This window comes from Spermophilus citellus (genome assembly GCF_964194105.1).
Source record: "Spermophilus citellus genome assembly, chromosome: 10".
Classification (NCBI taxonomy): Eukaryota; Metazoa; Chordata; class Mammalia; order Rodentia; family Sciuridae; genus Spermophilus; species Spermophilus citellus.
The window spans coordinates 47,805,859-47,950,037 of NC_138197.1; the positions used below are offsets into that span (position 1 = coordinate 47,805,859).

The 144,179-nt window shown below is 34.0% G+C and overlaps 1 protein-coding gene across 21 annotated transcripts; it reads right to left on the reverse strand.

Moving 5' to 3' along the window:
* Positions 1-7,995: 7,995 nt before the first annotated feature.
* On the reverse strand, positions 7,996-103,098 carry C2CD5 (C2 calcium dependent domain containing 5). Of its 21 annotated transcripts, none has more exons than XM_081309412.1 (29): positions 102,893-103,098; positions 102,614-102,732; positions 91,136-91,222; positions 87,010-87,181; positions 84,617-84,712; positions 82,623-82,778; positions 81,415-81,613; positions 75,744-75,895; positions 72,333-72,524; positions 70,695-70,780; positions 70,097-70,129; positions 63,981-64,089; positions 51,368-51,482; positions 47,935-48,030; positions 44,210-44,401; positions 40,880-41,066; positions 37,324-37,488; positions 31,849-31,989; positions 30,594-30,657; positions 30,158-30,219; positions 29,830-29,928; positions 29,076-29,165; positions 28,237-28,324; positions 27,096-27,182; positions 18,282-18,332; positions 17,326-17,427; positions 15,817-16,007; positions 12,973-13,119; positions 7,996-9,312 (listed from the first exon to the last, which is right to left on the reverse strand). In XM_081309412.1, exons 2-29 carry the CDS (start codon positions 102,701-102,703, stop codon positions 9,181-9,183), a joined length of 3,381 nt encoding a protein of 1,126 aa, XP_081165538.1. In that variant the 5' UTR covers positions 102,704-102,732; positions 102,893-103,098; the 3' UTR covers positions 7,996-9,180. The 21 variants fall into 21 exon arrangements, with proteins under 21 accessions (XP_081165538.1, XP_081165539.1, XP_081165537.1 ...); XM_081309413.1 differs by having other exon boundaries at positions 102,935-103,097; XM_081309411.1 differs by having other exon boundaries at positions 102,614-103,098.
* Between the last annotated feature and the right edge of the window lie 41,081 nt (positions 103,099-144,179).

Here is a 144,179-nt window from a genome sequence, read left to right on the forward strand (position 1 = left end):
TTCCCCTAAGAGCTGGAACAATGCTATGATATACACTCTTACCATTATACATTATATCTAATAATTTAATAAAGTAATTATTAATAAGGCCAGTTTAATAAGAAACAAGAAAAAATAAATAACATCATTCAGTTTGAAAAGGAAAAAATAAACGCTTTCCTATCACAATTATGACAGTGATTATCTACACAGAAACTCCAATGATTCTACAAAAAAGTTACTAAAACTAATAAATGGATGCAAGATACAAGATCAATAAATATATATATATATATATATATATATATATTTATACACAAGACTTGTGTACTAGAAACTACAAATATCAGTGAGAGAAATAAACACAACCTACATAAACAAAGAGAAATATCATGTATGGGAATTGAAAATATTGTTAAGCTATCAATAATCTTTAAACTGGTCTGTAGATTCAGTACAAGCGCACTCAAAAATACCAGCAGGACTGTTTTTAAATAGAAATTTAAAAGCCTATTCTAAAATTCACATAAGAAAAAGAAAACAGAAAAACTCTAAGAATAGCTTCATAAATTTTTTTTTAAAACAAAGTTGGGGAACTCACACTCTTTGTTGCCAGAGTCACTAGAAAAATTTATAGGAATCAAGACTGAGTGGGATTTAAAACAGCATGGATAAGTAGAGTAATGGACCCACAAAAGAGTCCAGAAATAGGTCCATATACATGTGGTCAAACGATGTTCAACAAAATGTCAATTTTATTCACAATAGCAGGGTGGGACACTAGGGAAGAATAGAGTTACTTTAGATTAGGTAGAGGGGAGTGAAGGGAGGAAAGAGGGCTAAGGGATAGGCAGGATAGTAGAATGAATCAGACATTATTACCTGATGTACATATATAGTTATATACAACTGGTGGGATTCTATATCATGTACAAGCAGAAGAATGAGAAATTATACTCCATCTATATATGATGTAACAAAGTGCATTCTACTGTCATGTATGTGAGTAATTAGAACAAATAAAAAAAGATCAAAGATTAAAACAAAAGCTTTCCATGCAAAAAATGTGGGCAGGTAGTATATTTCTGTGGGTGGGTCTAATTTGGTAACGGTTCAGTTGTGCCTGGGTTTAACACCTGTTCAGATAAGATTTTTAGATTTGGTTGCATTAATAACGGGTAGAGGTGGGTCTGGGGTTGTGGCTCAGTGATAGAGAGCTCCTAGCACCTATGAAGGCACTAGGTTCGATCGATCCTCAGCACCACATAAAAAATAAATAAATAAAATAAAGGTATTGTGTCCAATTATAATTAAAAAGAAATATTTTTTAAAAAATGGGTAGAAGCCATTAAAAGCCACTGGTGGGGCTGGGATTGTGGCTCAGAGGTAGAGTGCTTGCCTAGCATATGTGAGGCACTGGGTTCCATCCTTAGCACCACATACAAATAAAATAAAGGTATTGGGTCTACCTACAACTAAAAAATAAATGTTTAAAAAAATAAAAGCCACTGGTTATTTTATTTTTCATTAGGCAATTTTTTAAGATTTTATTTATCTGGCATTTTTTCGCTGTGGAACATAAAAACAACTTTAATAAATGATAAAGATACGTAGTTAAATTTCACTGGCATAGACATTTTTTTCATTTTATGTTCTATGATCTGAAAAACAAATGCTTTCAGAATTGTATAAGATTTATGTCTACTGTAAACATTGCTTAATTTTTTTGTTTTTGGTTTAAAAAAACATTTTGTTGAAAATGCTTTTGAATATTGCAGTCTGTATCACGTACTAGAGGCTTCTTTTGTCTACATGATCTCCTGTGTTACCAGTGTGTACCGTCTCCTCCTTAAAGCAAACTTTGTCTTTGCTTTCTTTGCACAGTCTTTGGTTGCAAGTCATAAGCCTGAGTCCAACAAAATTCCAGTAATTTCAAAAAATGTGGTATTAATGCTTTTCTAATAAACAGATAAGTTAGCTCAAGAAAAACAAAAGAAAAAGAAAAAATGATGAATTGGACTTCATCAAAATTAAAAATTTTTCCTCAAAAAATGTCTGCAAAACACATATTTTTAAAAAAAGACTGGCATCCATAATATATGCAAAATATATATACGTATATATATGTATTTATACACAATATAAATACATGTGTATGTATGTATTTATATTGTGTATAAATACATATCTATATGTATGTATTGGAAAAATTTGGCATTCTCACATCCAGTTAAACATACACAACACAGCAAGCCATCCCTCCCTTGCTTTCCCTGTCTCAAGGTCCTAAGCCTCAGAATCCCTTTTGTCATGCCATGTAATATGTTCACAGGGGAATAGGCCACGGACATCTTTGGGGACCTATTATTCTGGCTTCCATAGATACTTAGCAATTGATCCAAGAAAAATGGAATCTTATGCCCACCCCCACACACACACAAAAAAAAACCCTGTATATAATGTTTCCAAACTTTCATTAATAATCTCCAAACACTGGGAAAAACCCAATACATGGTGGCTGGTGAAAGATTAAACAAACTGTGGAGCATCCATACAATGGAAAGCTAATCAGGGGGAAAAAAAAAGGCAAGAATGAACTGCTAACACATGCAATAACAGATGACTCTGAAATGCATTTGCTGACTCACAGGCTACATTCTGTATGATTCCACTTATATAACACTACTGAAAAGGTAAAACTATGGAAACAAAAAACAGATCACCAGTTTCCAGGGGAAAAGTGTTGGCAGAGGAAATTAATTACAAAGGAATATGAAACAACTTTTTAGTATGATGGAAATGTTCTGTATCTGCTTGTGGTGATGGATGAACAACCACAGTATCTTTCAAAATTCATAGAATTTTACATTCGAAAAGGTAAAAATTTTTGTATGTAAGCTATACCTCCATAAACCCCAACAAATTATGCTTTTGTAGTAAGGAAAGATTTGTTAAAACAGAAGTCAAAAGACATATGAAATTAAATACTTAAAAGGTTAATGATTTTTTACCATATCAAGACCTTTTCAAAATATAATGACATGAACAGATGAAGTTTAATGAAGGATACCGGCAAGGCCCATGGCTGTTACTGGTCATCTTGACATTCCTAAGTTCCCTTGGAATCCTTTCTCATGGCTTTTCTGGAGGTAGCGGTAAGGTTTCCTGGAAGCACTGAGAATACAGCTTGGATACGGCAGATTCCAGAACCAGATATAAGATGGACCTCCTTAGGTTTCCTGGCCTCTGGAGGCAGCCACAGTTGAAAAGTAAGAGAGCTGAGCAGTAGGAATTGAACTAGGGCATGGTTCCTTGAAAGAAATAGGTATCTATGGTCTAAAGTATCCTGGAAGCCGGTGTGGGAGTCTTGGCTAGAATGGCATCATCCCTGCATGAAGAGTGCTGTGTGGAGACTGTTGGGAAAAGTATAAACAGCAGCCGTACCCCAGAGAAAAACCCCCAACATGGCGCCTAAGGACTTCTCCTTCCTACCTTCTTCTTCTCTGCAGTGGCGCGAAAAGTTCCCGCCCTTGTGAACTCTCCCGCCGGCGCCAATTTCAAACCTCGCTGGCGGGGAACCTTAGCCCCAATGAGAACTAATGCCTGGGCCGGGAACTCATATCTGGAAGAACTTGCCAATAAACGGGTGGCCTGCCATTTATCTAAGCCCTACCATCTCCCCTTTAGTTCTATATAAGCACACAGCTTTTGCAATAAAATTGGAATTCTCCCGGCGAAGTGAGACCACTTCAACAGGACACCACAGGATAGTGAGAAGCAAAGGAAACAGCAAACTAAGGAGGTGTGGGGGCTGGATTTAACCCTTTGAGAGTGGTGCTGAGGCTCTGGAGCTCTTAGGAGAATTCCATAAGTAGAGTCAAGCTCAAAGGTGGGAGATTCTGAACTAATGCTAATTAGGCAGATATACAAAAAAAGGAAAAATATGAAACATTACTATAATTATATTCTGAGTTTATGAAACATTTCCTACTGTTACCACAAATGCATGACTATATGGAAATGTTTTACTTTACATATCTCCATTCTTCCACATTTTAAGAATTTGTATTATTTTTCTACTGCTATCATAATTACCACAACATTGGTGGCTTAAACAACACAAATTTATTATTGCAATGGGTTGGAACTAATATGGGTGTGCCAGATTAAAGTCAAGTCATTGGTAGGAGTGTGTTCCTTTCTGGAGACTGGGGCGGGGCAGGGGGCGGTCCATTTCCTGGCTCATTCACCTTATTTGCAAAATTCAGTTCCTTACAGTGCAGAACTAAGATCCCTGTTTCCTTTCCAGCTGTCAGCCAGGGCCATTCCCAGCATCTAGAGGCACCCACATTCTTGGCTTGTAGCTTCCTTTTCCCTTCTTCAAGCCAGCAGTGGCAGGTTGAATCCTCCTAACACACTCTTCTCTTTCTCTTCTACCTCACTTTTCAAGATTGATGTGATTAGACTCTAGGGCCCTCCCAAATAAACCATATATTCCCAACTCAAGGTCCTTAACCTTGATTACATCCACAGTGCATTTTATCCTATCATGTAATATATGCACGGGGGAATAGGATGAGAAGATTTGAGGGGACCCATTATTCTGCCCTCTATAGATTGTTTCAGGTTTCTTAATACTTAAAATATTATCTTTTGAACTCCAATGAACAAATGCTTGTTTTAATTGATTCCTACAGACCTAAAACTCTTACTTCAAAGAGCAGAGGAATCATTTTATTTTTCATACTTTGCCTTTAAAATATAGGCTGTGTTGGAGAATATGTGGAGAAAAGGAAAGCCTTGCACTGTTGGTAGGAATATAAATTATTGTAGCCATTATGGAAAACACTATGGAGCTTTCTCAAACAATTAAAAATAGAACTACCATATGATCCAGTAATCCCACTACTGGGTATATATCCAAAAGAGAAGAAACCAATATGTTGAAGAGACACTGCATTCCCATATTCATTCCAGTGTTATTCACAATAACCAAGATATGGAATCAACTAAAGAGTCCATCAACCAATGAAAGGATGAAGAAATGCAGTCTATACACACAATGAAATACTACCAGAAGAAGGAAATCTCTCATTTGTGACAGCCTGGATAAACCTGGAGGACAGTATGTTAAATGAAATAAACCACACACCCAAAAAAACAAAACACTGTTTCACTTATTTGTGGAATGAAGAGTTGAACTCATAGGAGAGAGTAGTTACCAAAGGTGTAGGGATGGGGAGATATTGATCACAGGACACAAAATTTCAACTAGGAGAAATAACTTCAAGAAATCTATTATGCCTGTAGTGACTATAATTAGTATCAATGTGTTATATTTTTAAAAATATCTGAAATAGATTTTAAGTGGTTTCACTTTTAAAAAATGCAAGGCAATGCATGTTAATCAGCTCTATTTAGCCATTCAGCAATGTATACATATTTCAGAACATGTTGTACACCTTAAATTTAATATATACTTTACATATATATGTATATATATGTATATTCATGTAGTCTTCAAAATGCCATGGCTTTCTTATCAGAAAAAAAAAAGCCAAACTTTTTAGTACAGCATTTGCCCTGCCATTACTAATATTTTCTTCAGTCCATTTCCTTATTTGACTTGGGGTTGATGAAGTAGTTTTGATAAACCGCCTGAAATAGATGCTAAGTTTCGTGTATATGCTTATTTTTCTTTTAGGAAAAAGGTCCAGAGCTTGAATCAGATTTTCTGTAAGCATTTGTAAATATGGCCATGTGCTGGCATAACATTTGTCAATGACAAACTACCTATAGGGTGGTGGATCCCATAAGATCAGCAGGGAGCCAATTGCCTAATGGCATTTTAGCCATTCTAATGTCATAGAACAATGTATTTGTGGTGATGCTGGGGTGAACAAACCTACCGCACTGCCTATTGTATAAAAATATAGAACATACAATTATGCACAGTACTTAGTACTTAATAATGATAATGACTTACTGGTTTATGAACTTACTGCACTCTACTTTTGCCTATAAAATGCACTGTTTAACACACCTTATATATAATCAGAGATATGATAAATTATGGTATAATGGTGTACTAAGAATTTTAATGCAAAAATAATTAAAAAAAATAAAATGCACTATTTCTTTTTTTATTATTAGTTGTTCAAAACATTACAAAGCTCTTGACATATGATATTTCATACATTTGATTCAAGCAGATTATGAACTTCCATTTTTACCCTGTATACATATTGCAGATTCACATCGGTTACACATCCACTCACTATTTCTATTGATTTAAGAAAAATAATAATTTAGTATAAAACAGGATGCCATGAGGGAAAAGGATAGACTTTGGATCTCCTATGTTCCTGATCCAAACTAAAACTGCTAAGTGGATGATGACACTTATGCAGGCCGAGAGGGAGGAAGAGGAGAAGAAATATCGAAGGATAGCTAATTTGGTGTTGAACCACTGAGATGAGAACAATTCAGGATGTGTTAAACTTGATGAACTTTCAAGATGGTCCAAAAAAATCAAAAGGAGAAGGAAAGTCATCTTAACTAAGGGAACCTAAAAAAGAAAAGATAGTCACATTATTCATAATCAAATTCAAGTATGGATATGGTAAGGGTTATCATAAACTGTGTGGATAAATAACAAATAACAGAGCTACCGCTGAGCCACAGCCACAGCCCGATATACACAATTTTTAAGCTGTTTTTTACCTTTTACCTGGCTAGCTTTCAAATCCCATCACATACCTCCCCATTGCTGTTAATAACCTAGTATGTAGCCTCCAATGTTTCAAAACATCAGAGATATAGCATATATTCAGCAAAACTCATCTATTTTAAATGTATAGTTTGAAGCTTGACATTTTAATAGATTAAGCCACATAGATGATTTATGTAGCACGTTCATCAAGAAAGTGTATGCATTAAGTTATTATAAATACATAAACTTTTGCCAATAGTCCAATACTGCAATCCAACACTGGCCTCAGTATTTCCAAAAGACTAAGTATGAACACGTTCATTTCAGATGATTGTTTCTTGGGGGTTCCACACAAGCAGTTTGTGGAGCCTAGGTAATATTCAGTCTTTCTGGAAAGACCCAACGTTGGTACAGATCAATTGTGCCTCAAAGATATCCAACAATAAATGCCTCGGTGCAAGTCCAAGTGGCCAGGCTACAAGTCTGAGTAACGAAACTCCAGCTTTGATAGAAATAGTCTGGGTCTATGATGAATAGCAAATTGGTCACACTAAAAACTTTTGTTTCTTTTGTGGTTTCCTTTAAATATTAGCAATTATGTGCACAGAACATGACACAAAGAAGTACTCAATTAGAGATAGCTGCATTATTTTTCCTTTGCCTAAATAGGACTCTGGAATATACGAGGCTATCACAAAATAGCTACTGTATAACAAATGGATGGATGAATGAAATTATGACCAGAGTCAACTGTTTCCTATGCACTGTTTCCTGACTGAACTTCTCTGAACTCTTCATTCCAAGCTGCACTCACATTTCTCACTTAGTGTCGGATACAGAGCCAGACTGACTGTGCTTGATTCTTGGCTCCATTATTCATTGTTTTTGTGAAACTCACACAAACTACTCAACTTTCTCAACTACAACATGGAGCTAACAGTAGGGCTTCTATAAAGACTAAAAGGTTAATAAAAAAAATAGACTGGCTTCCATATAATAAGCATTCAATAAACATTAGTAATTGCTTAATATAATATATAACACATTTTACAAATTATTTGGTTTTGGAGCCAAATTTGCAGTTCTACGAAAGCAAGAACTTATTTTTGTTCACCACCTAAAACTATGTTCTTGAATGAATGCCAACTACTCAGTTGTTGAAAGACCAGGGCTTTGCATATAATAAGCACACAATGGATGTTTGTTGACAGAGGAATAAATGGAGATGATAAGATGGTTAAGTGATTCAGAAAACTCACAGTACTATATCCAAAAGGCAAAAAAGAGATTTAGGAACATTTCAGTTTATCTTTATAAATTTTTTATTTAAAAAATAAAATTATAAACAAAATACAGAAAAATATTGACACCTGTAATAACAAGGAAATAACTAATCCGTTAGGGCAGCTTGTTGGAGAACAAAATCATGAGTTTTATAAAGAAATTTTTATTGTGCAAAGGAGAAATATAATATCTAAGATTCATTTACATTGGGCATTTGGCATTGACAAAAAAAAAGTATTTCTATGTATACATTCAACATTTTGCAGCATATTTACTTCAATTTACATTTCCAAATTCTATGCCAAATACACTCCAACTCACTACCAGAAATTTCTAAGATACTACTAAAATTCTATACATTTGGTAGGAGTGCAATATTATTTTACTGGAAAATAATTTTTATGTTCCTACTAGATCAATTATATTTTTACTACTTTAATAAAATTCACCAATGTTTTCTTCCCACCTGAAGTCAAGCCTCTTCAGACAAATTAAATACTAACTCAAATGTGGCCAGTTATGAAATTATATTATAAATTTTCCTCCCTCGTTGGAGATATTAAAACTTTTCAATGAAAAGATATCAGTTTTAATAAATTACTTTTTCTTTTACAGTAGTTAGAGGTATTTCAGAATCAAGTTACAGAATTTTAACTTTCTAAAAGACGGCTGAAAGCACTTACCCACTGAGAGTTATTACCAAATTCCTCATCAAAATAAAACACATTAAGAAATCCACACAGTAGTTTTCTGAAAACTCTTCTCCATTTCCCCCACATTTCTCAAATTTATTATTTATTCATTAACAATATGTGACTTTCTTGCTTTGTTTTTCTAAATTATATAAAGTAGCTATTCTAGTTTCCTGATAATCCTCCCATTTCATTTTTAAATTATGATTTTATTAAAATCAACATAAATTACAAGTAACTTTCATTTTTGCTACAGTTCACTTAGAAATTTATTTTAACTTATTGAAGGCAGAAGATTTCATGGGGCCTGTCTATCTAGACTAGGCAAACAAAACATCAAGATTAGAAATTCTCATGCCTCCAATAGATTCCAGACAAAAATCTACGCATAATGTATCAATTCTTTCTTAACTATTTCAAATTAATTTCATTTCTTTTTGTCTAAGACGATAATGACAAACCAATGGAGACAGATAAATCTCAATGAGGTGAGCTCTTTCTTTCCTATTTTCTTCAGGTTGTAACATCTCCTCCAGTACATAATGGCTGGCAGTTGGCGGTAGGTTGCTGGGCTGATACCACTTCTAAGTCTGATTCACGAACAAAAATCACTGCATCACCACTTACGTTTATAAGACACTGTGCCTATAAGAACAACAAACAGGACCAGTTCAGTTACACTCAACAATACTCTCATAGGCTTCTGTTATACAGGGATAGTGTTGTACAGCCAAAACAAAACAAAACAAAATGCAGACTTACAAATCACTAGGAAAAACAACTAACTCAATAAACAAATAAGAAAAGAATGAGAGAACAATTCACAGGAAAAGAAATTCAAAAAGCCTAGAAACATATGAAAAAATACTCAGATACATATGTTGGTTAAAAAAAAGTAGCGTTTCATTATTACCACGTGTTGGCAAAGACATGGGGCAATATAAACACATTTAACATTTCTGGTGGGTGGGGTTTGTGAAACCACTTTGGAAAGGAGTTTGATGATATGAAGCAAAAAAAAGTAGACACTTTGTGATCTGCCAGTCTTACTCTCATTTATGTGTGTGTATGTAAGATACACATACTGTATATACATTTTTTTTCATGCACTAGAAAAAAATCTTGGATATGTTACTAAAAAATTACTATGATTTTCACTGCAGTGTGTTTGTAATAAAAAAAAAATAGAAAACAGCCTAAATAAATAATGGAATTTAAATGAACTAAAAGTTCTAAGAACTTAGGATAGAACTCATAAATGTCATGATGAATTAATGAAAATAAATAGAATGTGGAAAATATTCTCAAAGGAGGGAAACTTCTGCAATATCTAAGAAAACTACAAACAAAGGCCTATGATTTGACCTACCAATTTCATTTTAAGGAATTTTTCCTACAGGTACACTCAGACCTCTGCTAATCACTTCTGTTTCATATTCGTTACAGTGCTGTATGTATTAGCATAACATTTATTAGAAACACCCTAAAAGTTCATCAGTGGGGAACTAGTTAAAGAAATTCTGGTTGATCCATACCATGAAGCATTATGTGGCTATTATAAACAGTGAGGATAATCTTTTTGCCCTTAAATGGAACAATTGCCTAGAAAAATTCAGTGAAAGAACAAGCTGTGGAAAAGGGGATATCTTTGCTTGAATGTATCTAAAATCTCTCATGTTACATGCTATGAAGTGTTATAGCTCTAAAAGTGATATACAAAAAAAAAAAAAACAAAAAAACATGAATAACTTTGGTTGTACAGGGGAAGAAACTGAGTGGATATAAGACAGGGAGAAATTTTCTGTTTATATTCTTTTAATACCCCTTCTGAATTTTGAATTATGTATTACCTATTTTTAAAATACATTAAAACATTTTAATACAAAATGAGACTACAGTTATATACATATATAATTTTTAAAATATAAAAGCCTACATAGAAATGGCAACAAAATAAGGATGGTCCACTAGGTAGCAAAAAGAAATAGGTCCACAGAGGCTCCCACCATATTTTTAATATTTATTTCTGAAGCTGACTGTCAGGTTAAAAGTGTTTATGTTAGACAATTCTCTATACTTTTTAAGGGTATGCAAGATATCACAATAAATTAAAAGTGAATAAAAGCTAAATGACATGAAGTATAGCACCTGACATTTCAGCACCTAAATGGCAAGCAGTAATTAACAGTTATCATTCAGGAAGACTGGCAGTGGGAAGGCCCAAAGCATTTGGAATGAAAGAAGTGGGAGTATACTCTAGCTTTTCTATTTAGAGCCTCGTACTGAGCAATGAAATTCTGCAAGCCTCAGTTTTCTCACCTACAGGAGGGAGTTAATAATACCAATATGTTACAAAGTGCTAGAAATGCAAAAAAGCACAGTTCATTTGGTGGAAAACTACATAAATCAATACATAGGTTAAGGGCATTGGGGAGAGGTAAAAGGTAAAAACATAAGTCTAAAAGAGTTGGAAGAGTCCAAATTTTGGAAGACCTTGTATGACATACTAATAACCTTAAGTTTTATCATTTACTCTCATTAAAGACTTTGTAATATTTAAAAGATAATAGTAACAACTTTTATGGTATTTACTATCCACCAGGCACTTTAGCATATTACATATATTTCCCCCGTTTTTATCCCAATGTTACAGATGAGGAAACTAAGGCACAGAGAAAGATTTTGTTTTGGACAAGTTGATTTTGAAGTACTTGTCAAAGTGATAATCTTGACAAATTGAATAAATCTAATACCAGGAAAAACCTAAAACTACAAATCTCAATCTCAAATACAAAATAATTAAGCAAGAAAGGATCTTTTCAATAGAACTAGGGAAATCCTATTACACTAAATACAATTATTGTAAAGAAATGTTCAGTTGAACAAGGTTTATTTTTAAGATCTGATAGATGTTTTCTTCATGATCAGATTATATCAGATTGTTTACAACAAATTATTAATCCCAATCAGGATGCCCCTTCTCTGGTTTCTTCTCCTTACAGATGATCTGTCTTGAGGTAGTTCTTAGCGTCTTCTGATTTTTCTACCTCTCTTTCTACCTTTTTCTGCTCCACTATATACCCTTTTTACCCATTCTATACAATCTACTTGGCTCCAAATCTGATCAATAAACTGGTCCTGAATCTACAACTTCAGTTAAGAAATCTCATTGAGCCCTAAATGCACACTGGCTATCTACCAAAAAATTTCCTAGGATGTTTGATAGGTCCCCTTCCTTCTCTCCCTCCTAACTTTCCTTAGCTGTTGCTGAAATTTATCAAAATGTTGTCTTCCAGGCTCACAGCATTATTTTTTCTTCAATATCTATTAATGAAATATGATACACTCCAATAAGAAAAGGATATAAATTGTTGAGAAAGTTAAGTAAATGAAGCACCCTTGAGAAGAAACCGATTGTGAAGAAACTGAAAATAAAGGTGAAATCACTTTCAATGGTCCCCTCTGCTGGGCCAGAAATGAGGAGCAATCACCAACAGCCATAAGGAATTTCATCCATCTACCACTACCTGTCATTCAAATAATATGATTTTTGATGTATGCCAAGAGGAGCACATTGAGAAGTACTGCCTTTATCACAGCTCATATAGCCATTTACTTAAAAAAAATCTTTTACAATTTTAAGTGAGTTATCTTAACTCAAAACTGATAAAAGAGGGGCTGGGATTGTGGCTCAGTGATAGAACACTCGCCTAGCACGGGCAGGATCCGGTTCGATCCTCAGGACCACATTAAAATAAAGGCATTGTGTTGTGTCCATCTACACTTAAAAAATAAATATTTTTAAAAATGCAAAAAAAAAACCTGATAAAAGAACCTTATTTTATAAATTTAACCCAGTAAGACCCTTTTTATTCCCCATGAACAGAACATTATTTAACAGAAATAAACTAGTATAAACAGAATAAACTATTATGATATACCCTGCACTGTATGGCAGTTAAAACTGGTCAGCACCACAGGATAAACTAACCTATACTTTTAGCTCTCTGCAGTCAAGACATCACTGTACTCCAAACATCCACCAAGATGATGGTAGAAATAGTAGCTCAGGAGCAGAAGTTCCAAAAATGGTTAAGAATAACTTGTTTCCTGAGATGTGAGAACAGCACCTAAGCTATATATGACCATACTTATTAATAACTTCACTAAACTATGTTTTTAGCATCTAGAATCAAAGAAATCTGAAGAGCATTTTTATTCTGGGAGGGTGATGGAGGTCGTTGGCTGGCCATGAGGGAAATTCTCAGGTTTCCCCTAAATCAGAGATTTCTAACTATATCTCACCTGGTTTTTATTTGGATTCTCCATGAAGACACACTGCTTCATTATATAGGAGACGACAGCATTTCCTCCTAATGCAGCAACGTGAGCCCTCACCATTGCAAACACTTCAGCAATAAAGGCATGGAGGAAACCACTGACTCCTCCTTCCTAAACAACAATGTGGAAAATAACCATATTATTTATATGTATCTAGGAATGTACATAAAATGTCAAAGAATATGTATTAAATCATCCCAAGTTATCCTAATAACAGGCAAAAATTCATAGGATTTACTGTATGGATGAACAAACAAAACTTTATTACAAACATGGCTGGATGAGGATTCACTATCCTTACTTTAAACTTAACTGAAGCTCAGAGAATTTGTAATCTGCCCATGATAAACTATAATCACATAAGTAGTACTGACTGAATCTGTTTTGCACATTATATACTTATACCTAACAGGTACACAAAATAAGTATTCCATAAATATTTGTTAGGTAGTAAAATCCATTAGTTCAGGGAATTTTTTCCATGTTCAAAAAACAAACAAAACAGAAATTAAAGGTCAATCAAAGTTTACAATGTTTTGTCCACCTGTTTTCTAGAAATTCTCCTGGAGGTTACTTAAATCTAGGAGGAAATTTCCAATTTTAAATTGGAAGTAAGGGAAAAGCTGAGTAAACTGTTAGAAAATCATTTTAATAAATCACATCTTTCTAAAAAGCCAGGGCATTCTACATAGTCCTATAAAGGTCTTGCTTTTTGCATTAATTAAGGAATTAAGTGAGTTGTTTCAGATTGCCTCCAACTTAATCACAGATCAGTGCATTTTTTTGTTGGTCTTATTAGTTTCCTTCTGTCTATTAAGAAATTTTGAAGGTAGAGTACCTATAGAACTTTAATTTTAAAAAGTTTAATTGATGTAAGAAAATAATTTATCAGGCTGTGAATAGAACTGTAATACTGTGCTGTAAAGTTTCCATTAAAGAGAAATCTACTATGAAGCAACATTTTTGGGTACAGGAGCTTATGCAGTAGAGAAGATGTAGAAAATAAAGTCTTACAGATTTGCCAGGGGTTATGGTACATAATTGTATGTAATCCCAGTGACTCAGGAGGCTGAGGCAGGAGGATTACAAATTCAAGGCTAGCCTGGACAACTTATCGAGACCCTGTCTCAAAATAAAATATAAAAAAGTCATGGATGGAGTTGGAGAATATAATGTTAAGTTAGCCAAGCCAAAAAATCCAAATGCCAAATGTTTTCTCTGATTTAAGGATGTGATTCATAATGTGTTTGGGTGGGTGGGGAGGGCATGGGAGGATTAGATGAACTCTAAATAGGGCAAAGGGAGGAGGCATGGGGGTACGAAAGACAGTGGAATGAGATGGACATCATTACCCTAAGTACATGTATGAAGACACGAATGGTGTGACTCTACTTTGTGTACAACCAGAGATATAAAAAAAATTATGCTCTATATGTATAATATGAATTGAAATCCATTCTGCTATCATATATAACAAATTAAAAGTCTAGTGTTATAGCTCAGTGCCAAAGTACCCCTGCATTCAATCCCCAGCAAAGAAAAAACATTTTTTTTAATATTTAAAAAATAATTTATCTGGGGCTGGGCGGTACCTCAGTGGCAAAGCACTTGCCTAGCATGTGTAAAGCATTGGGTTCAATCCTCAGCACCACATAAAAATAAATAAAATAAAGGCATTCTGTCCATCTACAACTACAAAATGTGTGTGTGTGTGTGTGTGTGTGTGTGTATATATATATATATATATATATATAAAGATTTTGAAAAAAATAATAATTTATCTCAAAATCTCCATCTAATTAATGAAACAATCTGTCAGAAATCATCATTCATTTACATAAAATGCATCATGTTACTCCATGCCAAACACTGTGCTAGATGCAGGACAGTGAGCATGATATTGAAAACAGTATGCAAGCTTGATTTCTTTTAATATTTTTCTTTTTTAATTGTAGGTGGGCACAATACCTTTTATTTTATTTTCAATATGGTGCCAGGGATTGAACCCAGTGCCTCACACATGGTAGGCAAGCACTCTGCCACTGAGCTACAACCCTGGCCCCTGCAAGCTTGATTTCTAAGAAGTTTTTCTAATAAAACTAAGGTAGGGGTGGGGGGGTGGGAAGCACAATTAAGTCATTTCCATAACAAGCATACTTTATTAAGTACAAACTGCTACTAAAGTAAAATATAAAGCAATTACCTGCTTTCAAGCCTCAGTAATTAAAAATTATCCCTATATCACAGTATTAATTTGCTTATAACATAAGATTCAATATAATTTTCTTTTTACTGAGTGAAAATGAACAGCTCCATTTTCTTTTCAGAGGGATGAAACAATTAAGCTAAATTACATAAAATATCTACATAAACATGTCTATAATATGGTCCTCCACTATTTCTAAAGGTGATCCCTTAAAAATTGCTATTTAAATGTATCTCAGGCAAATAACAACTGAAAAAACTAAGCTGTTCTTTCAGGGCTATTATAAGAATCTAATGAAACATAGATAAATTTGTTTGATTTAATAAAGCTCTTGATAAAAATCTAGAATTTCTAACAACAAATGTGTTTAAACCTAATACAAACTCCTGGTAATAATACTAGCTACTATATGAAATGCATTAGTTTAATCCAGAATCAATATATTTAAGTTATTAAAATACAAATAAATAAGTAAAATATGTATTTGTACTTATGTATATTTATTATTTTAGGGAAAAATAATAATTTGAGACATGGTTTTGTTACTAAATAGTCAATCAAAGAAAATCCAAACACCAACAAAATAATCTCAGTAAAATTACCTCACGAAGAGAAGTAGTTTCCCGAATAAAAAACATGTTAATTATCCCAAGATATTTAGTTATTTTTGCTCCAGGAATGAAAGAAAGAGGTGTCATTTTAACAACCCCAACTGTGGAATTTGTACAAGGTGGAGCAGAACGGTTCCGGAAATTTCCTTCACCCATTGGACTTGCTTTTTCAACTGTCACAGCTAAAATTGAAGAAAAGAAGAGGTAACATTAAGAACAGATACTGGTAATGCATATCGGTCACTTATTCCCTAAGGTTTCCAAGTAAGTGGTGACAACATTCAGCTGTCTGTGAGGCTAAGCCATGTCATGAAAGAAAAGAAATCATCATGCACTGCATGCAATTAAAAGAGAGAGAAAGAAAAACACATAAGGAAATGCTGGAATGAATTCTTTTGGAAGAAAAATGGCATTCCTGCAAAAGAAAATGTTGATGCGGAGTAGCTACACACACAATGATCAGTTATGAAGTGAAGAAAAAGAAAAAGCGGCAGAGCATTAAATTATCTGCTGTAGAAACAAATTATTATAAAGAGAGTGTGAAAGTTGTTATATTTCCCAGTACAGTTATTTCCATCTTTTTCAGACGACTTCATCATTGTCAACTTGTAGATAAACCTTATGTTAACTAGTGGTATATATTTCCTTTCCAAACCTTTTGATTAAACAAACTCATAATTTAAAAAACTTAGCAAATGACCTTGGCCATCAAAAGGTTATTGTTTATAAAGTAACACAAAATAATTACCACTTGCCAAATAACTGCTATCAGCCAGACATATTATGTGTATGTGTATTGCTTACAACCCAGCAACATAGGTTATTATCATCCCCATTTTACACATGAGGAAGCTGAAGCTAAGAGAAATTGAATAGCTTGCCCAAGGTCACACAGCTATTAAATTGGCACTTCCAGAATTCAAAATCAGACCTGGCTGGTTACATAGCCTCTGTTATTTACTCTAAAAGGTAGTTCCTTCCCTTTTAATGTAGGTTTTTTTTCCTCAAATATAGTTACTTTAAAATCTACCAAAACACATGGGGTATAGATAAAGAACATAAACATACTGAGTCTAGCAGTAAGATGAGAGTTAATTACTTTCTCTCCAGAAATACTTATTCTTTTAGCCCTCTGGATATCGCTTAGTAAGCTAACAGATACAATATACAAAATACGCTGGGTCCTAGAAAAGTTACCTCTTTGATGAGAGAGCTGGTGATTACCTTCCATCTAGAAGGAGATCAAATCTATTTATATATTTTTAGTTACGCCTTCACAAAAAGTAATATTTTAAAAAAAATTCTGTTTTGTTAAAATTAACAAATCTAAAGGTCCTTCATTTACTCTTCCTACATGACCATTAGAGTCTGCAGCTTTCACACTCCAACACACGACTGATTGGCAATGTTAATACTAGGTAGTAAGGTCTAGCCTTCATCACTGCGAAATCAGGGATATGCTTCTCAGATCATCATAATGTGGTAGAAACATCCGCCTACTTGTCTTAATTGATCCACGCCTTATGGTCTGAGCTTTCAGTTTAATGAGCTCTATCCAGCTGCTGCATCTGTCTGCAAAGGAACTGTAATCAACTGACGTTGCTGAAAACACAGACAGAAAACAAAAGAAAAAACAAAGAAAAAATATGGATGACGTCTCTTACTCGTCATAACACTCCTTCTGATGATGTAATTTAACTGCAACTTAAAAAAAGAATGGTCTTTTAAAGTCAGATAAGAGAAGTGGTAAAGAGTCAAGCTTACGACACTGATTTGTCCAAAACCAAGTTCTTGATCATCTGGCTGAGCATTTTTGGTGATGTCACAGCTGTATGGTCTCTTGGGGAGAATGTTAGTGGGGTCTAACAGCAATGAGAGGGCCACACATAAATAACTAACTTTATTTTCCATTCTATTTAACTATTTTAGCTATTCCTATTAGAATTTAATTTACAATTTCAACATTATAACTAATCCCCTTCTCTATTTTTATCCTAAAATAAAAAGAATCAAAATGTTGAAAACATTTGGAAAAAAAATCCTTACTAGTTGACTTATCTTGAATGAAAATATCTTCTTTCTACTATCAGTAATAAAAGTTAAAGGATCATTTTTGTCAATATTCTGTTTCTATGCCTGATTTTTGGTAACAAAGCCTCTGATAAAGGGGGTGGGAAGTGGGTATGAGTCTAATAACTTCCTCCTTTAAAAAAAAATAATTCACTATTGCTAATTAAAAAAAACCTAAAATTTTATTTTTAGAAATTGAGAAACCATTAAAATGCTAAAAAAATTAATATTTAATGAATAAAAAATACAAATGCTAACTACAATAAAGTCACATTGTGGTGTCTATTCCATTGTCTAGTGCATTTCTTCAGTGTCTGAAATTTTATGCACCACCTAACTAGAATTCCACACCTTTGGTGACTATTTGCTTAATTAAACAAACTCACCTCTCTGTGCGGCTGGTATACCTGAGTTAGAACTTGCACTCTCCAGGTGTTCTAATAAGACAATATGAACAACATTAGCTTGAATGCTAAGTACAAGCCAGCATCTCTTCTTTGTTGTTTGTTAATATCTTCTATAAGCCAGAAGAATAGGAATAAATCTTTATGGCTTCATTATAAAAGCAAACCAAATAGAAATATTTAGGTTTAAAATGTAGTTTCTATTGACATGAAAGCTAGCTCAGTTAATAAATAACATGGTAAGTAAGACTGCTTGTTACTATAACACAAAATGAGTTTCAGAAACTGCACAGTCATAAGAAAATATAAACAGTAACAAATGTTAGTAGAATGACAGCAGAATGTAAGAAAACTAGACAAAGGGTCACTGTTTTGGGAGGGATATCTGACGTGAAACGTGGAAGAGACATGTTTGTAGGGAGTAAGAGCCAGTAAGATTTAAAATTACAAACAAAGTAATGCGCTATGACTCACAGATCAACACATGCTGCCTCCTACCCCTACCCTTCCTTACCATGAACCTCTTTTATTTGTTGGAACTATCAACAGCTCCCTCTAGTGGTAACAAGACTTTGTGGAACTAAAACTGACTCATCTTCAGAGAAATAACAATTCCAAACTAGAATCACTCCCTTTCCAGCACCTCAGGAAGTTAGCATCCAAGGTTTTCCCTGATATTTTATGTTTAGTAAAGATAATTAAGGTATCATGCAAATGTAAGTAGTACTATAAAAAAGTCATAATCCAATTTTAAGGCCCATGTTCTATCCACACTAGCATATTTAAATTTTTGTTCCAAAGTATGGAACAAATGAAAGAATAGTGTTGCCAATTTACAAATGACACATGAAATATACTGAGAATAATTTGGGCCAGTCAGTTTTTAAAAAATATATAAATTAAATATATTTTTAAATTTCTACTTAATGTGTTGATCTTTGGTAATATTCTTAAATTTATAAAAGTTTATTTTAAAATGTCATTTGTACATAGCATTTCTCCAAATTAGAAGAAGCTCCCTTTCAACCCCACCACCATTTTTTAAGCAAGTGACCAGTAGCGAATACTAGAGAGTATACAGTGGTAGACAATCCTCTGGATAGATAGATAACAAATAAAAGGGAACACTAGGTAAGGTCCACAAAAAGTCTGCGAGGGTACTATGCTATGCACATTCCCTGACTGTTGTGTCTGTAGCCTAGAAGTCTAGTTGGGGACAGTCCTGATACAGGATCTTGAGGAGCTCTGGAAGTCTGGGAGAAGATGGAGCCCATAGGAAGGCCAGCAGGAAGACTTATCACATATCTACAGAGAGCTCAGGACAAGAATGGACTCAATGCAGAAACTGGGACAGCAATGAACCTACCCCAGGCTTATATATTCTAGGAGAATTCAAAGGTTCTCCAGGGTTACTACCTTGGGCAGTACAGACTTGGTCAGTATAGAATTACAGAGAGTACAGGAATTCATAGTAATTCAATGAAAAAAAAATCAATGCATAGGCAGAGGAATGACTAAAATAATTTTTGAAAAATTACTAAAATTAAATTATCTGCTATAAACTCAATACTATCTGGGTAATACAGAAATCTGCAGAAGCAACTGTATACAATTTAATGACAAATACATAGACAGAACTTACTTAAACATGTAGTTATTTATTCCCACCTCTAAGTCACAAGTGGAAAAATCAAGGTACCCAATAATCTGTAAAATATGTGTGTTCCAATAAAGAATAAAAAGAGAATCTTTGTGAAGACAGATGAAACTGTTACAAGTAGTTGCCTCTTGGGAAGAGAAATAAAGGGAGAAGGGACTTTTATTTTGGATTACATGATTTTGATGTTACTTGAACTTTTTAGTATGTATAATTCATACTTTTCCAAAAATAAATTTATAAGAATAGGGAAGAAAGGGGACTCTGAGGAGGGGTAGGTATTTATTACCTGACTTCAAATATAAATACATTTGAATTAAAACTGAAAAAAAAAATGATGCTTTAAAACTAGAGACATTCTTCGGAGAAAGGATAAGAATTTCTTTAATCTCACTTAAAAAGAGCTGTGTTATATTTTAACATACTGCCTATGATCTTAATTTTTCTCCTAACAGAAAAGACTCCAGATGAGCAGATCCTGGCAGGAAATAGACTCTGATTGGCACCTCAGGCTAGTTTGAATACTTTAAATACCCAATGATTGTTCCTTCTCATTAAAATCAGGATTCCCAGTTAATAGGCCTTTCAAAAGAAAAGGCACCACAGTTATAAGAAATCTCACTCACTGAGAAACTAGTAACTCTAGTTAAAAAGAAATAAACTGAAGAACATGCAATCACTATCAATTCTAAATAAAAGACAGCAGACTTCATATTCAAGGGTAGAAATATCATTTAAAGTCATTCAGGCTTTGTTGAGCATTAGTTAATGCCTAGTTGAGTGCCATTTGTATATCTATGTGGAAGAGCACTTTGTATGTTGGATCCCCATTCCAGCTGCAAAGAGAGCCTCAATCCAACCATACAGCAGTCCATTCTCTCAAAATTTCTATTCCCATTTCATAAAAGACAAAGATTAAACCCCGTCATTCTCAAATAACCCTAGAAACTTAGTAAGTAGGACAACAATTTAATTATTCTTAGCACACTCTGGGAAGCCCTATGTCTAGTGGTGTGCATAGATAAATTAACCCAGATTAAAAGCATTTAAATAGTAATGAGCATATTGATGACAAAATAAAAAAAATGTGGCAAGGATTATTCCTCCTTCAATTTTATACTCTCCAATGTTTCTAAGGTTTGAGACTTCTTCATTCTTCTAAATAATTTCTTATAACCAATTCAAAACTATTGGCTAGCTGTTAATATGGTCTGAATGTTTACCTCTTCTAAAACTGTGGTTAAAATTTAATTGCCATCAAAATAGTATTAAGGTGGGTGCGGTGGCGCACACCTGTAATACTAGTGGCTTGGGACACTGAGACAGGAGGATCAAGAATTCAAAGCCAGCCTCAGGAACAGTGAATGTGCTAAGCAACTCAGTGAGACCCTGTCTCTAAATAAAATACAAAATAGGGCTGGCGATGTGCCTTAGTGGTTGAGTGCCCTTGAGTTCGAACCATAGTACCAAAAAAAAAAAAAAAAAAAAACCACAGAATTAAGAGCTAGAAACTTTTAAGAGAGGATGAGGCCATGAGGGCTCCATTCTTGTGGGAAGGATTGGTACCATTATAAAAGGGTGGTTCAGCCCCTCCTTGCTCTCTTTCTGCTCTTCCTTCCTGTGATGATGCAGCAAGAAGGTCCTTGCCAGATGCCAATACCTTGATATTGAACTTCTCAGCCTCCAGAACTACAAGTCAATAAATGTCTTTTTTTAAATAAAATACTCAGACTTGGGTATTCTGTTACAGCAACACAAAGTGGACTAAGGCAGCTGTAATAAAGTTTCTACACAGATCACCCAATCTTTTGACGATTCATTTTATATCATTAAATATAAAGATCATCTTTGCTCTGAATAATTTTAAAAAGTATTTGAGACAATCTTGCATACACATCTTTAAAAATTCCTAAAACTGAGAAAAATTCTACAAACAAGAATCTCTGGCAGATTAAAATATACATAATCTGGAGTCTTTAAATTTTATGCTTTATTTTCCCATCTTAACATTCTCAGTTTTAAGCTATTATGATCAAAATTGGGTTTTATGTTCCTTTAGGCAGTCCCATCAATCCATAAGACACTGATTGGCTATGCCTCATAACTATAAAATCTGGTTTAGTGACTAAGTTAAAGCAAATGGTGTATCTGAACATTCAGTATAAATTTACCCATAAGGGTACTTAAATATTGATGAATTGATAATGAAATTGCCATTCTGTAGTTATAAATTATTAAGGTATAAAGAAAGATGGAAATAGCTTCAATTTGGGTAGTTCAAAAGAGAAAAATTCAACAGCAATATACATAGGCAATACATACATACATTAGATGAACAAAAAAAAAAAATTAACTTCTCTATTTGGGTAATTTGTTTCCGATTAAAGGTGTACAAAGGTATACAACATCCTAAGCCACTTGTCTTTTTCAATCCCCTTCTTATGTGCTCCTGTTTCCATTTCTATACATCCACTTTTCATCTTACTACTACCCTTTATGGCTCTCTTCCAAGTTATTTGGGTTTTCTGGCAGTTGCCCAATTCATTTTTTTCTTTGCTTTTTAATCCCTCTGCCTCTGAATTTCACTGTCCTCAAGGTACCTTACAGAAGCTAGAGAGGTAAAGACTCTGTATACTATTTCTTCATCAACTCCCTTCCCAACCTATTTCTTGGCTAAGTATTTGCATACATTTCCCTCATTTTGGTTTCTATTTTCCTTATTCTTTTCATCAACTCTCTCCTTTCAAAGCCTGCCACTGATTGTTTTGGACGTCCAATATAACAGGGAGAACATCAGCTGTTATTACTGTTGTTACCATTTGGTCATAATGACAAAATACACAGTACTTTAAAAACAAAAACAGAAACAGCAGACAAGCAATAGGTTATCAGTATATAAAGACATTTTTTAGTTAGTATAAAGAATTATATTTATTTGTTAACTATTAATTAGTAGGAAAAATGAAAGTTCTTATAGTTTTTAGAAATGTATATTTCTAATTGCTAGTTTAAAATAATCTTAGGCAGATCATTAAAATGAAACCATCTTTTAAAAATCAAATCTGGTTTAACAAAAACAAACTCGTCTATAATAAAAATAAGGATTAAAAAAACTACTACTGTGTAGACCTAATTATGGAAAGCAATGCATTGCAGGTACAAGTCAATTTGTTTTGTTTTTTTTTTTACATCAAAAGACAGACACTAATCAGTACTTGCTACACTCGTCAGGCTATAGTTACATCACTGTACACAAGAAATCATCCAGCATAAAGCAAAATGAAAGCAAAAAACAAGATGAGTATTAAAAAAAATCCTCTTCTATATGATTTCACTCATATATTTGTACATATAATACTAATTAAACCTTTTAAAATATTTAAACTATCAGTGTTTAATAAAAATTTATTTATGAGACATTACATTTATAAAGTACTTGAAATATATGGTACATGATTTATACATACTTGTCTAATCTAAGTTTATAAGCTCTGTAAAATGATAGTATAATTTAAGTCTTTAGACTTTTGAAGTGATATGCTAACCTTTTCTAAAAACTATATGCAAGGGATGAAGTTGTAGCTCAGTGGTAGAATGCATGTATGGCATGTGTAAAGCCCTGGGGTTCGATCCTCAGCACTACATAAAAATAAATAAAAATAAAACAAAGGTATTATGCCCATCTACAACTTAAAAAAAATTAAGACTATATGCATAAAATTCTTTAGCCAGACTGCAGTTTATGAGAAAAATCTACTAGTATTTTAGGTATCTCTCAGACTGCATTTACTCAGACTCCCCATTCTTATTACATTTACTTTTATATATATAATTTTTAAAGAAACTTGAAAATGACTTAGAGAAAAATTAAGGTATGAATAATAATGATGACGGGAAAGTACTATAAAAATTTTGATATAGTCATTTTTTTCTCATAATATAACCTCATATGAACATAAATAATTTATGTTGATACCACATCATGTATGTTCCTCATAGTATTCATATTCAGTAAGGAATTTTGATGACTTTATGGAATAATATCTTTTTGAAAATTATTGAAGCTCAGCACCATTTAATATTAAAAAAAGAGATAACTAGGAAGGTAACACCAAATCAACATAAATTTGAGACATACATAAAACTATTTTTTTACTTTGAGAAATAAAACTAAATATAATAAATGATGGAGGGAAAAAATTGAACATGGATGGACAATTCAGGTCCAGGCTTACTCAACACAATGAACCAAGATACATGTAACTACAGCATCATTACTTCACAAAACATTTACTCATTTTCAATAATATAAAAAGATAATGGAAGGTTTATCTACAAGTGAAAAGACAGAAGTGCTAAAAAACATACTAAGCTTAGCTCTTGAAACTACTCTGTCAACACACCAGAAAATAAGAATTTTTTTCAATCCCCTACTTGTGTTAAGACATGAGATGTAAACTAGAATCCATTGTTATTAGAATTAAAAAAAAAAACTTATCAGCTTAACTAACCAACTTAGTAAATTTATCTGTATGAGTAGCTGACTTTTAAGCTTTCTGGCTACATATAAGAAAGCAGACACATTTTTTATTGTTCACTCCTAAACATTCTTAACTTTCTCTTTCCTGCTTAATTCCTCTAAATTGCTAAGCTTAAATTTTCAACACTTTCTACCATGTCAAAGCACATAATTACTCCATTCATATTATGAGGCTCTATTACCACATTTTTCAGACCTTTTCAAAACCCATCTTACCCTTAATTCTTCCAAATTACTTTCAAATAACTTTTAAAGAACAAATTTAACTCATGTCCTCCTGAAAAAACTCGAGGAAGCAAAGACAATAAATAAGCATGCATCACAAATCACAATTTAGAAACTACAAAACTATGAAGAGATACAGATGCATTTTTAGGTGTTTACTAATAATTTTAAAATGTAATATTCAACAAAAGGTACATAGGTTTTATAGTGAAGCAATCAAAGTAAAAAGCTTTACATGTATATTAGTATTAGATATCATGAAACTGATAATTACGATGATGATGATCATGATAATTTTGATGATGATAAAGGTAGCATGATCTGATTCAGTGGTTTTCAAATCTTTGAAACCCTTTCTTCAAATAAAATATAGAAAACTAATGTGTAAAATTCACTGAATCAAAGCTGCTCTAGTTCAGAGGCAGGTCATCCAGAGATCTATCCTCTCAATCCTCACCCTTCTTTGCAGCCTGAGGCATCTCTGGAAAACCCCTATGGTTTGGAGGAGCAGACTTTAAAACTTATTGGATTAACTGATTAGAAGTTTCTTGAAAACATTTAAAATAACAAGTATAGAAGATCAGTATGACTTTGGGCACTAATTCAGCTTCTGACTTTTCTTTTAAGTTTTTAACATGTTTATAGTAGAAGACCTATAAAACACAAACCCAAGTAATTGCAGAATTTTAAAGGCTGGAGAGAATCTTAACCCTCTCACATTTTACACAAGAGAAACTGAGGCTCAGAGAGGTTAAGTAATTAACCGAAATTCTTACACCTTGTCACAGATCGCAAAGGCCACATCTGTTGCTTTTTTACCTCATTCATGATCCCTCTCCAAGCTCACTAAAATGATTTGCAAATGTTTTACATTGTTCTTTAGTTCACAAAGTATCATCTTACACTAATGACTACATAAGCATTAGTTACAACTACCTTGGATAGCATTTTGAAAGCTATCAATACAAATAAGGAAAACTTACAATTTAATCTTCTGTAGGTATTGATAATATGATAACATTGAGCTAATATGGCCTGACTCCACAAATATCTGTTTCTAGAGATGAGCAATCAAATCTTTTTGTGTTGATTAGGCCTTGGAGGGTTTTTGCCACATTGTAGGGTAAGGATTAATGAAATGACACCTAAAAGTCATTTGGAATTAACCTTATGTAAACTACAAGTTTCTCTATAATGTATGTGTTTTAAACCAAACAAAACTTGCTATCTAATGATTCAAGGAAGAATCTTGACAATAATGTTTTCTGTTTGGGAAATTATTTTTAATTCAGAAATATGAACTTAGCATATTCTTTAAATATGATTTTTCCTTCCTATTCTTTCAAGGAAATTGAGATATGCTAAAATTCTCATGGAGTTCTAAATTAGAATTTTAGGTGAGGACAAAAAGAAAATATGACCAAAGTTACTAGGTTAGAAAGCTCAGAATCTAATAATAGTTTATATTTTCATCTTGAAAATGTAAGTCACAATCCATTTATCTACAGATAAACCTTGAATTGGTTTGTAAAGATTCTATTGATACATATGCAAAGTGAACATAAAACTATTTTACACATAATTTGATATTAGATAAAATAACTAACAAGTAGGAATGACAAAACAACTTCACTTGCATTACAGAATATAAAAATAGAATATATTTGACTTTAAATAAAAAATGCATCATTTCTCAGAATAAAGCATTTATAAAAAATGCAAACTACATTTATTAAGATTATATAGTGTAGAATTAGGTATGGTAGTTTTGAAAAGTTTTAAAAATTACACTGAAATCAGAAGAGAAATGGGAAAAAAAACTCCCATTTTTCTCCAAAGATTATACAGATCAAAATAGATGTACTGGTATTAAATTTACAGGTAATTGTTTTGCACTTAAAAAAAACTGCAGTATCTTACTAATAATGTTCTTCAATTATAGCAAAAGTTAACATATGACAGGAAGTTCATCCCTGTCTCCCTTGTTCTACCCTAAAACTTTTCCATTTATCCTCTGAGGCATTCTGATGTCTGAAACTTTTGGTTATTTCTGGACAAAAAACTTACCAAATATAATACAAATATCAAATACACTACATGTGAAAAGTTATACTATGAAGTACAAATCTTTAAAAATAAAATGTTGATATATTTGAGGTCTGAGAATGGAATATCATATAGAAAATTACCTTAATAACTTATGGTGAAATTACTTGAGAAATTAAATGAGTATTACTTTCTCCTGTTAATGAACATGGAGAAACACATAATGAAGAAATGAAGGATAAATCTCAAGATTAAGAAAGATTGACTATAAAGAGAAAGTGAAAGCACTATAACTGGGATTCGCATTTGAATTTCTTACTTAACCAACCTTTAGCTGGTGGGAAAGGATGTGAAGGAAGTGAATCTGAACAGAGTTCCAGTGGAAACTGCAGAAGTTCTTCATTATCTGTAGAAGCTGGAGAGGAAAGAAAAACAACAGTTATTTAGCACTGATCTATTATGATTTTTTAAGAAATTAAGAACTTTCGACCGAATATCTACTCTGTGGGAGTGGGGGAGTGTGCATGCACACACATGCACATGTGCGTGCATGTTATATTTCTCACCCCCACAAAATGTATACTGGCTATTTCATCCCTGGTTTCTTCCCTGGGTATCTTTCACCTGCATGATGTTGAAAGAGGTGCTGCTTTTCCTGATGGGAAGGTTGTCAAATTTTAAAAGATTAATTAATACCTATAAATCATTTAGCACACTGGCTTGTAAATAGTAAGCATTCAATAATAATTATTGTTCTCCTGTATAGTGTAACTTACTAGTTTATATGATGCTTAAAACAGCCATTATTTAATTTATCCAATAAATATCTGAACACATAATCATTTAATACATCTATTTGAAATTAACTCAATGATCAAATCTTATCAATTTCATCTATGTGGGATTTAAATCAACTTTAAAACATTCAGGTTAATCATGAATATTTTAGTTAGTCAATAAGTCATTTAAACTTTAGAAAGCATTATATTCTTCCCCAGATATTTCTTTTTTTATAATATCAATTTCTAATAATTTAGCTTCTTTGGAATATCTTAAGAATGGCACTTCTTAAATTTTACTGGATTAAGGACATGTCTGAGAATCTGTTTATAATTAAAATTTTCCTGAGAAAAACAGGGTCACAATTTTGCTTACTATATCAATTAATTCTCAGGTGCCTTAAGGACCTCACCAGAGATCTTGGCATGGAACCCCTAAACTACTATAGAATTCACATGCTATCATTCAAGTCTAAAAACAGGAGCATTCCCTATGTGAATACCAGTTAATCACTCAGTCATGTGTAAAAAAAACAATCAAGTCAGCCATGTTTATCCAGTTACCTCAATAAAATGAGGTAAATATCTCCTCAATTAAAAAAGTCATTCAACCTACCTGCCCTCTATATTTATCACTGAATTGTAATGCAGACAATCATGAACTATACTTCCCATCCTTTAAAGGTTTACCTCTTTGTAGTGACTTTTCAACATGTGGTTTTGTGGTCTGTAAAGCCTGATTTTTATCAAAAGTTATTGCAACTGCTGTGACTGTGACCTAAAATTGCAGAAACAATTATGATTAGCAAAATAATTGTTGCCAAAACTAAACTTCATAAAAATCGTTTTCCATATCATGAAAACAACCTATGTCAATTGGTTAATTTGCCTTTCCTGGTTAAGATCCCAAATGAGAATTATATATAAACTCAGATATTCTAACTACTATACTAAGCCCAATTTGTATAGCTAGATGTTTCAGAAAGAGCTCAGGAACTTCTCTAACAGATGGGGATTGGTGAAATCCCACAAAATAAGCACTCATCTATTATTCACATGCTGGAGCACATATGTGAAGTCCACCTTCAGATAATCAGAGTTCAGAAAAACAAAACTGACGTATTTTTTAAAAATATTTTGAGGTAAAACAGTATGTGTTTAAATTATTTAATTATGGCAAAATTATAATATTAAAACAAGGGGTGGGGGGGAGCATGGGAGAAATAGATGAACTCTAGATAGGGCAGAGGGATGGGAAGAGAAGGGAGGGGACATGGGGTTAGAAATGATGGTGAAATGTAATGGACATAATTATCCAAAGTACATGTATGCAGACACAAATTGGTGTGAATATACTTTGTACACAACCAGAGATATGTGTACAAAAAATTGTGCTCTATATGTATAATAAGAATTGTAATGCATTCCGTTCGTTGTCATATATAAATTTTTAAAAAATAATTTAAAAAATATTAAAACAAATCTGATAAAAGCTAGAAATCTTCAATAATAGATTGAATGTTAATTACCTGAATTAATTCATCTTCAGGCAGAGATACTGTGAAATTTACATGGCAAAGGCAGCAGGGGATCATGGATCGTAACTTAAAATACAGGCTCTACACAACAGAAAATATTAGTTATGTCACTTTGTTTTCATTTTTAAAAATTATGAAAGCTGATTTTGTCAATGTACACTACATTGTGGCAAATAAAAATATTTTAAAAGAGCAAGATAAAACTGTTCCACTTCTGCTTTGTGTAATATTAAGAATACTTTTTTTTCTTTCTATTTTTTGTGTTTTTTTTTTTTTTTTTAATACTGGAACTTGAACCCAGGGGTGCTTTAAGCTGTCCACATTCCAAGGCCTTCTTACATTTTATTTTGAGACAGGTTCTCACTAAATTGCTGAGGGTCTTACTAAGTTGTGTAGGCTGGCCTCAAACTTGTAACCCTCCTGTCACAGCCTCTAGAGTAGCTGGGATTATAGGCATGTGCTACTGTGCTGAGCAAGAATAAATTTTTAATGTTTAAATAAACAATAAGATTTAATAATAAAAAATAATGTGCTTTTCAAAATTTACAAATATATACCAGATTTTTTTTATGAGATTTAAACCATTAACTAATTTAAACTGCTTTTAAGAAAAAGAGGGCAACTTTAGCATCTCACCTGCTGACAGAGATATGATCTTTAGGTACATAAAAACAATGCAGCCTACAACTGTGTAATGTCAAGATTCTGAAGGCCTTTAAATAAAATTTAGTCAGAAGGTTCCTACCTTGAGTAAATTTTCACAGAGATCATTAAAGTTCTTATTGAGAGCTTGATTAGTCAGGTTAAGACTGCTTAATCTGATTACTCTTACTGATGTGAACATCTAAATGTGGAAAGACAGAACAGCATGTCATTTAATGATTTTTAACTACATACTATAACAATTGATAAAAGTGCCAAATAGCAAACAATAATAATTAATATGCTATGAAAAAGAACAGTCCTTTTAATGGCAAAGAAGGTCAAAAGCAATGTCAAAAACAAAATAGATATTTAGATGAACTTATTAAATAACTTATGTGCTATCTGCTTAAAATTAATAAAAGGTTTACCTGTATTTCTGATGTCCAATTATTTATACCAGGCATAATTTCTGTATTGCAACTATAAAAGCCTGCCAAAATAAATTATAATTAAAACATGATAATATTACTGATTTTATGTTAAAGAATAGCATTTTTTTAATTATATGAAATTCTAACTGTAAAACCTTTTTTTCTAAACTCTCTACCTGCAAAAAACCTTTAAACCATCCTAATAATTACAGGGATTTTTTCATATATAAACATAAAAGTATTTAAAATCAGTTGTACCTAAGTTCTAACACAAGTATTTTTAAGTTATGTGTTTTATGAAGAAGCAAAGTATATGACAGAATGTCACACTATGATAACGCCTTTACAATAAAGTTAATACTCTTAACAATCATGAACTAAAATGCTGATACATAAAATTAGTTTTATCTCAAAGTCAATTTCTCCTGTTCACCTGAAGGAGGAGGAACATCAGTAAGGAGAGAATGCACATCTTCCATTGCATCAGTGTCATCAATCTGAAAACAGAAAGATTAAAACTGTTGGCATATTAGCAGTGAATGCATAATTATTCCAAAATTTTTAAATTAATGTTTTCTTTTTCTTTTATTTATTTGTTCTTTAGAATGCAAGTTGGGGAGGGGAAGAATAGAAGATGTTCAGTGCAGTGACAAAGGGAAATAAAGGGAAGGGAGGGGAGTGGGAAAAGGAAAGACAGTAGAATGAATCTGACATAACTTTCCTATGTTCATATATGAATATACCACCAGTGAAACACCATGTACAAGCACAAGAATGGGATCCTAATTAAAATGTTTTTTTATCTCATACTTTTCTCAAGCTTCTATAAGAATATGTTTCAAAAGACTTTCAAAAAAAAGTAAGCAATCATTATCTCTCTCTAATTAAGAAGAATATTTTCATCAAATATAGAATTGCTTTTTAATAGAATTAAATAGGGATAAAATTTCAATGCATATCTAAAATAAGTATATCTAAATTAAATCATAGTGTTCTTTTTTCACAACCTTTGCATTGTGGATAATAGTGAAAATAACTACCTGGACACATATTGACATTAACCCATATAATCCTGTCCCAAAGACCTTCCCCTCACATCAACCTTGGAATGCACTCACTTTCAGTCCCACTACAGCTTAGATACCCACTGCCATACCTCAACCCACTGTTCCCTAAATGCTCCATTTGCAAGATCTCACACTTTCTCCAACCATAATCTCTTTGTACTTCAGTCTCTTACTGAATCCTCCCCTTTTCTTTCAGTCCTCTGCCCACATCTGAAGCACTGCTCCCAACACAGACCCTCAATCTCCATTTCCACCCCAACATAATTCTACCACCAGCTTCCAGCTTCACTGAGATCAAAACATCTGACATTTTCTCTCTCAACTTGCACCCTCATTTAGTTTCCTTTCCTTTGGATTTCAGGGCACTTCAGATTTTTGGATTAGAAACATTCAATCTATATTTTCATATTATTTCAACCCATACACTAATTGTTTCAGGAGTAAATGCATTATTCCATCAGTCATTAAATTCTGTTATTTTCAGGTTTGTCCAATTTCTATAATAAAACTTTACTGATATTTATCAGTTGTAATAACACAAAAATATCAAATCAATGTAGTATCTAATTGTAAAGTGTACAATCTCTGAAAGCTTTAAGAATTAAGCTAGAAGCATATTACCTCCAAAACAAAAGCATCTTTTTTCCCATGTGAAAGATCTAATTCCATAACTTCATCAGAACTTTCTGACTGAGATCTTAAAAGTCTTGAGCGTTGTCTAGGTTCTGGGATGGGTGATCCTATAATCTCTTCAGATATCTCCTAAAGGAAATATAATTGCTTTATATCACATGAGGCTATATTTTTCAGTCTGATTTTAAACTTTCATACTAATACACAACTTCCAGCAGAGAAAAGAAAATCTGCTAAATATATTTAATTAACTCTATATTTAAATATACCCTTCTTAGCTATTTATAGAGGATATAGTTATTTCTTCTTATCCATAATTACAGCCTTATTGATGAACCAACCTAGAAATATATAACTGTCACAGAGACAAGCAAAACTGACAGAGAGGACTTTAAAATAAGCTCAGAAATCCATCACTCCTGACTATGTGCATCTTCTACTTAGCATTTTAAGTCTTAATTATCCATAAATATTCAAAGAAATATTTCCCAAAATAGTTACTCACCTTTTATATCCTTTTTTACCCAGAGATAATTTTCAAAGGTGTTAAGTATCAGAAACATGAATATGTGAACAGATATATATATATATATATATATATATACACACACATACACACACACACACACACACATGTACTTATGCATATATTTGCTGTGCAACTTATTAAGCTAAATAAGCTCTAATAGCTATAATAATGATAATAAATCAGTATATAGTGAAATCTCACATGGATTAGTAAGATTTTCCCTATTACTCAGTCATTGATCTTACAAAAAATTCTAAATCACTATTGGCTACAAAGAATTAACAGAAAAATGAGGACATGTGAGCACAGGCCTATCATTGGTATACCAGAGCTATCTTACAAAATCAAGGAAATTATAAGTAAAAGTTTTTCAAAAACAAAAGATGACCACTGCAGTTTCATAACATAATAATCTATGGAGTACTTTCACATCCATTTATTTTATTTGCATTTCAAATTAACCTGTCCTATATAAATTTGATAAGATGCATAATATAATGACCACAAAATGAGAAAGAGCCAGACCTGGTGGCATATGCCCTGGCAATTTAGTGAAGCCCTGTCTCGAAATAAAAAGTAAAAAGGCTGGAGGTACTGCTTAGAGGTAGAGTACCCCTAAATTCAATCCCCAGAACCACACACAATAAAAGAAATCACTGCAATTCAGGGTAAAGATATTTGCCTGTCTGAAGACTAGGTAAAGACCCTGGTTTTTTTTTAATTTTTTTTCTTAGTGCAATGTTCTTCTCACTAGATACATTTCTTTTTATGATTTCATAGTAGTTGAGAATTATACCTCTGATCACTACATCATTAATCTAATAAATATAACTGTCTAGTACTTAATATATTTAAGATTCATATTGAGGTTTCATCACTAATACTAGTATTCTAAAAGTTTGTATCTTATTCTAATACCTTATCTTAAAGTTTGATTAAGTGGTACTACATCTCAACATTAGAAACATTTTTCAGGGTATTAAGGAAAAAAAATCAAATGATCATCACATCTGGGGTAATCATGCTAAAAAGGGGCACACTGATCCATATTTTCAGGATGGGCATATACTGACTGTCATACACAATTAAAAAGACAAAACTATAATGTTTACGGTGGCCTGGTAATTAATTTTGTTTATTAAATTTGTCAAACAACTGAGATGTTACTCTAAAGGATTATAATGCAATTAGTATCTGAAATAAGGACATATTAGCAGATTCATAAATTGATGAACACTTTTATGCAAATATAGTCATCCTCAATACACAAAATCCATATATGCTGATTTTTTTTAATTGTGATAGACTCACTCCCTTCTCAAAATATAAGCTGTGTGACATGTAATAACAATTTAATAAGTACTTACTGATTAAAGTAACTTAATTCACACTCAATTAATTACATCTCTGTCTTCAAGGAGCTTATATTGTCATCCTCAGTATCTTTAGGGAGTTGGTTCTAGGACTCCTCAAAGATTAATTAAAATCTGTGGATGTTCAAGCCCCTATATAAAATGGCACAGTATTTACATATAACCTACAATATCTTTCTGTGTTCATTCATTCACATTCTCCCTCTTTCTCTCTTTCTCTCTCTTTCTCTTTCTGTCTCTCCTTTGCAGCACTGGTGATCGAACCCAGGGCCTTGTGCATGGTAGGCAGATGCTCTATCTCTGAGCAACAACCCCAGTACCTTCTATATACTTTAAATTATTTCTAAATTATTTCTAACTAATATAATGTAAATGATATGCAAATAGTTGTTATATTGTGTTGTTTAGGAAATAAGAAGATAAAAGATATATATTTTCAGTACAGCTATAATTTTTTTTCAAATATTTTTAATTCAAGGTTGGCTGACTCCAGAGATGTTTGAACCATGGATATAGAAGGCTGACTATATTATATTAAAAGAAGATAGACAATAACATGTAATAGGCAATTTACTAGCAGACATTACAGTATAACAGGAACACAGTGGAGGAAGAGTTATTCTTTTGTGGCAGGTCAGAATGGATTTAAAAAAATGATAAGCACTGTTTAGTAAAAGAATTCAACTTATTAGAACTAATAAATACAAAACAAATGGGGCTCTAAGATTTAACTTACAAGGCTTTCTCCCCAACTGGCATAAACACTACAAATAGATGTTCAAATATCAAAATACTATTACAAAAGAAAAATGTATAGCTAACAATCATTCATTATGATGGAGTAAGAGGAGTCTGGGTAGAGTGGTAGCTCAGTGGGAGAGAGTGCTTTTCTGGCAATGTGTGAGGCACTGGATTCAATTCTCAGCACCACATATAAATAAATAAAAAATAAAGGTCCATTGAAAACTAAAATATATATGTGTGAAAACTAATATATATATGTATATATGTCTGGCATTTATATATATATGGTGGAGTATGAGAGTTTTTACAAAGATTATTTTTCAAGTATTAATATATTAACACATCAACATTTTGATTCAACTTAGAGAAGCTCTAAGTCGGTGTTGCCCAACAGAAATATAAAGCAAGTCACACAATAAAGGGAACAAATTTTTACCCCTCACATCATATAGAGCTCTAATCTCTAGGGTATATAAAGAGCTCAACAAGAACCAAAAAAAAAAAAAAAAAAAAACAAATAATCCAATCAATAAATGGGCCAAAGACCTGAACAGACACTTCTCAAACATATGGAAAAAATGCTCATCATCTCTAACAATCAGAGAAATGCAAATCAAAACTACTCTAAGATACCATCTCACCCCAGTAAGAATGGCAGCCATTATGAAGACATACAACAACAAGTGTTGGCGAAGATGTGGAGGAAAAGATACATTCATACACTGCTGGTGGGACTGCAAATTAGTGCAGCCAATATGGAAAGCAGTCTGGAGATTCCTTGGAAAGCTGGGAATGGAACCACCATTTGACCCAGCTATTCCTCTTATCGGACTTATACACAAAGGACCTAAAAATAGCATACTACAGGGACACTGCCACATCAATGTTTATAGCAGTATAATTCACAATAGCTAAACTGTGAAGCCAAACTAGATGTCCTTCAGTGAATGAATGGATAAAAAAATGTGGCATTTATATACAATGGAACATTACTCAGCACTAAAAAATAATAAGCTCATGGCATTTGCAGAGAAATGGATGGCATTAGAGAAGATTATGCTAAGTGAAGTTAGCCAATCCCCCCAAAAAAACAAATGCCAAATATCTTCTCTGATATAAGGGTGGTGACTCAAAGTGGGGTAGGGAGGGAGAGTATAGGTGGAAAATTACCTCTAGATAGGGAATAGAGGTGGGAAGGAAAGGGAGGAAGAATGGGAATAGCAAGGATAGTGGAAGGAGTCGGTCATCATTATTCAAAATTAATGTACGAAGATGTGAATTTGGTGTCAACATACCTTATATACAAACAGAGATTTGATAAACTGTGGTATAAAGGTGAATTAAGAATTGTAATGCTGGGGCTGGAGATGTGGCTCAAGCAGTAGCGCGCTCGCCTGGCATGCGTGCGGCCCAGGTTCAATCCTCAGCACCACATACCAACAAAGATGTTGTGTCCGCCGAAAACTAAAAAATATTAAAAAAATTCTCTCTCTCTCTCTCTCCTCTCTCACTCTCTCTTTAAAAAAAAAAAAAAAGAAAGAAAGAAAAGGAGATACAAATTTGACTCCTATATAAAAAAAAAAGAATTGTAATGCAAAAAAAAAAATTATGAATGTAATGCACTCCTTTATTGTGATTATAATAAAAAACATGAAATCAATTTAATAAAAGATTTTAATTTGATATATCCAAAATATTAAATTTTCAACATGTAATCAATACAAAAATATTCATGAGATATTTTAAATTCATATTTAAATTAAGTCTATAAAATTCAGTGTGTACTCTACGCTTGGAACAGATCTCAGTCAGACTCATCACACAACAAGTGCCCCAGTGGCAACCACACTGAGCAGCACAGCTCTAGGCATTAGCCTTAGAATTCCTCTCAACTTCACAATTTTGCTAATCTGACAAAAGCTATCTGTCTGAAGTTAGAATTCAGATGTACTATTGTAGAAGACTGCAAAAAATATGTGGTCCATTTTTCTATCTAAAATATTCCCTTTGTGCAAGTATTTCATATCAGAGACTCATAAAAACAGTTGCATTCTAACTCCAAAACATCTTTCTTTCAATTCACACTAATGAAAAGGCATCTGTAGAGGAGGAAGCACTGTGATACCTACCGCAAACTTAGCAAGAAAACTGACTATGGAATGACTGACAACAAATTGTAAAAAAGCAGCTGTAATGAAATATCTCCTTTTCCACTTTTACCGTAAACACTTTCTTTTTATTAAAATAAAGACCATTTATAATCTTAAGCAAAAAAATATATATTTATTAAGAAGCTACTACAAGGAACTTTTCTAAGTATCAGAAATACAGCCCTGATGGAGCTTCATTCCACTGGTTTTCACAAGCAACAGACAAAATTAAAAACTTGCCCGCATGTTGAGTGTGTGTCAAAAAGTCACATACACACACCGAAAAGAGTTACAGAAAACAACAAAACATAGAAGGATGAGAGGAAGCACCAAAAATGGTTTGCAGAATTGCATTTTAAATACAGTGGTCAGTGTAGGACTTCTCAAAAAGGAAACATTTGTGTAAAGATGTTAAGGGAAGTGAAAGAACAAGTAAAAAAGAGAGCGAATCTAAATCAAGCACAGTAGCACACACCTATAGTCCCAGCTGCGCAGGAATTTGAGGTAGGAGGATCACCTGAGCTCAGGAGTTGAAGACCAGCCTGGGCAATGTAGTGAGACCTCAAACTCCCCTCCACCAAAAAAAAAAAAAAAAAAAAAAAAAAATCCAAAATAAGATGACCTACTCATAAACAGTGTATTTACAATGTAGAATTGTTTTACTTACTGGAGGATTGATTTCATATAATTCCTTGTTCTTAGCAATTGTATCATTTATCTTCTTTTGCATATGAGAGATATGCTGTTCATATGAACCATCATTAGGAGTCTTCCCAGCAATCTGAATACCACCAGGCATTGGTAAAGCCGCTAAATATACACCTGTGGCAGACTTGCAAAATAGAGAAATAATCAGATAAAATATGTAAAGAATTATGGTCTTTAAGTTTTCATATTTAGGGCTGGGGTTGTGGCTCAGTGGTACAGCACTCGCCTAGCACGAGTGAGGCACTGGGTTCAATCCTCAGCACCACATAAAAAAATAAAATAAAGATATTGTGTCCATTTACCACTAAAATATATATATATATATTAAAAAAAGGTTTCATATTTAGGAATGTGATCTGTGTTCTGTAAGAAAACACAATAAAGCATCAGTATACACACAGGCCATCTCTAGAAGGGCATGCTAAACCTAACTTGTAACAGGAGGTGCTTTCCTCTGAGAAGGATCCTGGGTAGATGAGACACATACAGTGTGAAAGAGGAAATTTACTTTTCAGTGCATACACCACAGTATTTTTTAAGTTTTTACTTTGTAAGTATAAAAAAATAAGCTGCATAAAAAAGGACAATAGTAATAAATAACTAAAAAGTTGCTACAATTTTTTTTGATGAATGAGTATAATATCAACTTTTAAAAAAAAAATTGGTAGTTGCAGATGGACAGAATGCCTTTATTTTATTTATTTTTATGCAGTGCTGAGGATTAAACCCAGTGCCTCACACATGCTAGGCAAGCACACTGCCTCTGTGCTACAGCCCCAAACCAGACAATTAACTTTTTTTTTTTAAGTTATTGACAGACCTTTATCTTATTTATTTATTTATATGCAGTGCTGAGAATGGAACCCAGTGCCTCACACATGCTAGGCAAGTGCTTTACCTCTGAGCCACAATCCCAGACCTGACAATCAACTTTTAACAGTGGCAAAGTAAAAGGGAAAGTTTTGCAAGTTAAGAAATTTTAAAAACCCTGAAGTCCAGAACATTGCACTTAGTCAAGATCACATTCAATAAATGTGAAGAAATTTAATCCAAGTATTTCTCACTGAGAAACTCAAGAAAATTTCACTATATAACCATAATTGCCACAATTTTTTTATTTAATGTAGATTTATTTAAAATATTTAATTAAATAACTATTAATTTCAGACTCTTAAAATAGTTACCACAAACTATCAGTACTGGAAAACTACTATGGAAAATAATAACAAGATGAAATTTACATATGTGTTTATGTTTATGTTTATGCTACTATACACAGAGCAACAAAATAAGAAGTATAAACAGCAAATTGTTAAAATCGAAGAGGCAGAATGGGAAAGAAAAGATAATTCTTTTGACTTTGAATATTTATGTATTTTGAATTTTTAATTAATTTTTAACTAATCAATTGACAATTCTGTCAAAATCCACCCTAAAAGGGGCATGGCAGCCTACAATGAAGTCTGAGCAGACCAAACTGATCTCAGGAGTGCTCTTTATTGATTTGTTCACTGGCATCCATCACCACACCCACAACCCAGTGTCTGATGCTCAACTGCAGAACTTCTACTATGCTACATGAAGCTGTAGCACAGCAACTTTCTTAGCTCTATTCATTAATGAGGCAATGGCCTTGAATGGATGAGTACTGGGCTGTTTGCAGTCCAGTTCCAGCACACATAACCATAACACTTTGTAGTCTCAACCTATAATAACATTTGTACTTTTCTCTTATGAAGTGAAGACAGTATTACATTCCTTCTAGTCTAGCACAGGCAGGACCAGACACCTACCAGACATTCATGAGAGTATTAGCTATTACAGAAGCTACTCTTGAGATCTTGAGATTTAAGTAGAGAAAATATAAAACAGCACAAAGAACAAAATATCAAATAGCTGTAATGTCACTTAGTGATCAAGAAGGAAAACGTGAGTATGAACCAGAAAATCAGTATTTGAGTCAAACTTAAAATTATACCAGGGACATAAACTGGTTCCGTAGGACTCAACCATCAGAAATGTTTGGTTTAGTTAGTAAATTAGTCTTTAAACCTTTATATTTGAATCCAGTTCTTAGTTCCCATAGGTATTCATCAATTGCTAGTCTTGTATTCAGCCCAAATTACTTATTTATGTTACAGTCTTGCCAAGCATGCAAATTTTTAGACCTCTGAATTAAACATTTTTCTCTAGTTACTCTAAACATCAAGTATCTTAATGTAAACCAGATTAACTTCATTATTACAAATTTCTATTGCTAAAAAAATTATGATACCTAATAAGTACATTTATTATAAAACAATTATATATTATAAAACAATTCTCCCCTACATACAAAAATTTATATATTTGCTCTTATAGGAAAGACACATGAAATAGTAAGCAATTTGGCATTTTATCTACAAAATAAAAAAAGATATACTAAAAAAAATTCCAAGTTCCATAAATTTCTTAAAATTAAACATCTATGCATGTCTTAGAAAGATGCCAAGAGAATTCAAATTTGAAAATTGCCAGTGACACAGACAAAAATCCTGGCTAGCAAAGTATCTAGAAAACAAAAGAATTTCCAAAAATACTGATTAGATTCCTATGACCATTATGGTTTGCAAACACCTACTTCTCTGGGTCCTTTGCTATTTACGAAAGTAGCACTAACTTTCTCCATTGACATCTTTCCAGACAGAACTCATTTTCTCACAAAACAAGGGGAACATGAAATGGAAACAGAGTTTTAACCAGTCTCACATTTTACTGGCACTTAAGAACACACATTTTGCCAGGCATGATGGTGCACGCCTATAGTCTTAGCTACTTGGAAAGTGAGGCAGGAAGATCACAAGTTTGAGACCAGCCTGGGCAAATTATCAAAAAACTATCTCAAAATAAAAAGTTAAAAGGCTGGAGCGTAGTTCAGTGGTACAGAGTTTGCCTAGAATATGCAAGGCCCTGAGTTCAATCCCCTGCATGGGGGAAAAAAAGATATACATACAAATATTTTATTACACATTCCACTGTTAGCCATAGGTACAAGGTTATGATAAAGCTTACTTCTCCAACAATAGGCAGGAAAACATTTAGCAATGTCTGCAAACATGTTTGGTTATCAGAACTAGAAGGGTGCATTAGCATACAGTGGGTATGGTGCTTAACATCTACAATGAAGAGGACAGCACCCAGAAACAAGGAGTCACCCTGCACAAATGCCAACAGTGCCAAGAGGTAAAAACCCTGTTTCAGTAATTTGTAAACAATAATAAAATCTGGATCCATAGTGGTCAACTTACTAATAAGTTAAAAATGATAATTTTTAGATATTTAACTATTATGGTTATGGTTACAGTCCCTTTAAAATATGTGAAAACCTACACCAGAGTCTTCCCTACCTAAAAACGCCCCAACCATTGCAGGTCTTGATGAGTTTCTTCAACTAAGTCTTTTTAAAAGACTGACTCCCATAAAACAGAATCTACTACAACAACAGAAATCATAAAACCAAAAGTTTCTAAACTTACTGCTAAGCCCATCAACATATTTTCACCCACTGTGATCTGGATTCTTAGTCCAAACAAAGCGTTCATTCCTTTGAGTTTTAGTTTATTCATTAGCTGAGTATGTACTTCATATTCCATAAATGGCAAGAGATTACTGATAGCTGTAGCATTTGCTTCTGCCTGTGCTTTCTTTTTTAAGCGACATAACCTGTAAAGAAGAATAATTCAGTCAGTGGACAGTATTCTTGATATTATCTTAAGAAATGTCAAAAAGTTGAAAAACTTTCTAAAAGTGTACTTAATAAAACGTTTATTTGTTCCAAATCGGCTTATTAAGTTACATCAATAATATTTTCTGCCATTTTTATTACTATGTAAACTCACTGTAAGTCTTATTTCAGGATGGGTTTTAGCTCAGTGGTAGAGCACCTGCCTAGCATGCGTGAAGCAGTGGGTTCGCTCCTCAGCACACATAAAAATAAACAAACAAAATAAAGGCATTTTGTCCATCTACAACTGTAAAATTTATTTTAAGTCTTATTTCAATAAACAGAGATAAAAAAAATTCAGTCTGAGGACATAGCTCAGTTGGTAGAGTGCTTGCCTCACATGCACAGGTCTTGGGTTCAATCCCCAGCATCACCAAGAAAAAAAAAGAAATAAAAAATTTCAAAATGTTTCAATGAAATAATATTGATCAAATCACTAGACAATATAATTTAAAATCTAACATTCCAAACTGCCAATGATCATACGACAGATGACTAGCAAAGGGAAAAAAATTATTTTATTCATTAAAAGAACACAAAAGTAGATAAAGAAAATGTGGTAGATATATACACAAAGGGATGTTACTCAGCATTAAAAATAAATAAAATCATGGCAACTTCAGGTAAATCGATGGAGTTGGAGAATATAATGCTAAGTGAAGTAAGCCAATCGCAAAAAAACAAATGCCGAATGTCTTCTCTGATAGAAGGATGCTGATTCATAATGGGGATGGAGAGGGGGGAGCATGGGAAGAATTGACGACCTTTAGCTAGGGCAGAGGGGAAGGCAGGGCATGGGGGTAGGAAAGACAGTGGAATGAGACTGATATCATTACCCTAAGTACATGTATGAAAACACACGAATGGTGTGACTCTACTTTGTGTTCAACCAGAGACATGAAAAATTATGCTCTATTTGTGTAATATGGATTTAATTGCATTCTGCTGTCATATATAATTCAATAAAATTTTAAAATTTTTTTAAAAACGAATATAAAAGCATCTATTTTAGACCAGAAAGTCTACCTTCAAAGGGACAACAGACTAATATATTATTTCTCAACAGTAACAATAAAAGCCAAAAGGCAGTAATAAAAAGCTATCTTCAGGGCTAGGATTATGGCTCAGTGGTAAAGCACTTGTCTCACATGTGTGAGGCACTGGGTTCAATTCTCAGCACCACATATAAATAAATTAATAAATTAAAGGCCCATCAACAACTAAAAATTATATTTTTTAAAAAACTAACTTTAATGAACTGAAAGGAAATAACTGTCAACCCCAATTATGTTTTAAATATAAAAGTAAACACATTTTTCAGACAAACAAAAGAGATGGTTCATCACCAATGGATGCATTAAAAGAATTATTTAGGAATATATTTCAGAAGAAAATTCAACATGACTTTGTAATGAATTTGATAGGGAGAGGTTGAGAAAGAGGACAATATCAAAGACCAAATTTGGCATGAAGAATTGGGTAGAGAAAGGTAGTCTTTTTTTTTTTTTTTTTATTCAAAAAGAAAAGACCAATCTGGGCTGGGGTTGCGGCTCAGCAATAGAGCTCTCACCTAGCACTAGGTTAAATCCTCAGTACCACATAAAAATAAATAAATAAAATAAAGGTATTTTGTCCAACTACAACTAAAAAATAAATATTTTTTTAAAAAAGAAAAGAAACAATCTGAAAGATGATAAGAAAATCAGCAGTTCTACTTGGAACAAGCACGAGATGTCTGTGATATATCAAAACAGGATGTGAAGTAGACAGGTATATGAATCTGAAGAATAGAAGTATGTTATTTAGAATTATAAATTTAGGAGTCATGGACATATAGATAGCATATAGATTTACAAATTGACAGAGGGTCCAAACCCATCGCTCTCAAAAATCACAAAATGAGGAGTCATCAAAGACACTAAAGGCCATATAGAGAGGTAGGAAAAAACAGAAGGTGTGACACTGTTAAGAGAAATTTCAAAAAGGAGAAAATGACCAACTGTGTCACTAACTAGTGAGATGTCAAGCAAGATGAGGACAGAAATGTCCAAAGGACTTGGTAACCTTGCAGTTGGTGAGAACCTAGACAGTTACAGCTGTTTGCTGTGTGTCACAATTTAGAATGTCCTACTCTAGTGCATTTTTTGAAGAAACTCTCAACAGTTAAGTGAAGCAGTAAAAGAAACACCACATAGTACTGTTTTTTGAAAGAAAAGGTCAATTTTCACAATATACATTGTCATGGTTTAGATATGAGGTATCCCCCAAATGCTCAAGAATTAGACAATGCAAGAATTTTCAGAGGTGAAACCATTAAGTCATGAGAGCTAAACCTAATCAGTGAAATTAATTCACTGATTGGATTAATGGGGCGGTGGCTATAGGCAGGTAGGGTGTTGCTGGAGGAGATTGGTCACTGGGGGCCTGTCTTTGGATTTTTGTTTTGTTTTGTTTTGTTTTTTTGTGGTGCTGGGGATTGAAGCCAGGGCCTTGTGCATGCAAGGAAAGCTCTCTACCAACTGAGCCATATCCCCAGTCCCTGTCTTTGGGTTTATATTTTGTCCCAGTTCTCCATGCTTCCTGGTTGCCATGTCCTGAGTTGTTTTCCTCCTTCATGTACTTCTACCAGGATGTCCAACTTCATCTTGGTTCCAGAGTAGTAAAGTCAGCCTTCTATGGACTAAAATTTCTGAAAATATGGGCCCCAAATACACTTTTCCTCCTCTAAAATTGTTTTTGACAGGTCTTTTGGTCACTGTGGCAAAAAAAGCTAACTAAAACATATATATAATGTCATTTAAGCAATCTATGCTAGTAATATCCCTAGCCTATAAAGAGGTTAATAATAACCATGATGAACATTTGTACAGCATTTAATTATTTAAAAACTCTTTCTGCACATAAACTTATTTGAGTTTTATACAGAGATATTTTTCCTCCTAAAGTACATGGAATAAAATACAAGGTTCCAGTAGAACTGCACAGCCTATCCAGGATCAAATAGGTAGGAAACAATAAATATTTATAACTCCATGCCTGATAATTTTTTTAGGGAACACAAATACCGTATTTACAAACACACCTTGCTTGAATAAGACAACCTTTTCCAATAACTATTGCATCTATTGGGAGGTCTATAGTTGTAAAGAGAACATCAGGAACTTTTTGTTTCCTGCAACTATAGCAGTATGTGAGATGAGCTGGAAATGGCATATTCAGTTCATCATATGGTATATGGCAAAATCCACAGCCTACAGGCAAATTTTCTTCAAACCTATATAAATACATTAAAAAAAATGAAGAATGAAAGAAAGAATTTTTCAGTTCTCAGCACACACACCAAAAATAAAAAAGGCATTCTTGAAAACCTATAATTTTTTTTCAGAAACAAATATTACATACTTAGTACTTCTATACAAACTATATAACTTCTACCACAGGAGTAAGAGTACCAATTTGACTGTTAAGAATTACAAATGACCATAAAATCAGACCTGTACATTGTTTCTATGAGTGGCTTTAAAATAGAAAACCATCTTGTACCAACTTTGATGACTCATCAGCTTACCACTGTTCCAAAGATACTATATAAAAACAGATGGATGGACAATAAGGGTGACATTTTCCTACTAACTGACAAAAGCAAGCACAAAAATATTTCTTAGGGAAAAAGAACATTTTACAATTAACTTACTTGTTAATTAAGTTGTTTTAAAAAAAATTCTTGTTTTTATTTGTAAATGCATTTATTTTATATTAATGTTTTTATGTAGTAGTTAATTCAAAAACATTGACATAAAAACAAATGCATTTACAAAGAAATGCAGGTAAGTTAAAAATAGGTATACTCGCTAAGACTTCTAATTTCCAATGACCAAATTCTAACACTTCTGACAAACCAAATGCCAATGTCATAAATGACATATATATCATAAATAAGCCACAAGCAAACCATCTACTCCTCCCCATTCACTGTAAAATGCCTATTTGTGAATTCATTTTAAAATATGATACATGTTTTCAGTCACTAAATTTGAGAAAATCAAGACAAGAACTGAAACAGAGTGAAGCTCCTCAGAGAACCCCAAACTTTCCAACAGCCATATCTTTTAGAGCTCTGGAAAGATGTGTCTAGATCTCTCTAACCTAAGGAAGCCTACTAGATTAAATATGGCAAGCAGACAAATTTTAAAAGGGGAGAAGGAAAACTCACACTATATATACTAAAAGACAGGCAATCTATAGATTTCTTATATACATTTTTTCATTGAATTTTCATAATAACCCTCTAAATCACATTACATTACTCCTAGTTGTTATTATTCTACTGTAGAAACAGCATTTCATATGTTAGAAATATGAGGGAAGTCAAGACAGATCTGAGTGAACTGTATGACCTTGAATAAGTTACTTAACGTCTCAGAGCCTCCTCTATGAAAATGTAACACCTACCTAGAAATGTTTGTGGGTGTTTTTGAAAATTAAGAAAACTACAGCTAAACGTATATCCCAAACTCAAGTAATACCTAGCAAACAGCAGCAAATACTAGTTCCTAACTATACTAATAATACTAATAATAACTAACATGCTAATAATAACTAATACTAGTTCTTCACTTGAAATTAACCCAGAAAATTAACTTGCTAAGTCATACTTAATACAAAGTAGCAGACCTCATATTTGAATTTCAGCGTGAACCCAAAGTCCATATTAGGAAGGGGTAAACCACAACAAGGTTTAACTAAACACTTCACACAAATTTGAACATACGTGATACATCATTATAAGGGATAAGAATAAAAGCATGAAAATTTCCAAAAGCATTTGAAATTTGCCTTTTATTCTACATTCTTTGAAAAAAAAAATTTTTAGAAAGCACTGATAATTTTTTTTTAGTTGTTGATAGACCTTTATTTATTTATTTATATGTGGTGCTGAGAATCAAACTCAGCGAAAGCACTGATAATTTTATAACAGGAAAAAACATAAGCTTTTTTGTTCACAACTAGGGATGGCATCTGTTGTCCTGGACTAGCATATTAGAAAATTTACTACACATACCTAAACCACAAAACAGAAAAATCCAAAAATGGGAAAAATAATTTATTAAAATAGGCTTCTATCTACTTAAGAATTAAATCTAGCAGGGTGTGTATGTAACTCAGTGGTAGCTGAATGTAGTTTGCCTAGCATATTTGAGACCCTGGGTTCAAACCCCAGCATGAATCACACACAAATCTGGGCTGGAGCTTGGGCTCAGTGGTAGCACACTTGCCTGGCATGAATGAGGCACTGGGTTTGATTCTCAGTACCACATGTAAATAAATAAAATAGAGGTCTATCAACAACTAAAAAGAATATTTTTTTTTTAAAAAAAGGAATTAAATCTACTGAAGTGTTAAGAACCATATTTCAGGAGTGAGAAAATTAACTGGCAAAGGCAGTTTTCTCAACAGAATATTATAATTGTTTAACACACTTTAAAATGGACCTATTTATAACTTTTGAGGTTCTGGAATACAGAATGGCCAACATCCATTTAAATATTGACAAAAGAAGAACTTACCAAGGTTCTCTTTTGACTAGAGCTAAAATATATTTGTAATATTCAGATTTGCCAATTTATACTAAATTTGACCAAATATAGAATTATTTTAATTTCCTTACTTAATTCATAACTAATATATTAATACTGGGGAAGAAAGCAAGCATGCACATTGTGTCATAAAGCATAATTAAAATAAATTTTATTCAGGTAGACTCTGATATCAAACCAATAGCTTATGTGCATGAATATGGTTAAAAAAACAATATGTTTATATATACAATTGATGGTTTTGTCTGTTTATGAAAAACATTTTGATATTGACAGTAACAAAAGTTCAAAGGGACTAAATAATTAAGTCAGTCACAAAGTTTATTTTACCTAATACTTTTACTTTCTGATTTACAAATACTACAGTCACTTTCCATGAAGTTTTTATCTGTAATTTTATACAGTATAGTGATTTGATTATTTTTCTGAAATAAGAACTTTTTTTTTGAATCTTATTTCATGGCCTCTATTTTGTTTTTGAAGTAGGCATAAGGGGGAAAGAAAGGCAAAGTCAAAATAATTTCTATATTATAACAAAGTCAAAAAATTCCTGAATTGGTAGTTGCTATGGTTTAGATATGTCCTATCCTCCAAAAGCTCATGTATGAGACAATGCAAGAATGCTCAGAGGTGAAACGATTAGATTTGAGAGTTGTAAACTAATCAGTGGATTATTCTACTGATATGGATTAACAGGGTGGTATCTGTAGGCAGGCAGTGTATGAAAGTAAGTCACTGGAGGCATGCCTTTGGGGTTTCGATTTTGTCCTTGATGAGTGCAGCTCTCTGTCTGCTTTCTGATAATCACATGTTCTATACCGCTTTCCTCTGCCACTCCCCTCCAATCCTGAGGTATGGACTCTGCCAACCATGGACTGAATCTCTGAAACCCTGAGCCAAAATAAACTTTTCCTCCTCTACACTGTTCTCATCAGGTGTACTGGTCACAGCAAAGGAAGAGTGGACTAAAACTATAGTCACACATGTCACTTATCGTGACAGAAATATTGTGTGTAATACAGTGCTGAACCCCATACTTACCTGTTACCAAAGGTTAGTTAAACATCAGTAAAGTGCCACGTCCCAATTTCTATACTGTACCACTGTAAGTCACCCTAATAGACAACTATTCTGGTTCTGAGGGGAAAAAAAGGAGACAACCTCTCCCTTCTCTGCCATTACAGAAAATAAGGCAGGCTGCCATGACAACCTCTGTTCCAAACAGCCTTCCACGGTGCCATCCTGCAGAAATCGAGGGTTCAGAACAGCCGCTGTGCCAGATGCTGATAAAATACAGACCTCTTCACTGTAAAACAGGAAAAATACAAACAAGTGAATATTTTCAGGCAATATAACTTTGGAAAATGCTAAATACCAAAATTATTACAAGAGTGATAAATTCAAATTAGACTTTACTAAATATTGAATAATACCACAGGATTTACCTTCTAAATCTGGGATAAAAAATGGAAGTAACTTTATTAAAATGGAGAGGGCAAGAATTCTCTACAAATTAAAAATTGAAAAAAAAGGTGAAGCATAATATTAATAACAATAGCTACCTGGAAGATTTAAATGTTTCAAACTGTAAGCAGTAACATACAACATTGTTGGATCCAATAATAATCCACTACATTATATTAGAATACTTTCTTAATGCATATAAAGTTTTATTAAAACTATTCTAAAAGTATAACTATGTAAATATCTATATTGCTATAGCTTACTCTGAATCTGAACAATTATAAAGGTGCCTAAGATATTATTCAAAATATACTAAATGGAGCTTAATATAGATCAAAATATGATAGAAAATTGATTTTAAAATAATTTTTTAAATTCTTTATATATCACCTGTTTTGAAAGCTAAAATAATAAAACAAATCAACATAACTACTGAAGGCTATCACCCAAAACAAATAAGACAAGTAGCAGCCCAGGGACAAAGTGTAGAAACAAGGAATAAATGGAACAGAAGCATAGAAATATACAAAAGAAACAGTCATGTGAAACATGAGTGAGTACAAGAATGCAAGGCATAAAAGGTACGAGGGCAATTTCAGAATGAATAACATGAGCTTGCAAAGGTTCTGAGTTAAGAGGTTCCAAAGCAGAGTGCACCTCAAAGAGTTTAATCTAGAACACTAAACAGGATGGGTTAGAACAGAAAAAAATAGTCAAGATAGTATATAAATACAAAGATTTTTTGTTTTTAAGGTCTAGGGGGGGAAAAAGGGAATTTCTGGCAGATGAATTTGAACTTCTAAGTAAATTCACTGGACTGATATATAAAACAGACTCTTGCACCTGTGATCCCTCCTTAATTTAATGGCCTAATACTTAGACTCAGGCACCTGTGACCTATCTTCAGCCATGCCATACCCTTTGGCATTCTTCATTTGCTACATCTTTAGCTCTGAACATGCCCTGTGACTTTTCTCTTCATTTACATAATGCATATTCATCTCTCAAGATTAAGTTCAAGCAATAGTTACATCATTAACACTTTATTTCTATCCTCCTTTTGATTTTCAGCCCTCTGGGATCTTGAAGTGTACTGGTAAATCTCTAATCATAAAATGGATTATACATGTCACAATTCTCCAGGAGGAAATGTAAATCTGATGGTAAGAACTATGTCTTTTAAAATCATATCACTTAATATCATTTGAACCTGAAAGCCTATGAAACTAAATCCATGAATGAGGTAAGACCATCTGTCAGAGAATACAGCAAAACAAGCATTACAAAGCTGGTAATTACCTAGAGTAGAATAGCTACCACAGGAATAGAGTAGTTCAAATGTATAATATATGGTCTGCTACAGAAAAGAAAAGGACCACCAAAGAGTGAATAGTATGGCCCCATAATACTCACATTTACCACATTTACTTTTCTCTAAAATAATGATAGCCAAAGAGCAGAGAATCTGGCATTAAGAATTATCCAAGAGGGCCCGGGTTTGTAGCTCAGGAGTAAAGTGCTTGCCTAGCGGGAGTGAGACCCTGGGTTTGATTCTCAGCACCACATAAAAACAATAAAATAAAGGTTAAATTCTTTAAAAAAAAAAAAAAAAAAGAATGAGAGAAAGAAAAAAAAAAGAAAAAGAATTACCCAAGAATAGAAGGTGGAAAATAGGAAAGTAAAACAGCTTCTAGGTGACATATCATAAATTTTTCATAAATTTTAGGGAACAGTGCTAAACTCCTCTGAGAGCTTCAACTTATTCATTAAAATGGAGAAAACAAAACGTATCCAATAAAAGTCCTTCAGGGAGTAAATGAGAGTATTATACTGGCACATAGCAAGTATAAACACTATTTTACTACAGTTCATGACTTTGCAGACTCCTTACACTGAAATATTTTGAACTCTTGATCTTTTATAAATGAATTTCCAAGTGTCTTAAAAGTTTGTAAACTTATTCTACCTCCGTTTACTAACTGGAATGTAACTTTATTCTGCTAACAAATCATCCTTTGATGATTTAGCAGAATAAATTTTAATCATAAATTTTGAAGAGGCTGAAAGTAGGGTTCAAGGATGGCAAAACAGCAAGTCAACTCAAAACTGAGGAAAGAAAATGAGAAAATACTTAATACAGGTCAAAAGAAATGAGGTATAAATGAGCAAATGAGTTGGTGGAAAAATATTATTATCTGAGAGTAAAATTTTAGAATTTCAAATTTTTTTAATGAAATAGTTTTAAGAGGCAATAACCCAACCACTCAAAAGATTGAGGCAGGAGGATAGCAAGTTTGAGGCCAGCCTGGACAACTTATTTGAAACTCTATCTCAAAATAAAAAATTAAAAGGATTGGGGATGCAGCCCTGTGGTAGTGCCCCTGCGTTCTATCCCCAGCACTGGGGTAGGGGAGAGAGATAATGAGGTCTGAAATATGGTTGAAAGTCAAATGGCAATAAAGGACTCTGACATGAGAAGCTTCAACCCAGGCAACTAGAAAGAATATGTAATTGGAAGAAATAGAAGACAAGTAATAAAAAGCAGAAGAATGTCTGGAGGTAGGGCTGTGAACAGTAAAATGGCTCTGATTTTAAAGGAGGGCAAGCTGTTCAAATGAAAGAGAAAAAGGAGCTGAGAACTGAGGATATGGAAGCCCCTCCCTACCTTGGAAGAGTTAGAAAGGATGATTTGTTAGCAGAATAAAGTTATATTCCAGTTAATAAATGGAGGTAGAATAAGTTTACAAACTTTTAAGACACTTGCTAATTCATTTATAAAAAAAAAAAAAAAAAAAAAAAAAAAAAAAGATCAAGAATTCCAAATATTTCAGTGTAAGGAAAAAGTCTACAAACTCATGAAATGTAGTAAAATAGTGTTTATACTTGCTATATGCCAGTATAATACTCTCATTTACTCCCTGGAGGACTTTAATTGGACAGGTTTTGTTTTCTCCATTTTAATGAATAAACTGAAGCTCTCAGAGGAGTTGAGCAATGTTCCCTAAGCTTCACAGTGATTAAGTGGGAAAGATGGCACATTAAATGTGGCCCAAAGCACCCCAAGGCCCAAGCTCTTGACCCTCCTATTCTTTGCTTTACATCTGCATAAAGCTTTTTCTCCTTTCACATGACAAGCTAGATTCCAGTGTCTAAAAAGCCAAGTTGTCATCATCATTTACCAGATGCTGGTTGACTCACTGTAGCCCACTACAGCATGACAGCCTAAGGCTTTAGCATGTGATTTTATTTCTTGTCTGATTTCTGCCCACCATGCGTCCCGAGTTTCCGGTTCATCTGAAAAATAAATTTTAAATCAGTTCACTACTCAACAGCACATTGTCTTTATGAATAAGCAATGTTGAAAATAAACATACTATTTGAGATAAAGAAGTACTGCTCTACAACATTTTAAAACTTAACATCTTTAAAATGCTACTTCTCAAAAAGCAAAAGATTTAACATTTTTAAATTGGTTGCTAGAAAACAAACCACTCAGCTGTTTGCTTTATTACTTTAAGGGACACCTATAGGCATGTATTTTATTAGATACAACTTAAAATGTAGATCTAGAGTTTCCAGATTCTAACCTTCACCAAGATAATACCCTATGTCTCACCTGTGTGGCTTATGTGTCACATCCATAAAGTTAATAAAAATTCTGATTTCATTTCTTTTTGTTTTTTTATAATCCACTATAGTCTAGGTTTTTTTCAAATACAAAGACTTGTCAATGTTTAAAGAAAAAAAGTTGTGCTGGGTCTGTAGCTCAGTGGTAGAGCGCCCGCCTTGCACGTGTGAGGCACTAGGTTCGATCCTCAGCACCACATAAAAATAAAGTTACTGTGTCCATCTACAACTAAAAAAATATTTTTTTAAAAAAAGGGGAGAGAGAGAGAGAGAAAGCTATATGCAGCCATCCTTCTACAGAGATGTGGGTGCTAGATCAAGTGACATGAAATAAGGGGATTGGTCAATAAAAAAAGAAAGCAAATACATCTAAAAGATTATATTTGGCTAATATATAGAAGGACAAATTTCAGATTGAACATAATAAACTTTTATATGGCTCTTTACGTCTGAGGCTGTATGCTCAGTGGTAAAGTGCTTGCCTAGCATGCGGGAGGCCTGGATTCAATTCCTGGCACTGAAAAAAAAAAAATACAAGAAAAGCTTAGACTAGCAGAATTATATTTTATTGCCACAGGGAAGTCTAATATTGCTTGCAATAGAGCATTTTAAAAGTAATAGCTGTCACACATACTTCCTAATCACTTGCATTTAGCTGCAAACTATTGGTGAACAGCAGCTGCAAATTAGAGTTAAGTTTTTACCAGCAAAGATGTTAAAAACAGAACTCAACAGTCTATAATTAGCATATTCTGATTTGTTTCTTTTTGTGGCCTATTCCCATCTGGGAACAATTTGAAAACTTAATCAACTTTAAATAGGGTGCTAAGCTCTTATTGTAAAGTTTCCATAGAAAAAGAACTATTAAAACTGAAAACCAAACAATCCAACACCACTTTCTATTTTTAAATTGCAGTATATATCCATTTCAAAATAAGTAGAGTAAGTGGAATTATACTCACTATTAAAATAGTGAAGATAGCAAAGTAAAAAAGATTAGGAAGCTTGTTATAGGTCACATTCCTATGAAGTGATTGTTTCCTCCATAGGGAGGAGAGCAGCAAAAGGCAGAAATGAGGAGATAAAAGGCAGAACTAAAAATTATGCCAGCCAGTTCTTGAATTTAAGTTTTGGATCTAAGACAGAGCTACCCTAAAACTTTCTTTAAGAAGAAAAGAAAGAATACAGACTTCAGGAAACTGAGGAAAGATCAAAGTACAAGATAAAATAAAGAAGGAAGAGAAATAGAAAAGACTACAATCTGTTAGCACTCAATACTATGAAATTAAGAAATGTGTGAAACAATTGGGAGGCCCTATTTTGCACAAATACTACATGTCAAAGTTTTTCTTCACCTTCGTAACTGAAATGTGTACATAAACAGCACAGATAGACTTTCAAGCTCAAACTTGCTTTTTCTTCTAAGACATACGTGCTTGTGTACCACTCTGAACATCTATTTAACATCCTTTCCTAAAAGAGAATCTTGTATAAGACAAACAATTACTCAAGTTGTTGTCCTCATCTATCAAATTATTTCTGATGCTGAGAAAACATATCACAAATAAAAACAGAAGTATAATTCAGTTTAGAAAATAACTGTTTTCCTAAAAGACTACATGAAATAAAAAGCCCAACTTCCTTAAACTCACTATTAGAATCTGCTACTTACTTTTTAAAGCACTTGGGAAGCTTAAAATATTATTTCCTAAAGCCAATAATTGTATACTATATTTTTTAAAAGAATAGATCTTCTTACAATAGGTTTGCCTACATCTATACCATAAGTAACATGCAATAGCTTCTCTGGTTTAAAAACAAATTTTACAGGAAATAATCCACATTACTTTAAAAATTAATTTTAAAAATAGAGAAAGTTACTTATTATTGTAAGTTAAAAAAAATATTTATTTAGTAATGGCCAACAATTTAAATGGAAAAATATGTAATAATTCCTATGAAATACGTGTAACCACATAGAATACAGAAGTTTACCTTACATCAAACTTACCTTGGTATAACACATACAATAACCAGGTAATTAAACCAAACACCATGAAAGAGTAAGTGGTTGATTAAAAAAACAACAACAAAAAAGAAAAAACACGGAAAAGCTGAATGCAGCGCACGCAAGTGGAGCATTCATATTCTTCTGACAAATTCACAAGCAGCCTTTATTTTGACACATGAGCCACACAACTGCACATGGGAATGCCATTATTGTATTTAATAAAGTATTTACAAGTTTAATAAAAAACTAGAGAGTTACACAGCATGGGAGCTAAGGAAGCAAATGGTATATGTCCATATCCAGATAATTTGTTAACTTTGGTTTTTGGCTAAAGCAAAAGCTCAAGGAACGAAGGGTTTGCAAAGCAGATTCAGCATACAGGAGCCAGGAACAGTGATATTTTGGCGCATGCTTGGATCAGGTGACAGTACAGACTGAAAACTATGGCAGCTCACTGAAATGGTTACAGAAAGTAATGGCCCTAGATTCTAGGTGAAAGCAAGGCAAGCATACAGTAGGGAGCACTTAATCACAAATTAGTAATTGTATTAACAATAATAATCTATAACAAGGAACCAAAGGATGAATTTTGTGTCTATTAAATTTAGGGGTTATTTAATTATAATAAAATTAAGATTAATCAATTTATTTAATATTGAAAAAAAAGTGAAATTGATCTTAAAGCCTTTATTACATTCAGGCCAGAGATAATACAGAGAATCCTCAAGAGTAATTATGATTAAGACTAATTTATTAACAATAAGAATTGAGATATATCACAGTATTTAATTACTATAATAGAATTTTTAAATTTAAAAACTGCTAACTCTATTTTTATAGGAAACACACTATTGAATCTGAATTGTTTTAATTCACCCTACAAAGTTAGAAAATTGAGAATCTACCATAGTAATATAAAGGCAAAACAGAGTTTGGCTCAAAAATTTATGGCAACTATACCTGCCACATATGAAACTGGATACAATTTGGTTATTTGAAGGATATACAGCTGAGATGTGAGCTCATCTTGAATAGACATTTCAAAGATATTTTAAAAAAATAATATATATACACATCTTCACTTTAAATACCATGCTCCTCCCAATAAACTATAGAATTGTTTATAAGATACCTTTTAAGAAAAATTAAAATTTAATTATTATATAAATTATATTTCACACTATTTTAAGTTTTTTTCTATCGGTCTAAACTCTTCATAGATAATATCACAGATCTTTTAATATATCCTTTTAATTGCAGGATGAGCTGAGCTCTAAATCAGTATCTCCTTGATGTCTCTTTTAGGGATAATGTTAGCACATTCGGGCCAACATCAGAATTAATTCATTTATACTACTATTACTTTCTAGAGCCCGATCACAGCTTGATATCTTGCCATCTTTTTATTATTTTATATTATTTCTGAAGTGCAGATGAAACGGGTAAAGATTCTTAACAGTTTGCATCTCAGAAAGTAAAAAACTGGTAAACTCAACATAATGTGCCTTTATTAAACTCAATCCCTTTGAGATTTTAGGTTGGATCAAGTAAAGGTTTTAAATACAATGATAATCTATCTCCTTAAGGATAGCATGAAAAGCTATATTCCCAAATACCTGAAAGTAATATTCCAATCAATAACCTTAAGAAAGATACATTTCTCCTAATGAAAGAGAAATAAGAGATTTTAGGTTCAAAGAGTTTATAACCTCAAACGAGTTGGGGATCAGTAATAGACTAAGAAAAGAGTCTCATTTTGGAAGATGTCATGTGAAAATACAGAGCAATCAAGACCTAGTTAGAAATTTGGGATGTTAGGATGGTAGCTGGCATATAACCCATGTTGGACTATACTGGAGTCTTTGTTACTTGTTTAAAAAAAAAATTCTGATATGTAATCTACTCAACTGTGGAATTTCACTGTTTCTATATATAGTGCAACTACGTATTCATTATTCCAAAATTACGGGTAATATAGAAAAGCTCATATATTATATTGGTACATTTATGCATTCTTGAACCCTACGTACTTCCTGAAAACTTTTTAAAATACTGACAATCAAAAGTTGCTCAACTACTTTAGGTTTAGTTTTTACACATCTGCTCATAAGTACCTCTAACATAAAATAAAAAGAATAATTACTGAGATTATCAGATGAATTCAAGTTACAAGAGAACCTACCACCCATCTCCATTTATCTAGCACACGTGTGTGCATACACACACTCCACACACATACACACACAAACACACACCAGAAAATAGTATAAGAATTAGCCAAGACCAGGTGTGTGAAGAGGACATCTGCCTTGCAGTGTTCTTTCCCCAGAACCAAATACAGTGCTCCCTCACCTTGCAGGCACTCCACAAATATTCACTAAATGAAAAGATTTTACTAAAAATTAAAAAACAAGAAAAAAAATTTAGATAAGCAGACTGACATACATATTCTATAAATATTGTTAAAATTAAACGTTTTGTGAAAATATTCATACTTTTTTTAGTTTTTAACTAAATTTTTGCTTCCAAAATATGATGAATTCTCTAAACAAATATTTCGATAGCTAACAAAAATTTTCTAATTTCAAACAACTATTATAAAGTTTTACCTTATCACTAGTAAAAATTTATTGTATAGTAAAATAAACTTAGGTATAATATGTCCTAAAATCTATGATTCGTCAAAAACATACTTTAAAATTATTTAAAATATTCTCCAAAACAAAAGTTATTTAGTTTTTCATAAAATCCAACTTGTTTTTACCAATTCAGGACTTAATACACCAATTCCAAAACAGTACGTTTGGAAAGCATTTCAAATATATAATTTCATTTTCAAGCCAGATTATATAACTATTATGTATTTCTCTCTTGCCACTTCCTGAAAAAACATCTCAGCTGACATACATCCCATACAGAAAAAGAATATAGCATATTTTCTACAACTACACTGAGACCATCACTCATTAAAAAATTTTATGTGTGACTATCCAGAAATAGTCTTTATCAAGAGATAAAGCAAAAAAGATCATGCCCATTTGAAAAACAATGGGCTGGGACTATTACTATTTACTCTACTTTTTATAGTTCAACTTTCCAATAAACTTGTGTTTCCAAGGACAGAGTCAATGGCTAACTGAAAGCTTATAATTAATTATAGGATAATCTCTCTCTCTCTCTCTCTCTCTCTGTCTCTCTCTCTCTCTCTGTCTCTCTCTCTCTTTCAGCTGAAAACTGACACTAGCTTGCTGCACTTGCCACATTCCACTCATTACCTGTCCTGTTGATTTTATATTCTCAATATTTCATTAATTTGTGTTTAAGAGTATAGGTTCTGAGGCCAGGGTGCTCAGGTTCACATTACAGTTCAAGTCACTTTCTAGCTGTCCATACTTTGAGGAAACTGCTCTGCTTCATTTTGATCATCTACAAAGTGGGATTAGTGTCTCCCTTAGAGATTCATTTTGAAAATTAAACAACCTGCTATTATAAAGCACTTAGAAGTGAATTCTATATTAGTAAATTCTCAATAAAGTTAGCTCTCCTTTAAGTCTCCTTTTGTGAATCACCTGTCTCCTTATCTCTAGTCTTATTGACTATAGTCAATGATCTAATGCAAATATAACCATGGATGCCTCACTGACCTACATTCCCAGTCTTTTTTGTTTTTATTTTGAGACAGGGTATCACTAAGTTGTCCAGGCTGGCCTTGAACTTGTAATCCTTCTACCTCAGCCTCCCAAGTCTCTAGAAGACCCTGTTATTACTGTGTACTCCTGTTCCTGGCATGTCACAAACAACATCTGTAAATATGCCAGAAGTCAGGGCACCTGCCTATAATTCCAATGACCCCAAAGGTTAAGGTAGGGGGTTAGCAAGTTCAAGGCCAGCTTTGGCAACTCAGTGAGGCCATTTCAAAATAAAAACTAAAAAAGGCTGAGGATGTAGCTGTGTGGTAGAACACCTCTGGATTCAATCCTTAGTACTGCCAAAAAAGAAAGAAAGAAAAGAAAAAGAATTTTAAATACAGTATATTCCTTCCTAACAGCAAGATTTACCATTCCTTTCTCAAAAACATAAGAACCACCAGGTGTGCTTGGCATGCCTGCAATCCCAGTGACTTGGGAGGCTGACACAGGAGGATTGCAAGTTCAAGGCCGGCCTCAGAGACTTAGTGAGACCCTCAGCAACTTAGTGAGACCCCATCTGAAAATAAAAAATAAAAAGAGCTGGGGATGTGGCTCAGTGGTTAAGCATCCTGGTTCAATCCCCAGTACCAAAATAAATAAATAAATAAATAAATAAATAAATAAATAAATAAATAAATAAATAAATAAATAAAAGAAGGGGTCAATTCTTTCCTGCTCTATAAACATTGGATGTGGCTCAGTGGTTAAGCATCCTGGTTCAATCCCCAGTACCTAAATAAATAAATAAATAAATAAATAAATAAATAAAAGAAGGGGTCAATTCTTTCCTGCTCTATAAACATTTTCTTTTACTGTTGTTAACACAAACTTAAGATAGCAAAGCAGGAAAAAAGCAGACAGGGGAATAAGCTAAACTACAGAAGATATTTTTAACTCAGTGGCAAACGACTTAGTTAAGGATGATGTAACTACGTAAACAACATCAAAGGAGTACTGGCTGAGATACCATTTTGCTAAATGCTGGAAGTTTTAGAACCACATACAATGTATATATTTTTTCCCTTCTGGTACTGGGGACTGAATCCAGGGGCACTTTAACAATGAACTACACCCAGCCCTTTTCATTTTTGATTTTGAGATGGGTCTTGCTAAGTTGCATAGGGCCTCACTAAATTGCTAAGGCTGGCCTCAAACTTAGAATCCTCCTGCCTCAGCCTCCTGAGCTGAGGCAAGCACAACCATGCCTGGCACAAAGTATGTATTAACTGAATATGCTGCCTGCAATATAAATCTATGAGAGTCTCCTATATATCTTTCCAATCTGAATTCAAGAATTGCCACCTCTGTAAGCCCCCTGGCACCCAGTTAATCATGTCTTCTTCATCTAGTATAACATCATACTACACAATATATCATTTAATGATTTTATACCTCCCAAGAATATGAGTTTTGTGAAAGCAGGGGGATTGGCAACCTTTGCCTTCTAGTATCTAGCAAATTATATGGCATAAAATAATCATGTGTCACTCAAAAATAGGGATATATATGTTCTGAGAAATGCCTTGATGGATTTTTATCATTGTACAAACATCACTACATGTACTTACACAACTAAGCTACATCATCAGTTGGGCAATAATATATTTATGGACCACCATCATATACGGCCAAAAATTTATTATGCAGTGCATGACTGTATGTGCTTATGTGACATATCTACCATATTTATGAAACAGTATTGTGTGACATAACATGCTTTCCTATATCTTTCTACATTTTAATGTTTCTAAAATGAGAATGTCTAATAATAAGTATACTTAATGTAGTATAATTTCTTTTTCCTTTCTCTTGGAAGGCTACAATGTATCACATGATACATGATGTCAGAGAATCCTGGAAATTCAGTATGAAGGAACAATTCTAGAAATAACAAAAACAATACTAACAATTACTAACAAGTTCAAATTTGATTTTCTATTGTAATATAAAATAGCAACAGCTAAACAGTCCCAAATTACATAGGATACATAAGTGATTTGAATATATATTTACCAAAAACATCATATTTTCTTCAGAATTATCAAGTGCTTTTTCCTGAACTAATATCAAAACCAACCTTATTTATGAAGATGTACCAGCTATTACAGGCAAATCCTAATGCCTCATCAATGAGATGAGAACAATTAACTGAAAATATCATTGGTATGTTCTTTTAACATTCATTAATATATCTATATTTTTTCTTCATATATTTCTCACCTGGCATTATTTTAAATGATGGCAAGATATATTTCTTCCTCAACCATGTTTCTCTTTATCAAACTCTGTAATTCTGCTTACATGAAATAATGTCCCCATGTCTATAAGATTTAATTTTGCCTTTCCCACTTTCTAAGACTGTTCTATCATCTGACCAACATATATCTCACCCTGAAGACCTTTGACCTTCCTTAAACTATTAAAGATCAATGCACTAAATGTATTTTTTAAACACAAGCTTGTTCTCTACCCACTGTATTAAACTGACCATATTTTTAAAATGTATAGCTTCTATGAAATAAATCCAACAAGATATTTCTAAGTTTCTCATTAAAAGTTAATTATAGAATACTACACTAAAAATGGTAATTTCAATTAAAATCAATGACAGCATGATGATAAAAACATGAATAGAAAATAGAGGTAATTTCCCTAAAGATTTACCAATTGACAGCAGTCTACTTACAGTCTACTTACTGTAAAGGTTGGACCTAATCAGATTGTTTAGCAGATTGAATTTTGATAAATCTACATGATGAATATGACTTGCTTCAGAGTCAAACATGCATTACTTACATTAGAGTTTATCTCTTGGACTCCTACAAACTCAAAAGGTTTATAATATTGAAAAGATTATGGGATATTATCTAAAATACTAAGCCCTTTGGTGTTTTTGATTTTCTGTAAGATATACTTTTGGACCCAAAGAACTGAAATTTTTCTTTAGGCAAAATATCAGCTTTGATACAGAATTAAAATAGTTCTATAATTAAATTTAATTCTAAGATAGTAATATAAAGTTTAGATGTTTATATTAGTGAGAGAATATGCTTTTTTCAAAAAGAATTGACTGGTTCTGACTCTAAACCACATCATCAGCTGTAAAGTTCTCTTAGTTTGATTTCTTGAAAAGCTATAAACTATATCAATATTTAAATGGCTCAAAAAGAAAAATTATATTCTCATATGGAAGGAGAAGGAGGAAAGGTTATAGAAGCTGTTAATCTCCAAAGAAATCTGCTCTTGAATTGCCAAATTTTGGAACAGTTCTAGAATTATAAATAAAAATGCTAACAATTACATTTTTTAGAACTTTAGAAAACACTAAGTATATTCTACTCATATCTAAATATGCAGTTTAAGTCTACTTTTTAAAAGATTTATCAAATTAGTCATATATAGTTATTACTTAACAAATATTTGCTTAATCATAAAATTAATGCCTGCATAATCTCCCTGATATGAAAATTGTCCAAAATATATAATTTAATTCTCATTTGAAAGTTCGTCACAAAAGAAAAGTCATTCATAATTTATGGTATTTCTATGGTTTTAATTAATTCATTTTAGTTAACACATTTTTATATCTGCATTTCCATGGAAATTACAAGTTATTACATATGTATTGCAGAATGTATCTTTGTAACTGAATTGATATTAAACCTATTTAATCTAGAACACTTCTAAAAACTTCACTGAGCTGCCATAATTTTTGTCAGCATATGTAGTACTGAATGACCATTAAAATACCTGAATTGAAACTATTCCAGTCTAGTAGTTTGTAAGATCTTGTGTTACCCATAATTCCGACAAAGGCTGAGTTCAAAACAGCAAATTAGTAGATCAGTTTTAGGTGGAGAATAGTAGGATAAAACAAAAAAAAAACTATAAACAAAAACACAATTGACAATACCACTCGACAGGAACTGGAAAGACAGACAGCAGAGTTAATAAGAAGTAGAAATAGAAAGGAAAGAAGAAGCATGATACAGTAAACTAACATTAACTAGTCTAATTGTTTAAGTTAATTACCTTGATTTTTTTTAAACCACCCCATTCTTTACCTTTATGCTCCTGTTTACTTAATAGTTAGCAAAGGAGAAAGTTCAAAAACAGAAAATCGCCAAAATAATAATCCAAAGAGTTTGGTAGGCGGTAGTGCTTCTAAAATATTATTTTTTTTCCTTGTATACTGAGAATGAAATAAAAATTTCCAATATTCACTAGTCAAAAAATAGCTAAAAGATTAACTTGAGGGTGAAAACAGTATTTTCAACATTGACACATGTATATCACTACCCAAGTTTCTATTAGCAGAATGGCTCAGTGATACAAAATTACTCATCATCATTATAGTAGATGCTAATCCAGAGTTTAATTTTCTCAACAAATTAAGATTTTTTCATAAAAAAATATTTAAGCAGTTTAGAGATTAACAAATGATCTTAAGTAAATGTTCCTTTTTAGTGTATAATACATACATAAAACAATCCAATGAATGATATTTTAAATCAAAGTAAGATACTATTGAAATCATTGGAATATATAATTGACATGTATTTAACTAAAAGAAAAAAATGAAAATGTAACTCATACACCATTGAAAGCATTTATATGTATATGCCCATAGTCTTTTGGGAATAGTCCATTAATAACTGAAGAATTTCTATAACTGAACTGAAAAACTATTCTGAAAGTGGGGAGAAAGGAGGAAACTGGTGACTGCTAATTACGACACAAAAAACATTCTGTAACAGGATTCTCAGGTTCTTCACTGGACCTAGATTCTTACAGTTATAACAAAGCTATAATAAATTGCCAGGTATGATAACCCCCCCAAAAAAAAACAGTCTTTTGTTTAAAAAAAAAATAAATAAGTGACATTTAAAACACACCTCTACATGTAAGTTTATTTAAGTAACCTTTGTTCTCCCAGACTCTACCATTTATTCAGAGTACATGGAAGCAACAAAATAAAATATAAAAATGTTTTCATTTTAGAAGATATTACCAATGATTGAAAATAACCCTGAAGCTGTTTTTGGAATCTCATTAGTAGATACCATCTATTAAAATATTGGAGTCAAAAATCCATAGAAATTTAGGTGACTAGCATTGTGTCACCCAATTAATGTCACGTACCTTAACTAGTATTTCCTTAAACTTTCCAAAAAATTCAAAGTCCTAAACACAAAGATATAGAATATCTTAATACCCAATATCTTAATACCATAAAGTGGCATTAGTCTTAATTTTTCTCTAAGAAACAAAGAATACACAAGTACTACAAAGAAGAAAAGTTCTTAAATTAACCAAAAAAAATAAGAAATGGGGAAAAAATAAACCAAAGAAGAAAAAAAAAAAAAGACTGGTGCTTAAAAGACGTATTTGCTAAGCTTCTGAATTAAGTAGACCCGGCTAGCACTTCTTTGAATCGTATTCAGGGTCCTGAATAATTGCATCCTCTCTGAAATTAACTCATACAAAATGAAAGCATGAAACATGGATTAAATATTGAAAAAGCTGAAAGAATGGTAATGCTATAAATCCTCAAAATCATTATCTGCAATGTCTTCCACCCAATAATTTTAAAGGATTCTACTTTTTTTCATAGTTCTCAGTATAAGCATCACAAAGATATTACTTCCCAGAGTGACAAATTAAAACTTTCAAAAATATGTATGTATAGATGCCAAATAAGAATACTAATATAACTTCAGGTCTAAGATATGTCATCAAAATTAGTGACTTGAGCAAATGATTGAGCATCTAGATAATGAGAGATGCAAAAATACATTCCATATGTGAAGTTCCTACCATTTGTCATGCTTATTTTAGATTTAGAAAAATGACCAGAGTATCTCTAATCTAAGGGCCTGAAATTACTGGGGCTTTGATGTCTATCTTCTTTTATAATTATGGTCCCATGTTTTAAAGTGAGTTACTATTCTCATTTGTTCATTTACATAGAACAAATAGTTACAAAAAAGAAACCAAAAAACCAAATATTAGTTTGTTCTTGTTCTTTTTAATTTTTATATACTGTACACAATATTCACAATTTAAAAGGATACCTCTTTTTAGAAACAAAGAAGTTAATGATAAAAACATATTGCTAGTAAAAAGAATTAACATCTTAAATTAATGACCATAATGGTCAAATTGTAAAAATTTTCTATCTTCCCCTGTCAAAGAAAATTGCTGATTCAAAAATCATTTAGGAATTTCCTTAGCCAAAAATAAATCAAGATGTGCTTGTTTTATATAGAAAAGTAACTAACATATACTTTAACTGAGTTTGATTATTTTTTAATGAAGATTACTACAAATATTTTAAAGTAACGTTCCAGTTTATACTTTCTTTTCATTTTTTTTCTTTTCAGATAGATTTGGTCCATAAAACATAAAAATCAGTTTTAATAAAAAGAATTTAAATAAAGGAAAGCAGTAAAAGCAAGAACATACCAGGATTGTGGATACGATCCAAAAGCTTCACAGAACGTGCACTAACAACACCTCCAACGTGCACAAGGAATCCAGGAGGAAATGCAGTCAGGGTAAAAAATGGGAATTCCTAGTAGAAAGAAAGGGAAAAAATATAACTGTCCACGTGTGAAGTATAAAAAATTTGTTTATTAAACATATTCTATACATTAAAATAAAAAGCTATCCATTATACATTACAAATATTTTGTAATTAAAATTTTCCACATATACAATATTAGGCAGACTCCAAAAACCCTTTTTTATCAAATCTCATTGTGAAAAAAATGTTTTTAAGAGTTCAAACATGAGACATCTGGAAAGCACATTTCCTACTCTAGTACAATTTTACAATGAGATGAGAGAATAAGCCAACCCCTCTATTCCATTATCTTTTTACTGCCCTCTCAAGCACATCCACAATATAAAATACTGGTAAGGATTCCAAAGGCTTGGGGAAAGAGACCTGAAAGAAAGTGGGATGAATGGAGGGGGAGTAAGAGGATGAGCAGTGTGGATTAAGAGGAATGAGAAAGGAAAAAAACAAATTCCAAGTCAAGGTGTGCAAAGCATCACAGTATGGAAATATTTACTATCCTCACTCTGTCAGCAGCAGTAACAACTGCGAGTACTTAAACATATATTAAGAAAAGAGGAGGACTGACACTGTGGCTCAGTGGTGGAATACTTGCCTGGAACGTATGAGGCCCTGGATCTGATCCCTAGCACCATAAACGGGGGTAAGGGGAAGGGCAAAAAGCAGAGGTATGGAGAATATGTAGTAAAAATATGTAGTAAGAGTTAAGGAGGCAATACCATTCTACAAGGTCTTCCAAACTTTATTCTCCCCTTTTCTCTTAAGGACAGAAAACCTCTCAACTTGAAAGACAAGGAGAAAAACTCAAAAGAGAAATGAAAAAGTAGGGAAAGGACATTTATAGGCATGTACCCAGAGCGGGTGCAGTGTACTTGCCTATAATCCCAGCAACTCTGGAGGCTGAGAAAGGATTGCAAATTAGAGGCCAGTCTGGGAAACAGTGAAACTCTCAGCTATTTAGAGAAACCCTATCTCAAAACAAAAAATACAAAGGACTGGGGATGTAGCTCAGTGATAAGGTACCCCTGGGTTTAATCCCCAGTACCAAAGAAAGAAAAGAAAAGAAATTACACCCAGGAATTAGTTGGCTGCTCAAACATACAGGCCCCCTTCACATTATACAAAATGGAGGCAAGTAATGGGAATTTGTTATCTGACCTGTCTGGCTAGAAAATAGATGAATGTAGCTCCCTCAACCAAAAGTCACTTACCAGTAGCCTCAACTATTTTGAATGTAACAGATCTGGAAATATGCAAAACAAAGCTCCTAATAGTCAAAAGAACTATCAGAGCTGCAAGTATTAAAGTTCATGCATTTTATTCATAGGCGATCTCTCCACAGATGGTATTCACTCTGTTATATATAGTAGTTACATAGTTATATATGTTAGGAATGTATAATTCTAAAATTTATATTATTTTCTAGACCATGGCAGATTAAATACAAAAAATAGAAGCAGAGACAGAAAAAGATACAAAATACTGCTACAAGCAGGCACATAAAAAAGCAGCAAGATTTCTGACTGGCTGCTTAAAGCATGGAGAATACAAACTCACATAAGCATAATTCACAAAACATAGCAATCCGGAATCATTTAACATAAAGGCAAACAGTCCTGCACACATCAGTAATCCATGAAAGTAAAGAATAAAAAATGCATGTGTGTGTATATTTTTTAAAAAGTTGGTCAAAATTCAGAGGAAATCATTAATATAAGAAGAGCAAGTAATACATTCCACTATTGTCATGTATGTAAGAAATAAATGTAAAAAAAAAAAAGAGGAGGAGGAGCAAGAAAAGACAACCTTATGTAAGAAAAGAGTAAAAAACAAGGTTATGGACAGACAGAGGGAAAGAAGGGAAGAGGATAGAGGGGGCATATATCACTTGAATATATCATAAACTATTTAGTTGGAATACACATCATCATCATCATCATCAATTTTTTAAATTTTATATATATATATTAGTTGTTGGTGGACACCCAATACCTTTATTTTATTTTTATGTGGTGCTGAGGATCAAACCCAGTGCCTCATAAATGTTAGGCAAGCGCTCCACCACTGAGCCACAACCCTAGCCCAATGAGCTATGATGCCAGCTCATTAATGTAAGTTTTAAATGACATGTATAGGTGAGCTTATGTTATTAAAAATGTTAGTATTTTCCATAATAAGTTGGGTCTTTAGATTTGTTCCTTCTCTGTGCACCACCCCTCCCCCAATTAGGAAAATTTAGATTCTAAAAGTACCTCAAAATACATGAGGTATGTGATGGTCCCAAAGGGGGGGGAATACTTTACATTTAATCTTTTTTTTTTTTTAAAGAGAGAGAGAGAGAGAGAGAGAGAGAGAATTTTTTAATATTTATTTTTTAGTTTTCGGCGGACACAACATCTTTGTTTGTATGTGGTGCTGAGGATCGAACCCGGGCCGCACGCATGCCAGGCGAGCGTGCTACCACTTGAGCCACATCCTCAGCCCTACACTTAATCTTTATACTTAAGTCTTTTACATATCTAAATGACAGACATTGAAAATAATTTTTTTTGAAACTAAATGGAAAACTACTTTCTTCTAAAGCTAAAAAGTAAATTAGGTAAATTTACACACATTGGAAAACATATGCATATAAGATTTTAGATAAGTACTAAAAGTATGAACTTAAATGATTTCTCTATTCAGGACTTTTTAGTCTTCTCCCGAAATTTTGGGAGATTAGATAAAGGAATGAGAGGGAAAGCAACACTCTAGAGCAGAAGGATAGTAGCAGTGGCTGCCCTACAAAACGTGAAGGCTCACTGCCAACTTAAGCTCTAACATGTGTCACTCAATCAGCAAACCAATTAACCTAAAATACAGAACTTAACCTATTGGAAGCAAAAATGTCACTGTTGAGGCTGGAGTTGTAGCTAACAGGTAGAGCACTCGCCTACACATATGAGGCACTGAGTTCAATCCTCGGCACCACACAAAAATAAACAAAATAAAGGTATTGTGTCCATCTACAACTAAAAAAAAAAAAAAAAAAAATTAAAGTCAGTTAATCAAAAGTCCATCTTCAGACTATTCTCTAATTAGAAGAGTTACTCTAAGTACTTATCATCTTCATTACCATCAGCACAGACTGCTGTTGCACATTTACACTTGCTCTGTGGGAAGGATGTCAAAACTATGCTTTATAATCTCTCCCATTCCCTGAGAGAAGGGTCTATTGTTTCCAGGTTTAGATGTAAAACTGAGGTCATGAGGACCTTTGATTGATATACTGTTTCTGAACAACGAACCTCATCATCTGGTTCCCCTGTTATTTCTGATTAAAACACTGAGTGAAAGACTTGATTTGAATCTATAGTTTGTTCATTCCACTGAACAAATTTATAGATTTTTTTCTTCCACTGAAAGGACAGTTTCCTTAAATGAGCCAAGCACACCCTGCTTTCAAAGCCTAAATGTGAATTTTAGCAATCATATAAGATATTTTCTCTAGAAGTCTTTATATTTAAAGGATCTTTCCCTGTGGTCCTGACATGGATTTTACTTGATGCTTTGGCATAAGCCATATGTATGAAGCATAAAAATATTTAACAGTGTATGATTAAAGTTAGGCTGGTTGAAAAAATCAATAAAACATGATTATTTTCAAAAGATTTAAATGGAATTTTTCAAAAAGATATCCAAATAGTTTTTAAAATCATATACTCTTTTTATTACCAAGAGAATTTTTCTAGATATAAAACTCCATGCCAGATTCCTACAATAATTTATTGTACAATTTTAACCTACTTTTAAAAGATTATAAATCAGGTGCTGGGGTTGTGACTCAGTAGTAGAATACTTGCCTAGAATGGGCAAGGCCCTGGGTTCGATCCTCAGCACCACAAAAAAATAAATAAGTAAAATAAAGGTACTGTATCCAACTACAACTAAAAAATAAATATTAAAAAAAAAGATTATTAATCACCAGAAGACAGTGTTTTATATCAATGTTTCTCAAAGTATGTTCCTCATGAATAGGTATTTTAGAAGAAGATTCCATGGTAAAATATATTTGGGAAATACTAAGTTAAACTAAGTTAACTAGGTTTTTATACTATAGGGGAGGGGGGATAGTAGAGGATAGGAAAGGCAGCAGGATACAACAGACACTAGTCTGGCAATATGTAAATCAGTGGATGTGTAACCGATGTGATTCTGCAATCTGTATACGGGGTAAAAATGGGAGTTCATAACCCACTTGAATCAAAGTGTGAAATATGATATGTCAAGAACTATGTAATGTTTTGAACAACCAACAATAAAAATTAAAAAAAAAAAAGAAAAGAAAAAAGAAAAATATACACCCCAGAACCTAAAAAGTAACTTAGGTTTTTTTTTCAACTTAAATATAAATAAACTTTTACTTTAATTTTTCATCTCCTAATAACCTGGCATCTATTGCCAAGATCTCTTAATGTTTGTGTAAGAAAACAATATTTTTGTTTTTAAATAAATTAACCCATTAAATGAGGTTGGGCAATGAAGTATCTCTTTAAATAAAATTTAAAAGGGAGATTTAGCGAAGAATAGAAATGAGTATTTTTAAAAAAACAACATTCAAAATGATATAAGACACATCTAAACAAATGGGAAGATTCTTCATACTTCTGTACAAATTTTTCCCAAAACAAAAGCCATTCTAGATATACGAAGCTCTGGGTTTGATCCCCAAAACTGCAAAAGCCAAAAGCTATACTAATGGCAGCACAGGTGAAAGGCAAAGTCAACAACCATGAAGTTTTGTTATTTATTATTCATACAGGGCAGAGAAGTAGTCTCGTAAACTTAAGTAACTACTACTGCATAACAAATGATATAGATGTACTACCACAGCAGTTACACACCCAGCTTTTACAAAGTCATAAATGAAAACTAGAGTTCTCAAAACCTTTCCTTTTAATTACATGAAGATTGTTCAGTAATGTATGCCCAATGTGTTAATGTGCCAAGATTCTAAGAATGTTTAAAAGCACATTTAAAAAGAGATTCGTGCTAATTAAATCCAAAATGATTTTCATTAATTTTTCCCCTTCAAGTGAAACAGTTTTAAAGTTTCTTAAAATGGACAAGGCATATAATAAAGACAAAATTCATTATATCTAAATTTAAGGCAACCTAAGTTTTTCTGTTGATGTGAATTCTAGAATGGTAATTTGATTACAAGAAATCATATACCAATATGAAGAGAACACAAAAACAGGAAGAGGCAGACATAGGAGTATTCTGGCCTAAAAAATGACCTGCTTCTCTTCCATGTTTTAGTGTTTTGCTGTATTTGGTTTTAACATGTGATTTAAATGTATGGATGAACTTTTTGGTGGTAGCAGGTGGTATGCTTCTGAGATGTGTGAGTGGCTGAAAGGTGCTGCTCAAGTGGGGTATAAAGCAAAGAACTGGATACAGCTGATCGTATTGGTCTGCTCAATTCAGCTCTGCCATTCCTGTCCTTGTCTAAAAGGTAAACTGCACACATGGATACCTTCAGTATGAGGAAAAATAGCCTAGAAAAATAAACTCTCTTATTATTGTAATAAGAGAATCTGAAAAACATTGTTCTCAACAGTCAAACTGTAGGAAAAAAAAAAAAAAGCTTTGTTTTATAAAACGAATCCTTTCACAGGTTATTTACTATGCTTCACCTTTTTTTCCTCCCAAATGTTGGCATAAAATATAATAAAGAAAATTCTATAAATGTTTATAGCTTCCAAATCAAACATAATAAAAGCTATGAAACTGTGTCTTAAAATAATTGACATAACACATAAAATCATGCACTGTATTAGTAGAAAAAAAAGAACATGAGCCTAATGGAGCTATTAAATTAAAAAAAAAGTTGCATTATGGAAAAGAAAAAAGCTGGCAACATTTGTTAAAAGCTTAAACAAAACTTAAGTGACTGAGATTAAAACTGGAAAAACTTCTAATACAAGAAATAGGCTCTCACACATGTTTGGAAACATACCCGCCTTCTACAGAACCTATGAGGCGATCCTCCCTTAGCAATGAAGTTTATAAAAAAGAGAGAGAGAAAAATCATCCAAAAACTATAACTACTCATTTTCCTACTCAACCAATGCAAGTAAACATTAAACATAACAATCAAAATAGATGTATTATATTAATGAAACACTATATTAATCTGTAAAATGATGTAGAAAATATACATTTCTTATCTCTCAGAGATTGACCAGTGATAAAAAATAATTTTGTTAAGTAAAAATATTACTAAAGAATTGTTTTTAATAAATGCTACTGATATATTATTTCTTCAAAAATGTTATTTATTTATAATTTTAATGACAAAATTAAAAATGACTTCAGTATTCAATGGATATTTCTTTAAAATATTTCTAATAAATAATTAGAGGAAAACATAAAATAGTTACAGAATTACTCCAAGTCAAAAGTAAATATTCATACACAAGTTGGATTTCAAAACTATAATATTTTCAGATATGACCAAAAACAGTTTGGTTTTGGAAAGTAAATATGTACACAGAAGCATAAGATCATAAGTTCATATTAACAGTGTAAGAATAAGAATATCTGGTAAATCTTACCCTCTGCTCCAATGCTGACTGTGTCTGTTGTCTTAAAAGAGCTTTAAATGGCCCCCCTTCTTTTCCAGCACTACCACTGCCCATTCCTACAGAACATTAGCACATAAATAACAACCAAAAAATCCAACTATAGAAACAGAAAGTATAATTGCATTCAACTTCATAAATCTCATGAGTCAAAATATAAAATGATCCACACATTTAAAGTATTCAAGATGGCAACTAAAGCATATGTTTTACTCTAATAGACTAGCAAAATTTTCTTTGGAAGCAAGATGTCAAAGTTCTGATCATGGTTAGCTTTAGACTCAATGTGTTTTAAGAATTATGAAAAGAAACTATGTTAAAGAGATAAATATTTGTATAAATAAAATAAAAATCATCAAAATGGTAATTATTATTATGCTAACAATTTAAGAACACTAAAAAAACAGAGAAATATTAAGTGTTTTACTAAGAATAAATACAGAAAAGAAAAACGCTGAGATCACTAAAAATATCCCAAAATTCTCTAAAGAGCATGAAATCTAGGTAATTTTTAAATTTAGTATATTTATTTTCTGATAACTTCCCATTTCTAAACATAACATCATATAAAATGGTATTATTTTGATATATGTCAACATTTATTCCAAAAAACAAAAAGAAATTATTTGGAAAAAAAAAACTAAAAGTCACAGAAATATAATAGACACATTACAAATGTACATAATTATGGATGTAAGAATTATATTTCCCAAGCTCGTATCTGTATTTTTTAAAACTTAATTTTAAATTTCTTTTCCTATCTTATTTTATTGTCTTGAAAGAACCACTGGACAAACTATGATCCATGAAAGCAGGAGATGGGTGAGAACCCAGGATTCTACAGATTGGAATTCATCCCACCCATTTCAAACTGAAAATGCATACCTTCAAATTTACTACAATAACTTAAAAAGGAGCTAATTTAATTTTACATTTTTAGCTGTTCTTGGATAAGGAAACAAAGATTAGCATGTGTATAGTCCCATTCTGTTCTTTAAAGGTAAAAAGTAAATTCAATTTTCTTAGATTAACCTAAACATTTTTAAGAGACTATACAACGCTAAACAGAAATTAAACTAAGATCTTTATATGAAGCATATTAAAAGCCATAAAATAAAATGTAAATTTGTAGTGACAAGGAAAACATCAAAAAATATAGAATAATTTGATTAATGCAATGATCAGAAAAAATGAGACTTAAACTGATTCAAACAGAATAATTTACTAATGTAACCATATGGTTTAGCAATGAGATGATACAGGTCCAACGTGAACAGAATTGGTATGTAGGGAAGAAAGTAAAGCATCTAAAACAGAAATGCTAGTACTAAGAACTTAAATAATTATTGTGAACAGCCAGATCTATGTCATTAGACATAAACTTTTTTTAATGTATACAATAATTTACCAAATATTCATAATTATCCATCAAGTAATGCTCAATTATATCCTATGATAAATCTAATTATTCAACTCTTTATCATTAAAAAAAATAATAGAAATACATCCTGTAAAAATGTGCAATAATTCTTTATAGTATGAAATAATTAAACTTTTTTCAAAAATGATTTAAAGTAAAGGGATTAAAAAGCTGACATAATGTGATCCTACCAGAAGCAGCCAGGAACAGCTCTTCACTGAAAGAAACACTTTTCCTCAGAACTGGGCTGACAAGGCTAGAATGATGAGGGGTAAGGCTAGATTCCGAGAGGAGGAGACAGGACTTTTTAAGATGAAGGGAACCACAAGAGAGAGAGGGGGAGCTGGGACACAGGTAAATCCTAGGTCCCTGTGGGTAAGGTGCTGTGGAGGAAAGTAGCAGAGAAAAGATGCAGATTCAGAAGATGATCAGGAAATGCAGGATAAGGAAAGCAATGATGAAGCAGCAAACATAACAGTAAAAATGAATTTTAAAATGTATAGACAAGTTATACTAAGCATATGAAAAGTCACTAGCAAAACTGTCTATCCAATATAATACAAATAAAAGGTATATTCTAAAACTTAATGAAAACCTTTCAAACTCTACATTCTTTTAAAAAAAATTAATGACTGAGGATTTAATGCCATTTTAATCATTTTCGTCTTACTTTTAACTGACTTCTTCAAAATACTTAAATTACCTACCCTTTTCTTGTTTATGAATTCAAAGGGTTAAAATGTACCACATTTTCAAAGTGTTAAAGCCTAAAATTTGTTGCCTCAACTATAAACACTTATTTAAAGTGGTAAAGTACAGTATTTTTAAATTTTACTAGCAAAAATAAAAGATAGCACTGTGGGTATTTGAATTGAAAATCTACTTTAAAAACAAAATCAAATGGCACCTCATTAGGTGTAGGCAATTGTCATTATTAATCTAAAATAAATACCAACTTCCTTCTGTCCAGCTTTGAGATGTTAATACTTTTCTTTTTTCTCTAAAATTGTTCACACTTTAATCTGATCACAGTACTGTGTGAAGTACAGATAGATATTTGAGCCTCATCAGGGTCCGATAACCTCTGGATCACAGAAACTATACATAGCTAGCTACCTGATTAAAAAAGAAAAATTTAGTTCAAGTCAGGTGTCGAATTAGTATTCTAACACTAGCATTTTAAAATCCCACTCTTATTAGTTGACTACTTGGGGAAAAAAATAAAGCCTCATAAAATGTCATAAGTTAAAATTTATAGAAAGAGTTAATTTTTTTTAAAAAAAAGAGGAGACCTACCAGAAAAACAAGCAAGAGCATTAATTATAAATAACGACAAAAAACAACTTTTTCTATCTAAGCTTTATTACTTTTGTTCTACTTTTGTCTTCCCAGTTAGTAATGATAAATCAATTATAATCAGATTATCTCATTCCAATATTTCTCAAGATACAGATTCTACATATGGATAAATTAGAAGGCAGAAAAGCATGACAAACATGCTGAATTATAGTTCTAGGAATTTTAAAACAATTTTAATTTTACCAAATTACTTCTGTATGAGAAACAGGAATGCTCCTCAGAATTATTCAGATATCTAAGGGCTCATGCTAAGGCCAAGAAACTAAAAACTGCTAATATTTTATAAATAAGCTATTGAGGTAGTAAATATTTATGGGCAAACAAACTATTTAGAGCAAGCTTACACACTAAAATTAATACTTCATTTGTAAATAGATTTTTAAGTACTAATAATACAAAAAGGTTGTCATTGCTAATACTGTTAATTGCCTATCAGTTAAGAGAAGTGTGGTTCAACTGATTTATATCTTAACAATCTGCTTTAGTAGGCATAGACTTTAGAAACAAAAAGCCAAGGAAATACTCTCAAAACTTTATGTGGTATAGCAAAGGAAAATAAAAGATAAGAGTATTGAAAAGTGGCCTGGAATACAAAGTTAGTGAAAAAAAGCTTCAAAAAAGTATTCTTTAAATACTATCCTAAGTCTGTCTAATTCTGATTGTCATGAATATGAAGGCCAGACTCTCCTATTCTTTATTTAAAAAACATTTTTTACTGTACTTTGAGTGATTCAATTTTTATGGCATAAATATGGTTAAAATGCCACATTCCAAAGAATCCATTACAATCAAATACTCTTATTTTTAGATGTTTGTTCATAATTAAAGTCAGTCATCTCTTAGCTCTGCAACAGACTGATCCAGGATAAGCACCACCACCACACCCAATACCAAAATCCACAAATGCTCCAGTCCTTTACATAAAATGCAATCATATTTGAATATAGCCTGTGTACATTCTATGCATTTTAAATCATCTTTGATTACTTTATAATACCTAATGCAATGTAATGTAAATAGCTGTTAGCAATATTGCTTAGAGAAAAATGACAATTTTTAACTCTGTACATATTTAGCATAGATCCAATTATTTTTTCAAATATTTTCAATCTATGATTGGTTGAATTCAGAGGTAGAACTCAGGAAAATGAAGAGCTTAATGTATATGTAAAAATAAAGTTATTATCAAAAGAATTAAGTCTATAATTATCTTTATGTTTTAATGACATTTACAAAAAATAGCAATTAAAGCGATGAGCTTTAAAAAAAAAAAAAAAGTCCTTTCTCTATAAGTAGCACTGGTTTGGAATTAGCTTTCTTTTCATTATTTTCACAAAATCTGGGATCATTTTATAAATTTCTTTTCTAACACAAAAGTAAGTCTATTAAAGATGGTAAGTTTAAAAGTAATACAAATAAGAACTATACTTTAATCAATCTGATGGGAAAACTGCCAGACAAAAATACTATTTACAAAAATTATAAACTGTTAAATGTTTTAACTTATTTTTAATTTTCCTTAGAAATAATAATAATTTAATGCTTTATATAAGTTAATTCTATTTTAGGGAGTAAGATACTAACTTAATCTGTATGAACTTTTTATCATAAACATATGCATAAATACCCACAAAGATTACTCATAAAAATACAAATAGGAGAGGGAAAAATTATAAGTTTAATAAATTGAGAAATATTCAAGTATAACTAAAAATAACATTTTATAAGCTAGAGAGTAAACTAGCAAACCCAAACATTTTAAATAACAAATTAATAAATAGATGAATAGCTATGTACTCCAATGTAATCATTTCAGTTCTGAAAATTATTTTTATAATAAAATCCCAGAATTAAATTCAGAGAGGCACAAACAATGAATTTAAAAATGCTAATACTTCAAGGAGTTTGATTGCAAGCCACTGGTGTTACTTTCTATTCAAATGCGTTAAGATGTTATTCCTCCTGAGTATGAAATGAAAAAGTCTACACACAAAAATGAATTTCACACTTTATGGCTACACTCTGATTAAATTAACAAAATGTTGATCTTTAAACAAGATAATTTCTGAACTAAAAAAAAAACCTTAATATTTTAATTGTAATAACTGAAAATAATCAAGTCACATTATTTTTTAACTTAAATGCCAAAAACAGGAGGAAAGATTTGGATGGAAAGCTAGTAAGAAACAGAAACAAATTTTTTTAAAAAAAGAAAAAACAAAAGGTGGGTGGAAGCGCCTTACCAGTTTTGGGTGTCAAACTCAAATCTGTGTCAGAAGAAGAGGACTGTCGACTGTAGGACTTGGAAGGTGAAAAGGAATAAGTTTGGTTTTTCAGAGGGGTTGAGGGTCCTGATGAGTGAGTATTGGGATTGGGATCTTCATTGAAGGGAATCCTGCCAGAAGAAGGTGGAAAAAAATAAGTAATCATGTGCCAAAGGGCTTGACGGTTGGCAGCATGATCCAAACACCAGGAAAGTATTGGGGCAGGGCCAGCAGTCATTTCTTAAATGTGGAGCTGGGAATGAGGCCAAAGACAACCAATTGCTGTTTAACCATTCATCATTCTCCAGATAAATATTATCTGCATTGAAACAGTTAATAAGCCAAGTGATAAAGCAAAAAAGCATGAAATGACAGACTTAGGGGCTAAAACATATTAAAAGGAGAAATTAAAAAAAATGACAAAATATTTTAAAATGATTTTTTAAGTTACAAAAGAAAAAATGATGGCTACAAATTGTGTGTGGAAATATTCATAATTGTTTTCATATTTGCACACACACAGGTATCTTCAAAAGAAAAAAAATGTTTCCTTATCCTATAGCATCAAGAGTGCCACAGCTAAAAACACATCAAAGAGGAAAATGAATATAACTACAAAGAAACATCACATTTAATGCAGAATAGTTGCTTACCTGTTTTCCAATAGCTCTCTTCCACAGAATGAAACAGACCCTACCGTAACAGGTTTAGTACATAAAGAAAACAAGCAAACTAGAAGGTTTGGTATCTATTTCATTTAGAATCTTATTAACAATTTCATTTCTAAAAAATTACAGAAATAATCACAAAACACATTTTGAGAGATTCTCCTCAAAACTCACAGTAGTACACTTATATAAGATAAGGTTCTGAGAGGATCTGTGGAAGAGACTTTGGAAGCTGGAAGAACACTTTCACTTCCATAGAGTGTGAGCCTCTGCGGCAACTAAATACAGAAGTTCTTCACTGCAGCTGGACTTCCAGTAAGAAAATGAAGAAGCAAAGACTTGTGGTACCTGCCTACGCTACCTGCCTGCCTGCCTCTGCAGCCACTCTGCCCGTGGCCTGCCTCTCCCCAGCTCTGGAGTCTGAGCAGTCTCGTACCAGTATAGATGAGAGTGGGAACAGACACAGAGAAGTTCTGAGTAAGTCGTGAGCCAGTAGCAGTGTGAATTGGGCTGTTGTGAGTCGAGCGGCATCCAAGGCTTGGAGGATGGACCAGCGGAGACCTGAGGGAATTTGTGGTCAAAGTGGAAGAAAAGAAAACAATACATACAACAGATTGCAAAGTTATGTTAAATAATTTTGAAGGAGCTTTAGTTCAAGGAGAGAACTTATTTTTAAATCCCTCGCATGCAAAAAAATTAGATGAAATTCAAAAAGAACATCTAAATATTAATTTGTTAGGATATGGTTGTAGTTTGAAAGGTTCAGATTAATAAATTATGATTGTAAATAAGAAAAAATACTAAGATTTGGATTTAAAGTTGCTTTAATATATTAATTTCATCAAAATGGAACTTACTATGCAATATTTATGGGAAGAAACACCCATAAAAGTGAGAAGTCAAATATAAAGTTCTCATATTACCTTTGAAACTGAGATATAAACCGCAAATATATTTATATTTTTCTATGAAGAAAGCTTAACTAACAACTGTTTCTGTCTAGAATCTCACGACAAGAATATTTAAGAATGTGAAAACTGACACATAAAGAGAAATGAGTGAACTGACTGAATATAAATAGATATACACATTCTAGTACATAAATAGATATACACAATCTAGTATTTCAACTGTATCAAATATATAGCTTATAACCAGGCTACACTGAAAACAAAACAAAACAAAGGGACACTGCTTTTACAAGCATACTAATAAAGCAATGTAAATAATGTTGTCTAGTTCTCATACTGAATATACTACATAAACTACATTCTGAATTGAAATTTTGTAAGATACTAACTTATATCCTCTAATAGAACACATCTTTGTGTGTATAGAAATAAACTTAGATTAAATATAAAAATGTAAATTCATATAAAAAATTTAAATTTCTCAAGAGGAATTTGGCTAAAAAAGTTATACTGAATGTAGTAAATAGGTATATTACATAAAAAAGAATTGTGGACTTCATGTTAACAACTATTTCACTATACAATATCTTTGTTTTTGTACAACGGGGGGAAGAACCCTATATAAATAAACTATCATATCTCCCATTTTTTAGAAGTCAAATTAAAAACAGGCAAGAGTTCTACTTTTCCTGGCCTTTCCTTAATGAGTGTACTAACTGCTCAGGGAAAAATCCCACCAATCATAACCTGTCAAGGATCAAACATGAGCTGTCACTTATTGGCCACAAAGGTTTTTACCAGCTTCCACAGGCTACCTTTTGAAAAGATTATTGATTTACAATGGGAAAAGTGTTTCTGCTTTTCTTGTTAATATAAATTTTAAAATGTGTTTTGTATAACTGATGAAAATCAAACACCTTATTGGCAATCAATTTTTATAGAAACAACTAAGTGAGATTTTGTTTGTTTGTTTTGTATTTTGTTGCTAAAACATGAAAAAATCCGAGAATTCTTACACTGAAAACGTCTAGTCTAAGAATCAGAGCTGTACATAGGAAAAATTATGGCTAAAGTCTCTTGGAAAGCATTTTTAGAAAAGTGATACATTAGACTTAACACTTTTTACCACCAAGAGTTCAGCAAGGAAAAAAGGTATTATATTTTGCATTATGTTAAACATCTAAAAGGAAAAAACTCATGAAGTAGAACATACCATTAAAATGTTCAAATTATGACATCAAATTTTAATTCAAATACACTGAAGCATACCATAATGTATTCTTGGAGTTTTGACTCTATCGGTCTCTTTGCATGAAAGGCTGCCTCACAATAACAACCTATGGTATTTCTAATATTAAGTCCTTTTTACATTGTAATATCTAATTCACTCAGGTAATTCATTTAATCCGTTAAATCAAATCTACACTACCTTTTATCAAATTCCTATCTAGACTCAGCAATGTTATACGATAATTAAATACTAGAATAATTATAATCAGCCAAGTCATAAAATAAGTTTGGAAATAGCACTCAAACTATCAAGAATACAATGAAGCTGGCTCAAATAAAGTTGCCTGAATACAGAGGGTTTTTCTAAATGACATGAACTAGGTAATAAGATGCTGTTCAGAAAATCCTAATAAAACAACTTAAATTCTTCATTGTGTGAGTGTTTGATAATTTAAAGAAAATGGCTATGACAAATTAGAAGAGGAGAATATCTATACAATCCCAGAAGGTTTACATCAATGGATCTCTTCCTGAAAGCATGTGAAACATATTCCCCTGCTATTCATATCTAGGATTCCTAAGACACCAACAGATAATATAGCTTTTTCTTTCCACTAAATATCAGAGTGGAAAAAGACCTTCAGATATCACAACTGCAAAAGCCAAGTCCCTTCAATCAGTGTAGGTAAAACTAGAGAGTGTCAAGTGGAGAGAAGGAGGTCTTCACTTAAATTTGCTATGAAAAGAAGGGGGAAAATTCTAAATCCCTCAAAAAGTTACACCTGCAATCTGATTCTACCTCTAGCAGCTGACAGTTCATGTTCTTCCAGACCTATTTTAGCAACTTCACTCTTCAGTTTATTTTTTTAAATTACTTCACTTGTCAATGTGTTTTCAAATAAAATTATGCAATTCCATGCTTCCTCTTATGAATAAAATTTAATCCAAATGACTAAAGGCCAGAAAAAAGGAAATGGCTAACCAAAAAGAATATGCTTAAGATAAAATGTCATTTTAAAAAGGGTCAGATTTTAGAACACTTTTTTTCAAGACTGTGATTGTTTTCCATTCAACTTCCCTTAAGTATGGCTGAACTGGGAAATGGTTTAAGTTTTCTGACTACAGAATACTGACTCCCTGACAATCAAGAACAGGAGTCAGTAAACTCTAGCCTGCAAGCCAAATCCACCTGCCATCTGTTTTGTAAATAAAGTTTTACTGGAACTCAGCCATACCAATTAGTTTGCATATTGTCTATGACTGCTACGGTGCTGTAACAGTGGAGTCATATAGTTGCATTAGCAAAAACTAAAGTTATTTACCTGTCCTATGGGGGCATTTATCAAAAAAGTTTACCAATCCTCAATCTAGACGTATCTCTAAATCAATGCTCCTCAATGAAAATACTATTGGCATTTAGGGTGGAACAAGTTTTTGTAGTTACAAGTTGTTCCTTGCTGTGTCAGTATCTCTGGCCCACAAAAAGAACCTACTAACCTAATCACTATGACAGGAAAGTCCTTTTACAAATCACTTATTCAAAATGCTTGAGAACAAGAGTTCAGATTTCAGATTTTTTTTCAGATTTTGAATATTTACAGACTTTACTCAATGAGCATCCTATTCTGAAAATCCAAAATCCAAAATGTTCCAAAATCTGAAACATTTGAGTGCCAAAACTAAAAAACATTTGAATTTTGGAGCACTTTGGATTTCCAATTTTTTAATTACCAATGTTCAACATATAACATCACCAAGCTGGAATCTCTGCCTTTGACACAAATAAGGACACACAGACCAAATCCAACCAAAGGAACTATCACACATAGTTTCTAGAAATAAAAATTTATGATTCTAACCTCTTAGATAGGGGATGGGCAAACTCATGGGTTTTTCTGTTTTGTTTCTGATAAATAAAGACAGAGACTCTATTGTCAATGCCTGAACTATTTAGCATCTCTCCTTTGAAAGAAAAGTTTGCCAAGCCAAGCACAGTGGAATGCACCTGTAATCCCAGCTCCTCAGGAGGCTAAGGCAAAAGGATAGCTTTGAGTACAGGAGTTCAAGGTCAGCCTAGGCAACATAGTGAGACCCCTCATCACAAAAACAAAAGTCGGGGGAGGACAAGGAAATGTAGAGGAAGACAAGGGGTGGAGGGAAGGGAGAAAGCAAAGAAGCAGAAAGAAAAGAAAGAGGGAGGATTTGCCAACTTCAGCCTTACACAGACCCCAGTATTCCTATTCAATTATTTTATTTTAATAAACTGCCTGGCCTCTGTAGACATTTGAGTTTGAGACTCCTGCACAAGCCAATCCTTATTCCTCTCTATACTATGTTGCCAATAACAAAAATAATTGGATTATAATTCAGGGTTTCAAATATTCCCTAAAAAAATAAATAAAATTCCACACATTGCATGAATATTCATTTTATGTTTTAGATACATAATGTCTAAAGATGTAAAATAGGGACTGGGGATGTGGCTCAAGTGGTAGCGCGCTCGCCTGGCATGCGTGCGGCCCGGGTTCGATCCTCAGCACCACGTACAAACAAAAACTAAAAAATAAATATTAAAAAATTTTCTCTCTAAAAAAAATTAAAATAAAAAAATAAAGATGTAGAATAGTTTAAGTTTATACTACTTCACGTTTTATATTATAAATAAAATGCTAGGATTATGTAAATATTTTTAAGTTAAAATTTGACAGTCATCTCTGATAAGAAAAATCACAGAAGAAAATGAAATACACATCAAACAATGCTACTGAAATGTTGTAAATGAAAATATATAGGTAAGAGATAAAAATCTCCATAAGAACAATTTCATTAATTCATACTTACTCCTTCATTTCTTTAGATGGAGAATTGCATGCAGGAAGGAATGCTGCTGGGCTACTTAATTTATCCAGAGTACACGCTGTTCCTATGGCTCGTACCACTAACCCAGACTCGCCCTCCAGATCAAAACACTGTAAGTAGCCAACAACTGCATTTCCTCTCATTTCGAGTACTTTTAAGCCAATCTTCCTTTGTAGTTCACCTACCACAAAAGAAAGAAAAAAACTCATGCTTTGTTTCATTTCCTGACAATACATACTATAAAGCTAGATAAGGTAGTGACAAAAAAACAAGTTTAAAAACATCATAGAATTTTAGAACTTGATGGGAACTTAAAAGATTATGTGGTCTAACTTCCTACTTTCAGGGAAATGAGACTCATTCATGCACCTCATTTACCAAACCTTTTTTTGGTTCTGTGCTATGTGCTTGGCATTCTTCCCTTCCTCAAAGTGCTAGAGATGCTTGGGTGAACAGTAAAGGTAAAGTTCCAAATCTAGAGAAGCTTAACATTGGTGGGATAAAAAGATAATTAAATAAGTAAACAAAAATAGATATTATAGAGAATATATAAGTATAAACATAATATATAGAACATAATTTTATTATAATACAGTATGATTATGTCACGGCACAAATATACAGAATACAAATATAATACATTTATTAAATATAACATTTATTCTTGTTTGTGTCTTTTGTGAATATATATTGTATGCACACACAAAAATAAATACAAATTTCAGGTAGTAAATGAGTTCTCCAAAGAAGAATAAAGAAAGGTAATGAGATAAGAGTGGCAAAGGAAGTGCCAGGAGGGGTAGAGGAAGCTAAACAACAAATTCTCAGGAAAAGACTATGAAAAGGTAACATTTGAACAGAGAGTATCAGAGACAGGGATAAAAGATTTACTTAAGTTCTGACTATAAACCAATGCTAGAGGAAAGAAAACTAAAATCCAGTTTCCTGCTCAGGACTCCTTTCTGAACCTCCTAACTCAGGGCTCTTTCCACCCACTAACCCACTTCAATAACACAACTTCCTTTCATTACCTAGTTTACTACAAGCTTCTGATTCAGATTTCCACTTGTTAAAAATGTTCAGCAGGATGGGGCCAAGAGTAGGGAATCAGTCACCTAAAATCTTAGCCTTCATTACAAAAGGAAAGCAAAAACTCAGTATTAATCAAAATGAAATTATTTTATTTATACCTGACATTAAAGAAATGAGTCTCTGTCTGGCCTCATTTGATGCCCTTGGTGTACGAATTCGATCGATCCATTGATATTCTGGGTCTTCGTTGACTACAAGTTCTTCTACAAATCCATGAATTATCACAGCTCTATAGCACTTTGGAATAGATGTTGCTGTTAAAACAAACTATCTATTAGAACTTCTGTTTATCACATGGTAAAAATGAATTTTAAAAAATGCATGTCAAAGTTCTTACCTTTTGGATATACAAAAACATCTTTTATATTATGATGATCTCAATGTAATTGTGTAATCACTAGTGGAATTATAATACTCCCAATTAAAAAGTCTTCTAAGACACATTTTAATCTTACAAATAACTTTTCTCTCATGACACACCTCACTTTTTCACATAAGCCTGATAAATATGAATTGTACTTTTACAATTAAGAAAATACCTACAGACCGAGGCCTGGTAGTGCATGTATGCTGTCCCAGCTACTTGTGGAGCTGAGGTAAGAAGATTGCAAAGTTCAAGGCAACTTTGGGCAACTTAGTGAGACCCTGTCTCAAACTTAAAAAAAAAAAAGGAGGACTGAGGATGTAGCTCAGTGGTAGAGTGCCTAACTATGAAGCTCTGGGTTTGATTCCCCAATACTACTGAAAAATAAAAGAAGAAGAAGAAAAACAAACATCTACTTTAAGATACTTGAGGGGAAGGGAAGGGGCATGGGCATAGAAATGATGGTGGAATGAGATGGACATCATTATCCAAAGTACATGTTAAAACAAACTATCTATTAGAGCTTCTGTTTATCTCAAGGTAAAAGACATGAAGGATGTGAAGGTACTTTGTATACAACCAGAGATATGAAAATTGTGCTCTATGTGTAATATGAAATGTAATGTATTCCGCTGTTGTATATAACAAATTTAGAATTTTAAAATTTTTAAAAAATTAAAATTATTTAAAAAATACAAATAAAAAACATACACAGAAAGGGAATCACAAAATGTGATGAATCTAATATTGAATTAAAAGTACAGTGACATGGCAAAAAAAATCAAAATTAAAGTTAACTAGTTTATTATTAAGACAAATTATTCAGGGTCCCTGGCAGAAGTTCTTCTGTATACCACATAATGCAGTTTCAAGAATTAGACCACTACATTTCTGATATAACCAAAGGAGTCAAATAGCCCTGCAGTTTCTAATAATCCATGGTCATATAGTCAACTGGTCCAATAGTCATTGCTCTATCTAATAGACTTGTTTAATATGCGCTCACTTAAGACTTATTTAAATAAAATGTCAGGGCTGGGATTGCGGCTCAGCAGTAGAGCGCTCGCTTAGCACGGGCGGGACCAGAGTTCGATTCTCAGCAACACATTAAAAAAATAAATAAATAAAGGCATTGTGTTAAAAAAAAAAAAAAAAAAATATATATATATATATATATATATATATATATATATATAATGTCATTGAATTTATGTAAGATCTTAAGGGGTAGAATCTTAGAACATCTACACCAAACTAGTATATTAAAACAGCATTCATGTATCAAAGATAATCAACTACCTAGTGGTTCTCAACCCTACTAATAAGGATTGATTAGAAGATGCCCAAATTTGCACAGGCCAGACTCATATATTTCAAGGAGTTCTTGGGGCTTCATTCTCGCAAAAGCCTATGTGATATGGATTTGTACCACAGTGCTTGGCTAAAATGTTCTGCTCCTATCCTTCAGTGACCTATACTACAATAAAACATTACTGGATTTTTTAAAAAAATTTTTCAATAAACTTGTAAAAATTAGATAACATTTACTCTTAAATCAAATAAATAGCCAGAGAGCTACAGTAATTGTTTCTAGAAAATTAACAATTTTTTCTTTAGTATTAAAATCAAAGTATACCATTTTTATTAGCCTTCTAAAATATTAATTGAATTTTTCTATATTTAAAAATCATTAAATTTCCTGTTAAATAAAACAATATATTTACTTACTGCAAAAGAATTTGACTCCACACGATGACTGTCTAAATCGATTTAAATCATTGAAGAGGTCTACTTTGACAACTACATTGATTTCTCCACGGATACCTACATATTCAAAAGGAAAATCAATATACCTTAAGAAAATAGTGTAAAATAAATAATGAAGCAAATAGATGCAATTAATGGTTTCAAAATAATGTATAAATTATAATAATGTTAACTTTGTATCTTAATTACTTTCATTATCAGTGGTTTTCTTGTATTTTCTGAAGCAGAACATCTATGCACAAGAATGAATAATTTTCACTACTACCAAAAGTCTGCATTTATTTGAACTAAGACTGAATGGAGCAGAATCCCATTTAAATTGATGACAATGACAACAATGATGATAACAATGGTGGTGATAACATTTGCTGAGTACTGACAGATGACATATTAAATGTTTTTCATATAGTATCTCACTGTATTCACATCAACCCAAAAAGGTAATTTCTGTCATAGTACCATACCCATTTTACAGAGAAAGAAACATGTAATTAATAAAAATTAAATAATGTATTCAGTGTCATTAGCTAGTTAGTGAAAAATTCCAGGATTTAAGGAAGATCTTTATGATTTCAGAGTATATACTCTTAACACTTAACGCAAGATTATAATTCAACAGAAGTTGTATTCATTTCAATGAATAAAATTTCAAATAAGCTAACTAAAAAATTTTGAGAATATGATATTGGTCAAATTCTTCTATGTGCATGTACAATATGGCATAATGAATCCCACTATTGTAAATAATTAAAATACACCAATTTTAAAATTCCAAAAATAAGGGTTTTCAGAACATAGTCTAATAAAAAAGAATGATCCAGTTCTTAGCTCTAAATATTTACTAAATATTTTCACTTGACTGTTTGACTTCAAATTCACTTATGGCAGAGGGCCTTCTAAGAAAAGTCATTTATTAATTTATCTATTGAAATCATAAGATTGTATTTCTAACAAAGAGCACATAAACATATTTAACTCCCTATAAACAATATTTAATAGTAAATGGTGGGGAAATTTATTCATTTATATAGCTATTTACTGCCTTTAATCCAAGTCCAGATTAGTATTTCAGCCTCTTTTTTTTTTTTTAATTTATTCATTTAATTTTGACCACAGGCCTGTTTTGCCTAGGTTCAAGGAGTATGAACTTCTGCCTCAAACTCCTGAGTTGTTGAAACTAAAGGCTCATAAGGCCATAACTGGCAGAATATCAGTATATTTTCTTAATTTGTAACATAAAAGATGACTAAATTTCTGTTTATAAAGGAAATATGTGTGTGTGTGTCTGTGTGTGTATGTGTATTATATATGTATATTATAGAAAATAGGGGAAACGTTAAAAAAAGGGGGGGTGAGGCAAACAAGAAAAATAATCCAGAAAAGTAATTATCTAGGATAAACATTTGATAATGTATTCTGCAAATTTCTCCAATGATATCACATAAATATAATTCTTTGGGTTCTAAACAACTTTGAGATCATCATATAATGAATGCTTTATAACATGCATTCTGTAATCCATAATATATCATGCACATTTGTTGCACTGTATTTTGAAAATGTGTTCTTTTTTTTCTGACTGTATAACTCAGGTTCTATATTTGCCCTTAACTTATTTACTCATTCGTTCATTTATTTTGCTGGGGATCACTTAATACTAAAAAAAATCTAGTATTAAGAGAAGTATTGTTACATTTTTCAAATACCTATAATTTGCTTAATGATAACACAGATTCTCATTTCTGCTCTGCATTCAGTTGGTGGTAACATCAAATGTCAGAAAAAGTTCCAGAAAATTCCACTGTATTCTTGGAATAGAGTGAGAATAAATGTAGTGAATATATATATGAATATTATGCTAAAAATAGTTCTCAACTCACAGACCCTGTGAAAGCATTTTTGGAGACCCTTAATTATTCTTGCAGTATACTTTGAAAACCCTGCTTTAACAACAAAAAAACTTTTAAGATTTTATAAGCAAATATTATCAGTTTGAAAATATGTTTTAGAAACACAGAGTACCAGCAAAATTAATTTTCTTTTTTGAGGTGTTAGGAATCAAACCCAGGCCCTCATGCATACTAGACACTCTACCACTGAGTTACATCCCAGTACCTCAAGATAATTTTTAAATAATGCATTTACTTACTATGTTGCACAAATTTTTCAGGCATAATTTTAATTTCCGATCAGAGGAGTAAAAATTCTATGAACAATATTTTACTATTACTTTTCTACTTGTCAATTTTTAAAAAGGCATGTAAGATACATTTTAAAACCATGTAGCAGTAAAGTCTTCAAGAATAAATATAAAACATTAATTTTATGATATTTCTTAAATTATTACTCCTTACCATGTATAGTGTCATAAATTGGAAACCATCCTGAGATGACTGTTGCAGCCTCACTGTACAGTAAAGGATCAATATCAATGTACACTTTACCAATGGCATCATTTGCACTGTAAGTATCATGGTCAAGAACTGTGATCTGTAAAGGTTCATCTTGTAAATCTTCATCATCCACCTAAAAGTATACCTTGAAATTAAATCTAATTTTAAAATCTTAACTATCACAAATGAATACATATACCAAATGAAAACAATGACTTTTTAAATTTTTTTTTAGCACTGAGGAATGAACCCGGGGGCTCTCTAACCCTGGGAGAGTCATTTTTCAAAATGTTCTGAGACAAGGCTGGCTTTGAACTTGATATCCTCCTGCCTCAGCCTCTTGAGTTGCGGAGATTACAAACGTGCGCCACTCTGCCTGGCTAAAAATGATTTATTTCTGTAAAAGAATAGACATCTGGGCTGGGGATGTGGCTCAAGCGGTAGCGCGCTCGCCTGGCATGCGTGCGGCCCGGGTTCGATCCTCAGCACCACATACCAACAAAGATGTTGTGTCCGCCGAGAACTAAAAAATAAATATTAAAAATTCTCTCTCTCTCTCTCTCTCCTCTCTCTTAAAAAAAAAAAAAAAAAAAAAAAAAAAAAAGAATAGACATCTAAGCACAAAGATAAAAAGAGATTAGTACACACATAAAAACAGTATGATGTCAAGGATTAGGAGTTAGAGATTAGGGCTATAGCTCAGTGGTAGAGCACTTGCATACCATGTGCTAGGCCCTGGGTTCAATCCCTAGTACCAAAACAAAACAAACAAACAAAGGGTTTGCTCAGCTCAAAGTGCATGTTAATTCACTGGTCCCTCCAGTACTCCCCATTTCTCTATCTCCTTCTGCCAGCCTAGAACACTAGGAAGATGCCTGGAACTCCAGCTGCTAACTTGGAACCTGAAGTGACTCTGAGTCACTTTGAAGACAAGCCAAAGTACGCATACACAATGGCATTCTATTCATCCAAAGGAAGAATGAAACCAATGTCATTTGCAGAAAAATGGATGGAACTTGAAAGAGCATTATGTGAAGTGAAATAAGCCAAACTCAGAAAGTCAATGGTCATACGTTTTCTCTCATATGTGGAAGCTAAAGAGGAAAAAGGTGGGGAAAAGCACAGCGAACTCTCATAAAAAAGGAGACCAGTAGAGAAAAGGGGGACAAGAGGGAGGGAAAGTAGAGGTACTAGGGAGTGAAACTGCCCAAATTATACTGTTATATTGTGTGCATAGACAAATATGTAACAACAAATCCCACTTTTATGTTCAATTATAATGCACCAATAAAAAATACAAAAAAATAATTAAAGTCACATGATTCTCATGAATGGATGATGAAGAAAAGACAGAAAGGGTCTTGAATCTAAAATGTCTGCATGAAGCTATATACTAACCGTCTCAACATTTCTTTTATATGAGAGAAAACATCTACTTTAAGATATTTGAGTGTTCAAAACATACACAAATAAACAACAGTTAAAAAAAGAACTTTATAACATCAACTATAAACACAAAGTTTATGCATATTCTTGATATCATATATGCTATTAACTAGAAGCACTAGTCAAAATAGTAATTTAAATTGTAAAGAAAATGACTGGTGACTATAGTTTCTGAAACCATTAATATTTTAAAAATCTATTACTTCAGAAAAACTACAAATAAATACACACTTTTTTTTAAGACATGGTCTTGCTACGTTACCCAGAATAGTAGCTTCATTCACACAATCCTCCCATCTCAGCTCATTAGTAGCTGAGATTATGGGGAATACCATAGAACCTATATTATTTAAAATAAGCTGCTGAAGTATTCCTTAGCCTTAAAAATTAACAGTATTGAATCATCAACAAAATGAAATGGTATTTTCTAAAATGATAATTTCTTAGTATCATAAAAACTAACAAATGAAGCCTTCCTCCTCCTAGCTTTCCAATAACAATATAATTAATTAATATTTGTTTTTAACTGTTTCTAGGTTATAAGAAAGGAGGAAGTCTCAAAGAAGGAAGTCTCAAAATAAATCTATGTAAGTATTCAAATGTTTTTCTAGGACAAGAAAGATGCACTTCATAATTTTATAAATCTGAAATCATGTAAGCAAGTTTCTCTGCTCACTTTCTCTGACTTACATAGTCCACATTTTATCTTAATAATGTAGTTGAAAATGGTACAGACTGAATGTGTGCAATAATGCATTTTTCAAAATATAAAACGGCATTTTGAAAACAGCTAAAAAGAAAATCTGTACATATCCACAAGAGAAAATACAGAGACAAAACAGTTCATGACAAAAAAAAAAAAAAAAAAATCAACTAAACATGTAAAGAAAAGTTGAAGGCTCACTTCCTGATTTAAAAATTTAATTACAAAGCTCCAGTAATCAAAACAATATGGTAATGACATAGGGACAGACATATAGATCAATGGAATAGCTCCCATACTTCTATGTACAACTAATTTGTTTTAACTTATCACAAAGGTAAAGTTGAAAATAGTTTACAATAATTTACTGACTTCCAAACCAATTTATCCAAACAATACGGAACTCCATTTTTAAAAGAGTTGGAGTTAATGGGAACTAGAAATTTTCTTCCTTAGAAAGATCCATCTGGCTGGAAACTTTTGGATAAAAGCCATTGGGAGATTAGGAATAATAGTTTCTACAACTGCATCCTTTTGGTATACAGTTGGGATAGCCAAGTTACCCCTCACCAACTCACAGCCACTCTACCAATAAGTGTGGTCTGTACCTCACACGCGCCCTTTAAATTGATTTCTGAGAAGGACAGGAAAAGAACAGTTTCTTCAACAAATGATGTTGAAACAACTGGACTTCTTTGTATGAAAGAATAAAGTTGGCCTCTTACCTCAAGCTATTATAAAAATGAACTCAAAATGGATCAACAACCTATGTATAAGAGCTGAAACCATAAAACTCTCAGGAAAAAACATAGGGAATGGATCAGGGAAGCACCAGCAACAACAACAAAAAGTACCTCAAACTTCATCAAAATAAAAAACTTTTATACAAATGGTAGTGTCAATAAAGTAAAAAGACAACCTATTAAATGGAAGAAAAAATTCACAAGTTATTTACCTGATAAGGAGTTGATATTTAGTATAGTAAACTTCTACATATCAACAACAAAAATATAAATAACTCCATTAAAAAAATAAACTGGGGGAGGGGCAGTGGTATCATGGCATACACCTGTAATTCCAGTGACCTGAGAGGCTAAGGCAAGAGGACACCAAGTTCAAAGCCAGCCTATACAACTTAATGAGATTCTGTCTCAAAATAAAAAAATTTAAAAGGGCTGGGGATGTAGCTCAGGGGTACAGTAACACTTGGTATACGGAAGGTCCTGGGTTCAATCCCCAGCACTGCAAAAAAAATAATAAACATAATTCACAAATACAGTGAAATATTAGCTTTAAAAAAATAAGATTCTGCTATCTGCCACAATGTGAATGATCCTTGAAAACATAAGGAAATGAAAGAACCAAATAAAAAGGGACAAATATTATGATTCCACTTAAATGAAGAGTCTAACATAAGCTAATTCAAAAAGATAGAATATAGATAAGTTACTAAAGTCTGAGGAAAAGGAACTAGCGAGTTACTGCTTAGTAGGCACAGAATTCCTATTCAGGGTATAAAAGTATTTTGGAAATAGTGGTGGTGGTTGTACAATACTGGGCACGTAATTAATGCTACTGAATTGTATACTTTAAAATGGCTAAAATGGCACAAAAAAAATATTGTGTATGTTGTTCATAAGTACTTCTTTGTATATGCTAAAATCCAAAAATAATAATAATAATAATAAAATAATACACTTTAAGGCTTTTTTTTTCCATCTGCATTACCATATACTATATTTTCTTAAGGTAAAAACTCAGTGTTCTTTTAAAAACTTTTTTAAAAACTCAGTGTTCCTAGTGAGACAGAAATAGAAATATTCTTACACTGTAGAAAATCTACTATGCCTGAAATGAAAGATACTCTTATCATTCCTAAAGGAAAAGAGTCATTTAAAAATATATATACTCAAAAAACATGCGCATTTAAGAACTTACCTCAAACTTAAACCATTCTGAGTTCCACTGTGGATTGAGTGACTTGAGGTATACATCTGTTTTAAAGGTGGTATTACCAAATTTTACCTAAATACAAATAAGAAACCATTAAGAAATGTGAATAGACATCAGAAATGTGGAAAAAAGTAAATGTTAATGTCAGCCAAGCAATGGGAGAAAAATTAAGCATGGAGGGAAAAAAAGCCAACTATCCCCTAAGCCAAGAGGAAAAAGGTATGCTCTGACAAGGTGCTTGCAGATTCACCTAATTTCCATTGCTCTGCTTGACCAGCGAGCTGCACAGGAAAATTTAAAACATAGATCATAGATCATTTTATTGGCATGGAGGAAGGGGTTAGTACGGTCACTAAATATGCTCGGATGAAAGAGGACAGTCCTGGGCTGGAGAATTAGCTCAGTTGTGATTGTGCATGCATGCACAAGACCTTGTGTTCAATTCCCAGCACCACAAAAAAAAAAAAAAAAAAAAAAAAAAAACAAGAAAAAGAAAAGAAAGAGGAAAGTCCTAGACTGACTGCTCAGTAGTAAAGGAGTTTCTTTGCATAAATAAGGTCCTCACCCCCAAACAGGAGAAAAATCTTAAGGAGAGATGACATGCTAAAATAAAATCAAGAGGTAAAGACCAGCTCACTATCCTCTTTTCTCAGCAAGGGAATCCAGAAGCACAGCCCATTATTACAAAAATTTAGTAATATTTCTTTGTATTTTCTAACTTACCCATATTTGTTATTTTCTTAACCCCTTATCTGTACTCACACAGTATTATAGGCAATAAACTATTATGTTTTATGTTCCTATCTTCAGGGACAATGAAAGGGGTTGAGTAAGGAGACTTATCTTATTTCATAGACAATCTTGGCAAGCACTGAATCCCAAAGACCCAAAAATAAGTAAATAAGGAAATAAAGAAGGAATAAAAGTAAGCTAAAATCCCTGGGATTTGTTTCAAACAAAGAATGGTGATTGGGCTGGGGATGTGGCTCAAGCGGCAGGGCGCTCGCCTGGCATGCGTGCAGCCCAGGTTCAATCCTCAGCACCACATACAAAGATGTTGTGTCCGCAGAAAACTAATAATACATATTAAAATTCTCTCTCTCTCTCTCTCTCTCTCTCTCTCTCTCTCTCTCTCTCGGAAAAAAAAAAAAAAAAAAAGAATGGTGACTGTGAAACCTCAGACCAGATTTGGAAGTAGTCAAGAAGCTGAAGAGCAAAACAGACAATTACTTCTTCACTTGCCTCCCTTTTCAACATTTGATCTCTTCAAACTCTTTCCCTGATTCCTTCAGTTATCATCATCAATTATTTTTCCTAATCTCAAAATACACTAAGGATTATTCACTTTGGTCACAGCAGTTTGGCACAGTGTATATGCTTTGTAAATGCTGGTTCAATCAGGTAAAAATTATAATTGCTGATATTAATTGGTCCAAAAAATTTCCAAAAGCAAAATATCTAAAACTCCAATTATTTTTCTTCTCTGAATATTTTTATTATTTTACCATTTAGTTTGAATTATCATGATATAAACCATTTGGCACATAAGCAGTTTGATTAGGGGTATAAAAGAATTAAAAAGAGCACATAAAAATAGCAGTTTCTTGCATGGTAAAGAATATCATGAAGCCAGCCAGGGATATAGTTCATTTGGTAGAGTACTTGCTTCACATGCACAAGACCCTGGATTCAATCTCCAGCACCACAAAAAAAAAAAAAAAAAAAAAAAAAAAATCATGAAGCCAAAGACAAATAAGAGCAGGTTGTGGTGGCTCAACCTATATTCCTAGCATGTTGAGGCTAGGGCAGGAGGATCACAAATTTGACACCAGTCTGGGCAACCTAGTCAGGCCCTGTCTCCAAAATAAAAAATAAAAAGAATTGAGGGCTAGGGATGTAGCTCAGTGGTAAAGTGCCCCTGGGTTCAGTTCCCAGGAACCACCCCCAATTCGAACCTCCTGCCACAAATAAGATAACCAATGTCATTGTAGAGATATGGAAATTAAAACATTTTTACTTAGGCTGGCAAAGATCAAATGGTTTGAAAACAATGTTGATGAGGCACTCTCATAATTTTCTGATGCAAGTATAATTTAGAAGTTTGTACAGAGAACCGTTTAACATATACCAAAATTTTAAAATCCATGTCTTTTAAGCTCCCAATTCTATTTCTTGGGAGCTTAAGAGGTGCATAATACATATCAGCATTATAGTAGCAAAATATTGGAAACAATCTAAATATTCATTAATTTGGAAATGACTGAGTTAACCACAGCCTGGCCACAAAATGAAGTACTAAATAGAAGAATAAAACAGCTCCCTACACACTGATAAGAAACAGAGGTCAAAATAAAATAGAGCTGGGGATATAGCTAGCTCAATGGTAGGCTGCTTCTCTAGCATGCCAAAAGCCCTCAGTTCAATAAACAAACAAACAAACAAACAAAAACTTTATACTGCAGAATGGTGCATATAGCATTCTTTAGGGAGAGAAAAATGAAAAACATTAAAGTATATAGATTATTTCTAGAAGGACTTACAAGAAAATTTAACGATGACATAAGAGATTAATGGGTTGGTTAAAGTAAAGGCAGTAAAAATGAAAGTTGACCCATTTTGTATCTTTTGAATTATGAACCATAAATATGTATTACCTATTTTTAATGTATCATTTTAAAATCCAAAATATTGGAAATTAAAAACTCAAATGGCAATAACATTATTCTAATCAAATTATATAATTCCATATCCAATTCCAGGAATTTAACTTAGAGAAGTACTTCCACAGAAATTGTCCTCCCCCAAAATATAAAAACTTAAATAGTCATTCAAAAAGAAAGTAATTAAATAAATCATATGCATCCCCACTAAAAAATGGAGTTGATTATATATACTGTCATAGTAAGATATAAATGACAGAAAAAGGAATAAAACAAGCAGAAAAATATATAAAGTTTAATTACATCTCTTTCTAAAAAGGTGATATGCATATAAAAGTAAATTTTTTTAAAGAAGAGGAAGGGCTTGAAGTGGTGCAAGCCTGTAATCCTAGCGGCTTAGGAGGCTAAATCAGGAAGATCTTGAGTTCAAGTCAGCCTCGGACCTTAGTAAGTCCCTAAGCAGATCAGCGTGACCCTGTCTCAAAATAAAAAATAAAAAGAATTGGAGATGTGGCTCAGGGGCTGAGTGCCCCTGGGTTCAATTCCTGGCACTAAATAAATAAATAAATGAGAAGAGGGAGGGTATACGAACACAAGCCAAAGAAAAAACAGCAATTCTCCCTGAAGAAAGGACTGATACAGTATAAAGAATATAGTATATGTAGTGAGAAAGAAATAAGAATTTCCAAATTATATTTCTGAGTGTTCAAATGCTTTTTAATGGGAAGTATTCATATATTACATAATTTTTTTCTTTTCAAATCACCATGTTAAAGAAATGAAACTCAACAGGGGAAAAGAAACTTAGGGAGAGGTTTTTGCTTACTCACTAATCTAATTTTCATTATATTTCAATACTCAAGGCATGAAGGAAATATAGCCAGTCTCCAAACTTAGAATATTCCATTGTTTTTAATCTTGATTTAGAATTTTTTAACCTCACAATGGTGCAAAAGCATACCCATACAGCCACTCTGCTTTTCACTTTCAGTACAGCATTCAATATATTACATGAGATATCCAACATTTTACCATAAAATAGGCTTTTTGTTAGATGATTTTGCCCAACTATAGGCTAATATAAGTGTTCTGAACACATTTAAGGTAAGCTAGACTAAGATACAATGGTTGGTCATTGGGTTTTTTTTTGTTGTTGTTGTTTTGTTTTGTGGTGCTGAGGATTAAACCAGAGTCTGGCATGTGTGACCCACTACTGAGCTGCATCCCCAACCCTGATATTTAGTAGTTTAAGTGTATTAAATGCACACTTTTAATTTACAATACTTTCAATTTACCATGGGTTTTTTGAAATAAGATCCCATCATAAATTAAGGAACATCTTACATATTTTATTGGGATAAATTATTGTTTAATTTACCTAAAACTTTTGAAGTAAAATGTTGTTACGATTATAAAAACATTAAAATGCTAAATAAATACTTAAGGGTTTGATTCACCAAAAAAGCAAATCATGTTTTAAGTTCAGCACCCTCTTTTGTTCCTCACCATAGCTCTGCTATATTGAACTTTTTTTACAACAGTGCATTCTAGATAAAGATCTGATAGTTCCCAAACTACATCAAACAAACAAAAAACAAGATTTCAGAAAAAGAAAAAGTCTAGAGTATGCATTCTGCCAAAATGTGATGATTTTTTTCTACTAGTAAAGGAGAATCACAGTTCATTTAGCCTTATTCAATTCAAAGGATATTTTATTACTCAGTAATTAAATGTCTTCCAACTTTGTTAAAGAACATCAGGAATTTTAATGGAGATTCCACCAGTAAAGTAAGGCATTCTCTTTTCCCACTCATTAGCTAAATTACCTTGAGAAAGTTATTTAACCTGTTATTTAAATCTACTATCTCCTCTGAAAAGCAGGATTGCTGAGAGCATTATATGAGATAATGCATGTAGAGACCTAGCAAAATGTTTGATACAGAGAAAATATTCATTAAATATTAATTTCTTTTCCTCTGAGTATTCCTTCAAAAGCTCCTAGATAAACACAAAATAACAACATAGTTTAGCCAAACAGTTTGTAACATGCACATTAATAGAGATATATTTCATTAATTATTCCCTCGTTCAGAACCCCAATTTACTCTTCCTAGAGATTCCTGCAAGAATCATCTTTAAGTACTACTGGTCTTCACTGGCTCCCCAAACTCCTCACATTCATAAAGAGTAAAAATTCTCAATCAACCAGTACCAGTACTTAACCAGTTACTCAAGCAACTTGATTAAACCAGAGAATCATTAAAAAACACTACAAGCCAGGCACAGTGGCACACATCTGTAATCCAGTGGCTTGGGAGGCTGAGGTAGGAGGATAGCAAGTTCAAAGCCAGTCTCAGCAACCCAGCAAGACCCTGTATCAAAATGAAAAATTAAAAAAGGGCAGGGAGTCTGGGGCTACAGCTCAGTGGCAGAGCACTTGCCTTGCATGCGTGATCCTTAGCACCACATAAAAATAAAACAAATAAAGTAAAGGCATTCGATTCATCTATAATTACAAAAAATTTTTTAAAAATAAAAAAGGGGGGCTGAGGTTCTGGCTTAGCGGTAGAGCGCTCGCGTAGCACATGCAAGGCCCTGGGTTCAATCCTGAGCACCACATAAAAATAAATAAATAAAATAAAGATACTGTGTCCAACTACAACTAAAAAATATTTTTTAAAAAAATAAATAAAAAATGGGGCTAGGGTTGTGGCTCAGTGGTAGAGCACTCGCCTAGCTTATGCAAGGCCCTGGGTTTGATCCTCAGCACCACACACATACATACATACATACATACATACATACATAAATAAATATATTATGTCCAACTACAACTAATAAATAAATAAATAAATAAGGGCTAGGGATGTGGCTCAGTGGGTAAGCACCCCGGGTTCAATCCTCTGTACCAAATAATAATATAATAAAATTGTAATACAAGCTGAAACATGTTAATATAAAATATGTAAACATTCATTCCTGCCTTTTAACACAAGCAAAGGCCTCTTCTTTGAGTACAGGTCCACTGTTTAGATTTCTATATCTTTTTTTTTGCATAAACCACATTCATGTATCTGTGCTTTCTGGTTTGGGTTTGTAAAGTGACAGAATTTTAAATCACTTGTAAAAAAATAATAATAAAGTATCCTATAGTGGGGACCGCCCTGGATGAACACGACTTTAAGGACTATAAGTCCGAAGTAACTTGGGCAGTTACCCCAGATCAGATAACAAGGCGTGGGTCCAGGTGTAGGTGTCACCCCTGGGGTTGAGTTACACTCACCTGTTCCTTTGTAATCCTACCCCTTCTGCCTTTTTTGGATAGAATGTTCTAAGAAACAGCATCCACCCCCCCCCCCACCCTGGCCAAATAAAAGCCCACTTGCAAACATGCGTGCCCTCTCTCTCGCTCTCTCATCAGCCTCTGGTGAGCTTCTCTTGCCCCATTTTTGGGGAGCCTGAACCCGGGAGACAAGGAAGACATCCTGAAACTCATATAGAAGGTATTTTGTGTCTGTATGGTATTTTGTGTCACCCCAAGTTCACACGAGTGACTTTAGTTCAGCCTCCCACGGCTAGATGGGGGTGGCATCTTATATTTTTCATAATCTTTTCTCCACTTAATTCAACATAAATTTTTATAGACTATTTCTATAAGTCTTTACATAGCCTTATTAACTGAATTCTACCAATTTATATAAGGTTTAAATTAATTACAATAACAACAGTTGACATAAACAGATTTGGGAATAAACACAACCACCTCTGGGTAAAGTATATCAGCCAACTTATGGGGGCACACTCTCTTTAGAGTAGTCTAATGATATGGGGGGATCTAAGAATATGCTTGATGGAAGACATGCAGAGCACTGGAGACTGCAATGAGTCAGTCAATGGAAGTTGGCTAAGAAAGCTTCTATTACACAATCTTCTTACTCTGATTATCAGACTACTCAGCACTCTGTATCCCCTTTAACTGCTTTTATTTCCACTTCTATTTGACAGAACCCTTCTTTAATTACATGTGCTCTCTCCCTCCTTTTGTTTTTACCAGGCTCATCCTATTCACCTGAAAATGCTCCTTTTTCTCTCTGCCTATGGAAATTTTACCATCCTACAGTCCCAGCACAAAGATTTCTTTTAACTAGCCAGGCCTGGTGGCATTTACCTGTAGCCTGGAAGACTGAGGAGGGAGAATCACTTAAGCCCAGGAGTTTAGGGCAGCCTAGGCAACACAGGAAGATTCCCTCTTCAGAAAAAAAAAAAAGAGAGAGAGAGAGAGAGAGAGAGAGAGAGAGAGAGAGTGAGAGAGAGAGAGAGAGTGAGAGAGAGAGAGAGAGCGCGCGCGCCTAGGATTCATTATCTTCCTTTCCTGTGAGCTTATATTACTTATAGCCTATATTACAAAATTTATCCCCTTATTATGTGGTAATCCTTTTTTATCCCCTTTTTCCTGCTTTAATTTCCCCCTTTCTGCTGGATTATTCCTATTATAACACAAATATGTTCTAGTATTTTCTAACATGTTTTAAAATATCTAAAACCTACATACTTAGGTACCACAGTATTTTTTATTTATCCCTTCATACCCATATTTCTTGAAACAGTTGCCTACTCCTGTTATTTCTATTTCCTCATTTCTTACATACTTTAGTTCTAACTCATTACAGTGTGGGCTTCATCCTCATCAAGCCTTTCATCAAGATCAATAACAACCTCTATATTGTCCAATCCAATGATTTCTATGTTCTCTTATTTGATTTCTCAGTGCCATCTGACAGAGGAGTATTTCTTCTTTCTAGAAACTTCCTCTGGCCTTTTAGGACTTACTTCCTTATTTTTCTCCCCCCACCTTGCCCCCTGCCCACCCACTGCCTGACAATCTCAGCTTCCTTTCTCTAGTCATCCTCTAATATACCTCTTGATATTTTTTTCAAGGATCCATCTTACTTTTCTCTTCCCTAAGAGTTAGAAGTTTGCCAAAAGGAAAAGAATCAACTTCTAAGAAAGTTTTAGAAATTCTAGTAGTGTTTGGGGGGAAACAATAGTAGTAGTTAATGAGAAAGGACTAGAGATAGTAGGAGTCAAGGCAAAAGTCACAACAATGAAGATTTGTCCCATGTCATGACATTTAAATGTCCCACCAGATAGGCACATGACTAAGAAATCTACCTAGAACTTAACTCAGTTTTACAGATCAAAGTATAGTTTTAGAAACTGAAGCCATCATATAATCAAGAGACAACTCTGGTTCTTCTCCATGAGTTGAGTATTTTGGAAAATCAGATAACCAATAGCAACGAAGATTTATGAGATGCCAGAACTACACCTCTGCCTCACTCCACGAAGGGCAGTCATTTGATTTTACACATAGGTAAGGCAATCTCCATCGAATGTTCTAGCTCTATTTTCTCCAGAGCACACTCTTACCATCTAGCATACTGCATCTTTTACTTATATTTTTTATGTACTTCCCCCTCCCACGAAAAGGTAAGTTCTGTGAGCAAAGTAGTTTTCACTTTATTTACTGCCCGCTACAGTGTCTGATGCATACAAGGGTTCAATAAATATCCCCTGACTCAATCTGATTACTTCCTGTTTTCTATTATGCTTATGGACAAATATTTCAATATTGAAATCATTAAAAAATACCTTTATTTCTCTGTCATACTATGATCGAAGCACTGCATTGATTTTTTATTATGAGCACAGATAAATTATATTAGCTATGAAAATCATGCCAGAATATTAAGAGTAGACATCAAAATATCTATTATATTAAGGGGGTGCTAAGTCTCAAAGGTTGAGAAACACTTTTAACCAGGACCTCTCTTTAGAATACCAGAGTAACAAATCCAATTGCCTCCTTTACAATCACAAAGAAAGGTCCTAAAGACAATCTCACTCTAACATGCCCAAATGGAAACTGATTATCTCCAATATGTCTCGATCATCCCTGTAGCATCTCAAAATATTACCCCACTGACTCCAGAAAGCTAGGAATCATATTTCAATCTTCCTTTCCTTCTTCCATGACTCCAATCTATCAACAAATTCTCTAGTCTACTTTCAAAATATATCTGGAATTTATCCACTTCTCTCCACTACCAAAACATTACCTTGGCCCTCACTACTTGTTATTTGAACTATTTCAGAATCTCACAGCAAGGTGCCTGCCTCCACTGTTTTCCCTTCATTCCATTCCCTACATAGCAAAAAAAGGCTTGCTTAACTGCTTCTGATTGAAATTAGAATAAAATTCCAAGCCTGGTGTGTGGCATAGGCCTGTAATTTCAGCAACTCTGAAGCTAGGCAGAAGGATCACAAGTTCAAGGCCTCTGCAACTTAGTGAGATTCTATCAAAATAAAAAATAAAAGGGCTAGAAATGTGGTAGAGTGCCCCTGGTTCACTTCCCAGTACCACAAAAGAAAATAAAATTCCAAATCCTAATCATGGCTACTTGACCAACTTTCCAACTTTATCTTATACCATTCTCCCCTTTACTCACAACATGACTGCCATAAACATGCTCCTTCACTTCCTACAACACACCAGTCTCCTCAGTGTCCTCCCTCTACTCTTTTTTCCTCCTTTTCCAGCTTCTCTTCTGTCCCCTTGCCTTATGCTTATGCTTACACACAAGCACTCCCTGAGCCGTTTGGCTCCTTTTCATTCAATCGGTCTTTGCTTGCCTGACACTCAGACTGATTTTATTCAGCCTAAGGTAAATGTTCCCTATTATTCCCTTTTTATTGTTTTCTTTACGGTATTCACCACAGTTTATAATCATATATTTAATAATTTCTTTGCTTTTTAAATGTCTGTCTCGGTCACAAAAATAAGTCCCTTAAAAGCAAAAACAAAGTCTGTCTTGTTCACTGTCATATATCAGCTAGACCAGTAAGGATCACAGGAACTAGCAAATTGCTGACACTCAACAACTATTTATTGAACAATGAAATTAATGAGTCACCCTTGAACCTGATTCCCCCCCCCCAGCAGCAAAATCCAGTTTTCAAGGCCTAAGAATTTTAACCTCAAAAATATTCTCAAATCTTTACTAATCTATTCCCATTTCCACATATTGCCTTGACAATTTTACCATCTTCTTAACTGTTTTTCCTGCTTCACATCGGTCCAGTACATCAAGGACCTATCAGGCTAGGAATAGAGCTCTGTGACATAGCACTTGCCTAGCATGCACGAGGCCCAGCACCATAAATAATAAATCAATAAATTCAGGTAATCCCCAAAAGAAACAACCTAATACAAATAGAATCTTTTATTTCCACTGAAAAAGCTCCCCTGGCTTACCACTGCCTATTTATAAAGGAAAAACACATTAGAAATTAGATTTGACTCAAATCTACCAGCCTAGCCTCAAACCCTCAAACTCACATACCCCTTTTATTCCAGACACATCTCAAATTAAGATGGTTCCCTGAATATACCAGGTATCAAATTCTTGTCTTTGTATTCCTTCTGTACAGTAAAAATTCTGGGTGTCCCTCAAGGACCAATTCAAGTGTTGCTTCAAATGTCAGTTCCTTACAAGTTTTCCTAAACCTTCAGAGACAGAATTAAGTTACCATATTTGAATTTAACACTCTTCATCTTGCCTGGAGAGGCAGTAATAGCATAGTGGTTAGGAGAAATGATTGCCAGGCTATGGAGATTTACAAGCTAAGTAATCTTATACAATATATTATCATCCCTGGGCCTCAGTTACCTCAACTGTAATATGGGATAATAATTAAAAAGTACTTAGCACAGATATGGCAATAATGAAATACAATTCATGTTACCTATTAGTTACTAAAATGTGTGGGAAAAGTATGCTTTGGTTATCTGTGTATCCCTATTACCTAACATCTAGCCAAAAGCATACAGAATTTTTTCAAATGAATATGAAGTTGGGATTAAGAATTACCATGACAAGTAGAGGTAAACTACAGTGGTGAGAGAACATTTAAGGAACACAAAAAATATTTTATATTGAGATGAAATCAGGATGTATATTATCATGTATCTATTAACTTTAAGCATTAATAGCCTAAACGATTATTGCCGTAATCCTTTGGCTCATCATGTCGACTTTTATTGCAATATTTTCTTGGCTTCTTTCAGCCTCTGGTTTATTACTTTCCAGGCTGTACGCCTGCACTAATTTGCATGACTTTTAAACTAATCATTAGATTTAAAAAGCAATTTTGTAATTTAAATCCATAGCACTTAATGACTTCCTACCTCAAGGCACTAAATTTACACTTGAAACAGCTCGTTGGACCTACCAGTCTATACAAGAGAGAAAGTGTTCCAGTTGGAACTTACACTGATGGTCCTGAAAATGTCAGGCTAAAGGTGGATATCCTACAATCTAGGACTCGGAATGCCCATAAAGGGCTGTATGTACATTCTCACGCAGAGGTCCATCACACAGGCGTCAAAAGTCATCCTTCCCCTAGAGAAGGACGTGCTTGTGTTTCCGTGGCCGCGCGGCCACGCCTCGGGATATGTGCTGACTGGCAGGTGGCCTGTTGTGAGTCTAGACATTAGGGTCACCCGGCATGCAGAGCAGTAAGAACCTCTCCGCGCGGCGGGGTGTACCGCGGAGAGCGGCCAGCCATGCACCCATCACATGGGCTTCGGCCTCGGCGGACATCCCTCTTGGGAGGTCTGGACAAGCACGACAGACAGCAGGGCAGTGGAAAGGGAATGGGCTGAGGGGTTGGGAGCAGGTGGGTAGATCCTTCACTGGGCTTGGCGTTCTCTGGATTTTGAGGGGCAAGACCTTGCACCAACCTCCACGAAGGCATCAGTCAGATCACTAGCACGGTCCATCACTGGCAAATGGCGCCCGGCCACGATTTTCACCTTCAGCTTCCCAGGCATCGTCTCGGCTTCGGCCTCTCCTTGGGCTCCTGCAGAAACAAACAAGCGAGCCTGCGCCGAGAGCCCGGCGGGCGGGGGAGGGGCGCGGGCGTGTGGGGAGCGGCGCGCGCGCCGGCGGGAACGCGCGGGGCAACTGACAGCAGAGGGCGCGCGGAGGCGCGCACGGTGCAGCCTCCGCGCTGCACTCACTGTGGGACAGAAAACGGGGTTGTGTCGCAGGGGCGCTGAGACCTCATTCCGGAGAGGTAGTCAGAGAGAGGGCCTTGGTGGATTCTGCCGGTCTGGTCCAACAGTGCTGGGAAAAGAAGAAACTAAACCCAGTCAGCATCCCGTTGAGCCTGTGCTGTACCTACACGTATTTCTCCTGCCATTCCCCCTCCCCCGCTCCAAGAAAAAAGATGGCGGCTCTCGGGGCGTGGAGGCAGCATCGATCTTTCGGCGCTCTGCCCGCTTGGCGGAGGAGAAATTAAAATTCGCCAGGAAAAGATTAAGGAGGCGGGACTGACGTCGAGGAAGCGGGAGGGCAGGGAAATGGGTCGAGTCCTGCATCATCCACCGAGTCGCGCGTCGCGTTGTGTGGGGTTCCGCGCTGCTATCCCGCAGAGAACCCCGCGTCCTCCAGAGAGCCGCGGCTTGGCAAGCCACAAGCGCCGCTTTCTGGAAGGGCTGTGACAGACTTAGCTGCAGTTAAGATTGCTAGAGGAGCCTGCCTTTAAACACCCGTTAGTGGTTCGTAAAACCAATCTAGCTGGTTAGATTCAGTTTCCTGTGAAATAAAGAAATATCAGGGGGGCTGGGGATGTGGCTCAAGTGGTAGCGCGCTCGCCTGGCATGCGTGCGGCCCGGGTTCGATCCTCAGCACCACATACCAACAAAGATGCTGTGTCCGCCGAAAAACTAAGAAAAAATAAATAAATATTTAAAAATTCTCTCTCTCACTCTCTCTTAAAAAAAGAAAGAAAGAAAGAAAGAAATATCAGGTAGTATTATTTCCCGAAACGTTTGATTCAGCCATCCGCGCTTGTACTGTGTACTGGATCGTAGATGTTACCTTGGGCGAGGAATGGGAAGGGAACACTCTAAAATCCAGAGTCCCTGAAAAGACCCCTGCATGCGTAGATCATCTCTGTGTAGTTATCAAGAACCTACGAGCGGAAAGGGGAGACCTGCCTTGGGAAAGTACAGTCAACCGTATACGGGTTCATGAGAAATGAACCCGAAGAGCCATTACATCTTCCAGAATTGACCCAATTACATACACGTGAACGTACTAAAGTGACCTATTATTTATAGGTCCAGATGATCAGAAAACGATATGGGAAATTGAGGCACAGGAACCAGACAATAAAATCACTTCATACCAGATAACAAAACCAGCATTAACAATATACTTCATATCAAATGCCCAAGTCAGTGTTAAAAATGCAAGTGGAAAGATGTATAACACAGGAATCATCAGGAACGAACATTTTCTAAATGAAGATATCAGCAGCATAATTTTTTTTATTTATTTTTTTATTTTTTGCCTCTCAGGTCCCCCTACGCTGGGGTTGAATCCAGGTCCCTGCAAGTGCTAGACAGCTAAGTAAGCATTCTACCACTGAACTATACCCCCAATCAACAGCATGATCTTTTTAACTTCAAAAATACTCAACTGGCGTGGTGGCGAGTTTATGTAATCTTAGCAACTCAAGAGCCTGAGGCAAGAGGATCACAAGTTTGAGGCCAGCCTTAGCAACTTAGTGAGGCTGTACTCAACTTTGTGAGACCCTGACTCAAAAAATAAAAAGGGCTGGGGATGTGGTTCAGTGGTAAAGTGCCTCTGGGTTCTATCCTCAGTACCCAAAAAAGAAAGAAAAATGTTCTATATATAGAGTTCTGCACTCCAAGCAGTAGTAACTCACAAATGTTTTCAAGGCAGAAATTCCTCCTACAGAAGGAATACTGTTAACATGAGTGAGAAGTTGAACTCTCTCAAAGAGAAAAAGAAACAACTTGCTCAAAATAAAAATCTAAAGGATGGGGCTGGGGTTGTGGCTCAGCTGTGGAGCACCCCCCTTGCACATGGGAGACCCTGAGTTGGATCCTCAGCACCACATAAAAATTAGTAAGTAAAAATAAAGGTATTGTGTCCAACTACAACTAAAAAAAATAAATATTTTTTTAAAAAACCTAAAGGATAAATTATTGATTTTATAGTATTGAAACCTTTGTCCATTCAAACTATGACAAAAAGATAAGAGGCCCCAATTTTCTTGCAAATTTCCCTAGATCCAACTGTAGCTTTTGCTGCAGTCTGACTACCCTTAAAATGCCTCTGCCAAATGCTAAAGATTGGCCTGCCCTATGTGATCAGTGTTTGTTGTTTTGTGGTAGGGTACAATTTTTTTTTTCCCTTGAAATTGGGGGTGGAATGAACCCAGGGCCTCACACATGCTAGGCTACACCACTACATCCCTAACTAGCTTTTTCTAATATAATGAAATCATAGAATCATCATGTTACTAGTTCATTTTTTAAAAACATAGGGAAAAATATAAGAAAACTGAAGTTTAGCAATAATCTTATGGAAAATAATGCACTGTATTACAAGATGTTGTAATGTAAAATATATTTGCAAATTGCACAATGAAAGGTTAGCAACCTTGGCCTCCTAATTAGTAGACTATAAGGTACATACCTGTTGCCTTAGGCTTCATCAACAGAAGATTATAATTAAGAAACTTCCTGAATACTGTTTTTTAATGGAATTAAGCCTGACTTTAGTTTAACTGTTTCCTAATAATTGCACTAGTTTGTTTTAATTAATGCTGGGAACAGTGCTGTCCTTCCTGACAAATCTATCATGATCTGACCTCTGATTACCTTCTTTAGCTTCAGACCCTGTCCTTATTCTTGCATTTTAGATCCTATAATTATGAGTTATTGCATATTGAATGTTTTCTATATGCCAGATATTTAATTCAGAGCTCTCAGCAGCTTTGTAGCCATTCTAAAATCCTATGAGATAGGAATTATCAGCCTTCCTTCTTTTCTTTTTATTTTTTAACTCAGGGATTGAGTCTTCATTTTATAGATGAGTAAACTGCAGCTTTGCAAAGATGTGATTTCCCAAGGCCCCAGAGCTGATAATGAGGGAGGCAAGATTTAAATCTAGGCAATAATTCCAAGAATCCATGCTCTTTAAAGGCTGCATATAGTTTTCCAGTAAACTATGCTTTTCCCTCTGCCTGGAATATCTTCCTCAAAGTCATTTTACTAATGCATATGAATTCAAAACTCAGTTCAAACATCACTTCTACATCTTCTGATTTCCTTCCTAATAAAGATACTCCATTCCTGCCTATGCTGCTACTTAATCTAAAGCATCTTCCCTTGTAGTAATTACCCATCTATAACCTGCCCCTACTAATTTTTGACCACCTTGAGGGAAAGGATTACTTCTTACTCATCTCTCAATTTTCAGTTCTTTGCCCGGTGCCCTTTGTGCAGTGAACAAATGCTTATGCATTAAATTGAGTAGAAATTAACCAATTATTACTACTTTGCTCTCCTCTTTTCTGTCTTCCTAAAATGTTGCTTTTAAACTCTCTTCATCACTTTAAAGTTAAATTTCTCAAGGATTGTCTGTATTTAGTGCCCTCTCTTCACCTCCCAGACAGACCTGAAACAACTATTTATATTCAGAGTTAACCACCACCACTGTACCAAAACAGTTCAGACTAATGCCATCAATAACCTCTGTTGCTAAATCCAGTGGACACTTTCAGTTTCCATTTTACATGACTCTCAGTAGCATTTCACACTCTTGACCATGTTCCACTTAAAATAGTCTTCCTCCTGTTATTTAGACACCATGCTTCTCTTACTATTCTGATATATACTTCTGTCTTTTCAGCCTATTCAGTATCCTTAAGTATTTAATATGTTTTTCTCAGGTTCATTTCCTAGACATATGCTCTTCTAACTATACTCTCTCCCTAGGTGATCTCATCCATGCCATTGATTCCAATTTTGAAATATTTAGCTTAGAACTCTCAATTTTTATTTTTAATCCATGAATCTCTTGTGGGATTTTGATCCCATTTCTATTTGAATTATCAAAGAGACCTCAAAGACAGAATGTCCAAAACTGAACTTCACCATCTACATAGTCAATTGCTCAAACCAGAAACTCACTGATTTAAGTTTAAGAGTAGATACATACAAACAACAAGCTAAACTCAATTCAGTTTTTTTGTTTTGTTTTGTTTCTTTCTTTCTTTTTTTTTTTTTTTTTTTTTTGGCAGCATTAGGCATTAAAACCAGCACCTTGTGCATGCTAGGCAAGCACTGTACCACTGAGCCATATCCATAACCCCCAGTTCAGTTACTTTTGCTTTGATTTATTGCTAAAGTAAGAAATCAGCTGTGTAAAAATTAAAATTGAGATAAGTAGGCAGCTAGGTAGACCCATCTTCTATTGGTTTTCTTATGTCTAATTGGTTCTCTTGAGGCATGCCTAATGTATGATGGGCATAAGAACCACATCTAATAAAATACTCTCCAGATTGGAAGATTATTAAGGCAGAACACATTACCTTACATCAGTACCTATCAATGCACTCAGTGAGCCATAGTACCCAGATGTAATGGGCAGGCACTTCCTCATTGTTCCAGCACAAGGATAAGATCCCCTTATTAGTGGCCGTTATGGTTTAGATATTAGATATCTCCAAAAACCTCATGTGTGAGACAATGCAAGAAAGCTTAAAGGTGAAATGATCAGGTTATGAGAGCCTTAACCTAATCAGTGCATTAACTCACTTGAATGGATTAACTAGATGGTAACTCTAGGTAGGTAGGGTATGGCTGAAGGAAGTGGGTTGATGGGGGTGTGCTTTTAAGGTTTATATTTTGTTGTAAGTAGAGGTCTATCTCTGCTTCCTGGTGGTTCCTAGCTGCTTTCCTCCATCACACTCTTCTACCATAATTTTATACCTCACCTCAGGTCCCAAAGAATACAGTTGGCTATCTATGGACTGAGAGCTCTCAAACTGTGAGCCAAAATAACTTTTCCTCCTTAAAATTGTTCTTGTCAGGTCTTTTGGTCATAGTAATGAAAAAGCAAAATAAATCAGTGACTATAGTACAAAGCCTAGAATTTTCCATTTATGACTACTTAAAGGCTGTTGTGGTTTGGATATGAGTTGTTCCCTAAAAGCTCTTGTGTTAATGTAGGAATATTCAGAAGTTAAATGATTAGATTATGAGAGCTGCAACCTAATCAGTCCACCTTAGTTTGAACAGACTGACTATAACTATGTGGTAACTATAGGCGGGTTGGGTATGGCTGGAGGAGATGGTCACTGGTTGGTGTGCCTTGGAAGGCTTCAACTTCCCCCACACACAGCCATCATGAGCAGAGTTTTCCTCCACCATACCCTTCTGCCATGATGTTCTGCCCCAACTTGGAGTCAGCTGACCACACACTGGACCTCTGAAACCATGAGCCAAAATAAACTTTTCATTCTCTAAGTTGTTCTTGTCATGTATTTTTGTCACCGCAATGAAAAGCTAACTGAGTAACAGAAGGGCTTTGTGGAAAACACAGGCACAATTGACTGTTATATTTGACTATTCCTTTTCCTCACCGCTGACACCCATTAATCACCAAATTCTATTGTTTATAATTCCTAAAGATCTTTCAAATTCATCTATTATCCACCGTTTTCTATTACCTAGAAGTGGTATTCCCACTACCACTTTTTGCCCTCTAATCCATTCACCACAAAGTAGTCCAAGGGATCTTTATAAATAGATAATGTATATTGCTTTCTTTAGGATTTTTTCCCCAAAGATCAGGGAAATTCCCTTTTCTTTTCAGAACTTTCTTTATAAGAAAATGTAAAAAAAATGTTCAAAACTTCAGAAGCAAATATCAGTCAAAAGTAAGATTGATTATTTCGCTTTGCTTTTTGGGATCGTTTAAAGTCATATTCTGTGGATTCTCCAACTTGTCACCGAGGGTTATATTCTTCTATTTGATTTTAACATTATCTGCAAATTGAACAGGTTCTATTCACCTCAGTTCATGGATCTGAGTTAAAGTCCTGACTTCAAAATTTTAACCCAACAATGTTTCTCATGTTATACAGACCATTTTTCCTTTGCCTATTAGCTGACACTAATGGTTTTAGAGTTTTATAGTTCTATAGGCCATTATCTTCAAGAGGCATTAGATGTAACATTAATTAGATTAATTAAATTGACACATAATTTCTCAACTCATTTGTTAACTTCCAGCATTTTCCTATTGTTAGAGGAATGGACCAATAATATATCAAATGTATCTTGGAAAGCAAAGCTAGATATATTTGCTAAATTTGTAATGAGCAGTTTATTATGGCTCCCAGGCTAGCATTATTTAAAGACATTATCTGCAGACAAGTGGACAGTTACAAATTGCTACAATCGATGGAAAGAACAAAAGTGAGCTGAGTCCATGGCCAGTATGCCTAAACAGACCAGGTGATGCCATATCCACTCAGTCTTTCCAGAGAACTACATAAGAGGTTTCTAACCTTGCTTAAGATTGTGTTGCTTCCCAGAGGAGAAAGTAGATTCACACATTATGTACCATACAGGTAGGCAGCTACTGAACTTCAGATAAGGAAAAGCTGAAATGTTAGCTTTAAGTAGGAATATTTATAGGAATCATGTTAGAATCAGGAAGACAATTACATGTCTTTTAATATTAAAAATGTTGAGACTGAATAAGTATCCCAAGTATAAATTCCGCCACATACCCCAGGACTTCAGTCACTTCTTTGTGTCTTGCACCTTATTTGAGCCAAGAAACCCAGTATTGTTACCTCCAGCTAGGGGAGATTTCCTCAAATATCCCTTTAGGTATATTTCCCGTTTTAAACTTTTCTGTGTCTACTGCTATTAAGATAAAACTAGCTAGAGTATAGCTCAATGGTAGAGTGATTGCCTAGCATGTGTGAGGCCATGGTTTTAATCTCTAGAACTACATAAATAAAAAAATAAATAAACTTTTAAAAAGTCAGGCATGGTGGCATATGCCTATATTTCCAGCTACTTAGGAGGCTGAAGCAGGAGTATCTTTTTGAGTCCAAGAGTTTGAAGCCAACCTGGGCAATGATATGTAAGAAGACCCTGTCTCAAATAAACAAAACAAACAAATAAAAACACAGCAAAAATAAAACTAAAATTTCTAATAGAGACCTTAGGATTCTACATGATCTGGCACATGCCTTTTTATAACTAGCTTTATTTCTCATGACTATCCTACTATTCCAGCTATTTTGGTGGTAACAGCAAAAAGAAAAAGAAAAAAAAAAAAAAAACACCATGTACCTTTCCTTAATAATGAAAACCAGAGCCAGGTGTGATGGCACACACCTGTAATCGCAGCAGCAAGGGAGGTTAAGGCAGGAGGATCACAAGTTCAAACCCAGCCTCAGCTATTTAGCAAGGCATTAAGTAATTCAGTGAGACCCTGTCTCTAAATAAAATATAAAAAAAGGCTGGAGATGTTGCTCAATGGTTAAGTGCTCTCAGGTTCAATCCCTGAGATTGAATAAATAAATACCAGGATAACTGGAACGCCATAGGGAAAAAGAAAAAATTTAATGTGTTCCTTGCATTGTCACACTTGGAATTTCTATTACAAAGAAGTAATTAATAGTCTGGATATATAAAGAGATTCTAAAGTAGTTACAATCCTTTTAAAAATACACAAGATAGAGTTGGGGTGTTGCTGAGTAGTAGAACATTTGCTTAGCTCTGGGTTCAGTCCCTAGCAGAAAGAGGAGAGAGAAAGAAAAGGAAATATAAATAAATGGTTCATAGAAAAGAAAGTCAAATGTTCTTTGCTATATGTAGAGATGCATAATAAGAAAGATGCAAAATGATGCCATAATGACTTGTCATTTCTTTCATATCATGTGAAAATCCAAAAGTTTGACAGCATCCTCAGTTGACAAAGCTATGGGGACATAAATAGCCTCAAATATTTCTGCTGGGAATGCAAAATAATACACCCCTTATTAAGGAGAATTTGATAACATCTAGCACAATTGGAAATGGATTTGTGCTTGACCCCAAAATTCCAAAAACCTGTCCCAAAGAAACACCAGCATAAAAGCACAAAAAGTTGTATACATAGTGTAGTTGTGGCAACACTCTTTGAAACAGCAGAAGACCAGAACCAATACATATGCCTACCATAAAAAGACTAAATAAACCATTATTTTACATATTTGAATAGTCTATGCAGCTAAAATATTAATAAAGATTATATTTACATATCACTATAGAATAATCACCAGGATATACTACTAGTTAAGCATTAAAAAACAAGCATAATTAGAAAAAATATATGTTGAGGAAAAGAAAACATGCATCTTTTAATTAAGAAAGGAGAAAAAATAATATATATTGATATATCGTTTTTAAATAAAGGATAAATAAAAATGATTAACTATTTACAGGTAGAGAGGACAAAGAGGTTAAGAATAAAGGTCAACTTCTCTGAATATATCTTGTTTTGTAGCATCTACTTTGGAACTATATAAATGATTTACATAAATATGAAGTAAAAGAAAACAAAAAAATTGCTTGAAAATAAATAAATAAATAAACCCAATTTGCAGAAAGAATGTTTTGTTGATGTTGTTGTTGTTTGTTTTGTTTTGTTTGGCAGAACTGGGGTTTGAACCCAAGGGAAGGGCACTCTACCACTGATCTATTCCCCTAACCCCTTTTTATTTTTTTATTTTGAGACAGGGGCTCACTAAATTGCCAAGGTTAGGCTTAAACTTGCAATCTTCCTGCTTCAGCCTTCCAGGTAGCTGGGGTTATAGAGGTTTGCCACCACACTTGCTGAGAGATGGAAAATTTGCCATACAAAAAAGAATTATTTCAAGTACCTTTAGAACATAGGAATTTGTCTATATATCCCTAATGGAAAATATCCTAAAGACCAAAAAAAAAAAATGCAAAGCTATCTTAAACTTTTTTGTAATAATACTATTAGTAATAATTTTGGTATTTCATATCTGAAATAATGTGTGTATAGCTACATATATACCTACATATATTTTATGTGGTTCTATAGATATATGTATATTGAGAGAAAACATGTATTTCAGTTTCATCAGAAACTAAGATTTTCATGATAAGAATGAAAACAAATACAGTATAAAATTTTAAAAATATAGTAAGTCATAACTGCCTGTCTGCCATTCGATCACAAGGATAAACAACCAATACTCTACAGTATACTGTATTGCTAAGCTCTGGAGTTCAATAGGTTAGATTTATTAAATGCAGTTTCAATTTATAGTGTTACCAATTTACAATGGGATTATTGGGACTCAATAGTCTAGAGGAATATGTAAAGAGAATAAATCAAGCATTTATTTTGCTTTTCCTGAAAGAACTGCACTGCAGGGTGACCTGAGGTGTAGTTGATGAGAAAATTTCTCTATATAGAAATTTTCCAGTTAATAAATGAATAAGGAATGCCAAATTAAAGTATCACTAATCTGTCACTCCTAATGAAATCTTGGGGTAAAGCAATCATGATCAATATTTATTGGCATCACAAAAATAAAAACAATCAAATTTATTTGTCACCTGATTTGATGCAATAAGACTTACATAATACCTCATATGAAATATTCCTGAAAAAAAATTGAACCTGAATCTGATCAAACCTCTATCCCTCATTATCAGTTTTATAGAAAAGACAATGTTCAATAAGAATGGGGATGCAATCAGGAAAATCTAAAATAGGGTCACTTGTAAGGAACAAATGACTGTTTCTCAAACATATTACAAGAAAAATGAAGCAGAGAAATGTCATACATTTGAAAGATTTAAGACATGATTCAACCAAATGTATTGGATGAGTCTGATTGGATCCTTATGTTAACAAACAGAGCATTTCTGAAGCAATCAGGGTTCTTTCTTTCTTTCTTTCTTTGATGCCATGGGTGGAAGCCAGGGCTTTACACATTCCAGGCAAGTAATCTATCACCGAGATATACCCCTAGATCAATGAAATTTTAATCTTGACTAGATATTTGATATTTATTGTTAAGCTTCTTAGGCATAAAAGTAGTATAGTTACTTTAACTTCTAATATGTTAAGATACATAATAAAAGTTTTCTTTAAAATTTTCTTCTTTTCAGCTATTTAGGCTATTTTTTTGCCTAAAGTACACATCACTAGTGCTAATATAGCTACATCAGCTTTCTTTGGGACAGTGTTACCATGATATATCGATTTTTTCTTATTCTTATTTTGCAACTTTTGTGTTTGCAATTTCGATCATTTAGTATAAGGAATGTTGTCAAATACATGAATTTGTTGAATGAAGGCAAAGGTTGGTAAAGAAAGTAAAGTTTTCACCTAAATAGTAATTTCTCAGTGCTTTACTTGACCAATTTTTGGCCCTTTTAATTATAGTCACTCCTTTTGTGAACCTTTTAGGAACTTTTGACAAAGGGTTCACCCTTCTCCCACTCCTCTTGGCATTCTGAAGCATTTCCTTCCCTCTAACCACAAGGCAACTCTAGCAGGAGGGTCTTAGATATAAGATAGATTCTATTATTTTATGTTACAGAACTGAATTGAGGTGATAATTTTCCTGTTTTATGGACACTCCTCTCTCTTCCTGTAATATGTAAACAAAGTCTAATTTAAAATTTTATTTCAGTGATCATATCTGCTACAACTGTAAAAAGTTCTGAGACAAAAATGAGGTTTGTTGTGGGCTCAGGTTGTGGCTTCGTGGTAGAGTACTTACCTGGCATGTGTGGGACACTGAGTTCAATTCTCAGCACCACAAAAATAAATAAAATAAAAGTATTGTGTCCACCTACAACTAAAAATTTAAAAAAAATAATGAAGCTTATTGTAACTTGGAGAAAAATAAGCAAGAGGAAGAATGATAGCTGAGTGCTTCTTGTTCTTGAGTCCTCGTTAAGGAGATAAATTCACTTATTATTAAATTTTATCTTTCTCATCTCTGAAACAAACCATACATTTTCTCGTTGTTGCTCTTTTTCTCCTAGTTTAGAGTGCCCCTTTTCTCACCACCTCCTCAAATCCTACCAAAATCTTATGGCCCTTTCCAATATAATTACATTTACTAACAATATTTTACACATTATACAAGGTATAAAATGTACACTTACTCTCAAGATGTTTGCAACTTAGGTGCATGAGTAAAACATCTACACATAAAAAAAAGTAAGTATAAAAAATGACTTAACATTTAGTGTTAACTGAATGGTTTATAAATACTAAATCAATTCAAAATATACCCTGGGAATAATCAGGATAAAAGCCTCAGATGGGAGTTATCATTTGAGGGCTGAAAGAGTAGCTCACTTGCCTAGCATAGAGGTGGTCCTGGGTTTTATCCCTACAACTGGAAGAAAAAATAAAAAAAAAACAGGAAAAAATAAATTTGAAAAAATAGGTGCAATGGTACACACCTGTGATCCCAACTACTTGGGAGGCAAAAGTAGGAGATTGGCAAGTTTGATGCCAGCCTCACCAATTTAGCCAGACCCTGTCTCAAAATACAAATTCAAAAAGAAAAGTGCTGGGGATGTGGCTCAATGGTAGACCCCCTTACCATCACTCCCAGGTTCTATCCCCTGAGAGAGAGACATACACACACACACACAGACACGAAAGATAGAATTTGAATTAGACATTTTTAGATTTCCAAGATCTAGCCAGTGAGAATTCTGCTGTGAAAAAATTAAGAGCAAAAATACTTTTTAAAAAATGCTTTTACTGGGGCTGGAATTGTGGCTCAGTGGCAGAGCACTTGCCTTGCATGTATGACGCACTGGGTTTGACCCACAGCACCACATAAAAATAAATAACCAAAATAAAGGTATTGTGTCCATCTACAACTAAAAAAAAAAAAAAAATTTAAATAATGCTTTTATTGCTAGGTGCGGTGGCGCATGCCTGTAATCCCAGGGGTTTAGGAGACTAAGGCAGGAGGATTGAGAGTTTGAAGCCAGCCTCAGTAAAAGCAAGGCCCTAAAACAACTTAGAGAGATCCTGTCTCTAAATAAAATATAAAAAATGGCTGGGGATGTAGCTCAGTGGCTGAGTGCCCCTGAGTTCAATCCCTAGTACCTGCCTCCCCCCAAAAAATAAATACTTATATGGCACAGTCTAAAAATAACTGACAATACTAATTTGACTGGAGTTTGGGTTTGTGGAAAAAAACTTTGAAGAAAGCTAGGTTATGCCTGGAAATATACATGACAGACAAAATTAGGAGGGAGATGATTCAATAGATAAGGCTGAGGAAGCCATTTAAGGATTTTGCATGGAAAGAAGCCTAATTAGAACAATATTTTACTATGATGACAGTTACATGAGAATTCAAGATAAATTCAAGATGAAAAGCAGAGAATCATTGTTGTAGTTTAGTTAGTTATTAAATTAACAGAAATGTGGCAACAGTATAAATGGAAGGAAAAATTGCTGAGATTTGGATACTGAAGAGAAGAGAAAATAAAGATGATTAAGAAGAAAACATGCCTCTGTTTCGAAAGAGAATAAAGAAGACATGGTGATTGTATTTCTAGAAAAAAAGTAAAATCTGAAAATCAAGAAAAATGAGTCCAGTTTTGTACATATTGAGTTCCATGAAATCCTCCCCAACTATTCTGACTTCTTTTGACCACCTCAAAACTTGGTGACCTAACAGTATTTATTGCACTCACATTTCTGTGGGTTGGTGACAGTTGCTCTGTCAGCTTTACCCATTCATGTATCAGCAAATACATAGAGGGTTGACTAGGCTGGGATATGGCCTTACATGTCTGGTGTTTTGGCTACACTGGTCAAGTAGGGGTTTCAAGTCTCCTCTGCATGGCCTGTCATCCTGTGGTGGGATAGATTTGCTCTCACATGATGTTCTCAGGCAGCATTCCAATAGAGCAAAGACAGTCTGCTGGTGAAATTTCTTGCCTTAATTATTTCCAGAGTTTGAGAATTTCATCTATGGTGAGGATCCAGAGTCATGACCTAGTCATGTCTTTCCTTGCAATGTTACCTCCCTCTGTTTGGGTGCCCAAAATGACATAAAATTAAGTTTTAAAATTTTTATTTAGGGCCTTAAGAGGTGGGCTTTCTTTAATTCCTAATAGAAATGTTAAATGCATACAAAAATTTCATGGCATAGAATAAGATATAAAAACAAAATACTCTTCATCCTTTCCTCCTAGACTTTGTTATCATTGTTCTTTTATTTTGGGGTTTTTGTTTGTTTGTTTGTTTGTTTGTTTGAGATGTAGTCTCACAATGTTGGCCAAACTAGTCTTGAACTCATAGGCCCAATTGATCCTCCCACCTCAGCCTCCCACCTGGGACTACAGAGATGTGCCACCACACCCAGCTAGCCTTGTTATTATTTTTAAAAATTATGTTTTTCAAATCAGATTATCCTAGCTTTGGGGTACTTTCCAGATAAACGAGAGATTGTCACATGGCACATGAATGCTCCAAGGGCCCTTGTCATTCACAATTTGCTCTGCCTTTTGTTCTTCTGGCTCATACATGATGGCTTGAACTGTTCCCTGAGGATTTTATGAAATTTTATGGAAAAAAAAGGAGAAATTAGCAGAGTGAGGACACCTTTGTCAATGATATTAATTATTATAGTCTTAGACTAACCAAATATGAGTGTTTAATAACTAAGAAGAAAAAAAGAGCTGGCAGATGGCATCTGGAACTTGCCTGGAAAGTTTTGACTTGGTGTCAAATGAAGCAAGCTTATTTGTATTGGGGAACTTCTAGGTTGTTTGAAATTTAGTAATTAGAGCATCAAGACCTCATGGACGGATGAAGTGTTGTAAATTAAGAAACATAACTTGTATTGGGCCAATTTAGGCCCCTTTAACAGCCATTTATCATCACCTCTGTGTCAGATCTATCATTTTTGTGAACACTGGATAAATGTATGCTAAGCTTGATTGACCTCTGGCCCCTCCCAATCTTAAGGCTGGGATGAGACAGCACCAGAATCCTGTAGGAAATTACCCTGCTTTTTTGAAAACAACATCTGAATGTGGTCCATTTCCCCCACTTTTTTGTAGTTCACCTGCTGACCCCACCTATTTTCTTGAGACTGTAAAAGTCTCTTGTAATCTCTTCATGGAAGAACCAGGTCTTTGGGAAACCATGTCCTTTGGAAGCTTATGTTGTTAACTTGAGTTTGTGTCCCCAGGGGATGGGTCATTTGTGTTGGCTCCAAGTGAACCATTTTCTCAAAGTTGTTATTTTCTGTCCACACAAGTTAGGAATTGAAGCTAATCAGATAATATGATACTTTTATTTTGTTGTTCCACTATGTATCAAGCTAAAATATAATACTTATTTTAAGTAGTTTTTCTTTGGGACAGTGCTGGAAATTGAACCCAGGGCCTTATGCATGCTTGACAAGTGTTATATCCCCATCCCTAAATACTTTTTATGGGATAAATCATAATTTACTGAACCAAGGGCTTGTTACACTACTATTCTCACCTTACCTGCATCTAGCCTATCTTTAAAGAACACATTGATGGGCTTTTGTAGTCACATGGTGATGACAGCAATCATAAAAACGGTGTCTAGGAAAAAATAAATATCTTGCTCCTCAGGATCTTTTTAAAAAATCATTCCCTAAGTGATTATAAAAGCACAATGTTTTTGCTTAAATATCTAGTTTCTATATAATATTATGGAAACTTTGGATTTCTAATATTCTAAAAGAGGTACAGATTCCAAAATATGCATAGCCAAAACACCAATAAGGTGAAATCTAAAAACTGCCAAATCAACTGAAGAAGAGCCTATCTAGAGATTTTTTATTTGTTTGTCCTTTATGGTACCGGGATGGAACCCATGGCCTTGGAAATGCTAGGTCAGCGTTCTGCCAATGAGCTACATCTCCAGATTTTTTAATTTTACTTTGAGACAGGGTCTTACTAAGTTGCCAGACTGGCCAGAAACCTGTGATCCTCCTGCCTCAGCTTTGCAAATAGCTGGGGTTTCAGGTGTGTGCCACTATATCTGGCCTATCTAGTTTTTACTCACCTTTTCTTGAGCTCTTATTGGATTCCTTTCTTAGGTTACTCAGGCTTTCAATTCTATACTGCCTCCACTCATGGTGTTCTTGATTTGTTTTTTGGTGCTGGGATCAAACCTAGGACCTTATGATTGCTAAGCACTCCTGCAATTGAGCTACACCTCAAGCCCCGGTCCCATGCTTCTATTCTTTAAACTTTGTGGTGCTGGGAATTAAACCCAGGGCTTCAAGCATGCTAAACTAGTCAAGCACTCTACCACGGAGCCACATCCTCACCTTTCCCATGCTTCCATTTTTTTAAAAGCAAGGCTATTGCCTAATTTCTAGACACCTGACATGTGGCATCTGTATGTAATATGTCATCAACAAATGGATATTTTAAAATTAATTTTTTTAAATTTTAATATTTATTTTTTTATTTTTTGGCGAACACAACATCTTTGTTTGTATGTGGTGCTGAGGATCGAACCCGGGCCACACGCATGCCAGGCGAGCACGCTACTGCTTGAGCCACATCCTCAGCCCTTAAAATTAAATTTTAATTGTGAGGTGAAATTATTAAACCCACATGCAGTTATGAGAAATAATAGAGAAAGATCCAATGTCCTTTTTTTTTTTTTTTCCTTTTTTTGACCTACTCTCACTATCTGGCCCAATCTGGCCTGAAATCTTATGCTCAAGGAATTCTTCTGCCTCAGCCTCTGGAATAGTTACATACCACAACACCCAGGTTCTATGTACCCTTTCCTGAGTTTCCTAGGTCAGTCAATCCAAACTCAGAAACTGCAAGCCCTCATTGTTATACAAAATTACATATAAGAGGTTATGGGGGGAATGGGATAACAAACATGGAGGGAAATGAATTACAGTAGATGGGGTAGAGAGAGAAGATGGGAGGGGAGGGGAAGGGGGATAGTAGAGGTTAGGAAAGGTAGCAGAATACAACAGTCACTAATATGGCAGTATGTAAAAATGTGATGTGCAACTGATGTGATTCTGCAATCTGTATTTGGGGTAAAAATGGGAGTTCATAACCCACTTGATTCTAATGTATGAAATATGATATGTCAAGAGCTTTGTAATGTTGTGAACAACCAATAAAAAAAAATAACTGTTAAGTGAAATAAGACATAAGACACAGAAAAACAAATACCACATGTTCACAGTAGGGTAACAATAGTTGACAATAATTAATTGAATATTTCAAAATAGCTATTAGAAAAGGTTTTGCATGTACCAATGCAAAGAAATGATAAATGTCTGAGGCAATAGATATGCCTGTTACCCTGATCTGATCAATATACATTGCATAATGTATTGAAATGTTACACTGCAGCCCATAAATATGTATAATTATTATGTGTCACTTAAAAATAAAAACATATTTTGGGGCTGGGAATGTAACTCAATGGTAGAGTACTTGCCTAATATTTGAGTCCTTGGATTTGATCCTCAGCACTTCAAAGATTAATTAATTAATTAAAAAAAAAAAAAAATATATATATATATATATATATATATATATATATTTAAGTAAAATGAACTTTATTTGGGGTTTTAGGAATTGCAGTTCAAGAGACACAGATCTCAGACATCAGTGGTCTGAGAAAGGCAAGAGAAGTAGGAATTACTTGTTGAAAAGGAACAAGAGCTACATGAACCCTAAAAGATAAAAACAATGTTTAAAAAAAATGGAAATGTCCATAATACAAGAGTCTCATAACCTCTTAATGTGTACCTTGAGCCTTTGGGCACAATATAGGTCCTTCCAGATGCCTGCAGCCAAAGGGTAGAGAGGCTTTCATTGTAATTTTCTTTTATTTTCATATCTCTAAGGTTATGAAAGGTTGCATCTTGCAAAACTTTAGTTTAATAATGCAATCGTTACTTGATATTTTTAGCTCTTCAAAAAAAGTTTTTATTATTGCTATTTTATTAATTAGCTAACCAACCACGTGAATTCATCCATCAGCAGGGGTGGCCTGCATGGGCTCATTACCTGCTCCCATCATTGTGTAACCAAGCGAAGACTCATGCTGAAAGAATTGAATTAATCATTTTAATCACACTCATTGGAACTCATTATATAATTGTAAGTTGTTGAAATTTAATTCCATTAAAAGATGGTTCTCTGGGCTGGGTTTGTGACTCAGTGGTAGAGTGCTAACCTAGCACATTTGAGGTCCTGGGTTCAATCCTCAGCACCACATAAAAATAAATAAATAAAATAAAGGTATTGTTTCCAACTACAACTAAAAATATAAATATTTTTTTAAAAAGGTGGTTCTCTATGGGTATGCAGGGGAAAAATGCTAAGAAAAATCTCAGGTTTTTCAATTTTATTTGTTTTCAAAATACATACCCCTATTTCAAATACTACTTCATGAGTATTGGTGAAGTAGGCAGAATTCTAAAGTGGATCCCAATACTTTCCACTCACATTTTGAGACTGTGGGATCCTTAGGACTATGAATATGATGAATTTAACTCTTAAGATTATGTTATATGGCAGAGTTGAATTTGAGGTAGGGAGTTTATCCAACTGGTCCTGACCTCATCATCTGAACTCTTTAAAAAAGAGTTTTCTATGACTGGTCACTGAAGTAGAAGCTTAAGAACAGGGCTCCAGGGATTAGAATATACTCAGTGGTCCAATGCCTGCATAGCCTGTATGAGGCCCTGGGTCAGATTCCCAGCACCACACACACAACTGGGCTCCAGCTGGCCTAGATGAAAACAGATATCCATTTGTGAAGTAAGTATGGTGGCCACAGGGAAAGAACTTAAAAGCAACCTCTAGTTGCTGAGAGCAACTCCTGTTCAGCAAAGCATGGGAGTCCTCAGTCCTACAACCCCCCAAATTGAACTCTTCCAACTACATCAATGAACTTAGAAGCGAATTTTTTTCCAGAGCCCACCCAAACAAAATGTCTGTCTAACTTACTGGTTTCAGCCTTGTCATACCAAATATATCCATACCATAATAGACATCTGAATAATTGATGGTGTAGAGGATGAGAAAGAAACTCAGGTGTTTCTAAAAAGACCTCTCCCTTTGAGAATCAGCATACTGAAATTACATTTTAAAATTAGGTTGAATGTTTCTGTCCTCCAAGTTTCATATGTTGAATTTCCAATGTGATATTATTAAAAGGTTGGGCCTTGGGAGTGCTTATGTTGTGAGGGTAGAGACTTCATGAGAATTGGTGGTTCTATAAAAGAGACCCTACAGAGCTGCTTGCCTATCTTCCCTCTGAGGACACAATGAAAAGAGGCCATTGTACTGAAACCCGAGTTTGAGATAAAACCGAATTCTCCACTTCTGTGGAGTCAGCTCACAGGGTCACAGCTGCAAAGCCTGATTCTTCTCCATTGCTATCGAGTTATGTGTTGAAACTCTCAGTGTTGTAGCTCTATAGGTGGGCTATGCCCTCCAGTATTACAAGGGACACCAGCAGCTTGCCACCAACTTCCTTCAGGATTCTTGTCTTGCAAATCCAAAAATGAAATTCACAGGACAACAGAAGGCAAGAGTGAAAGGAGTAGGATTTATTCAAATGTGAAAAATAGAAACAACTCTTGCAGGGGCAAGAGGTGCGTACTAGACTAGGGGTTAATACAGTACTTGGGTCAATACTGTTCTTCTAAATTTATGCTAACCAGGGTTTGGAAAAGTACTAACACTATTGGTTAACCCTTGAACTTCTATTCCACTTTTGTTTTCTCACCATTCACCTGCAATCCCATCTTCCTAGGAGGTTGAAATCAGCAGATTGTAGATTCTCTGGGGTTCAGAGCAGAGGTGATTTGTGGAGCAAGCATCCACACTGGCCAGGCCACAGGGGTTGGTGGGGAGTGACAGTTTGGTGCACCCTGGCTTACTTTGCCTCAGGCCTGTGCTGGCATGGTGGGCTCTGTGGCAGGCCTGAGCTTACCACCCACACTCCAGCCCACCTAGACTATTGCTTGTAAGCTCCAGGACAAGGACTTGACTTCCATGTGAACCAGGAAGTAGGCCCTCACCAGATACCAAATCTGCCCTGTACTTTGACTTTGGACTTCCCAACCTCCAGAATAGTAAAAAGCATATGTTTGTTGTTTTTAAGTCACACAGTTTATGATATTTTTACAATAGTAGCCAAGTGAACTAAAACATAGAGTATTACAAAAATGTATGACAAAAGGAAAATAGAAATAGATAAAGGGTCATGTGGCCCTGACTCATGTTTGAATCATATTTTGTAGCAGCAAGCATAAAACAGAAATCAATTCCCCATTGTCATGAATAAAAAGAAGAAAAAAAGTTTCTTGTAACTGGCACATAAGTCATTTCTAAGTATGTATCCAACTATTTAAAAAACTTAAGATACTTTTGTTAAAGTTTTAAATTTTCTAATTATTTTACCCTCTCTGGCTTTATTGCTTCATTTATTTGTTTCTCAGAAGAGAGCAAATTTCTCATTAATTTGCTCAATGAAACTGCTTTCCACTTTTGTGTTTATGGCATGTTTAGCAAAAAACCCATTTTATGTTTTTTTTTAAATATTTTGGTTGGCACAAAGACAAATTCAGTTGTATTTTAAACTTAATTGTTACTAGTTGACACATAAATTTAATATAAACACCTAATCATGACCCTCTTGGAATGAGAAATCACATTCATTCACTTAACAAATATCTATTGAGCTCCAGCTGTATATCTTTAAGTTCTAGGAATCCAATAACACAACATGACCCCGTCCTAGGAACTCACAGACTGGATATGGAGAAGGGCTCAGAACCAGAAAATACAAATCATCAAAGCAAGTGCTATGAGAGAAGTGAGGACCAGAAGTTGTGGGAACATTTGGAAAGAGTACATAAACCAGCTTGGGAGATCAGGAAAGAAGCTATAGATACAAGAGGAAGTGTATTCATTCCCCGTGGCTGCTATAACAAACTACGACAAATACAATGGTTTAATATAAACACAATTATTATCTTGCAGTTCTGGACTCAGAATCCAAAAATCAAGTTGTCATCAGGGTCGGATACTTTCAGGGATAACCAGTTCCTTGCCTTTCCAGACTTCCAGAGGCAACCTACATTCCTCAAGATTACATTCAGCAGTAAAATCACTTGACCATTGTATTCCCCCCATCACATCTTCTCTCTCACTCTGATCCTCCTGCTTCCCTTGGAAAAGCCCTTTTTAATTACATTGAGTCTGCCTAGTAATACTAGACAATCCCCCCATCTTAATATTCTTAGCCTAATCACATTTGCAAAATCCCTTTTACTATGTAAAGTAACAGGATCCAAGAACTGGGATATGGACATCTTTGTGGGTTCAGGGGAGCATTCTTCCTCCTAACCACAGGAAGTAACCAAGGAAGGAAGTACTGGAGAGTCTTCCAGGCAATAGAAACATAGAGAAACCTAAAAGATACCTACAGGAAGAGAGTCGTGGAACTTCATAGCTTAGTGTTATGGCTATAAAATAATACAAGCAGGAAATGTAGCTTAGTAGTAGAGTATTTGCCTAGTTTGTGCAAGGCCCTAGATTCAATCCCAGCACACCGACACACACACACACACACACACACACATACACACACACAATTATGGAATTAAAATAATGGTATCTATATTTCCTCATCACATTGGATAAAGTAATACATATAAAGCTCTAAGAACATAATGTGTTCATTTGTGCTATGTAACATTAGCCCTGGCGATGAAGAATAGAGGAGGAGGAGCAAAGTTTGTAAAGAAGCTAAAGTAGTAAGCAGGAACCAGAGAAAGATTGAGCTTATTGCAATCTTGTTGAATGAACCTCAGGGGGATACACCAGTGAATTTTAAGCAAGAATGTAGCATGATCATGTTTGTATTTTAGTTGACTATCTATCTGTCCTTGCTGAGTGGAAAACAGAGGGAGATGAGACTTGAGGTAGGGAGCAGTGCTGGGGCAAGCATGAAGTGAGTGAAGGACTTGCTTAGTGTACACAACTTAAAGAGGTACTAAAGATTCAGTAATAAAGATAAATGATATTTAATATAATATTTTAGAAAATCAAATTAATATCAGGGAAATTCATGATGGGTAACTTGTGAAAATTTGAAAGACATGGTTATTAGGGAATTTATTGAAAATATGTTAAAATGATCCAGATGAGAGATGATGAGTGCCTGAAGCAGAGTTGCATTAGATAAAAAGATAGTCCAATGAATTAAGGAGAACTATGAAGGGAGTGAAGGGATGCAGATGTGGGCTGCTGCTGCTGACTTTTACTGAGAGAACACAAAAGTAGACAAGCTTACAGAGGGAGAGGTGGCAAAGTGTATCATGGGAGGAAATGATGTTCTGTTTCAGAAATACTGAGCTTAGGAGGCCTATTCCAGTGGGCAGTTGAAATACATGAAGCAAAATTCATTACCTTATGCACAGTCTCAGCTTTTCTATTCTTTATCTTTTAACCTCTAAATTTCTTCACTATTTTTTTTCCTTTCTTATTCTTTAAGAATAAGGGAAAGCATCTTAATGGACCTAATACCTGAAATTGAGAACTAATTAATGGAAGAGAGATGACCAAAGATAACAAATGTCGACCATCTGTTAGAGCAATTGTGCATCTTCCTTTTGCTCCTGGACCATTTCCAGATCATTGCATTTTCATTCTCATTATTCTTTTATGGTTCATGTCACCAGCTGTCCCAACCTCTGATCCCGTTACTGTCACATACTGACAACCTGGTCATTTCCTCTTTCTCACCAAAGACTTTGACCCATGTATAAGCCACATAGTACATCAAGTTATTGCCTGGAATTCTTTCACTCTAAGGTCTTGAATTCAAACATACCACTCTAGGACTTTAACCTTCCAACTCTTTTCTCAGTCACTTCTATTACAACAGTTTCCTTGAATTCATCAATACTTAATGGCCCTTGACTCCTTCAGTAGGATATCTATCAACCTCATTCCACCTTCCTTTCCATTTTCATCCAGATAATACCGCAGAAACATCACTTCAGCCACATCTGCCAATATTCTCCCTATCCATGGTTTGTTTCCTGGTGTCATACCAACTGATAGACCCCAACTCTGCCATAACCATCACAAACATAGGGACTGATTGTGCACTACACAAGAATACCCTGCAAAGGGGACAAATGGAAACAAACTCAAGTTTGCTTAGAGTCTTGGGATAGTTCTGCCCTAAAGATGTGCCTTTTTCTAATATGCCACATAATCTAGAACAGAAATTCACAAACCTATGAGCCCCACAAGCCAAATCTACCTGCGGTCTGTGTTTGTATGGCTCAAAACCTAAGAATGGTATTTATATGTTTAAGCAATTTTAAAAATCAAAGGAAGATTTATTTTGTGGATTATGAAAATTGTATTAAATTCAAATTTTATGTCCATAAATAAAGTTTTACTATAATACAGCAACTCTCATTTGTTTTCTTATCATCTACTACTGCTCTTACACAAACTATAGAGTTGAAGAGCTGATTTGCAAAGCAAATCAAAGGGCCAAGCCTCAAGTCAACGTGGGAAGAGACCATACTAAGGTGTGGATGTGTGGTATGCTGAGAGTGGAAAGAAGGAGCTCTGTACCCTACTATGTGGCCTGTAAATCCTAAAATATGAACTAAATGGTTTATTTCAGAAAAAAAAATTGCCTGCCCCTGGTCTAACAGGTATATTATCTGCCTTCAGTGTACCAACCCCCTGGACTGTTAAATATTTGCTAGAGAAAAATCTATCAATTGTGTAGTTGGTGCCACAAAGCCTATGATCTCTAACCCCACCTGAAAAGTCAACATCACTTGGAAACCCTCTGATCTTCCTAGTTGGCTCTCTGTCTTTCCTCATCCTTTCACATTTTCTACCCTTAAGCCCCCAAACACCATCTCAACAGATGCCTCACTCCTACTTCAAATTGAAAATAGAAGTAGAAGCCATCAGATTGACACTCCCTCAGTTTCTTGCTACTGCATCTACAAACTTGCCTATAGTTGCCTTGCCTTCCTTCTGTGTTTACTACATATGGTTTCAGTAGGAGTGGGGATTTTTTACTCACTTAAAGCAAATCTTCTTCAACTAGTGCTATGATGGTTAAGTTTTACGTATTGATTTGACAAGGGAAGCCCAAATAGCAAACAAATATTATTATCTGGGTGTGTCTAAGAGAGTGTGTCTGGAAGAGATTAACATTTGAATCAGTGAATTGAGCAAAGGAGATCCGCCCTCATTATTGTGGGTGGCCACCATCCAATCCTTTGAGGGTCAGGTTAGAACCAAATGGTAGAGAAAAGGCAAATTGACTCTCTCTTCCCACATTAGACATTCATCTTTTCCTTCACTTGGATGTTGAGATCTAGGTTCTTAGGCCTTCACACTACACCCGTCTGAATCCCTGTCCTATAGATGGGTATTTCAAAGTTAACATTCCCAAAGAGAATTCATGATGTTACTGCCCTACCTCAATTCACTATTTTTGCATTCCTCCCCATCCATTTAATGATCCCATCATCTATCCAGTTGCTCAGTTAAAATTAAAAAAAAAAAAATTGAGCCATTCTCATTTACTTCTTTCTTTTATGTTTCCCATTCAATGTGTCAACAAAACTTTCTTGTACACCCGGAACCCAGATTCTGACCATTTCTCATCATTCACACTACTACTCCTTAAGTGGTCCAATCCTCCATCATATTTTATCCAGTTTCATGTATTACCTTGCAAAGTGGTCTCCCTATTTATTTCCTTGACTACCTTATTATCTTTTTTTTTCAGTATAGCAACCAGAGTAATATTTTTGAAATATCATATTATGTCCCTTCTTGGCTCATAACCTTCTTTCTCTTTTTCTTTTGTTTCCTTTCTTTTTCAACCTTCTAATGTCTTCCCATCTCAGAATAAAAGCCAAAATTCACACTATGTGTATTAATTATCTATAGCTATATAAAAATCAAACTCACAAATTAGGGCCTTAAAACAACATCTATTTTATTTGCTCATAATTTCATGGATCAGGGCAAGTTGGCTGGACACCTGTGAGAGATTCATTTCCTGGTCTTTCCTGTAGCTACTCATGTGACTGAAGTCAGATGGTGGCTTGAATGGGGTTAGACTGTCTAAGAAGAATTCACTTGTCTGGTGGTTAGTGCTGTAGCTGCTTGGGCCATAGGAGTACAGCATGTTGCCAACTAGCTCAAATTTCTTTACATGACATTCTCAAGACTGCAAGACAGAGCAAAGCAAAATCACAGGCCAAGCTTCAAATCAATGTGGGAAGAGACCATACTAAGGTGTGGATGTGTGGTATGCTGAGAGTAGAAAGAAGGAGCTCTGTACCCTACTTAGCAGGCACTGAGGGGATATATCACTTATTGAGAATTTTGAGATAATACTAAAACCTAATGAAAGTTGATTTGATTTCTTTTAGCACCATGAACATTAATTCTTTTTTTTTTTGATACTGGGGATTGAACCCAGGGGCACTTTACCACTGAAAATGATACCCACCAGCCCCACAGTAAGTACTGATTTTTAAAAGACTCAAAGACAAAAATTTAACATGTGCAAATATACAGAGTTCATTTACTTATCACTTTGTGAAGCCTAACTGTGGATTAGGTGAAATGGTGTTTCAATTAATTTTATTAATTTTTTAAAAAAATATTCTTTTAGTTATAGATGGATACAATATCTTTATTTTATTTATTTATTTTTATGTGGTGCTGAGGATCCAATCCAGTGTCTCACATGTGCAAGACAGGTGCTCTGCCACTGAGCCACAACCCCAGCCCCCTAATTTTATTAATTTTAATTAAAATTCTCATTGTGCACTTATGAAAAGGAGAACAATAGCTGTTAAAATGTTGGCACCATTAGCAGAAGAGGCTTTGCAAACAGTTAAAAGATCATAGTTTTTATGCCAGTGTTATCAGATACTTCAAATAGAAAAATCAGTTAAATTTATTTATAGAGTTTTGGCTGGGGATATATTTCAATAGTAGAACAGTTACCTCTGAGTTCAGTTCCCATCACTTAAAAAAAGGGGGGGCATGCTGGGGTTGTGGCTCAGAGGTAGAGTACTCACCTAACATGCGTGAGGCACTGGGTTTGATTCTCAGCACTATATAAAAATAAAATAAAGGTATTGTGTCCACCTATAACTAAAAAATAAATATTTAAAATATAAAAACAAAAACCTGGTTTCCTCATCTTAGTGAGTTATAAGTTTGGGTTATAAAATCTTTATTAGATGTATGTGTTGCAATTATTTTTATATTGTTATTTGTCTTTCATTTCCTCAATTATATTTTTAGAGCAAAGTTTTATTCTATTTGTCAATTTTCTTTATCATATTTCATGATTTTTTTATGTCCCATCTAAGAAATTTTTATCTATCTCAAGTTCACAAAGATTTTCTTCTATTTCTTCTTCTAAATGTTTTACAGTTTTAACATTTACATTTATTTCTCTGGCCTATATCAAGTTATGTTCTGTGCAATATAAATTAAGGATTAAGCTTTATTTCTTTCCCTCTGAGTATTCAGTTCTTTAAGAAAAATTTTGTCGAGAAAGACTATTATTCTCCCCATTGAAAAATCTTCACATCTATGTTAAAATCAATTGGCTGGTCAGGAGCCAAGATGCATGCCTATAATCCCAGCAACTCAGAAGGCTGAGTTCATAAATTCAAGACCAGTCTGAGCAACTTAGACCCTGTCTCAAAATAGAAAATAAAAAAGAGTTGAGGATGTAGCCCAATGGTAATGCACTCTTAAATTCAGTCTCCATTATGTGTGTGGTTCTGTTTCTGCCTTTCTATTCTGTTTCACATCCATATTCCATATATACCCACAACCATACACACATCAACAACATGGGGAGGGACATATTAAGTAGGGCCTTATAATGAAGGCAGCTCTATAATTTGTTGTCCAAATGTGGCTACTTTTTATAGCAAAAAGAAAAGCTAAAAATAAGTGAAATGAAAATAAATCAACTTTAAAAATAAGCCAAATGATTGTTTTAGTCAGCTGTTTGTTGCTGTGACCAAAATACCCAACAAAGAACAATTCAGATGAAGAAAAGTTTATTTGGGGTCATGGTTTCAGAGCTCTCAGTCCATAGATGGATAACTCCATTGTTCTGGGCCCAAGGTGAGGCAACACATCAATCTAGCAAAACTCTGTCTCCAAATAAATAAATAAACAGGGCTGTGGATGTAGCTGAAGGAGAAAGGACTCCTGGGTCAATCTGTCTTATAATAGTGTTGAACTTTTTACAAATACTCTAAATCTGCAGTTCATTTTGTTCAAAATCTGTTGCAAGGGCTGGGGTTGTGGCTCAGTGGTAGAGTGCTCGCCTCACATGTGTGAGACTCTAGGTTCCATCCTTAGCACTACATAAAAATAAATAAACAAAATAAAGATATTGTGCCCATGTATAACTAAAAATTAAAAAAAAAATCAGTTGCAAAATTTAACCAAAACTTTGGAACATCAAAAGACTTCAACTTTTGTGCTGGGGTTCATAGCACATGTCTGTAATTCAAGTGAGTAGAGAGGCTGAGGCAGGAGGATGGCAAGTTCAAGGCCAGCATGGGCAATTTAGAGAGACCCTGTAAAATGCCCCTAGGGTCAATTCCTAGTTTAAAAAAAAAAAAGATTTAACTTTTGAAGCTCAGGAAATTCTGATTATTAAACATAACACTTTCACTATGAATTGAAATGCATTCTGCTGATATATATAACAAATTAGAATAAATAAATAAATCTTAAAAAATAATACTTTCAAATCAGAGGACATTAAAATCATCTCTGTGGAAGCAAGGAAGGAACACAACATTAAATATTGAGAATTAAAAGTTATAAAAAATTAAATTTTGATATAATACAATCATATTTTGAATAAAGTTATCTATTTTATAATGGAGTAGAATGAAAATGAGAAACCCAGTAATTTAGTTGCTGTGAATCTTATAAAATATTCTTACAAACCCTAGAGACAAATTACCTAAAAATTTTCTCTTAAAAAACAAAACAAAACAAAAAAAAAACTTTTGGGGGCTATGGATTAGCTCAATTGTAGGGCATGGTCAATTCCCAGCAACAAAACATTGCTTAAGAAGAAAGGAGGGTTGGGCTGGGGATGTGGCTTAAGCGGTAGTGCGCTCTCCTGGCATGCATGCGGCCCAGGTTCGATCCTCATCACCACATACAAAGATGTTGTGTCTGCCGAAAACTAAAAAATAAATATTAAAATTCTCTCTCTCTCTCTCTCTCTCTCTCTCTCTCTCTCTCTCTCTCTCTAATATTGAAATTCTCACTCTCTCTCTTTAAGAAGAAGAAGAAGAAGAAGAAGGAAGGAGGGCTAGGGCACTGGGTTGATCCTCAGCACCACATAAAAATAAAGGCATTCTGTCCATCTACTACTACAAAAAATAAGAAAGGATATATGATTGGAAGTAAATTTTAAAAATAGAATGGAAAAAAAGCTCTGAAAATATTTGAACTGAAATTATTTTGCACATCAATGCAAAAAAATAAAATATTGAGAATATCTCAGCTCAAGATAGGTTTGCTATTGAATATCTTGTATTCAATCATAAAAGCAAGTTAATGACATAAATGAAAAGGGGTTAGTGTAAAAATGTATAATTTGCAGCAATGACCACACTTATTAGATTTTTTAAAATCTGTCAAAATTTGATGATGGGGGGCTGGGGATGTGGCTCAAGCGGTAGCACACTTGCCTGGCATGCGTGCGGCCCGGGTTCCATCCTCAGCACCACGTACAAACAAAGATGTTGTGTCTGCCGAAAACTAAAAAATAAATATTAAAAAAATTCGAAAAAAAAAGAGTAGTTTGGGTGTCCTTGAGAATGACTAGGAAAATATTACTTGAGGTTATTAAAATTAATGTGTGACTTATTTAAGTTATATAATTAAAGACCTATTTTTTCTTAAGCTTTTAACTTCACTTTATAAAGCAAGTTGTTACTTTATAAATCTGAAAGATTTTAATCATTAATTAAGAGAGGACTTTAATATTTGGTGTCATTTATAATTTTCATCAAATATTTCAATTTTTTGATAAAATTTCCGAAATATTTAGTTTATATCACACTTACAAATCTAAAAAATTAAATATATATCTACACATATGTATCTATATTGAATCCCAAGTTATTTTAAGAGTTAAAATGCTATTCATAAAACTAATAGCATTATCTTTTATTTTTGAACTTAAAATTGCAGACCTGAATCAATGATACATTTTATATTGGAATCATAAAGATTATAATATTAAATATGCCATATGTCATAAAACATTAAATTATGTCAATTACAAACAACTTATTTCCAAACTTACTGCCAAAATATTAACACTGTGATTTTTGTTTGCTTTATCATCTTACTATGTTTTTCTTCCCCGACCCCCAATATTTGGGATTGAACCCAAGCCTTTACAAGTGCTTTTATTTTATTTATTTTATTCTACACAAGTGCTCTAACACTGAGCTACTTCCTTGTGCTGTTTTATTTTATTCTGAGACATGGTCTTGATAAATTGGTCAGGTTGACCTTGAACTTTTGATCCTCCTGCCTTAGCCTCCTCAGTAGCTAGGATTAACTATGTATATTTTTAAAATGCTCTGAAAATTACTAATTGGTAAAATTAACTTAAGTCAATTTGCAACACATACATGGTTTCTCAGTCCCTAGCATAGTATCTGGCACATACAGATTTGCAATAAATATATGTTGGGTAAATTAGTGCTTAAAATGTGATGTAAATGGATGCCCCTGTTTTACTCTTCTCTAAGGTACTGATAAAGAATTCTGAGATGTTCAAAATTAAGTTACAGGCCAGAGAATGGAGGGAGGAAAAGAGATAAATTCATTGTAACTCACAGTTTCAAGCTAAATCAACAGGAAAAAATTGCTCCACATTCCTTTTCATATTGAAAATTAGCCATCAAGGCCACATTGCATTCTGCTTTTAGACTCAACCAACTGAGAATCAGTAAAAACTTCTCTGTATTGACTAACCTCTTCATAGGGGACCCTCTCCCAGAAGTTTACCCACTTCTCATTGTCCTGAACTTCTTATCTATAGCCTGTATAGGTTCAGTGTAAACAATATATGCTGCTTCTCCCCCAAATTTCATTATAAAACACCCCGGAAAGCTGAAGATGTAGCTCAATGGTAGAGTACTTGCCTAGCAGGTGTGAGGCCCTGATTTCCATCTCTAGCACCCAAACTACATACATGCATACATTCATAAAATAAACATCCTGGCTCCTTAGGTCTGATTGATATTTTTCCAGATGCTATCTGGCAATGGAGCTGATAGCTGAGAAATTTGTCCCAGGAACATCTGTAAACAGCATCTGTAAACAGCTCAATAAACCTCAGAGGCCTCTTCATCTCAAAAGTTTAAAAGTATTGTAAATTTGATAGCAGAACATTTCTGTCTACCACTAACCCAAAAGCCCACTCTGATCTGAAATTGAACATATTTGAATCCCCAATTACTATGAAATCATTGTCTAAGGACTGGAGATGTAGCTTGGTGATAGAATGCTTGCCTAAGATGGACAATGCCCTTGGTTCTACCCCCAGCACAACACACACACACACACACACACACACACACACACACACACACACACACACCACTGTCTGATTTCCTGAAATGCACCTTCTCCCAAAAGGTCTCAGTTATACTGTTTTGGTTATTTATTGCTGTGTAATAAACCAACCCAACAATTTAGTGGCCTTTAAAGACGTTTGTTCTGGATGTGGGTAGGGTTTAGTGGTAATGGCTTATGTCTGCTTCATATAGAGTCAGCTGAAGTCACTGGTACATCTAGGAGCTAAACTGGGGTTGAACTACCTAAAATGGATTCCCCCACATGTCTGGGGCCTTGGCGGAGAGAGATGAAAGGAAAGAATTTTTCTCTTAAAATCCTGGTCTCTCACCATTCAGTGAGACTGACTCAAGCAAATTTATTTGGCAGCTCATTCCCCCCAAAGCAGAAGCTTCATAGGACCTATGCTTGGTATTTCAAAGTGTCACTTCAAATATATTCTATAGATTATAGGAAGTCACTCTTGAGCCCAAATTGTTGGGGAATTAGTTTCTATTCTTTGAGTGGTAGAGGGACACTCACCGGCAGGAGTGGGAGAAATTGTTGGCAGGTATCTTTAGAACTAATCTATCATAGTTTACCCTCTGGTAACAACTTTTTTTTTTTTTTTTAAAGAAAGACTCAAAAAAATAAAAATTAAAAAAAATAAAAATAAAAAAAAACTCAAAAAAAAAAAAATAAATAAATAAAAAAGAAAGACTCACTCTATTGCCCAGGCTGAGCTTGAACTTGGGATCCTCCAAGTGGGACTATGAGCATGTGGCTTTCTCTCACATGCAAGATACATGCACCTCTCCACCCAAATCTCATCCCATTCTTTGCTAGCTCGAAGTCTAGAATCTTTTCATCTGTGTTAGGTCTAGATGTAGATAAGATTCTCAGGTTCAGTTCATTTTGATCTGAAGAAATGTGAATTAAAAACATTTCCACCTTCATCTCTCCTCCCCTCTGGCCATACACAAAATACATTGGTGAGAAAAGAATAACCATAATACAAACTCATGTTCTAAAAGCAAAATGAAAGACACGTAGTAGTCACTGATGTTTACTTAACAATCTGACATCTGGCCACTTCCTGTGGCACATTTCCCCAATTCCAAGGACATATCCCAGTTCTCTTCTCTAGGAGTTTTCCAAATTCATTGTTCTGTTGATTTATTGGCATTAGCTACTGTGAGATCTTTGTTACACCTAAATTTTCATTCCTTTTCTATAAATCATTCTCTGTGGTTAGGAATTGGGCCCAGAGACTTCTTTGAATGCCTCTGTCCTTCAGTATGAGATGATGGTGCTTTTAATGGTGATTTTAGGGCAATTCTCTTAGGGAGTGATAGGGTTTTGCTATGTTGCCCAGGCTGGCCTTAAATTTGAGGTTGTCCAACCACAGCCTCCTGGATAACTGGGATTATAGGTGAGCACCATGAATCCTGGCTGGAAGTTTTATATAAACCTTTTTTACTTCATGCCTTGAAAGCAAGTTTGATAATTTTTTTTCAATATAGACCTCTCTCTGTTTGGAGCCTATTGGTTGCCACATGATAATGGTTTTACAATTCTAAAAATCCCTTCTATATATCTCTAAGGATCTACAAGTCACCAGAGGGTCTTACAGTATGCTCTTATCTTCACAGATTTACTGGCAGAACTCTGGACTTGAACTGTTCCCTGGAGACTTTTCTTGTTTTTAGAATTTTTTTTTTGCCCACTAGAAAAATAGCCCGGGATCCTTTATGCCCTCTAAATTTTGTTTTAAATCTGAACAATCCTTTTTTTTTTTCACTCTCACCTTTCTATTAATATATTATCATATGCTGTTGCTAAAAGAAGCCAATTGGAATCAACATCCTGCCTGGAAATCTCCATAAACAGATCAATAAGTTCAATGGGATATAACTGATTTCAAAGGGAAGGGTGGGGTGTGTGTAGAGAAATAGCCCTACCACCTTTAATTGCTAGAAGATACCAATACTTTCAGAATTATTCAGAAAACTGTTAAACTTGTCATCTTGTAACACTTACTTATCCCCTGATCCCTAGCCTACTGTCCAGAACATAATAGATCATCAGTAGATCTCTGTTGGATAATTCAGTTCTTAAGTCAGTTGTTACAGATGACCAGCTTACTGATTGTTCTGTTACTACATACTTGAGGTTTCTCTTTCCTAATCTCCAATAATAATAATTTCCCTTGGTGTCTCTCTGGCTTCCACTAATGTTACTTTTGTTCTTTCTAGTACTTATCAACTGCTTCCTCACTGCCTTACCAGTCCACTTCCACAATCTTCTCACATTCTATTCTCTGTCCACCACTTAGTCCAAAAGTCATTGCTATGTATTTTAAGGTTATTGTTATGGCTGACTTCCACACCCAATGCCAGTTTCTGTCTATTGAAGAAGACCAAACCATCCCAAAATGTATTAGCTTGAAATAACACTGTACTTTTTCATGATTCTGTGTGTTGTCTAGATTCAGTTGAATGATAACTGCCAACATGGCATTAGCTAGGGTTACCCATATGATTACATTCTGCTGAGAGTTCCCCTGAAGCTGAAATATTTAACATGATTCCTTAAAAGAAAGGCCCACGATTGTACCATATAAATTTTGCCATATTTCACTGGTCAAAACAAATCACAAAGGGCTGGTGATATAGCAAAGTGGTAAAGTGCTACCATAGCATATGTGAGGCCCTGGATTTGATCCCCAGCACTGCAAACAAAACAAAACAAAAGAGACATCCAAAAGTATATCAGATTTAAGGAGAGAGTAAATATACTTCTCCTCTGGATGGGAGGAATGGCAGGTTTGTATAGGATAGAAAGGAATTGCTGGTAGCCATCTTTGGAGACCATCTCTCAGACACTATGTTAGTTAGCTTTCCATCACAATAACAAAATTCCTGAGATAACTACCTTAAAAAGAGAAAAGATTTATTTTGGCTCAGTTTTATTTTTGCCATACTGGGAATCTAACACAGAACCTTGTACATTCTAGGCAAGCTCACTCCCACTGAGCTACCCCCCTAACGAGTTTGGTTCAGTTTTAGAGGTTACAGTCTATGACTGGTTGATCTTGTTTCTTTGGGACTATGACAAGGACTATGATCTTGTTTCTTTGGGACATATGACAAAATGGCAAGATCACATGGTGGGAATATGTGAGGGAGTAAAACTGCTCATTTTATCACCAAGAAGAAAAAGGAAAAGAGGAAGAGAGTAGGGCTTCATGATCCCCTTTAAGGTCATACCCCGAATGACAAACCAACCTCCCACTTAGGCCTCATATCTTTTTTTTTTTTTTTTTTTGGTGGGGTACTGGAGATTGAACTCAGGGGCACTCAACCACTGAGTCACATCCCCAGCCCTATTTTGTATTTTATTTAGAGACAGGGTCTTACTGAGATGCTTAGCATCTTGCCATTATTGAGGCTGAACTTTGAACTTGTGATCCTCCTGCCTCAGCTTCCCAAGCTGCTGGGATTACAGATGTGTGCCACGGTGCCTGGCTAGGCCTCCCTCACATCTTAAAGTTTCTACCACCTCTCAATAGCACCACCCTGAGAATCAAGCCTTTTAACACATGAGCCTTTGGGGGATATTCCAGGTCCCTACCATAGCAAACCCTTAACATTTACTTGCTTTTGTTGACTGTACTATTCAAGAAGTTATATGGACTTGTATATGATAATATCTTGGATTCAAACATATTCTTTAAGCCCATATTCTATTATTTCCTATCTTCCATTAGTAATTTCTATAAACATCAGGCACTGTGGTACATACCTACAATCCCAGTTACTTAAGGGACAGAGGCAGAAGGATTACAAATTCAAGACCTGGCAATATAGCAAGAACTCCTCTGAAAAAAAACAGAAGAGAGATGGGGGTGGGGGTTGGGAGGATAAATAACTTCTGCAAAACACCTTTAAATATATTCTTTTATTTCTATTCCCTCTGCTTTTACCCTAAGAGCAGATCATGCATCTCTCTAATTATCAGCAAAAAATCAGATTACATGACAAAAATCTGTGGACACTTGGCTTACAAATTTTTATGCTATAATTAAAATAACACAATTTGATATATTTGATGATTACTTAGGTACCTAAAGAATGTGATTCATAGGAGGTAAGAACTTACACAAATAGCTATTATTCATCATATACAATCAAATAAAATTTTAATTTTCCTCTTATTTGTTGATGAATTTTCTCACCAGCATCAATGTATGTATATATGATATCTTGTTGCATTTCATCACTATCCTTATCACACATAGTGCTCCTCTATATTATTATTATTTTTTTTAAATTTCAATATTTATTTATTTAGTTTTCGGCAGACACAACACATCTTTGTTTGTATGTGGTGCTAGGGATCGAACCCGGGCCGAACGCATGCCAGGCAAGCGCACTACCGCTTGAGCCACATTCCAACCCCCTCTATATTATTTTTTGATGGTGTTTTGAGAGGCCTATTCCTCCTCTTCTATCTCTAACCATAAACAAAATTAAGCTTTTCTCCTACCCCTTGGGAGCTTTTTATTTATTTATTTTTTTGTGTGGACTGGTGATTGAACCTAGGATGTTCCCTACCACTGAGCTACAACCCCAGCCCTTTTAATGTTTTAGAGATAGGGTCCCACTAAGTTGTCCAAGCTGGCCTCAAACTTCAGATCTTCCTACCTCAGCCTCCCAAATCACTGGGTTTACAAGTGTGCATCCCTGTACCTGGTTGGAGCTTATACTTTTTTTTTCCTTTTGTGCTCTTCTTCCTGGAAGTCTTATGTAATAGATTAAACTGATGTCAGCAGATATTCACTGCACTTGCCTTCCAACTGACAATGAGCTCTATTTCACTACTCCATTGACTTGGGGCTTGGCTATATCATTTGCTTTATCCAATAAAATATGAATGGAAACAAGCATGGGCTCTAAGTGTGCTTGTAAAGTTTGTCTTGCTTTGTGCTTCAGTGAAGTAACCCAGGTAGTTACTGTGGAAACACACAGAACACACCTCAACTCAACTAGCAATCGGGAACCTGGAACCCAGAGGCCCAAGGTAAGCTTCTTGTCTGACATGACCAAGGAGTAACCAACTAATTCACAGACCTGTAGGGGGAAGGTAAATGCTTGTAGATCTAAGCCACTGAGTTTGGGGATGATTTATTCTGTAGCATTATTGCAGCAATAAGTGCACTGAGCCATTGCATGGTAGGAGTTCAATAAATGTGATTATTTTCTTATAATTAAAATATTAATTATTGGGCTGGGGATGTAGCTCAGTGGCAGAGTGCTTGCTAATCTCCAGCACTACAAACAAACAAACAAAACAATAAATCTTGGGGCTGAGGTTGTGGCTCAGTGGTAGAGCACTTGCTTAGCATGTGCAAGGCGCTAGGTTCAATCCTCAGCAGCACATAAAAATAAAGGTATTGTGTCCAATTACAAAACAATAAATAAATAAAAATAAATCTTATTTCTCCCTTTCTTTGTCTAAATTGTATACAGTGTTCCACAAGTAAAAATAAAAGTTCTAGAAAAAAGGAAGATAATACTTTGGTGCAAAAGGAGTTTCATTTAAAATTGTCAAGACTGGGGCAGGGGTGTAGCCCAGTGGTGAACTGCTTGCCTAACATTCAAGAAACCCTGGTTTTGATCCTCAGTACTGAAAAAAGAAAAAGAAAAAAAAAAAAAACAGGAACTAAATAAAATATAGGATCAATTATCAAACTTAAAGAAGCATATTGGAACAAAAACTACTATAGAAAACATTTTTTTTTAATTTGGGAAATTTTAAATATTGAATGGATATTAGAGATATGGAGTTATTGTTAATTTCCTGAAAAGTGGTAACATTGTAGTTATGTGGGGGGATGTCCTTATTCTTAGAAGATTCATGATGAAGTATCTAGGAATAAAGTTTCATATTACCTTTAATTTACTTTTGAATTGTTTAGAAAATTATATAATGTGTGTACATATAACCAAAGTTATTAGTCTTGTTACTACATGGCTATGTTCTGACAAATGTTTCATTAGGTAATTTTGTTATTGTGCAAACATCACAGAATATTCTTACACAAACCAAGACAGTCACAATGTCACTAGATAATATACTCTTATGAGACCCTGTGGTATTGTGTTCTGTCATTGACAAAAACATTATGCAATACATGATTGCATATATATTATGTACATGTTCAACGTCCCTTACCTGAAATGCTTGGGACCAGCATTTTGGAATCCAAATCCATGTTTTGGATTTCAGATTTTTGAATACTTGTAATAAGAAATCTTTTTAAAAAATATATACTTATTTTTTGGGTATAGATGGACAGAACACAATGCCTTTATTTTTATGTGGTGCTGAGTATCCAACCCGGGTCCTGCCAGTGCTAGGCGAGCGCTCTACCACTGAGCCACAATCCCAGCCCCAATATATCTTGATATGGGACATAAATCCAGACATGAAACTCATTTATGTTTCATACACAGTTTATATACAAATACTGAAGGTAATTTTGTACAAAAATTTTATTGCACCTTCATTTTGACTATGACCTATCATATGAGGTCAGGTGTCAAATTTTTCCATTTGAAGTATCATGTTGGTATTCAAAAGTTTCAGAATTTGGAGCATTTTGAATTTCAGATTAGAAATGTTCAGTGTGTGTGTGTGTGTGTGTGTGTGTGTGTGTGAGAGAGAGAGAGAGAGAGAGAGAGAGAGAGAGAGAGAGAGAGAGAGCACATGTGGCAAAATATCAACAATTAACAATTATTTAATCTAGATGAAAAGTTTACATGGTATTCATTACACTGTTTTTTCAACTTTTTTGTATGTTTGAAATTTTTCAAAATAAAACATTGGAAATAGACAAAGGCTTAAAGATCCAAATCTACAAAATGGGAAAAAAAGAGAGAGGATGTTTTAAAAATTGAATATGAATGAGAATGTTGTAGAGATTGAAATAAACCTTACTTAATTCACAGCTTTGTGGCAGTTCCAAGATTCTAACCTAGTTAAGTTATTTGCTTTAGGCTTACAACTTAGAAGTATATTTTATGTTATTAAGATCTATCAACATGTTTAAAATGCACATGAATGATGTTTATATGTCAAAGAAATTCTTAAGGAAATCTACCCTCTTATTTATCTTTTCTATCAATCAAATTTGCTAAAATATTTTTTTTTTAAAGAGAGAATGAGAGAGGAGAGAGAGGGGGAGAGAGAGAGAGAGAATTTTTAATATTTATTTTTTAGTTCTCGACGGACACAACATCCCTGCTGGCATGTGGTGCTGAGGATTGAACCCGGGCCACACGCATGCAAGGCGAGCACGCTACCGCTTGAGCCACATCCCTAGCCCCGCTAAAATATTTTTTTATATGGAGCATGGAGAAGGCTGCTAATTGCTTACCAAAATTCATATAACACAATTATATTTAAAGACTGGGTTTATGCTATAGCTAGATGTGGCATTGCCTAAATCCTTATGAAGGAATAATCCACTACACTTTAAGAACAGAGATTCAAAACACTGAGTATGCACTTTATGCCCTTCCTCTTTCTGTAAGTAGGAACATCAAGCTACTTGTGACTCAGCTTCAAGCCATAGAGACACCCTACGCAGAGATTCTTAACTTTAGGTTCATGAACTTGGGTGGGAAAATATTACTTCCTTATATTCAAAAGTGTTTAGCTAAAATCAATATTTTTAAAATTATGATGTAGACAACAAACCACATTGGAGTATTAGCAACATCTATGAATTTGCCACCCAAAATAATGTCTTCATATCACATTATGATTTTTTCAAATGTCATTTATGACTCAAATACTTCTTCAAAATTATGGAAGTTATTAGACTCATTGCCTAGATTGTATTGTTTAATGAGTTAAGAAGTATATTTATTATTGTATGACAATTTACAAAACTATTTTGATAACCACAATCCATTATAATTAGTTTCCCTTGAAACCATTTTATTCATTAAGTTATTCTGAGAGTCCAAATACTTGAATAAAGTACCAAAGAAGTCCATGCAGGAAAATGGTTAAGAATGCTTGCTCGAGGCAATGGTAGAGACAGAGGATGGGAGGAATCTTGACAATTTGATGATTGTATAGAAAAGCCAGCCAGAAAACTTAGCCTAATATGAGAACACTAAAGAACTACATTTTTAAGCAACTTTATATTGAAGTATCTTTTCTTTTCTTTTTTTTTTAGTTTTATTGATTTTATTTTTTTAAATACACGACAGCAAAATGCATTACAATTCTTACTACTAGAGTACAATTTTTCATATCTTTGTATATAGAGTAAGTTCATGCCAACTCATGCCTTTATATATGTACTACTTTGTTTTTTTGTGTGTGTGTGTTTTGTTTTGTTTGTTTGTTTGGCATTACAATTCTTATTACACATATATAGCAAAATTTTTCATATCTATTTATATATAAAGTCTGTTGACACCCAATTTGAGTCTTCATACATGTACTTTGGATAATGATGGCCATCACATTCCACCATCCTTGCTAATCCCCTGCCCCCTCCCTTTTCTTCCCACTCTTCTTCCCTAACTAGAATTCATCTCATCCTCCCACGCTCTCCTTCCCTATCCCACTATGAGTCAGCCTCCTTATATCAGAGAAAACATTTGGCATTTGTTTTTTGGGGATTGGCTAACTTCACTTAGCATTACCTTTCCTTCCTTCCTTCCTTCCTTCCTTCCTTCCTTCCTTCCTTCCTTCCTTCCTTCCTTTCTTTCTTTCTTTCTTTCTTTCTTTCTTTCTTTCTTTCTTTCCATTTTTTTTTCTTCTTTAGAGGGTGGGAGTTACTGAGGATTGATCCCATAGACACTTTACCACGAGCTACATCCCCAGCCCTTTGTATTTTTTATAATAAAGAAGGGTCTCACTAAATTGCTGAGGTTGGTCTCAGACTTGTGATGCTCCTACCTCAGCCTCCTGAGTTGCTGGGATTACAAGTATGCACTACCAGCTGAAGTATCTTTTCTACCAGTGGTTTACCTTCAGAAATAAACAGGGTGGGGCATGGTGGCACACACACAGGGATGGATGGTAAGTTCATGGCCAGTCTCAGCAAACTAGCGAGACCCTATCTCAAAATAAAAAATAAAAAGAACTGGGAAAGTAGCTCAATGATAAACTCCTTCTGGTTCAATTCCCAGTACCGGAAAAAAAAAAAAAAAGAAAGAAAGAAAGAAGAAAAAAGAAAAGAAAGAAACAAGGTATAGTTTCTGTTACTAAACCTAAAATAATATATTTGCAAATATCATATAGTGGAGCTGGGATTGTGGCTCAGTGGTAGAGCGCTCGCCTAGCACAGGCGGGACCCGGGTTCAATCCTCAGCATCACATAAAAATAAAGGCATTGTGTTATGTCTATCTACACCTAAAAAAATAAATATTAAAAAAAATATCATATAGATATTTGTGAAGTAAGCAATTGTAGGACTTCAGAAAACAAAGTTATCTTGGAAATTGTTCTATATCAATATATAGAGAAAAATCTTTTTTCAGCTGCATTTTATTCCTTTTTTACTTTTGAAAGAATTGAAAGGATCCTTTTCCTTTACTATGACCATAGATTATTTTGGGACTTTGCAGTACACTATGATTTTCAAGACTTATGACTCCATTTAATTCTGAAATATTTATTATATCTTCAAATGCTGGTTTCCACCAAACCACCTCTTTTCTTTCATAATAAAGGTGACAAATGAATAGCTAGATGAAGAGATAATAAAGTGAGGTCTGAAAGGGTCCCAAGTATAGGAGCCTCAGTCTTGTGAAGTTAGAGTATGCTACTCTCCTAGCACATTAGAAGCTCCCTGAATGATGCCACCTTTTATTTATTTATTTGTTTGTTTATTTATTTATTTTAGTTGTAGATGGACACAATACCTTTATTTTATTTATTTATTTTTATGTGGTGCTGAGGATCCAACCCGGTGCCTCACATGTGCTAGGCAAGCACTCTGCCACTGAGCTACAGCCCCAGCCCTCTGAATGCTATCTTTAAAGTTGTTTAGGGAGGTTTAATTGCAAAGGTACGATTGTGGACATTGGTGACTAACTCAATTTCCAGCCCTTCTCCCCTCCCTGAAGGTTGGAGATAATACAAAAAGTTTCAAGCTTCTAACAAAAGTTTGGTCTTTCTGGCAACCATCCTGAGACTGTCTAGCGGCCTGCCAAGAGTTGTCTCCTTAGAACAAAAGACACTCCTTCACTCAGGAAATTCTAAGTGTTTGGGGAGTTTCATAACAGGAGAATATATCTTACTATACTACAGATGGAGAAGAGAAAGCTCTTCTTTACCATAAAAGCCCAATAAATCAATGTAAAAGGTATGGTGCAAATAGAAAATAACCATTGACAAACACCATAGTAATAACTGTTTCAGACAAGTATTGTCAATGAATGTTAAGATTAGCAACAGACGTATGCTATAAAGTTGGATATTTACATAGTAAAAGTATCTCCAAGTAAAATACTTATTGACAACTATATCACCAATAATTTATCATTATAAACTCAGTGGGATGCACTGAGAAGGATAAAATATCACTTATGTTTTAGTCTTGTCAAACATGCACAACCTGGGCCAGGGTTGTAACTCAGTGGTAGAGTGCTTGCCTAGCATGTGTGAGACACTGGGTTCAATTCTCAGCATCACATAAAAATGAATGAATAAAATAAAGGTATTGTGTCCATCTGCAACTAAAAAGAAAAATTTTAAAAAAATGCACAACCTGGCCATGTGTGGTGGCGCAAGCCTGTAATCCCAGCAGCATGGGAGACCAAGGCAGGAGGATTTCGAGTTCAAAGTCAGCCTTAGCAATTTAGCGAGGCACTTAGCAACTCAGCAAGACCCTGTCTCTAAATAACATAATTAAAAAGGGCTGGGGATGTGGCTCAGTTGTTAAACACCTCTGGGTTCAATCCCTGTTACAAAAAAGAACACAACCTGAATATCATCATGAGGAAAAATCAGATAAATCAAAATTGAGGACATTCTATAAAAGAGCTGTACACAACTTTTCAAAAGTGTCAGTGTCATGAAATTCAAAGAAAGCCTCGAAAATTGTCAAGATTAAAGAAGAAGCAGGAGACATGACAACTAAATGAAATGTATGACCCAGATTGAATTCTGAAGTTAAAAAAATAACATTAATGGGGAATTGACGAAATTTAAATGAGTCTGTCAGTTAATAGCATCATATCATTGTTACTTTCCTGATTTTGATAATTATATTTTGGTTATATAAAATGTAAATTCTTGGGGAAGCCTTGTGAAAGTTATACGTCTTTCTACTATTTTTGAAAATTTTGCAAATCTAAAATAATTTATTATTTCAAATAATTTCAAAATAGAAATTCATAAAAATACAACTAAATGCTGCTTATAAGAGATATATCCCCAAACAGAATAGTATTAAAACAGAACAAAATGATGGAACTAGCTAAACAAGAAAATATTAACCAAGAAAAAATACTACACAAAGGAAAAATAGTGGTAGAGCATGTACTTAGCATGTGTGAGGCTCTGAATTTGATCCCAGCACTACCCCTGCCACACACACACACACACACACACACACACACACACACACAGAAAGGGAAGGAAGCAAGGGGGAAAAAAAAGGAAATATCAACTACATATAATAAAAGT

Coding starts and splice junctions, on each gene's coding strand:
- C2CD5 (XM_081309412.1), bottom strand. CDS start 102,703: ATGCCTGGGAAGCTGAAGGTGAAAATCGTGGCCGGGCGCCATTTGCCA. Junction 70,130..70,694: donor AGTCAGCATTGGAGCAGAGG/GTAAGATTTACC, acceptor TTCATTGCTAAG/GGAGGATCGCCTCATAGGTT. Junction 18,333..27,095: donor TCCTTTCCCACCAGCTAAAG/GTTGGTTAAGTA, acceptor TTGTCTTATTAG/AACACCTGGAGAGTGCAAGT.